The following is a 137,975-nucleotide window of genomic DNA, read 5'->3' as shown; positions in this document are numbered from 1 at the left end:
ATAGTGTGTGTAGGTGATATTCTGATTCCCCTTTGTGATTTGTCATCACACGAAGAAAGTACCTGCTCCACTGTCACTACTGTAGACAGAGCGCTTCACCTCACATTAACCTGCCCACCCCCACCCCCCCCCCACCCCAGCCCACTCTCCCCCAGCCTGGCCACACAAGCAAAGGCTAGCGCTGCCTACTTCTCCATAGCGAGCGAGTGAGTGAGCCTCTCCTGGCCTGGGCTCTCCCTGGACAATGAGACCTTGTCTCAGGCAGGTGTCTGGTTTCCTGGGCCGAGCTGGCAAAGGACCAGATCTCTGCGCTGAGGCACGGAGAGGCTAAATGAAGGGATTTGTTGACAGTCACCTCGAAATACGAGCCGCCGCACACTCACCTCCAGCCTCCAGCTCCTTCTGAACCAACCAGTCACCAGCTGACAATAACACACCACCTCAGCCACTGTGCCAATAACACACCACCTCAGCCACTGTGCCAATAACACACTACTTCAGCCACTGTGCCAATAACACACTACCTCAGCCACTGTGCCAATAACACACTACCTCAGCCACTCTGCCAATAACACACTACCTCAGCCACTGTGCCAATAACACACTACTTCAGCCACTGTGCCAATAACACACTACCTCAGCCACTGTGCCAATAACACACTACCTCAGCCACTGTGCCAATAACACACTACCTCAGCCACTGTGCCAATAACACACTACCTCAGCCACTGTGCCAATAACACACTACTTCAGCCACTGTGCCAATAACACACTACCTCAGCCACTATGCCAATAACACACTACCTCAGCCACTGTGCCAATAACACACTACCTCAGCCACTGTGCCAATAACACACTACCTCAGCCACTGTGCCAATAACACACTACCTCAGCCACTGTGCCAATAACACACTACCTCAGCCACTGTGCCAATAACACACTACCTCAGCCACTGTGCCAATAACACACTACCTCAGCCACTGTGCCAATAACACACTACCTCAGCCACTGTGCCAATAACACACTACCTCAGCCACTGTGCCAATAACACACTACTTCAGCCACTGTGCCAATAACACACGACCTCAGCCACTGTGCCAATAACACACTACCTCAGCCACTGTGTCAATAACACACTACCTCAGCCACTGTGCCAATAACACACTACCTCAGCCACTGTGCCAATAACACACTACCTCAGCCACTGTGTCAATAACACACCACCTCAGCCACTGTGCCAATAACACACTACCGCAGCCACTGTGCCAATAACACACCACCTCAGTCACTGTGTCAATAACACACCACCTCAGGGGATTCTGTGCCAATAACACACCACCTCAGCTACTGAGTGTGACTAACACACCACCTCAGGCTCTGTGCCAATAACACACCACCTCAGGCTCTGTGCCAATAACACACCACCTCAGGCTCTGTGCCAATAACACACCACCTCAGGCTCTGTGCCAATAACACACCACCTCAGGCTCTGTGCCAATAACACACCATCTCAGGCTCTGTGCCAATAACACATCACCTCAGGAGGCTCTGTTTCAGGGAAGGAGAGAAAATGTAAATAGGTTTGATAAATATCTCTACACAGAGCTGATCATTATCTCTACATAGAGTTGATGATTGCCTTTCTGTACAAAACATACTTTACAGTATATCCTGTGACACACTTATGAAAGCTGCTGATCAGCTCTTTAGAGAGATATTGATCAGTTCTGTAGAGAGATATTGATTGGCTCTGTATAGAGATATTGATCAGACTCCGTATAGCAATATTGATCAATATCCATATCAAATGTAATGATTATTATTGTGAACATTTCCATGTTTGGTTGTTTATGTCGTAACAGTGACGTGTGTTGCCTTGTGCTGTTGTGTCCCTTCCAGAAGGTGCTGTCCTTGATTTCAGTCCCTGGTGGGATGGAGGATACCAGATGGTGCAGTGAGTGCGATGACGTGTGCCGCAGCTAGCTACAGAGGCTGTAAAGTGAAGCAGAAATGAGTCTTGGCCAAACAGAATGGGCTCAGGGGTTTTCGGAACATGCTGTGTGAACAGCCCTGAGCAGGATCAAGGGTCCTGTAGTGTAGTGGTTAGTGCACTCACCTCGCAAGCGAGTGGCCCTGGGTTCGATTCCTGGGTGGGGCGAAAACTTAGGCAAGTTTCCTTACTCCACACACTTCTGTTTACCTAGCAGTAAGTAGGATAATATTCCCTCCAAAAAAAAATTAATAATTTGGTCACTCAATCCACGAACGTTTGTGGGACGTTGCTGTGTGCAATTGGCTGCTGCATTTCGCCCACAGTCAATCCACTTTACAGTATATCCTGTGAAGCACTTTGAGACGTCTCAATGACGTGATAAAGTGCTATATCAAATCCAAGGATTATTATAAGGGCCAAAAGTAAATATACAAACTAAGCCGTGAGATCAGAAAGCATTTCTTCACAATAGATTGTGAAAATGGAGTTGAGGCAGAACCGATATATAGTTGGCAAGCAGGTTATGGTGAAAAGACATGGACAAAGTGTTTAACAATCTCCCATGATCTTGTAACCATCATCATCATTCTTGCATTTGATATAGCATCTCTTTATGTTGTTGAGACGTCTCAAAGTGCTTCACAGGATACTGTTAAGTGGATTGATTGTGTATTTTGTGTGAAATGCGGCAGCCAATCAACTAACAACCAGGTTTCTTCTTACTGCTAGGTAAACAGGGGCTTGTGGAGTAAGGAAACTTGCCTAAGGTTTCGCCTTACCCGGGAATCAAACCCGGGTCCTCTTGCCTGAGAGATGAACACGCTAACAATTATGCTACAGGACTCCATCCCTCAAGCTCTAGAATAGCGAGTCACAAGAGCAGATACTCTGGGTCTGTTCCCATTTTTCACCGTTCTTTTCATTGTAGTCAGTCAGTGTCTGCAAGACCTCGGGACATTTGTTGTTTTACTTTGTTGAGTGCAGGTTCAATAGTTACATTTCCATATTGAAGAGTTGTTGGGGTGGGGGTTTGGGAGTTGGGGGTTATTTTGAATGGTGGGGAGGGAGAGGGAGGAGGTGAGGCAAATCTTAAACCTCCATATGACTGCCTTCAAATCTCTGGAGTCATCTGAGTTCTCTGAGGGTCTGGTCAATGCTCGCCGCACTTGGCAGACAGCCAATATCAATTGAAATGTAAGTCTTGGATGCGGAGGATCTGAGACTTCCTTTTACCCTCGGAATACAAATCCAAATATACATTTAGTGAAATGTCCTTCCCTGCTGACAAAGACTGGGTATAGCTAAGTGAAGGAGTTTGTTTAGATTTTTCTTTGGTCAGCTGGGGGTCTGACACATGCGGAAACCCATCACCGAGCATAAGAGTATCCAAACCAGATTTATTTCTCTGTTTTGGATATAATAATAATAATCTACAATATGAACCAGGTGAAGTGGATGTTGCTTGACCTATGGGCAAAACATATACCAAAACAGGTCAAAGGATCAGGAAATCACAAGATCGGTTTGGATGAAGAAGAACCTTTCGCCCATCTCATCTCACCCTTCCAGAACACCCACTCTACCGTCCCCCTCATTACAGCATCAAGCTGCTTGTTAAATGAGTCCCCGGTCTCAGCCACCCTCCCTGGCAACCCCGCTCCAGTTGTTAAGTACCCTCTGAATAAAGAAAAACTTAATGATGCCTGTCCTGAAATTGCCCTTTATAACCCGAAACCTTCTGTCTCAGAGGCGGATTAGTACCACTGAGCCACGCTGACACACAGGCCACAATGACAGAGAGAGACTGTAATATCAGGTCACAGTGACAGAGAGAGAGACCATAATATCAGGTCACAGGTAATTGGATCTGTGATGAGAAGTGATGAGGCTTCTCAAGATTATGTTAAATAAATATTTTAATAACTTCTTTATTTGACTGAAAAGCTCTCGCTTGTCTGATCGTGAGAGAAAGAGAGATCCTTTGAGCTGCTGATGGAACACTAACAAAGGATAAGATTGTAACATAATAATAATAATCCGTTCATTTGATATAGCGCCTTATTATGTCATTGAGACGTCTCAAAGCGCTTCACAGGATATACTGTAAAGTGACTGTTTATTTGGAAGCGAAAAGTAGCAGCCAAATGCGCACAGTAATGTCCCACACACAACCATGGAGTGAGTGACCAATTTTATTTTGGGGATTGCTGACCAGGACATCAGGAGGAGAATCTGCCTTTGCTTTTTGAATGGCGCCACGGGATCTTTATCATCCACCTGACCAGGCAGATGGGACACCTTGGTTTAATGATTTATCCGAAGGACGGCACCTCTGACAATGTAACATACTCCCAATGCTGGATTGGAGTCTTCTGTGACTCCAAGTCCCGGTGTGGAATCCACAACCTTCTGACGAGAGTGCGAGAGTGCTACCGACAGCGCCAGGCTGGCCAAATGACATACGGCACCCAGCGTCTCTTTCGGATTCACTCAGACACGAGCTGTCTCTGACAATCAGACAGGCCGGCGAGCTATCAACCTGTCAGGCTGATCCTTACAATATGGGCTGCTGCAGTCAGCCAGGCTGCACCTCACACCGGGGGGGGGGGGGGGGGGGGCGGAGGGGGGTTAGGGGGGCAGAATTCAGGACTCCCCAGGCCCAGGAAGGACATCTCTCTCTTTCTCTCTCTTGTCACTGCTCCTATTTTATTTTATTTGTTATCCACTATCTAACGGCTCTCAGAGTTCTGCTTAAGAAATAACGGGGTGCGTGGGGTGGGGGGGACAATAGGGGTGGAAGGGGATTGAAGCCCCTTTACCTTGCTGTCCAGAAAGAGGGGCCGATATTAATTATGTCAGGCTGAGGTTTGTTGAGCTCTGATCCCTGTGCAATAAGCTTGCAGTCTGCCCTCACCAGCTCCAACTTGTTAAAGGCATCCAATTTAAAAACAGCTTGTATCAATTTATCCTTAATTAGGGAGACAGTCGTTCCGAGCTTCAAAGAGGCACATATGTAGTGACATTATCTGGCAAACTTCAAGCGAGGAGCCACAGAGGAGTAATAAAGGCGTAAATTTGTATAATCAGAGAGTTAATAATCACACCATTTTCCCCTGTGGTATTACAGTTCCCCCCGAACGCCCACTGGAAAACACACGTTACTGTCTGTCAGGCAGACCACCTTATTAAGATGCCATAATCTCCACAGAAAGGGGTTTATGTATGTACTAGGTTTAGCTGAAATGTCAATCTGTCATTCCTCAAAGCCCTGTTTTTATTGCTTCGATGTTCACTTGGGGTCTCTGTCCCTGCTGTGGCCTCACACATTCCCTGCTTATTAAACCAGCCAGATCCTGGACAATACAGCCAAGAACTGATTCTCTCACTCTCTCTCTCTCTCGTTCGCGCTCTCTCTCTCTCTCTCTCTCTCTCTCTCCGCGCTCTCTCTCTTTGTTTTTTTTCCGCATGGATTCAGAATTGAAAGGCAGCTAACCCTCGCTGGTACCGAGGGAGTGCGCTGAGGTGGCAATGCTGGGACTGCCCAGCTCACAGACTGGCACCTTGTAACACGCATTTATCCAAAGCTTTCCCACACTGCACTTCCCCTTTAAGAGGGTTTGCTCAGGACTATCATGTCTGGGGAGTTTATGCCCCTAGAGTTCAGATGCCCCCAGAAGATCGAGTTTAACATCCTTGTCCTTACCTTTAAAGCCCTCTTGCTCTACCTTACTACCTCTGTGACCTCCTAAAACCCTCCCTCCGCTCGGCAGGCACTTGTCTTGCTCCATGTCACCCTCCCTACCTGCTCCCCACCTTCTGGAACTTCATCCTAGAGCCCCTCTGCTTCGCCGACTTCCTTGCCTCTTTCAAGTTCTGTCTCAAGAAGATCATAAGAAGAGTCAAACGACAGGTCTTTATATCACTAAATAAATCCCTATCTCGATTTTTACATTCCTCCTTATCATCTCTCTCACACTGTGGGTCAGGTTGTGTGCCCGGGTGGTAAAAGATACCACATAGTTTCCTAGAGAATTTATAGTAACTGTCTGCCACATGTGGAACCCCATCACCATGCTTAACAGTATCCAAACCAAAGAGAGTTCCACATACATACATCGCCTAAGCATGGGAATTTCCCCATGTCTGGAATGGAATGAGCACTCTCTCCCTGGAGGGACATATCCTGCTCACCTAATTCTGAAGTATTAGGTTCAGGTTGGCAAGAGCCAAGGCTTAGGGACCCCAGAGTGTGCGTTGGGGTAACTGTTGGAGTCTAACCAGCTAAAACCGCATAGCTTGCCATTGATATCACTGTCTGGCAAGCTTCCCGCTGCTTGTCCAGCTAGGACCACCCTACCCGTTAGGGCTTTGGCTTGTCGTGTTTCCAAGACACGCAGCACAGACAGGGCATCAGGTTGCAAGGTTCCTCTCTGACTGAAAGATGTGCATTCCGGTGTGTCTAGCTGTTGCACGATGGCTGTTGTCACTGTGTAAAATTGCTGCTGGTTTGGGGATGTGAATAAGACATTGGATTAATGTAAGGCTATTGTTCTCAGGTCCCCTGTAAGAACTGCAGTCGAATGGTTAGGTTAATATGTAGCCGTCAACGGTGACACTATGGCCTGGGGCAATGTGACAAGTGAAATTCCTCATGCATACAGATAAGGTTGGTACAAAAGCAGGTTAGATTCCACTTTACAGGGCAATTGGAGGTTATAAACTGGAGGGATTAGGCTGTGAATGGAAGGTATGTGACCCTTGGGGCGGTTCTGTGTGTGTGTCTGTAAACTGGGGTCTGATGGGGTGAATCGCAGTGTAATGGAGCTCAGATATCTTGTTGTGTAGTGTGGAGACCAGTGTGAGTTGGAGGAGTGGGTTTCCTGGAAAGGCTTAGCATTACTTTCAATGGGTTTATGCTGGCTCACACTGAATTACCATTTGTCGTTTGGTCAGCTGGGTGTCTGACACACGGAGAAACTCATAGCCATGCTCTAGAAGAGTATCCAAACCAAACTGAGAGTTCCATGTCTGCCACCCACACATGGAAATTCCCTGAGTCTGGGATGGAATGTGTTCTCTCTCCCTGGAGGGATGTATGCTGCTTATCTAATTCCAGAATTTATTATTAATAATAATCCTTGCATTTGATACAAGTCAGGAGGACATCTTAAAGTGCTTCACAGAATACATTGTAAAGTATTTTGTGGGTGAACGCGGCAGCCAATTTGCATGCACCAATGTCCAATGTCCAGTGCATTGCACTCGAGTGTCAGCCTATTCTGTGCGTTCAAATTCACGACGCAGGGTTTCAACCCACGACATTCAGAGAAGTTATGCACGCAGAAATAGGTCAAATAACAAGTTATTGAAAACAATATCACAGGGATGATATAAAGCCTCCTGTTCCTTTGGAGGTCTTAGAAACCTGGAGACCCCAAGCCTTGGCTCTTGTCAACCTGCACCTAATACTTTCCACAATTAGGTCAGCAGGATGTGTCCTTCCAGGGAGAGAGTGTGCATTCCATTCCAATAATCCATCGCTGGAATCTCCCATGTGTAGGTGGGATGCATGGAATTTTCAATTTGGTTTGGTTGGCAAGATCCAAGGCTTGGGTACCCCAGAGTGTGCGTTGGGGTAACTGCTGCAGTCTAACCAGCTAAAACCGCATAGCTTGCCATTGAGGAACTGTCTGGCAAGCTTCCTGTGGCTTGTCCAGCTAGGACCACCCTATCCGTTAGGGCTTTCGCTTGCAGGGTTAACAGGAGCTGAATCTCTTTAACAAAGCTGTCTTCAGAAGATAGACAGGGCACTGTTATCCAAAAACAGCTCAGCTAGCCTGACCCTTATTACAATGTGGTAAGAAAACACACAAAGCAAGAAGGGAGTAGTGGACGATGGTGGAAAGTGAGGGGTCTGCTTTTAACAGATGTCTCTTGGGACCCTTTGGAAGCGGAGGGTAAAAGTTCAGACCAATTTCCTTCGGCTTCTGAAGTTGTTGCGAAAGTTTATCTGAACCCTGTCTCTGTCCCCATCCACTTCAGCATTCATTTCCTGTTCCACGCTAATGGGATCTGGAGGTGGGAAAATTATCTACAATTACAGTAAATTTGACAGTTTCTGATTGGCAACAGGTTTTGACACCGTGTTAACCCTGTACACTAGACTCTGTGTTCAGAACAAACCTCCTGCCCCCCCCCACCTCCAGTGTCAGGTTTGGAGCTCTGAGAGGTTACGTGTGAACTTGAGATTTGAAAAGGTCTCGCAAAATCTTCATCACGAACGCTCCCCCATCAAACCCTTCCATCCCCCCCACCTGTCCGTGGCGGCACCCCACCCTCAGCTCGGGTGCTCAGCCAGCAGTTTTGAGAGCATTTGCAGGTCATCGCCTCCTGACGCGAAAGGCGCTGTATAAATAATGATAAGCGTTGCATTTGATATGGCACCTTATCGCATTGATGAAACGTCTCAAAGCGCTTCACAGGATATACTGTCAAGTGTAGTATTTTGTTGGCGAAACACGGCAGCCAGTTGAGCAGAGCAGTGTCCCACAAACAGCCACAGAGTTAGTGACCAATTTTGCCATGAGATCTTTAACAGGCAGATGGGACCTCGCTTTAACATCTCATCCGAAGAACGGCACCTCCGACAATGTAAATATAAATGGTGTTGTGTTTTNCGGTGAGAACATTTCAGATGTATAGGAGATAGAAGGTGGCTGTGTGTTGGCCCAGCAGATTGGTGCATTGGCTGGTGAAAGCCTCACTCAGGGCATATGTTTGATCTCAGTGTATCTGTCACTGACGTGCTAAGTGGAGGGATGCCAGGCTTCGCTCTGTCGAGACTGAGGAAAGCCAGAGGGTGCTTCAACCCGTGTCTCCCCGTAACAGCGACTGTGAGGGACTCGCTCACTGAAAGGAACTTTCTAAAGGGAGCGAGAACAGTGATAATAATAATAATCCTTGCATTGATACATAGGAACATAGGAACAGGAGTAGGCCATTCAGCCCCTCGAGTCTGTTCCGCCATTCCATTAGATCATGGCTGATCTGTACCTCAACTCTAATTACCCTCCTTTGCTCCATATGCCTTGATAACCCTTACCTAACAAAAATCTAAGTCTGAAAAATTTGAATTGATCCAGCATTCACAACAACAACAACTTGCACTTATATAGCGCCCTCCAGAGCATCTCAGAGCCTTTTGGGGGAGAGTGTTCCAGATTTCCACCACCCTTTGTGTGAAAAAGTGCTTCCTAATTTCACTTCTAAATGACCTAGCTCCAGTGTTGGGAGTACCTATCAACGCTTCTCACACCGATACCCTGTGAAGTGACTATGTGTTTTGCAGGCGAATGCGGCAGCCAATTTGTGCAAAGCGACGCCCTACAAACCATGCAGTTTTTACATTTATATGGAGCCTTGTCACATTAGGAGGATGTCTCAAAGTGCTTGTCGTTGATGAACCCATGGCATGATCTCATGGAAATTGAACACAGGTCAGAAAACATGCTCCCCCTTGGCGACATCATCCGCAGACATGGGATCAACTTCCAGATGGATGCAGATGACACCCAACTCTATCTTTCTGCCTCCACCCTCAACTCCAGGACCACTGCTGTCCTGACAGACTGCCTGTTGGACATCAAGTCCTGGATGAGGGCAAACTTCCTATGGTTGAATGTGAACAGGACTGAGGCCCTTCTGATTGGCTCCGCCAGCGCCTCTGCACCTCAGGTTCTGGCAGCATCAACCTCCATGGTTGCACACATCAACTTACCAGCCAGTCAGGAACCTAGGTGTCTTGTTCAACCCTCAACTGTCTTTTCTTCCCCACATCCAAGCCATGACCTGCTCTGCCTTCCCTCACCTCTGTAACATCGCTCGACTCTGCCACTACCTCACCCCTTCATGCCTTCATCACCTCCAGGCTCGACTATGCAAATGCACTGCTTGTCGTCCTTCCCAACTCCTCCCTCCACAGGCTGCAGATAATCCAGAACTCTGCAGCCGTGTCCTCTCCCGCACCAAACTCCATGATCCCATCTCCCCCATTCTTTCCTGACTCCATTGGCTCCCTATCCTTCAGAGGATCCAGTTCAAAATCTTGGTCCTCACCAACAAAGCCCTCAATGGTCTCGCCCCAACAAAGCCCTCAATGGTCTCGCCCCAACAAAGCCCTCAATGGTCTCGCCCCACCCTATCTCTGTGACCTCCTAACCCCGTACCAACCCACCCGCTCCCTCCGCTCAGCAGGTTCTGGCCTGTTCCACGTCCCCTGATACACCCGCCCCACCATTGGCGGGAGAGCCTTCAGCCACTCTGCCCCCAACCTCTGGAACTCCAACCCCCAATCACTCCGCCTCACCCCCTCCTTAGCCTCCTTCAAGTCCCGTCTCAAAACCCTCCTCTTCAACCATGCCATCGGCCACCCCCTTTCCCCTCCCCTCCCTTCTCCCTCCCTGCCCCCAGCTCGGGTCTGAAATGCTGTACATTGTCCAGCGCCTTGGGATGTCCTCCTGACATAAGGCACTATACAAATGTAATCTTGTTATTGTTGAAGTGAGTGACCAACTTTATTTGAGGGATTCACAATGAGCACGGAGTAATAGATAATAATAATCCTTGTATTTGAGACTCTCAAAGCATTTCACAAAAATAGTGCCATGGGATCTTAACATCCACCTCAACAGGCACAAATTGGCTGCTGCATTCACCTACAACAAACCCCAACACTGCATTGGAGTGTCAGCTTAGACTATGTTATTCCCAATCCCAACATGGGGTTTGAACCCACAACCTTCTGACTCAGCAGTGATATCAGCTAGCCCCTTTGGGAGATACATTTGGGAGATGTAAGAAAGTGAATCAGGAATTAGGAGACTTGCTAAGTTCATGTCAATCTTCACAAATGAAGGCTTTAGTCAAATTCTACATCCAATTTGTTTTGCCCAGGAATCTTAGGGAGTTAAATACAAACAGCGGCACTGGGCTAGATGGACAGACTGATGCAAGTCCGGTGTCTGTGTTTGAAATGTTCTGGAGCTGAACTAAACATGGGACCAGTACCTGAGGAGCAGAGGATAATAAACATATCTCAGTACTAGATACAGAGAAAGAGAGAGATGTGAGGGTCAATTACACGTTACATCTGCAGCAGAGGCAATGCACAGGATTCATTTAAAGAGCACAGAAGCCACAGGGACGGTCGAGGTGGATTGGGAAGCAATAGGTCATGTACAGACCGACTGGAATTCTTTGAGGAAGTAACTAAACACTGGGTGATGGCTCTCCTGTGGTTATAAGACTTTCAGAAGATGTTTGATACATTCCACGGCCGTTTCTTAACTCTCTGAGTGCTGGGCATGAGCAGGGAAAGGGAGCATTGACATCTCTGTCACTCACACTCTCTCCTCCGAGACAGAAGGTTGTGGGTTTGAACCCCATGTAGGGACTTTGAGCTCACAGTCCAGGCTGACGCTCCAGTGCAGTGCTGTGGGGAGCTCTGCAGTGTCAGAGGTGTCATCAATCAGATGAGACTTTAAACCGAGGTCTGCATATTCAGATGGACATTAAAGATCCCACGGCGCTATTCGAAAAGAAAAGAGTTTCTCTCTCACAGTGTCCTGGCCAGCAATCTCCCAAATAAAACTGGTCACTCATTGCATCGTCAGAGTTTCTGGGCTTCGGGTGAGACATTAAACCGAGGTCCTGTCTGCCTGTTCAGGTAGACTTAAAGGTCCTGTGACACTACTTGAAAAAATAAGAAGGGGGTTTCTCTCTCCCGGTTTCCTGGATCGTTAAGTAGATAAGCCACGGCGGGGGTGGGGGTGGGGGGCATGTCTTTGTATATTCTGAGTAAATAGCACGTGTGGTGTTACTGTCCTGTGATGGTGTGTGTCGCTGTGAGTCGCTCCGCACCATGACTGACACACACAGGTGATTGGAGAGCTGCCAGGATTAATGATTTATTCAGGACGAACAAAGCAGCCTTGCTCTCAGGCGTGTTCGCTTCAGATGGCTCCTTTGTGCATTAATCCAGGCTGCCTTTGGAGGAGGAGATTAGCTGAGTGTAGAGATGAGCTCGTTCAGATAACTTGTTGTCTCTTGATCTGGCTGTGCAGGTGGGAGAGATGGGGAGAATTTACTGTGTCCTGCACACTCCAGCCTCCAGAGCAGATGCAGTCCATCCTGACTGAGATACAGGCAGCTTTTGGTCAGAGGAGCAATCGTTCCATTTCCATTACCAATGACAGTGACTTTGCCCTGGGATAACATTGACCCCATAGATTCTTAGTATTATAGTAAGCTTATTGCACCCATAAAAAACACAGACACTCTACTTTACGGTATATCCTGTGAGTGTGCTTTGAGACGTGCTCACGACTTGAAAGACGTTATATCAAATGAAAGAATTACTAGCAATTTTTGGATTATTAATAATATTATTATTATTTCCTCACTGCTTCAAGCTTTCTTAACACAGGGATATTTAACAACAACCGCTTGTATTTATTTAGCGCCCTTCACACGGGCAGTGTCTTAACAGTTGTTAACAGTGGCGGAGCCTGGCGCCGAGCTGAGGATAGAGGAGAGATGATAGTAGGCACAGTCAAAGAGGAAAGTCTTCAGGTGTGATCTGAAGATGAGGGAAGAGGGGATGGGATGGAGGTTTGATTCACGGCTCAAATTTGGATTTCAGTCAATATTACACATTTCCCCCAAAATCTGCATCGAAGTTGGAAAAAAGCATTTCCTCCACTGCCAGGGACATCACACTGTCACAGCGCAGTGAGACACTACCCCATGTGAAGGGCCTGTATAAATCTAAATTGTTGTTGTTGTTATTGCAGAGAAGCCTGAATTTCCAGCCTGCAAGACTAGTTTATTTTGTCTTATAATAAACCTTACATTTGGTATCGCGCCTTTCACTTCATGAGCATATCCCAGGGTATATTGTAAAATGGAGTGACTGTTTATAGTTGTTGATGAACGCATCAGCCATTTGCGCACAGCAATGTCCCACAAGCAGCCATGGAGTGAGTGATCGATTTTATCTGGGAGATTGTTGGCCAAGACACTGGGAGAGAGAAATTCCTTTTTCTTTTCGAATAGGATCTTTAACGTCCACCTGCACAGGCAGATGGGACCTCAGTTTAACGTCTCATCCGAAGGGCGAAATACATTGCATTAAATACCCCTTCCCCACCGCATTGAAATCAAATCTTAATTCCCTGTATCCTAACCTCCCTCAGACTTTGTTTCCTCCTGCAATTTAGCTTCTAACCTTGAAATTCTCTACCTCAATCCCTCCACCTCACCCCCTCTTTATCCATCTTCAAAATCTACCTCTTCGAACACGCATATGCTCACCTCCGCACCCCAGCGTCTGACCCTGGCACTGTGTAACACTCCGAGATGCTATCCTGCATGACGAGAGATGTATAAATGTAAGCTGTTGTTGGTGTGTGATCTAGAGGCAATTTAACACAAGCTTGACATCACCTAAGTCAACTTCTTGATATATTTTATCCTATGGGATGAAATTCCATTTAATAACAGACTATACGAGCACTTTTAATTACCGTTTAAGATTATGCAGAATCGTGGAAAATTCTTGGATTCAGTCTTCATCTTATCCCGGTTTTCCAAAGTTTTTAAAGGGAGTTGGCTTCCTGGCTCCTCTCCCTAAATCGCGTGCCTTGGGGCCTCCACTCGACATGAAAGGCGCTGTACAAACGTATTATTTTTTTTGGAAGGATTATTACCTCAGGAAAGTGATCCGCCAATCAACTAACGACAGGGTTCCTACTTACGACTAGGTAAACAGAAGCATGTTGAGTAAGGAAACTTGCCTAAGGTCTCGCGCTGCCTGAGAATTGAACCCAGGTCTTCTCGCTTGCGTGATGAGCGCACTAACCACTACGCTATGGGGGTTCCTCTGTATTGTATTCTAAAACAAAGCCTAAAATAACGAGTTTTCCCCAATTTTTAAATCAGACTAGATGCAAAGTTTGAGCCTCAAGGTAACACTTTTTCGACTTGCTGAGATTCTGTGCAGCAGGCTCTCAGTTTCTCAGTCAAAAGTCTCAATGAAACAATTATAGGATAGTGTATTAAGTTGCTGGTCTCACAGACTGGCACTGGAACGCTCCTCTACACATGCACTTTGTCAGGCTCCTGAGGCCCAGGCTGTGTGTTACTCAGCATGCCTGGTTAGCATAGGTTTATTGATGTTATTTCCACCTCATTTACGTCGCACACAAGGTTGGCAAGTGTTGCCAGTGCGTGTGCCTACCCTCTGCCAGCAGATTGCCAACAATGTGTCGTGGCACAGGTCAGAAACACTTTGACAAATAAATATACAGCACATTCTCACACAAGCAACAGCACGGAGCACAGCTCTATTCATAATACAAAGCCCGTCTGTTTAAATAAACCCAGTGTTAGTGAACAGTCAATGTACCTTCTACCCCTAACTTTCTTCCACATTCGTAACCCTTCCACTTCCATTTACCATCTCAACCTGACCCAGCATGTCTGTTCTATAACTAAACAAGTTTTTGGATTTTTTTCCCAAAATAATGAACTATTATAAAATAATATGTATATGCCTTGCATTTGATATAGAGCCTTATCACAATGTTGAGACATCTCAAAGCGCTTCACCGAATATATTGTCAAGTGAATTGACGTGGCAGCCAATTGCACACAGCAATGTCCCACAAACAGTCATGGACTGAGTCACCAAATTTATTTATTTATATCATTTCAAGCGATTATTACCTCAGGAAAGCGATTCGCCAATCAACTAACAACTGGGTTCCTACTTACTGCTGGGTAAACAGAGGCGTGTGGAGTAAGGAAACTTGGGTAAGGTTTCGTGGTGCCCGGGAATCTAACATAGGTCCTCTCACTTGCGAGGCAAGTGCTCTAACCACTATGATGCAGGGCTCCGAGATTATAAAGAAAAACAAATATGAGTTTCAGCCTGAAATTGCCTCTCGGCTTCTGTCACTAATTACTAGTTTACTAGTTACTAGGTATATCCCACTGCCCCACACCTACCTAACACAGCCATGCACATCCCCATTCATACCCACACGTTAGTGAAGCTGGTGTGAAGGACGCTCTATAACTGCAAGCTTTGTACACAGTCACTACACTTTACAGTAAATCCTATGAAGCTCAGTTAGACTGTATCAAATGCAGGAATTATTATTATTATAAATAACCTTTTTTTAAAACGTTTAGTGGTGGAGTGTTGTCTGGTGCTATGGCTCCCCTCGCCATAACCTCTGGCCGTAATGAATGGCTTCATAATGTATCTGTGAGGAAGAGGCCAAGGTCAACAGTCACAGGCCAAGGTCACGGAAAGGGGCGTTGCACAGTGTGAGAAGATTCCAGAGCTATCTCCTCAACCAGAGGCATATTTATATCTCAGATCGATCACCTTTATGTGACATGTTGGCACCCCACTCCTTCTCTCCCGGAGATTCCTTTAATATTTCACCGGCGACTGCAGCAAATTGAGTTTGTCAGAAATGTTTGTTGGAAGGAAGTCCAGAGAGAACGCCTCTGAGGAAGGTGCTGTGAGGTTTGGAAATGATTTGCTCCGGTGCTGTGTGCACTGAGTGGACAGAGTGGGCAACAGTACCCAATACCCAACACGATTGACATAATACCCAGTGCCTTCCACGTCGGGAGGACATACGTCCCAAAGTGTTTGACGCCGTTGGCTGAGCAACCGAACTGGCAGCGGGAGCAATGGGGATGCAGACGGGAAGGATGACCAAAAGCGGGGTGGGGGGGCATAATGATTGAAAGCCATGGGAGAGCGGGACAGGAAGGAGCAAGGCCGTGGAGGGCTTTGAACATAAGCATGTTAGATTCCAGTGCTTCCTTTTTCTGTGGCAATGTACCGTGTATAGACGGCACATCCTTCACATGATAAGAAAAGGATGAATTTGAAAGAAACGGACTTGATTAAATCATTAACCTTCTGGTCTGTCATTGCAGTGGACTTTCCCTAGCAAATACCAGCATTCTTGAGCGCTTTCCAGGTCTCAGATGCTCCCAGGTGTGGCTGGTTCCTGAGCTGCCAGTCCAGCTGTGCTGTACTCTGCCTGCCTACCCGCCTGCCTGACACACACCCCAGCACATCGCAATCGCAGCTCAATCAAAGACTGCATTCAGCAGCCTCCAATCTCTTTCAACCCAGCCCTCAGGCGTTCTGTATTGTGCAGAAAACCGGCTTAGCGGAGGGGACGACAGACAGCTATGTGGACTATCTTCCCGGCATGTCACACGAGAGGCCTCGCTCTCACAGCGCAGACAGTGCCCTGTTCTTGTGCGAGGTCCCACGGCTCATGGCGGTTGACTCCCAGTGCAGTCACGGGCTCATGGTGATATTTCAACACTCACTGTGTACCCGCTGGCTTAGGGGAACCTTTCAGAGCTCTTTTTCGGAAACGATTTTCAACACTGAATGAACTTGTGCTGGTTTAGATTGATTCTCTCTCTGTACTTGGCCACTTGACTTGCCTCTAGGCAGCATGATTGTAGAGACATCGCTGGAGCAGGTAAACCCTGTGTTAAAAGGGAAATGCGTAGAAACATTTCTCCTGGTCTCCCCTCTGGTTCTTTTACCAACAAGCGTCTGCAACAAGCGCTTTTCCCACAAGACTCTGGAGAGGCACATGGCCACGCACGTCATCTTATTTTTGTTCAGCCGGGTGTTCTGCAGAAACCCATCATCGTACTTAAGAGTGTCCAAACCAAGCTGAGGTTTTCATGCCTCCCACCTAAACATGGAGATTCCAGAGATAGATTGTTAAAATGAAATGCGCACTCTCTCTCCGGAGGGATGCATCCTGCTCACCTAATTCCGATAAGTAATAGGTGCGGGTTGGCAAGAGTCAAGGCTTGGGGGCACCAGAGTGTGTGTTGGGGGTATTGCTGGAGTCTGACCAACTAAAACCATATAGATTGCCAATAATATTGCAAGCTTTCCCGCTGTTTGTTCAGCTGGGACGATCCTACCCATTATGGCTTTGACTTCCAGAGTTAACAGGAGCTGAGTAGATTGATTCTCTATCCTCGTGACTGGGCTGCCCTTCCAAGTCCTGCTGATGAGCCAAGCCGGGATGTGCTGTCATCAGCAGTGCCCTGGAATACTGCGGACCCGCCTGGCTCAGGAACCGGACCACCAAGACCGCCACAGAGGCTGTGCAATTGGGTGCCGTGTTTCGCCCACACAATCAATCCATTTTACAATAGATTCTGTGAAGCACTTTGAGACATCTCGACAACATGATAAGGGGCTATATCAAAAGCAAGGATTATTTTTAGTAATAGTATTAGCAGTATTAGCTTGCGTGAAAGACACTGTGAAAGACAAGTTGTTGAAGTTGTCTCCCCCGAAGGATGGACAGTGCAGAAGCGGGTGTCTCAGTAACATGCTGGGTGTCAGCCTGCATCACAAGTGCAAGTCATATTAATATATTTATTTTTACAATAAAAATCCTCATTGCAAATGGCCCAAACTGACTTCCTATGAAATATCAGAGATACAAGTCGTCATCAATTTACCATTAATTGTCAGCTCCTGGAAACAGTCAACAATGACAAGCACAATACTCCCTTGTACAAACCTCCTTGCTTCCCCCGTTTAACACACACACTTGCGGGCGGGTTACAGCGGGTCAGACAGTCAGTTACCTGAGAAGACGCCAGGACCTCAGCTTTCCCCAACACAAGAGCAAGCGCGTTCCTTATCAAGTGCACAGCTGGCCAGGTAATGAAAGCTTAATCCCTTGATGTGTTTTTGCCTCAAAGGCATCCATCACTGCCCACACGTCAGCAGGCTACCTGCCAATCAACCGGCATTAGACCTCACTGGTTCTCAAAGTGCCCTCCAGCCATTCCAATCTTACAGTCTTTGGCCACCAGTGAGATGCCATCAAGAACCAGGCTCTTCCCAACAACTTCGGACTAGTGCAGGGAGTGATCAGTGCCTGGATTATCTGTGTAACATGTTAGTGTTCGTCCACAAAACACTCGCGTGTCAGCCTGGCTCAGGGGTAGCGCTCTTGCCTCTGAGTCAGAAGGGTATGAGTTCAAGCCCCACATCAGGACTTTGAGGCTCCAATGCAGTGCTGGGGGAGCGCCACATTGTCAGACATGCCATCGTTCGAATGAGATGTTAAATCAAGATACCGTTTGCCTATTAAATTTAGATCCCACGACTATCCAAAAAAGAGAAGGGAGTTTCAGTCTCTCTGTGTCCCGGCCAACAATCCTCCAGATGAAACTGAGCATTCACTTCATGATTGTTTGTGGAACAATGCTGTGCACAAATTGGTGGCTGCGTTTTCTACAAAATACAGTCACTCCACTTTATTGTACATTCTGTGAAGGGAGAAACTCCCTTCTCTTTTCACATAATGCCACAAGATCTTCAACATCCACCTGCACAGATACCTTGGATTAACATCTGAACCAAAGGAATGGCAACATCAACAAGGCACTCCTCCCCCCCTCCACCCCATTATTGCACTGGAGCGTCAGCCTAGACCGAGCTTAAAGTTCTGATGTGGGGCTTGAACTCACCAACCTCTGACTCAGCGGTGAGAGTGCTACCGACTGAGCCAGGCTGAGACACAGGATAGCCATTTACAAGATATATTTATAGTGTTGTCACATCCACTCGCTGATGAGAATTGGCAGCACATTCTAAATTCGGTGGATCCACTCTGGGAGGAAATGAAAAGTGCTTTCCTCTGTTGCGGAAGGTGGGTGCGAGACACTGTTTTTCAATGGTGTAGTGAGTTTAATTGGTAACGTGTGTGTGTGCAGGGGGAGGAGCGGGGTTGGTGTGGGGGGGGTGGGGGTGGGGGAGGGAGTGTGGCAGGCACATGGGCAACTGTGACTGTGATGAAGAGCATTAATCAAAGCTTATGGCTGTAGAAGGAGCAGATGTCACAAGCCCAGAGGAAGCCAGATTGACAACAACGCAACAGGAGGGACACGCCTTTGTGAACAAAGAACACAACATGCTTCTTCAGGTGTAGAATTTCACAAATTGAATTTCAGTTGCCTGAGTATTTCCTTTTGCCAGTTTCTCTCCACTTGTTTGTGTCCCAATTCTCTTCACCTACAACCCCAGAACCATTTTTTGGGTCAGTTGTGTCTGACACATGCAGAAACCCATCGCCATTGCTTAAGAGTATCCAAACCGAACTGAGAATTCCATGCATCCCACCTGCATATGGAGATTCCAGCGATAGATTGTTGGAATGGAATGCGCACTCTCCCCCTGGAGGGACGCATCCTGCTTACCTAATTCCAGGAAGTATTAGGCGCAGGTTGGCAAGAGCCAAGAGGCTTGGGGGACACCAGAGTGTGCGTCGGGGTAACTGCTGGAGTCTAACCAGCTAAAACCGCATAGTTTGCTTTTGAGAGCACAGTCTGGCAAGCTTTCCATCTGCTTATCCACTGGCGTAGAAAAGGATACGTGTGTAGAGGTATAGAGGTACCTCTTAGCCCACCTCCCCCTCTGCCTTACTGGATGTCCAACCCAGGTCCTCTGAGATGTCACCCTGCGTGAAGGGTACTGCAAGTTGTTGTTATGACAGCCTTAATCCAGCTTCATGGGTTTGGGAATATAGCACGAATTAGCAACACAACAACTTGCACTTATACCCTGCTCCATGCAGGGTAGCTTCTCAGAGCAATAACAGCAACAACAACAAAATTACATTTATATATTGCCTCCTGACATGCAAGGCGCTGTATCAAATGAAAAGATTATTATTATTTTTTAGCTGAACGTGACTCTCACTATGACGTTCCAGCACCTTGGAGAGGAACCTGGGGTGTGGGCAATATCTAGAGATTATGGAACGGTCTTATGTGTGTTTTTGAGTCAGTAGTAGATTTGAAAAGGAATAGTAATCGTAACGCTAGCATTTATAATCTTTGCATTTGATATAGCACCATATCTCGGCGTCAAGATGTCTCAAAGTGCTTCACAGGGTATACTGTAAAGTATAGTGACTGTGTATTTTGTGGGTGAAAAACGGAAGCCAATTGCGCATAACAATGTCTCACAAATAGCCACGAAACAAGGGACAAATTTTATTTGCGGGATTGTTGGCCAGGACACCGGGAGAGAGAAACTCCCTTCTCTTTTCAAATAGTGCCAATGAAATCTTTAACTTCCACCTGAACAGGTAGACAGGACCTCGGTTTAATATCTCTTCCAAAGAACGGCATCTCCAACAATGCAGCAACACCCCCCAGCACTGCATTGGAGTGTCAGCTTAGACTCTGTGATTCCAACCCAGGTTGACACAGTACCAAGCCAGAGAAAAGGGAGAGGTTGATAATATTAGCTAGCAGGGAGAAATGGTTAGGTGGATAGGAGTTAAATCAGAATGGGGGTCAAGGGAGAAGGTGATGAGTTTCAAAGACAGAGTAAGGTAAGGACAAGGATTTTAAAATACAAACAGTGTCTTAAATAAGTCCAGAATCCTAGCGGAAACAAGGAAATCACTGGTCTCCAATTTCCGGACATCTTTTCTCAGAGGGTAACCAACAACTGGAACAGACTGCAAAGAAAGGTGTTAGAGGCCAGGACACAGGGACTTAAAAAGTAGCTCGATGTTGTGATAGGGGGACATTAGGGTTGGTGCTCTGGAGGGATGAAATTAGATGAGCCAAAGGGCCTACTTCATCCAAACCAATCTTGTGATCTTGTGAGAAATAGATATTGTATACTAACTGAGCCATCAAAGAGCCTTACAAAGAGAGTTTGATGTGGAATGCGTATGGGCTGATAAGTGGCAAATGAAGTTTAATATAGATTAGGTTCCACGTATATATAGGTACCAAGCTTTCTAGTCAGGAATGACACACAAGTAAAAAATGCCAAATTTTCATCATCAGAGACTGCCAGATGAAAACAGGTATGTGAACTGAAACCATTTTTATCAGTGGAGAAGACCACTTCACAAGTTGAAGAGAACACCAGCTTTGTGCGCTGGGATGATTAATGATCTCAATTGCCGGCCTACACTAACTAAATGTCACTGGGAATGGTCAGCGATACCTCTGGAGACTCTATGACATTGAGCCAAATGTCAGCCTGTCACCTTCACGTGTGTCTTTCAGCAACATTCAATTGTAAACCAGTTGTGGGGATGTCCATGCGTCAGAGCTTTCAGTCAATGATAAGCCGAAAGCACCTACATTTCCAAACTATTTATTTTTTCCTCAGCTTCAACTGCTGTATTCACTCACAGTCTAATTCAATCCCTCCCAGCCCTATTCTCCTGCCCCTGCTCTTCCAATTCTGATCTGTTGCTCATTCACTCCCTGTTGGTGGCTAAACATCCCACCATTTGTGTGTCATCCTGGATCACCCTTGACTGAGTCATAAAGTTGTGGGTTCAAAGTCGTGTGTATGCGGGTTGGTGGGAGGGGGGATTGTATTGTCAGAAGTATTGTCCTTCAGATGACATGTTAAACTGAGGTCCCGTCTGCTTGACGTTAAAGATCCCATGGGACTACTTGAAAAGGTAACCTGGCCAACAAATCCCCAGATAAAATTGGTCACTCACTCGACAGCTGATTCACAGACCCAGTGTAAGATATATTTACAGGTGACACCAAGCTGGGGGAAACTGTAGAATCAGCGGAGGTAGCAAAGGCCCTACAAATAGAGTTTGATGAAGTATGTACATGCACTAATAACTGGCAAATAAAGTTTAATACAGATAAATGCTGGTACTATATATATATATAGGATCCAATACTAAGAATCACAAGTCTTTCGTGGATGGGATAGAACTTGCCGAGGGGGAAGCTGAGAGAGATCTAGGAGTGTTAGTTGACTCATTGCTGACTATGTCAAGTGTGAGGCAGCAATAAACGAGGCAAACAGGATAGAACGCTAAATCAGTTGAGTTTAGATTCACAGACACCACACTCAGGCTGTACAGTGATCTGGTCAGAGCGCACCTTGAATACTGCAGACAACTCTGATCACTGTAACATAAGGGGCTGCCCAGGCACCAGGGCTGTGCAGAGGAGAGCAACAAGGCTGATCCCCAGTGAGGCACCTTTCCTCAGTAAATTCTAGCAATTTACATTTCTGTAGCACCTCTCACGATGGGAGGACATCCCAAGGCGATTGACAGTCCTGGCTGAATACCCACGTTGGGGGTGGGAGATGAGGGGTGGGGAGGGGAAAGATGACCTGATGTATGATCAAAGAGGATGAACACATATATATTATATTACATATATTAAAGTCTGGTGTTAGTCTGGCTCAGTCAGTAATACTATTGCCTCTGAGTCAGAAGGTTGTGGCAAGTCCCACATCGGGACTTTGAGCTCATAATCGAGGCTCCACCAATGCTGTAAAGGTGCTATGGTGTCGGAGATGCCATCCTTCAGATGAAATGTTAAACCGAGGTCTCGTCTGCCTGTCCAGGTGAATATTAAAGATCGCACAGCAAAGAAAAGGGAGTTTCCCTCTCCCGGTATCTCCTGGTGCAAATTGGCTGCAAAGTTCACCTCCAAAATACACAGTCACTACACTTGACGTAATAATTCTCAAGGTGTATTAAAAAGGTACAGTCATTTTCTGTGAACCTCAGACTTGCAGATTAACTGCCCAGACTGTTAGTTCAGAAATTATTTAAATCATACCCCAATAACTACAATGGGGGCTCACTATACTGTGGTTTGCTTCCCCAGCCTGTGGTACGGTGGATTGTCAGTGTCAGGGGGAATGACATCGCTTGTGCTGGGAAATGATTCACGTTATTTTTGTTTGTGAGCCAATGTAGCCACAAAAATAACACAGACCAATGGCATGATGCTTTTGTCTTGCATTTGATATATAGCCTTATCACTTTGTTAAGACATCTCAAAGATGTCGTGGATTGAGAGAAAAAAAATTTTTTGAGAGATTATTAGCCCTGAAAAGCAATCTGCCAATTGACTAACAACCGGGTTTCTACTTTGCTGAGGTAAACACCCTGCCCGGGAATCGAACCCGGGTCTTCTCGTTTGCAAGGTGAGTGTGCTAACCACTATGGTACTCCTTTGTGTTATGTGTGCACAGGAAACCTGGGTAGCATTTGTGTGTGTGTGTGTGTATGCGTGTGTGGGATGGGGGAGGCAGGGTGGGCTGGCATTCTTTGAACTGTACCCCAACCGAGGTCAGAACATTCAGAGGAGAGACAAGAGGCTGGGGTCATATTCTGGTCTCAGTGATGTAGACACTGAGACACTGCCTGGCCTCTGTTTTTCTCCATTGTTATTTATGGAAACAAAGATAAAGTCCAGCCTAATTTTTCCTCAAATAAATATTCCGAGAGCCGGCTAGAGAAAACATTGAGAGGTGAATTTGATAGTTGGAGAGCGCGCTTGTCTGTGTGATTATTATTGTAGTTTTTTGTTTGATGAGAGGCTGAGATCAGCCTGTCTGGGGACAATGCTGGATTGACTGGGATAGCAGCAAGACTGGGATTCTTGAGTCTTGGAGCGCCAGTGCCACCCACAGGTTTTCCTGTATCATTGCATTATCAAAGAAACTCTCTTCACCTCAACTTTTTTTTCGTGGGTCCGCAGTGCTCCAGGGCTTTGGTGATGGCAGCCCAACCAGTCTGGCTCTTCGGCAGGACATGGAAGGGCTGACCAGTCATGGGGGTAGGGAATCATTCCACTCAGCTCCCGTTAACACTGCAAGCCAAAGCCCTATCGGGTTGGGTGGTACTAGTTAGACAAGCAGCAGGAAAGCTTGTCAGACAGTGCTCTCAACGGCAAGCTATTTGGTTTTAGTTGGTTTTGACTCCACCATTTACCCCAACGCACACTCTGGGGTTCTCAAGTCGTTGGCTCTTTCCAACCTGTGTCTATTGCTCTCTGGGATTAGGTGAGCAGCGTGCGTCCCTCCAGGGAAAGAGTGTGCATAGAATTCTCAGTGTGGTTTGGAAACTATTAAGCACGGTGATGGGTTTCCAAGTGTGTCATACCAAAAACAAAAAATAGTTTCTTTGTAAAAAGTTTCTATAGAAGGTTAAGAAGCTCTCTGTAGAAAGCCGGAGAGAAATATTACAAAGTATTTTTTGTAATATTAAATAACATTAATAAATAGAGTTGAGACCTTCAATTTAATTCATACACCCAGAGATCAGATTGCTGGGGAGTGTCTCTGGTATTCTGTAAATAGCAGAGCATTTCATCAGGAGATGTAATTGATAGAGACACTCCCTAGCAATTGGATCCCTCTGTATCTCAGTGCCAGAATAAGACTGAGGCATCTCTGGGCTAGAGCGATGTGAACTCGAACCAACAATCTTCTGACCTGGAGTCAGGAGTGCCAGCAACTGAGCTGAACTAATACACCAAGGTTATAATAATAACAACAACCCTTGCATTTGATATAGCATCTTATCACGTCATCGAGATGTCTCAAAGTGCTTCACTGAATAAACTGTAAAGTGAATTGACTGTATATTGTGCGGGGAAAAGCAGCAGCTAATCGCGCACAGCAGTGTCTCACAAACGGTCTTGGATTGAGTGACCAAATTATCATTATTTTTTTAAAGGGATTATTAACCCCGGAAAAGTGATCCGCCAATCAACTAAGATCCGGGTTCCTACTTACTGCTAGTTAAACAGAGGCGTGTGGAGTAAGAAAACTTCCCTTATGTTTCGTCCTGGTTGGGAATTGAACCCAGATCCTCTCGCTGGTGAGGTAAGTGCTCTAACCGATATGCTATGGGACTCCAATCTTACATCTGATATAGCCCCTTATTATGTCATCAAGATATCTCAAAGCGCTTCACAGAATACACTGTGTGTTGTGGGTGAATGCTACAGCTAATTGGCACACAGCAATGTTTCACAAACAGCCAGGGAGAGAGTGACCAATTTTATTTGGATGAAGACCAACTACAGACTCATAGGCTACCAACTGAGCCAGACTGGCACTTACTAGTAATTGGAAAAGTGCATTTGGGGCTTAGTAACTTGAAAAGGCCACCAGGCTTATTCCTTCAATGGACAATGGAAATGTACATGATCAGAGAAAGACCTGCCGATCCCCCCAAATCATATGACACACTTAGCCAATGCTTGCTTCCCCCAATAAGTAAGAATGCTTCGCGTCCCCCACTCCCCCCAATGCATAGAAACCAACCTTTTCTTCCTTATTTTGCTCCTTTTATCCCCCCAAACCATCCAGGGTCACTGAGGACAATTCTAAACCGACCCTCCAATGCAGTGCTGGGGGCTGTTGGATTGTCAGAGGTGCCGTCCTTCAGATAAAATTGGGCAGTCACTCCACAACTGTTTGTGGGACATTGCTGTGCGCTAATGGCTGCTGTGTTTTTCCCACAAAATACACAGTCACTACACTTTAAGTATATTCTGTGAATTGCCTTGAGACATCTTGATGACATAATAAGGGGCTATATCAAATGTTATTATTATCCTGCCCTGTGGGGCACGGTGGTGGAGGTGAGCTTGAAGGTACCCCCCCCGCATCGACACCCCCACCGCCGCCCCCCCCCCACTAGTGTCACAGTGTGCTGAACGCTACAGCCCACGCCACACCCCCACTGTAACCTGCTCCAAGACAATCTCCAGTGTAACAAGTCCTGTCGTTGACAACGCATCTCAGTGACACGCAGTTTTGCTCACTGCAAGCTTCCCCACCACCACCACACACACACACACACACTTACACATTCACACACACTCACTCACATACACGCCCTTTACATCTAGTTTCACATGAAGGCAATCCTCGTCATCTAAATGTCATAGCGTTCCTATCTGCTCCTCGCCAGCTTATGACTCCCTCTGAGCAGGGAACCGGGGGGGGATTAAGAAGGCGAGCTGCACCCGGATTCATTTAGTTTGGATTGGGCTGAGTAGCCGCAGACCCTGAGGGATCAAAGAGCCATTGTGTGTGCTCACTTCGGCAGGGCTGCCTGTACAAACTGTTTGATCACAGCACGGAGGTCCTGGCATTCTGCGCTCCTGAAATCTACTGCCGGCAACCTGCTTTAATGAAGACATACCTCACTTTGGAGGATATCAAAGCGAGTCCTGTGTGAAGGGGGGCATTGTCACCAGATGGGAGGGTTCAAGGAGGGGTTAAAAAACACACACACCGCCGCTTAAAACGTTCCATAGTGGCGACCGGGGCAGTGGAAACTACTGCAATGCGTTGCTTTCTGGTTATTTTGTCAGAAATTCGATGGCTTATTGTTCCCAGTCATTCTGTGCTCTCCTTCTGCTCTCACATCAAATAATAATAATAATATATAATAATCCTTGCATTTGATATAGCGCCTTGTCACGTCATTGAGATGTCTCAAAGCGCTTCACAGGATACACTGTAAAGGGAATTGACTGTATACTTTGTGGGTGAAACGCGGCAGCCAATTGCGCACAGCTCAGGATTGAGTGGCCCAAATTTTTTTTTGGTGTGGAGAGAGAGATTATTAACCCTGAAAAACAATCCGCCAATCAACTGACAACCAGCTTCCGACTTTCTGCTAGGGAAACTGAGTGAGGAAACTTACCTAAGCTTTCGTCCTGCCTGGGAATCAAACCCAAGTCCTCTGCCTTCTATCCAAACTAAACCGTGAATTCCATGCATCCCACCAATGCATGGGAATGCCAGTGATAGATTGTTGGAATGGAATGTGCACTCTCTCCATTAGCTTACCTAATGCTAAAAAGTATTAGGAGCAGGTTAGCAAGAGCCAAGGCTTGGGTAACTGCTGGAGTCTAACCAGCTAAGACCTCATAGTTTACCATTGATACTGCTGTCTGGCAAGCTTTCCCGCTGCTTGTCCAGCTAGGACCACCCTAGTGGTTAGGGCTTTGGTTTGCAGGGTTAACAGGAGCTGAGTGGGATGATTTCCTGCTCCCCAGTGACTGCTCTGCTGTTTCCAGGTCCTGCCGATGAGCCAGGCTGCCTGTGCTGTCATCAGCAGTCCCCCTGGCTCAGGAACCGGATGAGGCAGGCATGATTCTGACATTCCATTGCCAGGCGTGTCACCTTGGAGCCAGTTCAGCTCCAAGGAGATCCCGCTTACCTCCTCCCACACACACCCCCCACCCACCACCATGGAGGATAGAGGATCATGTAGGAATGTGTCTTCTCCTGGTGTAGAGTCAGATGGGCTGCTGTGCGTGGCTGGTTAATGTATTCCTTTAAGATCCATCTTAGTTGGGAGTGTTCCCTATACTGGAAAAGCCAGCAACATTCTATCTAAGTTCAGTGCAGTGCTGGGGGGCAGCAGCTCATTGTCGGAGGTGGGGATCCCTGACTATCCAGTGCCTTGGGACATCCTCCTGATGTGAATAGCACAATCTAAATGTAATTTGTTATTGTTGTTTCCATCCTTTGGATGAGACAAGGTTTGTCTGTTCAGGTGGACGTTAAAGATCCCATGGCACTATTGGAAAAGAGAAGGGAGTTCCCCTCTCCCTGTGAACCAGTCGACTGTACCCCAAATAACTCACTCATTCCATGGATGTTTGTTTGTGGGACACCACTGTGTGCAAGTTCGCTGCTTCGATTGCCTACAAAAACATAGCGTCACTACACTTTGCAATGTATTCTGCGAAGCAATTTGAGACACTGACCTTTCCTCGGCTATTGTACCAAATGGATTGCTTTGAAATAGTTAATTGAAGACAGATGTTCATACATGACGTCTTAACATGGAGTCTTGTAGCTCAGTGGTTAGAGCACTCGTCTCGCAAGCGAGAGACCTGGATTCGATTCCCGGCAGGGCGAAACCTTGGGCAAATTTCTTTACTCCATACGCCTGATAATAATCCTTCAAAAAAAAATTGGTCACTTCAATCCACGACTGTTTGTGGGACACTGCTGTGCGCAATTGGCTGCCGCGTTTCGCCCACAAATATACAGTCAATTCACTTTACAATCTATTCTGTGAAGCGCTTTGAGACGTCTAGAAGACGTGAAAATCACTATATCAAATGCAAGGATTATTATTATTATTATTATAGCAATAAGTAGGAACCGGTTGTTAGTCGATTGGTGGATTGCTTTCTGTGGAAAATAATCCCTTCAAAAAAAGATTAGAATTTCGTCACTCAATCCAAGACTGTTTATGGGACACTTTGAGACATCTCAACAACGTGATAAGGCACTGTATCAAATGCAAGGATTATTATTATTATTCAAATTCCTTCTCTTTTCCAAATATGCCATGGGATCTTGAACATCCACCTGAACAAGAAATCAGGGAGCTCAATTTAACATCTCATCAGAGGGACGGCACCTATAGAGTCTCGGACATAAGCATAGAATAGAGATGAATCCTGAATATGACTAATAATTTGTAGGTAGAATATCTTCGGATGGTGATAATTGCGAGGAGTTTGCTCTGCACCTGGAAAGGTCACCTTTGAATTTGCTTAGCATTTTCGGAACCGGTTTGAATTTCGTAAGAGACAAGCTGCGCTTGATCTGTCTGGAAACGGAATTAATAAGATTTTTTTCCCCGTCCGATCTACAATTATGAGACTCATTACTGAAACGAGGAAGAATGTGTTTGATGTGGAGCTCCCGAACCTGACTTGTGACCTGGGAGAAGTTGGGCCGTCTCTGTCAGGAGAACAATCTCGTCATTCAGCGCTCCTTCCCAACCAGTCGAAGCCCGGCTTTACACCTGACTGCTATCGGAAGAAGATGAAAGAGGGAATGGGCAGCGCTCCCCGTGTCTCGGCTGACTCCAACGCGTCAGCCGTCAAACTGACAAGGCTGCCACTTTGCTCGGAACAATCCCGTACTGTCTCAACCCAACACAGGTGCAGCCTTACAATGAATCAGGTTAACCCTCCCATGTCTTCACCACAGTACGTACACCACGCTTGTACCATGCAGTTGTTTAGGCACCAATTGCCCAGGGTTAAGGACCGCTCTAGTTGGCCTGTATTGAAGTGAAGTTTCCGAAGCAAATATAATAATAATAATAATCCTTGCAACTAGCGCCTTATCATGTTGTTAAGACGTCTCAAAGCGCTTCACAGAATATAGTGTAAAGTAGATTGACTGTGTATTTTGTGGGAAAAACACGGCAAGCAATTGCGCACTGCAGTGTCCCACAAACAGTCCTAGTTTTTTTTTCAGGGATTATTACCCCGGTTAGCGATCCATCAACTAACAACTGAGTTCCTACATACTGCTAGGTAAATAAAGGCGTGTGGAGTAGGAAAACTTGCCTAAGGTTTCGCCCTGCCCTGGAATCAAAACTGGGTCCTCTCGCTTGCGAGATAAATGCTCTAACCACTACGCTACAGGACTCCACACTACAGAACACACAACCCAATTTTTCTGCATCAGTCAACTCACAGAGCTTGATCTGAACCGCAAACACACACAATGGGTCTAGCTTTACCTTGTTAATTATCCTTAACTAACAAGGGGAAGAGAGCAGGCAATTTTTATATCGATAGCAGGAAGCACATTTAATAAGTTAATTGAACAAATATTTGATATACCTTCAGTCTATTTCAGTCGCGTACACCATCAGGTCCACTCTGTCCAGGAGATTGCAATAAAATACATTTCTTAATCCTTTCATCCATAAATATTGGTCTAGATGAAATTAAATATGTGAAGACAAACATTAAGGACAGCACTAGGCCCTGGGCAGATTCACCAAAATATACAAGAGAGGTTAAACCGAGGTGCCAGCTGTATGTTAAAGGTGGACATTGAAGATCCCACGGCATTACTGGAAAAGAGAACGGAATTTCTCTCTCCCAGTGTCCTGGCCAACAATCTCCCAAATAAAATTGGTTGCTCACTCCATGGCTGTTTGTGGGACACTGTTGTATGTAAATTGGCTGCCGTGTTTGCCCATAAAACATCAGCCACTGCACTTTACTATTATTATCACCGGGGATGAGAGGTTAAAAGAAAAATACTGCTTGCATTTGACGCAGTGTCATGAGCGTCGGAAGGAAGTCTCGAGGTGCTTCACACTGTAAAGTGTAGTGACTGTGTGTTTTATAGGCGGTCGCGGCGGCTGTCGCTGCCTTCAGGGGTCCAAAGCACAGCTCAATGCCTTCGGGGGGGGAGAAGGACAGAGAGCTGGCAAATAAAATAAACCATTCCCCCCCTTAACTAAACAGTTTACTCCTGATATGTGAGTATCAGGGTCAGTGCACTTTCGTCTCTGAGTCAGAAGGTCGTGGGTTCAAGTCCCGCATCAGAACTTGGAATCACAGTCTAAGTTGACACTCCAATGCAATGCTGGGAGGGGATGTTACATTGTCGGAGGTGACGTCCTTCAAATAAGACGTTAAACCGAGGTCCCGGCCTGCTGTTCAGGTGGTTGTTAAAGATCCCACGGAAAGAGAAGGGAGTTTCTCTCACTCGGTGTCCTGGCCAACAATCCCCCAAAAATAAAATGCAGGTCACTCACTCCATGGCCGATTGTGGGACACTGCTGTGCGCAATTGGCTGATGCATTTCGCCAACAAAATACACAGTCACTCCGCTTCACAGTATATCCTGTGAAGCGCTTTGAGACGCCTCAATGACGTGATGAGGCGCTGTATCGAATGCGAGGATTACAATTATTATTATTATTATTATTAACGCAGAGTGGGAGATGATTGATTTCTTAACAGAGAGATTGATTTCCTAACAGGAGATTTATCGTTTCATAACTGGTTAAGGACAGGCTATCGCGTGCTGGCTCCGGCTTGTACAGTACCTTGTTGGAACCGGCCTGGGAATAAAAATTAATGATTTTTTAATAAAAGGTAATGGAGCAGAATTGCGCTAACCAATGACAGCAATTACACATCGCACAATGTGACTGAGACATTTATCGCTTTTCACATTAAAGGGGATATATTAAAAACGCTTTGCTTTATGATGTTAAAGAGCTCATTCCTATTCCTTTCTCACTTTCCTTCTCTCTCTCCTCATGTTCGTTTAAAAATAATAATAATAATAGTAATAATCCTTGCATTTGATATAGCACCTTATCACGTCGCCGAGATGTCTCAAAGCGCTTCACAGGATTTATGGTGAGGTGGATTGCCTGTATGTTTTGAGGGCGAACGTGGCAATCGATTTGCGCACAGCAGTGTCCCACAAATAGTGCCGTGGGATCTTTAACGTCCACCTGAACAGGCAGATGGGATCTCAGTTTAACATCTCTTCCGAAGGATGGCACCTCCGACAATGCAACACCCACCAGCACTGCATTGGAGTATCAGCTTAGACAGTGTGGTTCCAAGCCCTGAGGTGGGGCTCTAACCGGAGACAAGACTGTTACCACTGTTCCAGGCTGACACACATCGTTTGTGCGATGGTATATTTCACAGGAATTCTGTGACAAACTTTTGATTTTTTAGCTACTAACTCCGACAGAGTCCACATTGAGCTATCTAACACTGCCTGGAGATGAAACACCAACCATGGAAGAGCAGAATAGGAGGCATAGCTAGCACCTGAAACCTCAGAATAATTCACGGTGTTTTATGGTCATAAATATGGTCCCAATGTTGGGAGCATTTGCCCACAAAACACACAGTCGCTACTCTTTACAGAGTAACCCTAAACAAATGGCTGTGAAGTGCTTTGAGCCGTCTTGATGACGTGAAAGGCACTGTCTCAATTATTCTGATCATTTTGCCGCTGGACATGGGGTATAAACACACCATATGTTCCCGAGACGTCACTGAAGCTTGCTCCAAGGTGACTGCCTGAAGGGAACAGCTCATACTGGGGACTTATATGACGGCAATCAGCAAATATTGACACGAGCATTCAGTATGTCAGATACGACCTGCCCCGCAGCAGCCTGTACAGTTGTTATGGTTTTATTGATGGTTGGACCTTAATCTGTAGATCTTCATGGTAAATAGACGCAAAGATTTTTCCTGATCAAAGTGATGGTCGTAGCCTGTGTCCATAGAAACCATAATGACCGGGAGTACCTCTCAGAATTAGTCTTTCACTTCTAACGCTGCCTTCGTTCAAATAGATGGACAGTCAGGGTCCAGATTTGACTTTACAGTGTGTTCGATTTGAGGACTTTGGCCTCGCATCCCACTGCAACCATGCAGTCCCGTAGCGTAGTGGTTAGATCACTCGCGTAGCAAGTGAGAGGATCCAGGTCCAATTCCCGGGTGGAGCAAACTTTAGGCAAGTTACTTTTTAACCGCCCGCCTCTGCTTATCTAGCAGTAAGTAGGAACCCTGGTTAGTCGATTGGCCGATCACCTTCCAGGGTAATGAAAGAAATTTGGTCACTCAATCCACAACTGTTTGTGGGTCACTGCTGTGCGCAAACGATGCCGCGTTTCGCCCACAAAACGCACAGTCAATCAACTTTACAATATATTCTGTGAAGCTCTTTGAGATGTCTCAACGATGTGATAAGGTGCTATATCAAATGCAAGGATTATTATTCTTATTATACGTAGAGTGGTATTTCATTCAGAAAACAATAGGAAAGAGAATGGGTTCAGCCCCAGGTAGCTCTTGTGAAGGAAATCACATGCCCACTGTATGCGCTGTTACATTCTCACATTCTGTGAGTTATGATGTGTAATGGACCAGTGGCTTTTTACTGAATGGTCTAATTTCTAACTTGGTGTTTGCTCAGCTGGGTGTCTGACAAATGGGGGAAACCCATCACTGTGCTTAAAAGTATCCGAACCAAATTCCATGCATCCCACCTACATATGGAAATTCTGGACATAGAATTGGAATTGAATGCGCACTCTCTCCCTGGAGTACCTAATCCTGCTTACCTAATTCTGGACAGTACTAGGTGCGGGTTGACAAGCGTTTGAGTCTTGGAGATCCCAGAGTGTGTGTTGGGATAACTGCTGGAGTCCAACCGGCTAAAACTGGCAAGCTTGGCTTGCCACTGAGGGAACTGTCTGGCAAGCTTTCGCGCTGCATGTCCAGTTAGGAACCCCATACCCTTCAGGACTTTGGCTTGTGAGGTTAACAAGAGCTGCGACCGGGAGGATTCCCTGCCTCCAGTGACTGGTTTGCCCTTTCAGGTCCTGACAATGTATAATCCGCTGCCTTGTGGGCTGTGTATAACATGTTCCTTCCTCTGCTGCCACACATTGATTCAAGCTCATTCATGCTTGTTCAGTGACTGATGTTTCTGTGCAGAAACAGTGCCGCCTCGTGCCAGCATAGCATCACTGCACCTCCCGCAATCCTGTGAGAATGTGTCTCAGTGCTCTTGATCTCTTGAGTTGAATTTTGATAATTTCAGTTTAAGAGCAGGATTGTTGGAAAGGCAGTCTACATCTGTGACTGTATCATAGCTCAGATCTCCAGACATGTCCAAACAGTGCAAAGCAGCCAATAAACACATCAACCGGGGTCCTGGGCTATGCTCACTGCTAACTGGGTTGAATTTAGATGTTGAGAATCTTGCTCAGTGCTCCAGTGAGGGCATTCGGAGTGACTGCATGCCTTGCGACACCAGTCCCGATCCTACAGCCTAAAGCAGTGAAGGGCACAGCAGATCCCCTGTGTTACAGGAATGAGTTCTGAGGAATAGCTCACCTCACCTTTAAATGAGAAAGTTCTAAGGAGTACCATAGCATATTGGTTAGAGCAGTCGCCTCGCAAGCAAGAGGACCTGGGTTTGATTCCCGGGTGGGGTGAATCCTTAGGCACGTTTCCTTACTCCAAACGCCTCTGTTTACCTAGCAGTAAGTATGAATCCAATTGTTAGTCAATTGGCGGATCGCTTTCCGGTGGTAATAATCCCTCAAAAAAAAATTGGGTCACGCAATCCACTACTGTTTGTGGGACACCACTGTGCACAATTAGCTGCCACGTTTAGCCCACAAAATACACAGTGAATCCACTTTAGAATACATTCTGTGAAGCACTTTGAGACGTTTCAATAATGTGATATCAAATGCAAGGGTTATTATTAAGGTGGGCAGAACTTAAAATTAGCAACACCTTCAAAGACTGCTGTGTAAATAAATCCTGAAACGGTCTGTGTTCTTACATGGGTGAGAACACCAGCTAATCTTCACCAGCACTATCCCTCAAACAAAAAATAAAGACCAAATTGGAGATATACCAGGTAAGAGGGGTTGCATTAAAGCAAAATCAGGAGAAAACAGTTAGTAATTCTTTACATAGAGATGTAAGGAAGAAGCTAGACACTACAGGGATTGAGGAAGAGCAACACAGTAGCCTTGACTTTGTTTACTAGGAATGACATTCTGATAAGAAGAAGTAGGGGACATTATTTTGGTTAGTATCCCTGGTTCAGGCAGTCTGAACATTGCTGATAACCATGTCCCACAACATCAAGCCTATGAGCTTTAACCAAAGGGTATCTGCACTATCTGATTTGTCTGGACTTCACAATAACAATAACCAATCAGGTATAGAAATACAGAGTTCATTCCAGATAACAACAACAACAACTTGCATTTGTACAGCGTTGCAGGGTAGAGACCCAGGACAATGAGATGCAGATTGAATGGCTCCACCATTGGCCTCTGCTCTCCCAAGGATAGATAACTGCTCAATACTTAAATCAATACTGATAACCTGGTTCCTCCATTATTGGGTATTGAGGTAGTGGGTTTTTGCTCTGTGTTTAATCATTGACTGCGCACATTATTTCATCATTAAGAAAATTAAAGTTTCCCTACAGAGGCCACTCATCTTGTTCCCTTTTCACTGGCATGTACTGTGCACAACAATAATCCATATATCTGAAGCAGTATCTTCTCACATTATCGAGACATTTCAAAGCGCTTCACAGTACACTGTAAAGTGGTGTGACGGTATTGTTGGTGCGAATGTGGCAGCCAATTTGCACACAGCAATGTCCCACAAGCAGTGGTGGAGCAAATAACCAATTTTATCTGGGGTTTGATGGCCAGGACACCAAGAGAGAGAAACTCCCTTCTCTATTGTGTTTCTTTTTGTTTTTATTTTGTTGTTGGACATTTTCTTAAAATTAGAGCTAGGCTATTTAGGAGTGAAATCGGGAAGCACTTTTTCAAACAAAGGGCAGTGGAAATCTGGAACTCTCTCCCCCCTGAAAGGCTGTGGATGCTGGATCCATTCAAATTTTCAAGACTGATATGGATAGCTGTTTGTCAGGTAAGGGTTTCAAGGGATATGGAGCAAGTGCGAGTAATTGGAGTTGAAGTACAGATCAGCTGTGATCTAATAGAATGGCGGAACAGGCTCGAGGGGCTGAATGGCCTACTTCTGTCCCTATGTTCCTGTGTGTCCTTGAGGCAGCAACAAGAGGTCTCGTGGCTGAAAAATGCTCCAGTAGGTTTGGATAAACCTACCCAACAAACCATGTTCATTTCGCCCGTCTAACTTGCCGGTCTCAAGCCCTGTGTCCCTCAGTCCTTGTCTGTTCTCCTTCTGCAGGATCATCAGAACGAATCTCAGCCATGAATATTCAAGTAGTGTTTCGTGCCAACATCAGCTGTCTGCAGGACGGGCTGCAAACCTGCTATGGCATGATTTGCTGACTCCGCCATCTGGCCACACACATCTCAGTCGCGGTGGATATTTAAGGGGACGACTCCTCGGGTTCACAGCTGCATTGCTGGTGTGGATGGTGACAGCCGTATCTCTGCCAGCTGTTTGCAGCTGCCCAATAGCTCCTGAGGAGGCCTGGCCCATCTGGTACTGAATGAAAACTGTGACCAAGCGACTGTGAACCAAGGCAAAGCCACGCTTCACTGGCAGTGAGGAGGCCATCAAATAAATAATAATTTGGTCACTTAATCCACCACTGTTTGCTGTGCGCAATTGGCTGTCCCGTTTCGCCCACAGCATATACAATCGTTTCACTTTACAGTATATCATGCAAAGAGCTTTGAGACGTCTCAATGACGCGATAAGGCACTCTATCAAATGCAAAGATTATTATTATCATCATCAACAGCAAGGAAGGGCTCCATCTATCAACTCGTCCATGATGAGCAGAATAAATGGTCTGGACAGGAATAGGATTGAAGATTCATGAGATAACTATGGGCAGAGATTGACAAACCCACCAGAGAACACAATGATTCCTGTGCTGGGGCTGGGACTAAGGAGATGTCACAAGTGGAGATATTTTCATGAGATCATGTGTTTTATGGAAGGTTCCCTCAGAAGATTAAATAATAGTAATGATTTTAGGCAGAAGACCAAGAGGTCCATCAACCCAACCACAGCTTCATTATCCACCAAGAGGTCCATCAATCCAACCAGTTGCTCATGAGAATCTTTCCATCCACCTCTGAAGGAAATAATCCTTTTCCTAAAATTGGCTGAATTCATAAATGGGTTTGTAGAAGAATGGAAAAGGCAGATATCAGCTCAGCCTTACGTGTAACAATAATAATAATCTTCACATTTGATATAGTGCCTTTCATGTCAGGAGGATGTCCCAAAGCATTTCACAGGATATATTGTAAAGTGCAGAGATTCTGTATTTTGTGGGCTAGTGCAGCAGCCAGTTTGCGCAAGGCAATGTCCACCAAACACCATAGGATCTCCAACTGAACAGACAAATGGAGTTCAGTTTAACATCTGAAGGACAGCACCTCGAATAATGCATCACATCCCTAGCACTGCGGAATCAGGTTAGACCGTATGAATTCTGATATTAGGTTTCAACCCACAAACATCTTACTCAGAGGCAAGAGTTCTACCAACTGAGCCAGGCTGACACTACATTATATATCTAAAGACACAGGTTAGAATCTACAAATTTATATTGTGCTTTCACGTCGGGAGGACATTCCATTGTGCTGGACAGTTGAGGGTTTGCACCCAAGCTGGGAGGTGGATTTTGGAGGGGTGGCGGCCAGGAGTTGGGGTGGGAAGATGACCGAAGGCACAGTCAAAGAGGAAGGTCTTGAGACAGGCCTTAAAAGATGCGAGGGAAGCGGTGAGGCTGAGGGATTCCGGGAAAGAGTTCCAGAGCATGGGGACAGAGAGGCTGAAAGCCCGACCACCGTTGTGGCTCAAAAAAAAGCATTTTTGAGGAACTAGTTTACACAGAGGCTGGTGAAATTGTGCAACTCACTGCCTGAAGCGGGGATTTGAATCAGAATCAGATAGTATAGATGCACTCAAGAGGAAGCTAGATTTTCACAAGAGAGAGAGGGGAACCGAAGGGTGTGGGACGGAGTAAGGAATGGGTGAAGACTTGTGTGGAGTATAAACACCGGCACAGACTGGTTGGGCCTGTTACTGTGCTGTACGAACTTTGTAAAGATTTGAAGGCTGCAGAGTTTAACTCTGAACTGTACCTTGGAGCAGAGGCTCTCTTGTGAGGCTGTGCTAAAGCCTTGTATCTAGTTTTGATTGCTCCATTAATGGCCGTTCTCCCAGCAGGAGTAAAACATTATCAAGATCAGAGGCAGACTGTGTGACGGTAACGTCCCAATCTCTCTCCCTTTAATTATTCATTCTGGAACTGAATTTAAATTAAAACTATAAAATAAGGATTTACTGCAATGAAAATTCAATAGACCTTCTATATAACTTGTATTAGGAGCCACTAAAGAAGTTTATGGTTTCACTATCAACAAGAGATTCATAAAAGGTGCTAACGTGCCAAGGATTAAAGCTGAGGGTTGGTGGGCTCTCTCTCCCAGCGTCCTGGCCAACAATCCTCCAAATAAAATTGGTTACTTACTCCAAGGCTGTTTGTAGGACATTGCTGTATGCAAAATTGGCTTCTACGTTTGCCTACAATGCAAATACATAGTCACTTCACTTTACAGTAAAATCTTGTGAAGCTTTGAGACATCCAATGATGTGATGAAGCTCTAATTCAAATGTAAGGATTATTATTTAAAATATTTCCCATAAACGCCAGATGAACCCAGTAATTCAATGATATGTGTCTATGTGCTCTATGTGTCTGTGTGCCTGTATGTTCTATGAGCCTGTGTGCTCTGTGTGCCTGTGTGCTCTGTGTGTGTGTGTGTGCCTGTGTGTCTCAAATACACTCCTTTGTCCACATTTCTCCCTCCTCCCTCTCAACCACAATCACCCAGACGAAGTTCACCACCTGCTGCCTTGACCCCTCCCCACCCAGCTGCTGGTCACTCAACTCCCACTTCTCTCTCCCCTGCTGGCCGACACGGTCAACCATTCTCTCTTCTCAGGCTCTGTTCCACTCCCCCTGAAAACCACCGTCATCACACCCCTCCTCAAAAAACCCACCCTCGATCCCTCTAATCTCACACACTACCATCTCATCTCCAACCTACCCTTCCTTGCCAAAGTCCTGGAACGCATTGTTGCAGGTCAATTTCGGTCACACCTCTCCCTCCATTTCCTCCTCGAGGCCCTGTAGTCTGGTTTTCACCCCGCCCACAGCACAGAGACAGCATTTGTCAAAGTCACAAACAACGTACTCTGTCTGTGACCAGGGCTCCCTCTGCCTCTTCGTCCTCCTGGATCTTTCTGCCACGTTCGACACAGTCGACCATTACATCCTCCTCCATCAGCTCTCCTCCCTCATCTAACTTAGTGGGACCGCACTTACATTTGAATCCTACTCAACCAACTGCCTCCATTTCATCTCAGCAAATGGTATCTCCTCCCAGCCCTGCCTGGTCACTTGGGGGGTACCCCTAGTCTCCATCTTTGGCCTCTTCATTTAATCCCTGTTACCCTTTCGGTTTGAGCTTGGGCTAATTTTTTTCCCTGAACCCCAAGACTGCAGTCACTGGGGGCAGGGAGTCATCCCACTCAGGTCCTGCAGGGTACCCCAGGGCTCCATCCTTGGATCTCTTCTTTTCCTTTTCTATATGCTCCCTCTGGGCAATGTCATCCGCAGACACGGGGTAAACCTCCACATGTATGAGGATGACACACAAATCTACTTTGCCTCCTCCAGTACCAACTCCAGGTCCACCGATGTTCTATCAGCTTGTCTGGCAGATATCAAGGCCTGGGTGAGTGTAAACTTCCTACAGCTGAATATGGACAAGACGGAAGCCATACTCCTTGACTCCTGTGAACGCCTTCACTCCTGTGGATCTAAACTTCTCAACCTCCCCGGGCTCTCCCCACAGACTCACTTAACCAGTGCGCAACCTAGGCATCCGGTTTGACCCCCAACTGTCCTTCCACCCCCACATTGGGTGCCTAACCAGGACCGCCTTCCTCCATCTGTACCACATTGCCCACCTCCGATCATACCTTACAAATGCAGGCATTTGTCACCTCCCGCTTGGATTACTCCAACACACTTCTCGCCGGTCTCCCCAGCTCCACCATTCACAAGATCCAGCTCATTCAAAACTTAGCTGCCCGCATACTGACCCAAACTAAACTCCGTACCCACATTTCGCCAGTTCTGTACCAGGCTCCACTGGCTTCTCATCACCGAACGGATCAACTTCAAGATCCTCACTCATGTGTTCAAATCCATTCATTCTCTGGCACCACCCTCCCTCTCTGACCTCCTCACTCCCCAATCCACAACCCGGCGCCTCCACTCGACTGGCACCAGCCTCCTGCTCATCCCTCGTACACTCCACCCCACCATCGGAGGTCGTGCTTTCAGCCCCAAAACTCTGGAACACTCTCCCTCAATCCCTCGGCCTTGCCCCCCTTCTCACCTCTATCAAGTCCTGCCTGAAGACTTTACTGCTTACGGCCACCTCCCCCCTCCCCCCGGCTCAGAGTCAAGGCTCCACCACTGTTAAGTGCTCTGAGACATTACCCTGCATGGAGGGCGCTATGTAAATGCAAGTTGTTGTTGCTGTTCCCTGTGTGTCCATGTGCCGGTGTGCTCTATATTGAGCCATCTCAAAGCGCTTCACATCATATACTGTAAAGTGGAGTGACTGTGTATTCTGTGGGTGAAATGCGGCAGCCAGTTGCCCAACTCCTAGATCTGTCTCAGCTTCCCCCTCGTTACATTCTATCCCATCCATGGAGTATTCTGGGCAGGGTGAAACCTTAGGCAAGTTTCCTTACCCCACTTGCCTCTGTTTACCCAGCAGTAAGTAGGAGCCCGGTTGGTAATCGATTGGCAGATCGCTTTCCAGGGGTAATAATCCCTCCAAGAAAAATGCGTTCATTCAATCCACAATTGTTTGTGGGACACTGCTGTGCGTAATTGGCTGCCTTGTTTCTCCCACAAAATACGCAGTCAATCCACTTGACCATATATTTTGTGAATCGCTTTGTGAAGTCTCAACGACGTGTTAAGGTGCTACATCAAATGCAAACATGATTATTATTATTATACGATGTCTGGGCATCTAGACCGAATTGATTTAGCAATCTAGCCCAGCATCCTGTTCGCCTTGTTTATTGCTGCCTCACACTGTTTTGACATAGTGAGCAATGAATCAACTTACACTCCTAGATCTCTTGGCAAGTTCAGTCGCATCCATGGAGTAATTGTGTTTGCTAACCTTGGATCCTATGTGTAGTTTCTTGCATTGATGTGATTCTATCCCAAGCTTCCCCATGGCAGGTTCTATCTATTCCAGCACTTCCCCCTTGGCAAGTTTTATCTCAACCATTGCCAATTTGGCGAGCGTATCGCGCAGGATTGAGTCCAGGAGACAAAATCAGAGCTCACTTGTACACTGGCCTCTTTTGTAGTCAGTTGTTTTGTTGGCAAATGGTTGTTGTATACTGGCAGGGTTGAGTTGGTAACAAGAAAATATTCTGTTCCTCATGTTAAATTCACGACCACCCAATCCATCATCATTAAGTGGATCCTGGGTTTGGACCCACCGGTTTATGTCAACAGATTATGGTTTCCGTTGCCCAAAAAGAAGGGCTTGGTTTTGCTGCTAAGTAACTGACTCAGCTACAAGGGGTGACATTTAAACAACAGCGTGATGCACTGAGTAATTTCAGGACAGACAACAGGAAGTTTTTTTTTGTTTATTCAGAGGGTAATTAATGACTGGAACAGGTTGCCAGGAAGGGGTTGAGGCCAGGACACTGGGACTCATTTGAAAAGCAGCTTGATACTGTGATGGGGGAAGGGGGCGGTAGGGTGGCTGTTCTGGAAGGATGGGATCAACAACAACAACAACTTGCATTTATATACCACCCCTCCTGCAGGGAGGGGTCACAGAGCGCTTGAGAGTCGCAGAGCTCGATGGGTTGAAGGGCCTTCTTCATCCAGAACAGTCTCGTGCTCATGTGAATAGTTATAATAATCCTTGCATTTGATACAGAGCCTTATCACAACGTTGAGACGTCTCAAAGCGCTTCACAGGATATACTGTAAAGTGGATTTGGGGGTGAAATAGTGCTTTTAGATACAGTAAGGCAACAGGACAGAAGGGCACAGCATCATGTATCAAAATGCAGCAAACAAACACGTGTCTCCGCCTCTGCGAGTTGCATGACCACGTCCTATTCTGCCTTTGGAAGAAGAAAAGAATGAACTTACAAGAAAATGCAAAAAAAAACTATCAGCAGGAGCAAGATTTTGGCTGATTAGCTGTGTTGATTAGCTGTGTAATTCTGTCTCAAGATGCAACTGGGTGTAAATAAGACTGGGATTTAAAATAGATATAAAAGGAACACGTCTAAAGTGGATTTAAGACTCCTTGCCCCCCCCTCCACTCCCACCGTACCACCAGAGAATTTGGTAATCTATGTGGTTTTAGCTGGTTAAACTCCAACAGTTACCCCAATGCACACTCTGGGGTCCCCAAGCCTTGGCACTTGCCAATTTACACCTAATGCTTTCCGGAATTAGGTAAGCAGGATGCATCCCCCCAGGGAGACAGTGCGCATTCCACTCCAAATCCATGTGGAGGTGGCATACGTAGGTGGAGCTCTCAGTCTGGTTTGGAGATTCTGACGTATGGTGATGGGTTTCTGTGTGTGCCAGACATCCGGCTGACCACCAAATAGAGTGTGAAAAGAATGAGTGTGTAACGACTGAATCCCAGAAATTTGTAGCACAGAAAGAGGCAATTTTGCCCATTTAGTCTACTCCTGCTCTCAGAGCAAAATAATAATAATAATCCTTGCATTTGATATAACGCCTTATCACATCATTTAGACGTCCTGAAAGCGCTTCTTAGAATACATTGTAAAATGAATTGACTGTGTAGTTTGTGGGTGAATTGCGGCAGCTAAAATGCGCACGTCAGTGACCTATAAAACAGTCGTGGATTGAGTGGCCAGATTTTTTTGGGTGGGGGACAGATTATTACCCGCAGAAGGCGATCCGCCAATCGGTTCTTACTCACTGCTTGGTAAACAGAGGCATGTGGAGTAAGGTTTTGCCCTACTCAGGATTCAAACCTGGATCCTCTTGTTTTACCCTTACACCCCTCAGGCTTCTAACAGCTAGGTTCAGAATGAATGCAAGGTACATTTAGTGTCTCGATCAAGTGCTAAGAGGAACTTGGGTTCTGTCAGTTTCAGCCACACACAGACTGAGCGCTCAGTCACACAGGGCAACCTGGTTCACTGGCCTGGCTGGCACTGCCCAGGGGTAGGGATGCCCAGCAGGCACAGTGAGGGCTGCAGTGAAGATGTTTACAGGTCCCTGCTGTGCACTCGCCTGTGTGTGAGGGCGATTCCACCTCAGCAGCTCCCACCACCATCTGTGAGTCAGTGAGCAATCACATCGAGTGGAGACACAGCCACACACACACACTCCCATCTATACACACAAACATATTCACATACACTAACACACAAATGCTCACAAACTCACACGTCATGTCCCGGTGACAGGCTTGTACAGTGTCCTGCTTGGGTTTCAGTATGGTTGATGCTCTGATGCCTTGTGAAGCCTGGCCGCCAAAGACACCCCCCGTTCTCACACATTCCCACAGATTTGCAATGTAACACTCAACGGGAGCCTGGGGACACAGCTCTCTCTGCTGCCTCACACTGCCAGCCTCACACTCAGCCCCATCTGTCCTCCCAGCCACAGGTCTGCCTCCCGGCCACTCCAGTAATAACCTGCCGGCCACCAAACACACAGCCAGCAGAGCACAGCCACGCTCCCCTGGCCTTGCGACTCATTGCGAGGCTGAAAGGTGACAAGTGGTGTCTAGCTGAGGGCAGACCCTGGGTTAGGCTTGTAGTTTGCCCAGTGTCTCAGCTCGTTCCATGTTTGCGTGTCAGCCTGGCGCAGGGGTAGCGCTCTCGCCTCTGAGTCAGAAGGTTGTGCATTCAAGCCCCATATCGGGACATGGAATCACACAGTTTAAACTGACACTCCAATGCAGCACTGGGGTGGGGTGTTGCATTATCAGAGGTGCCATTCTTCGGATGAGACGTTAAAATGAGGCCCCGTCTGCGCCTGTTCAGGTGGATGTTAAAGATCCAATGGCACTACTGAGAAGGAAGTTTCTCTCTCACATGGTCTCCTGGCCAACAATCCCTCAAATAAAATTGGTTGCTCACTCCATGGCTGTTTGTGGAACACTGCTGTGCCCAAACTGACTGTCACGTTTCCCCCACAAAATACAATTAATTCACTTTACAATGTATTCTGTGAAACGCTTTGAGATGTTCCAACGACATGATAAGGTGCTATATCAAATGCAAGGATTATTGTTATTATTTTCTGTTCCTATCCACGATATAATCTGGTGATTACATCTGTGTTCCCAGTAAATCAGTGATGGTGTCAGAGAATAGGAATAAACTTGGTGGATGGCTAGTGTAACAGGCACAATAATAACAATAATAATCCTTACATCTGATACAGCACCTAGCAAGTCGAGAGGACGTCTCAAAGCGCTACACAGGATTTACAACAAAGTGACCGTGACCATCAGCCGATTTGCGCACAGCGATGACACACATTGATTAGAATGATTTATTGTGACTTTAGTGCAGCAACACTGTGATGATCTGCGATACTGTCTGAGTCTCAGGAGCTCTGAACCCTCAGTGACAGGGAGTGGGAAGAAGCCTGATATTGCCTTCCAGGTGCTAAGTTAATATGGCTCTGGCCTCTACAGCTAGCAGCAAATAACTGTGATGTGTGAGGACAGAGCTGGTTTGCTCAATTTCTCCAGTGCTACTCAGGTATTTAGTGGGGTGGAAATGAACCCAGGCTGTGGGAACCAAAGCAGTGAGATGAGATATGAGGAATTAAATTGCAAGCCATCCTGCGATAGTTTTTGTGCAGAGCAAAGCTCTTTTTTGTGGATGATGACTTTGTGGATTCCCGTAACATATTGGTTAGTGCACTCGCCTCACAAGCGAGAGGACCCAGGTTCGATTCCCAGGCGGGGCAAAATCTTGGGCAAGTTTTCTTACTCCCCGCACCTCAGTTTACCTTGCAGTAAGTAGGAATCCGGTTGCTAGTCGATTGGCAGATCGCTTTCCAAGGGGTAATAATCCCTTCAAAAAAGGATGTGGTCAGTCACTCAATCCACAACTGTTTGTGGGACACTGCCTTGCGCAAATAGCTGCCGCGTTTCGCCCAGCGAATATACAGTCGATCCACATTACAGTAAATTCTGTGAAGCTCTTTGAGGTGTCTCAATGATGTGATCGGGCGCGACATCAAATGCAAGGATTATTATTATTATTATTATTATTATTATTATGTACTATTAACAAAGCTACTTTGTTTGGCTCGCGAACTGATGGCGATGGTGAGTAATGAGAGCAATAATTTGGGAGCGTGTGTTTGGTGGCAGTGGACAGCATGTGTGGGGGCTGTGGCAGACGGCTGAGCGGTGGGCGGCTGCGCTCAGTGTGGGCACTCAAACCCGGCCTCCGCTAACGCAAAGCGACAGCCCGGAGCCCGAGTTGCAGCAGCCCTTCTGATGAAGAAGTCTTAATTAGCACCCCCTGAAAGTGTGGGTATGTGGAGCTGCCAGAGCGGGAGACTGTTCATTCAGTGCAGGATCTGTGGCCTCATCTGCCTGGCTGCTGGGTCAGCAGGGAGCTAATTAGCAAAGTAATATAAACCAGCAGCTCTCTCCCGCGCTCCGAGGCTCACAAGGACAGGCCAGGCTTAATGTAAGTAAGCAGGCCACAGCACGGTTGGGCCAAACTAATAATTAGGTTATTACCAACCTGCTGTTTGTGTGTAGTGCTGGCTGGGTTTTCCAACCTACCTTTCTGTCCCACTGGCAAGCCTCTGCTTTGCGTGTTCCTATAATTTAGGGACTTGAATCCACTGGGCATCCACTATCTCCTCATCAACACTCGGACAGATGCTCGGAAAGCGTTCTGAGGTTGTCCCACTCTGAGGCCTGTTTATAATTAACCCTCACTAGCAGCAAGGAGTCAATTCTCTCCTACTTTTTTTGGAGTCCCGTAGCATAGTGGTCAGCGAGCTCGCCTCGCAAGCGAGAGGACCTTGGTTCGATACCCGGGCGGGGCGAAATCTTAGGCAAATTTCCTTACTCCACAGCCCTCTGTTTCCCTAGCAGTAAGTAGGATTGTTAGTCGATTGGCGGATCACTTTCTGGGAGTAATAATCCCTTCAAAAATAAATAACTTGGTTACTTAATTCACAACTGTTTGTGGGACACTGCTGTGTTTTGCCTACAAAAATATCCAGTCAATTCACTTTAAAGTTTGTCCTGTGAAGCGCTTTGAGAAGTCTCAACAACGAGATTAGGCGCTACATCAAATGCGAGGATTGGTATTATTAAACACAACAGTTCCTTTCCTACTCGTGTGTCAGTCTGGCTCAGTTGGTCTCGCTCTCACCTCCGTATCAGAAGGTTGTGAGTTCAAGCTCCACATGGGGACTTGGAACCCCTATCGTCTAAGCTGACTTTCCAATGCAGCGCTGGGTGGGGTGTTGCAATGTCGGAGTTGCCGTCCAGATGAGACGTTAAACCCAGCTCCCATCTGTCTGTTCAGGTGGACATACAGTGAGAGTGCTCTCACCTCTAGGTCAGAAGGTTGTGGGTTCAAGCCCCACGTGGGGAATTGGAATCACATAGTCTAAGCTGATGCTCTAATGCAGCGCTGGGGGTTTGCATTGTTGGAGGTGCTGTCCTTCAGATGAGACTTTGCCTTCTGCCAGTTTAGGTGGACTTTAAAGGTGCTATTCGAAACAAGAAAGGAGTTTCTCTCTGCCAGTGTCCTGTCTAACAAGAACAACAACCTGTGTTTATATAGCACTCTTCACGCGAGGTAGTGTCCCAGAGCGCTTGACACTCTCCCAAATAAAATTGGTCACTTGTTTCATGGCTGTTTGTGAGACACTTCTTTGTATGCCTACAAAATATGCAATCGCTGACTTCACAGAGCAATTCAGAAGCTAAACACACGGCCCTGAGGGAAATGTTTATTAAAGGGGAGTAGGGCCTTGGTTGAGCATCTCATCTGAGAGACTGCACCTTAGACAATGATGTTTCCTCAGGGCTGCACTGGAGAGTCAGTGCCGGGGGCGTGAGGTGCTTTGGGCCGTCTCAACAATGTTCACGTCCACAACCTTTGGACCCAAAGAAGCGAGAGTCCTACCAACGGATCCAGGCTGGCACCTCTGCCTGACACCTCTGCCTGGCACTAAAGCATTTACACTGCACACGGAAATACAGAAACACCTAACGAGTCAGAAGGTCGTGAGTTCAAGCCCTACGCTGGGACTTGGAACTCACATAGTCTAAGCTGACACTGCAATGCTGTGCTGGGAGGTGTGTTGCATTGTCGGAGGTGCCGTATTTCGAATAAGATGTTAAACCGAGACCACGTCCGCCTGTTCAGGTGGGCGCTAAAGATCCCACGGCACTATTCGAAAAGAGAAGGGAGCTTCTCTTTCCCAGTGCCCTGGCCAACAATCACCCAAATAAAACAATAAAACTCTTTACTTACTTCAGTTGACTCTCTCTGCTCAGCAGGCACTGGCCTGCTTCAAATCTCTGCCCAGCCCCCCACCCCACTCACCCCAGAGACTCCACACACCGCTGTTTGAATTTGATACAGTGATTTATCATATCAGGCAGACATCTCAAATCGCTTCACAGGAATCTTACTGTATAGTTTCGTGACTGCATATTTGCAGGCGAACGAGGTGGGAATAAATGGGAAGGAGCATTGGGAAGAAGAGATTAGATTTTGGTGGGATTCTATGCCTTGGACCACAAAACTAAATGACCAAATTAAATAACCAGATGACTGGAGGACTAGATGACTAGAAATATCCAATGACCAGATGTACAGATGAATAATAATAATCCTTGCAATTGATAGAGCGCTTTACATTGTTGAGATGTCTCAAAGCGCATCACAGAATCTACTGCAAAGTGGATTAACTGTATTTTGTGGGCAAAACGCATTCCGAATAGATAACCAAATGACCAGATGTTTCCTGCAGTAAATACTGAAGTGCTTTGTTAGTCCTAGCCTGAGGTCATCCTCTGTGTTTCTCAACATACGGGCACATCTGGCACACTTGCCACCACAGTTCCCTCCTCTGCAGTAAGTGATGTTGAGAGAGATGTTTTTTCCAGCGAGCGCTGCTGGCACGGGCTGTGTTTATTTTTAGGACACTGCCCTCCAATTAATCGCGGCCACAGTAGCGTACATAATGGACGTCACTTAAACCCCGAGAAAGCTGGCCAGGCTGTGACACTGCCACCAAGCTGTCATAAACCGATCTGGTTATCATCACAAGCAGCGTTGGTGTCATCACCCACGACTCTAACTCATATGATGTGTTCCACCCACCCATATACGTGTAGCCAATTTGTACACAGCAAGGTCACACAGACTGCCATGAAGAGAATGATCAATTTTATTTGAGGGATTGTTGACCAGGACACTTGCAGTCATACCCACTTTTTATATCATCCATCCACCCCCTCACACAATCCCTCACACCAGAAGGAAGTCTCTCCCTCCTGGTGTCCAGGCCAACAATCCCCCAGATAAAATAGGTCAGTCGCTTCACAAAAAATATACAAAAATATACAAAAAATATACAGTCAATTCACTTTGCAGTGTGTTCTGTGAAGCGCTTTGGGACGTCCTCCCAATGTGAAAAGCGCTATATCAAATGCAAGGATTATTTATTATTATATATTCATGGCTGTTTGTGGAAAATTGACGTGTGCAAATTGGCTGGCGTGTTTACTACAAATACATAGCCACCACACTTTACAGCATATCCTGTGAAGCACTTTGAGGCGTCTCTACGATGTGATACTGCGCCAAATGCAAGGATTATTATAATTTATCAGAGAGGAGTCCAGTGATATTTCTGTCGCATTAGCAGGTATCGACACTATCTCAGTTAAACATCTCATTCAAAGGCAGACACACCCATTGTCCAGATCAATGGTAGAATCACCCTTCTCTTTACGAATAGCACCGCAGGATCTTTAACATCCACCTGAACAGGCAGATGCAGATGAGATCTTGGTTTAAGGTATTTTTGGAGTAGGCTCCGTACATATAAATGTATAATAACATTTGATTCGGATATCCTCCTGATGTGAAAGACGCAACAACATGCCATTTGTTGTTGTCGTTGTTATTGTCTTATCATGTCATCCTCAAGGACTTTTGAGTCTTGAGAGAAGACCACTCAGAGACATACAGAATGTTAAATGGGATTGAAAAAGTAAACCCAGACCTTCACGTGGGGTAACCTCTTGGAGCGCTTAACAATGACATAGTTTGTCGCTGAGCCAGAACTTTTACCAATCTACCTGCTCCACCATTGGCGGTCGGTCACCCCACCCTCTGGAAAGCCACCTCTCTGCCTTTGCCTCCTTCAAAGCCTGTCTCAAGACCTTCCTCTTTGAGCACCCCCTTGGTCACCATTCCACCCCTCCTGATCCCAACACCCAGCTCGTTCCAAACCCTTGACTGTCCAACGCCTTGGGACGTCCAGTGCCTTGGGACGTCCTCCCGAAGTGAAAGGCGCTGCGTACACGCAAGTTGTTGTTGCTGAGATTGTTGAGGGGGGAGGTGACCAAAGGCACAGTCGGACAGCGTACTTTGAGAGATATTGATGTAAGATAATGCAGTATAAAATGCTGTTACGTTCAACATCAAAGTGTCTGAGCAGCCGGCTCACATCATTGTGGCGTGCAAAGGGCGTCATTGCAACCTGATGTGAACGAGGTTTGTTTTATTCAGCTGGACCCTGTGGCAAGTGTGTGTAGAAACTCAAAGATGTCACGAGAGGGTGGTAGAACATTGCATTAAGACTGAGGATACGTGCCGGTGTGTATGGAAATACTGGCCAGCAGAGGGCGCCACATTGCTGCACTCAAATTCCTTGAAGTGAACTATAAGGAATACTTTGCAAAAATAACAGCACAAAACTCTTTAAAGTTGTTATTCGCTGAACTACCAATTTAACGTAAATCACAATCCTTGTATTTGATCACATCAGGAGGAAATCCGAACCTTAATTGACTGCCTACAAAATGCACAGTCACTGCCCGACACAGTATCTCTTTGAGACCTCCTCCTGACATGAAATTAAGTGTATTAAATGTAAGGATTACTATTAACGTCAATTCTAGTTGTTTTTTTTGTCAGCCAAGTGTTTGACACACGCACGGAAATCCATCACCGTGCTTAAGAGTACCCAAAACAGGCAGAGTTCCAAGTATGCCTTTGGAGACATTGCTCTGCCCATCAGCATTCTCTGCTTTGCATTTGCTGTGGTCGCATTGTCAGTCTATGCACATCCGGGGGGGGGGGGGGGGGGGGGCGAACCACAAAACTGTTCAGCATGCAGAGGGTTAATGTCATTCAACATTTCACAAGTCACTGTTGAGACCCTATGTCTTTCAATGTGGGCTCCGATGCACCGGGATAACACAGCATACGTGCTATATCGTAAGAACCTCGGTACAACAATGTAGGATAGGGTCGCAGAACACTGCACAGTGGCTCGGGTTGGAGCGGGGGGAGTGGAAGACGAGATCGAAGAGGTAGATCTTAAGGTGGGGCCACGGAGGAGGGATCAAGGCAAGGAGTTTGCTGCGTCAGCAAATTCAACTGGGACAGGGTTTTTTTTTAATGAGTAATTCAATTGAGAGAGGTGTGGGAGAGAGGGAGCAGTGCTGGTCTATAGCAGGTCAGGCCAGGACCTTCGGAAAGACTCGCCCCTCTCACACCGGGGTGGGCAGGGGGCAGGCGAGCCCCTAGTCTGGGCAAAAGAACAATGTCCAGTGCAGAGGGTAACATGGAACCCGAGAGAATAAGGACTGAAATAAGTCATTCATAATAATCTTACGTTTGGTACAGTATTTTCACGGCAGGTGGACGTCTCAAAGTGCTTCAAAGGATGTCTCAAAGGATATACAAGGGTAGCGATTGTATATTTTGTAGGTGAACACGGTAGTTAATTTTCACACAGCAATGTCCCCAAATAGACATTTATCTCGGAGATTTTCGTCCAGGACACCGGGAGAGAGAAACTCTCTTCTCTTTTTCAATAGTAGCATGGAGCCTGTAATCCTTTTTGACAACATGTTCCAGCCATTAATTACCCTCTGAACAGACCTTGGTTTATAAAACGTCTCATACGAAGGACAGCATCTATAGCAATGTAGCACACGCACAGCATGTGGTGGAGTGCTTGTGTTCATCCATAGCTAATCCAATAAGGTTCTAACAAACCACAGAATTTCACTCTTGTGGCAGCACAGGTTGTGGTATTTTACATTCAAAATTCCACCATTAACACTACAAGTCCTAGACAGGAATTGTCCTCCTACTGGCTGTGTGTGCCAAGTTTTGTAGAACACAGGTCAAAGGTGACAATGTTTACAAGATCGGTTTGGATGAAGAGGATCTGATCTCCTCCCTCCAAAACACCCTCCCCCTCTCGTCCTCCCATCACAGCATCAAGCTGCTTTTTAAATGAGTCCCAGTGTCCTGACCTTAACCAACCTTCCTGGTGACCCTGTTCCAGTCGTTAATTACCCTCAGGGTAAAGAAAAACTTTCTGATGTCTAATAATAATAATAATAATTGTCTGTCCTGAAGTTACCCTTCACACCTCTAAACCTGTGTCCTCTTGTTCTCTCGGTGGTGTCTCCTCAAGTGTTGATCGGCTTTACTTTTTCCAATCACGTTGAAAATGTTACACGCCTCTATAACATCTTTTCTGAGTCAATTTTCTCTCAAGACTGAAGACCCCCAGCTTGTCTAATTGTTGCTCATAGCTCATTCCTCTAACACCAGGGATCATCCCCATTGCTTAAAGTGTGTGTACTTACACAGTGAATCACTGGCATCCGTGCCATGTCAGCCCACATTACACGCAGCAGATAGTGTTACACGGTGAATGACTCAAGTCTTGCCTACCTGTCAGATCATATCTGCTGCTCCGAGATGGTCCACTCTCCTGAGGGGTGACTTCAATTGCCATCACGAGAATGGAGTTGGAAGAAAAATCCTTGCTTTTTCACCCAAACGGTAGTAGTACAGATCAGCCATGATCTAATAGAATGGTGGAACAGGATTAAGGGGCTGAATGACCTGCTGTTTCTCTGGAGTTCGCTTCCTCCCTCTGCATTCACCGATCAATTCGAACACCTTGTTTAACAACTGCAGTGGCCTTTATTATAAGGGTGGCCTGTGTGTAAGAGTTTGTGGGTGCAAACTGAGCTGATCCAGGGTGGTTGCTAACAGGGGCTGCTCGCTTGAACAGGTTAAACTTTATGTCCAGTGGTCAAAGGGACATATCCATCAATGGGCCACAGGTCCTATTTTGCCTTGCAATGCACCAAATCCCACTTAAACAAGGAAAGACTATAAGAAAGGATGAAAGTTAAAGGGAAAAAATACTGCCCGTTAGGTGAACAAAAGATATCATGGAGACATGCCTAGTGTGGCCAATTAAGGAGTTGTTTCTCCCTGTTGGAATGTTATTCTTTTGGTTCAACAGCGCAAACGGACAAAGAGCAAATGGCCAGAGTTTGCTCATTAAGAGTGGCAGCGTTCCTGATTGATGTCAGTGCCTTGCAGCCTGGTTAAAGAAATTAACGAAAGGACTTTAGGACTTCAGGTGTCAAAATGAGACAGTTAAGGTTCAAGATGAACTTTTCAACCTCGGTTCATCAGAACATGAAAGAACCCCCCAAAAGCATTGATAACCAAGGGTGTGACCCTATAACTGGAAAGGTGATTGGATGAACCAGTTCGCAATATGATTTTTTTTTGGTCAACCGTGTGTCTGACCCGTGCAGAAACCCATCGCCGTTGCTTACGAGGATCCAAACCAGACTGAGAATTCCATGCATCCCACCTACGCATGGAAACCCCAGAGATTGATTGTTGGAATGGAACGCACACTCTCTCTCTGGAGGGTCACATCCTGCTTACCTAATTCCAGAGAATATTAGGCACAAGTTGGCAAGAGCCAAGGCTTGGGGACCCCAGAGCGTGCGTTGGGGTGACTGCTAGAGTCTAACCAGCTAAACCCACATAGCTTGCCATTGATATCGCTGTCTGGCAACTTTCCCTCTGCTTGTCCAACAAGGACCACCTACCCTTTAGGGTCTTGGCTTGCAGAATTAACAGGAGCTGAGTGGGAGACCCCCCCCCAGTGACTGGTCTGCCCTACAGAGTCCTGCTGATGAGCCAGGCTGGCTGTGCTGTCCTCTGCAGTGCCCTGGAATACTGCTGGAATACTTTACCCTGTAGGGTGTATCCAGTGGCTGGAAAAGTGATTGGATGAACCAGTTCGGAAATATGATTGGATAATCGAACTCTAAACTCTATTTGGGTAAACTAACTCCTGGTTCCACTTTGGGGTATAAAAATATTGTCCTTGTCAGAACCACTGTAAAAATATCACCCTCTACAGATCCTTGCAAGGATTCCGAATCTTCACTTTATTTGCTCAAAAATAATTTTAGAAAAGTTTCTGCAGCGTTTCCACAAAGTCCTGTTACCCCCCACCCCACCATGTTTTGTTTCTACAGTGCACTGACCAACAACTCACACAAGTGAAAGAATGATGACCATTGGACTTTGAAGCACTTAGTAGTATTCAGTACAAGTGTTTAACTGTATTTAGACATCCAGAGGATCGGTGTGTGTGAGCGCCATCATTTTCATGGCAGTTAATGATCCATCGCCAGGTTCAGGGCCACATCTTCTGTAACATGGATGGAGTCAGTGAGGAGGAAGATACTGGTGTCAGACATTGTTACGCTCGACTTATCTGCACCAGAAAATAAAAATTCATCGTAAGAAAAAGAACGTGGGGTAACAGGACTTTGTGAACACCCTGTACTCGCCTTCAAAGCCCTCCACGGCCTTGCTCCTCCCTAGTTCTGTGACCTGCAAACCCATATAGACCTGTCCCCTCCTCCGCTCAGCAGGCTCTGACCTGCTCCAGGTTCCCTGCCTGGCCGGCCCCACCATCGGCTGTCGGGCGTTCAGCCTCTCTGCCCCCACCCTCTGGAACTCCATCCCCAGTCCCCCTCCCCCCAGCCTCACCCCCACCCTTCCCTTCTTCAAGGCCCCATCTCAAGACTCTCCTCTTCAACTATGCCTTCAATCACCCTCCAATCCCATCCTCCCTGCCCTCCACCCCTCCTGATCCCAATCCCCAGCTTGGGTCACAATCGCTGACTGTCCAGCGCCTTGGAACATCCTCCCGATGTACAAATGTAAACAACACAGAGCACAATGAGTAAAACGGTCTGCGGCCAGGTCTAAATGTTGTGACCTATCCCCGAGGGGAGTGGGGAGGGGTTGCTGTCAGGATGACAAGCACTCCTCAGGCCTTTGGCTTTGTTCTGTATCTCTCTTGGACAGGGTGGGGGGGCAATCAGTAGGGGGTAGAGGGGGGTGGGCGCAGGCGGAGGGTGGTGGGAGGGGGGGAAGTGTGCGGGAAGTAGAGGGAGCATTTGGTGGTGGGGTGAAGAGGGGGAGTGTGCAGGGGCGAGAGCAAGCTGCGTCTTCTATCCTTCGGCCTGCCATCATGCAGTCAGCGGCATTTCTGGTGGGTATAGAGTCAGCAGCAGTGACCACGCAGTGTGTGCCCAGCGGCCCAGGCTCGGCCTATATTTAGTTGATTAGGAATATGTAATAGCGGTGAAAATGATTCAGATAGACATCCCTCTGTCCAGCCTCATAACATCAAAGTCATTAGCGGGGGATGCTAAGTGTGCCCTGACAGTGCCCTGGTTTGCTGGGCCCGCTCAGTCAGAAGGACTGTCCTCCTAACTTACACCACACTGCGAAGGGCACAGGAGACACTTCCTCTCCGTTGGGATCCTCAGGAATACTGTTAACGTCAAACAGCGGCTATTTATACAGAGAGCGCTCTGACTCGAGCACTCTTGTCTCCTGGAATGTTTCATTAAGTTGATGAATTCACGAGCTGGAGGACTGCTGTGTTAGCCAGCCAATGTTAATAATAGTAATAATAATGATAATGATGGTGATAATAATAATAATGATTGTTGCATTTGATATAGCGCCTTATCACGTCGTTGAGACGTCTCAAAGCGCTTCATAGAATATATATCTAAAGAGGATTGCACGTATATTTTGTGGGGGAAACAGCGATGACAATTACCCACAGCAGTGTCCCATAAACAGAGTGACCAATTTATTATTTACTTTTTGAGGGATTATTACCTCTGGAAAGCGATCCGCCAATCAACTAACAACCGGGTTCCTATTTACTGCTAGGTAAACGGAGGCACGTAAACCGAGTAAGGAAACTTACCTAAGGTATCAACCTGCCCAGGAATTGAACCTGGGTCCTCTCGCTTGTGAGGCGAGCGCATTAAACACGCTACGGGATTCCGCATGTTAGCTGGCCAATGCTAATAATAATAATAATAATCCTTGCATTTGATTATAGCACCTTATCGCGTCATTGAGTACTGTGAACTACGGTGACTTTGTATCGTGTTGGTTGGATGTAATAAGCCTCCAACACTGTAATATGACATCAAAGTCCCTGATTCAGGTTTGCAGCTTCGAGCCGTGTATTTGTGAAGGTCAAGAGCTGAGGGGAATTTGATTCTGGGTGACGGGTGGTTGGAGCTATTGTGAACTTTAACCTTAGTGCCGCAGTGCAGTTGACATACAATCTCTCACAATCAACCAGGAACTACATCAGATGATATTGATGTGGGCAATGGCTGGGTTATTGGAAGGTTATTATTAATAATAATCCTTACTTTTGACACAGCGTCAGGAGCACGTCTCAAAGCGCTTCACACGATATACCCGTGCAGTGACTGTGTGTTTTGTAGGCAAACGAGGCAGCCAATTTTAGCACAGCAACATCCCACAAACAGCCACAAAGTAAATGACCGATTTAATTTGTAAGAATAAAGTATAATACAATTAGGTTAGAGCACTCGCCTTGCGAGAGGACCCGGGTTCGATTCACGGACAGGGCGAAACCTTAGACAAGTTTCCTTATTCCACACACCTGTTTACCTCGCAGTAAGTAGGAAGTTAGTCGTTTGTCATATTGCTTTCCGGGGGTAATAATCCGTCAAAAAAAACATTAAAAATAATAATTTGCTCACTCAATCCCAACTGTTTGTGGGACATTGCTGTGTGCAATTGGCTGCTGTGTTTTGCCCACAAAATACAGTCAATCCACTTTACAACATATTCTGTGAAGCACTTTAAGACGTCTCAATGATATGATGAGGTCCTATATCAAATGCAAGGATTATGATTGTTATGATTATTATTCTTAACTCTGCAACATTTGACTTTTAAAATCATGCCCGGCCACGATAAATTCCTCTTGTGGTTTAAGTGGAACAATGTTACTGATTTTCACTCATTTGATTTTTTCTCTCCTTTGATCACATCCACACAGCACCCGCTGAATGACACTATTTGCCTATCAAAGGATCTTTCATATTCAAAAATTCAGAGCTGGTCTCGCACAGAGCCTTTCCTCTGGATATTCAGTAAGGATAATTGTTGATCTTGGAATTGAAGCCCTGACAAGCGAACTGGAATAAAGAGAATATCAAAGATTAGAGCCTCACTAGTATTCACTTGCCGCATCCTGAAACACGTGTAACAGTGGCTGTCATTGGACACTTAGCACCAGTGCATGGTTTGGGCTTTCCTTTTCAAGTCCCTGAGGATTTTCTTTCATCTCATCTCTCTACATATTCAGTGATGGTTGCTTTGAGTGTGTGCGTGAGTATGAGCTTGTGCGTAAATGTGTGTGTGTGAGTGTGTGTGTGAATGTAGGTACGTGTGTGTGTGTGTGACCATGTGTGTGAGCGTGTATGTGTGTTTGAGTGTGTGTGTGTGTGAAACACCAACCTGGCACCCGTTTGTTTTACATTTATCATATAATAATAATCCTTATAATAATGAACAGATTCCACCCATGATTAAAAAAAGTAGCATTGTATATAATGTACATTGTATATTTCTAGCTTCAGTTTGAATAGCTTTACATTAATAGCCTTCGTCCTGTCTGACACAATTAAAATAAGGAAATTCAGACCACCAACATTTTTCACATCAAGTATTTATTGCTGGCTCATGTTATCTTTACTTACACACTTAGAAACACTTCTTTGACAGGAGAGAAATTGGATGTATTATTGATCATTTTATTTTTGTATCTATACTTTAGGATTGCCAGCACATTGAATTAGACAGCACGCTGAATAAATCAGCGTGCAAGTTCACGGCAGCACGAGAACTGCAATTATCTTCAGCCAAGCATGTCGTTATAACATCGATTCCCAGCGTAAGTCTGCAGTGCGTATCAGTGACAATGTGGGCTTGGGGAGTGTGTTAGTGACTGGGAGAAATTGCGGGAGACAGTGTGTGTGTGTATGTGTTAATAATCCCACATGTCCATGCACACATGTGACACTGACACACACCATTCCACAATTAACACTGACACACACACACAATGCCACAAAGGGCAACAAGGCAGTAGAACAAGAGGACACAGGTTTAAAGATGTAAAAGACAATTTCACAACGGGAAGCAGCACTTATTTTCAGTTGGGTATTATACACTAAAGGACATTACCCTCTCACCAAATCTTCAGCCCAATCATGGAGTGGCAAACTGCTGTTTACACCGTGAATTCACAATGGAAATGGCAGCAAATTCACAGTGTAAACAACAATGAATTCAGTGTAAAACTATTGCGTTCACAGTGTAATGGCAACCAATGCAGTGTAAATGGCAGTGAATTCACAGTGTAAGTTCCGTGGCTCTTTACGGGACGTTGCTATGTGCAAATTGGCTGATGATTTCACTTCCAAAACACATAACACATACTGTACTTTACAGTAAACCCTGTGTGGCACTTTGACCCATCCTCCCAATGTGAAAGACCCTTTATGAAATGCAAGGATTAATATAATTTTTTACCACAACAACTTGTGTTTTAACAGCGTCCTTCATGTATGGGGGCGAGGTGGAGGGTGGGGTCAGATTGAGGGGGTTGTAGTAAGGAGGAGTAGGGGAGGGAGGTGACCATAGGAACAGTCGAAAGGTAGGTTTTAGGGCCGTTACAAGCCTGGATTTATGATGTTACGAAAGGTTGTTAATATGGTAACGCGATTATATTCCCAACGTGTGCTGCACTGGGGAGTTAAATGACGATTTTCCGTCTTGTATATTGTGAATGACTGGAGCTAAGGTTGAGTGAAGATTACATGTCTTATCTGCTGAGCTTCCAGGTAATGTACTGAGGGTGTGTGTGTTAGCTTGAGGCTGTGTGTGTCATTGAGGTCGTTTCTTCAAGGTGAGCGACTGCCTGTATTTGTCTGAGGTGTAGATTTCTGAATGAAATATATCACCTTTCTGTAACAATAATCCTTGCATTTGATATAGCGCCTTATCACGCAGTTGAGACGTCTCAAACCTTTTAACAGAATATATTATAAATATCTGAAAAAAATCTGGTCACTCAATCCACGACTGCTGCATTTCGCCCACAAATTACACAGTCAATTCACTTTACAGTATATTCTGTGAAGGGCTTTGAGACGTTGAGAAGACATGAAAAGCGCTATATCAAATGCAAGGATTATTATTATTAAATTTGAAGACAAACCACTCTTAAGACAAGACTAAGTACAGATTGGGTTCTTAGGGCGTGTAAGGTTCAGCACATTGGACAACGAGAGGAAGCTTTATTTCTTCACAGTCAGTATTTTTTCTTGTGGTTAAGCTTATTCACAGGGTATAATTGTCAAATGTATTCTGGAGGATGAGGCCACAGTAGGGCTCTCCTCCTGAAGCATTGCTTTAAGAATAAGAAATCTTGGAGAATTTTTCCTTCTCAAAGTGTGCTTCACCGTAATCAGTCATGACTTGTAGCCTGAGGTCAGCCATGCTGTCTGAGCTGGTTTAAGGCCAGACAAGGAAAAAACACTGTAAAATTCATGTCAAAAAATGCTTCAGAAATGCAGCGGCTGAACTAGCGTGTGTGTCAGTCTGGCACAGTGGTAGTGGTAGCGCTCTCGCCTCTGAGTCAGGGTTCAAGCCCCACATCGGGACTTGGAATCACACAGTCTAAGCTGACGCTCCAATGTAGCGCTGGGGGATGGCTGTTGCATTGTTAGGAGGTGCCGTTCCTCGGATGAGACGTTAAACTGAGATCTTGTCTGCCTGTTCAGGTGGACGTTAAAGATCCCAGGGCACTATTCGAAAAGAGAAGGGAGTTTCTCTCTCTCAGAGTCTTGGCCAACAATCCCTCAAATAAAATCGGTCACTCACTCCATGGCTATTTGTGGGATATTGCTGCCACGTTTGGCCCACAAGATACACAGCCACTACACTTTACAGTATATCCTGACAAGCACTTCAGGGATATCTACAAGTGTTCAGGAATATAGCATCTTATCTTAACGAAGTGATAAAGCGCTATATCAAATGCAAGGATTATTATTATTATTATTAATAATACAATTTTTATAGTGCCTTTCACATCGGGCAGCATCTCAGAGCACTTCACACTGCTGTCTGGACACCATGAGATGTTCAATGTCCACCTGAACAGGCAGACGCTAGTTATTGACCAGTCAGTGAGGGCGGGGAATCCTCCCACTCAGCTCCTATTAACCCTGCAAGCCAAAGCCCTAACAGTTACGGTGATCCTAGCCGGACAAGCGGCAGGAAAGCTTGCCAGACAGTGCGATCAATAGCAAGCAATAGCTGGTTAGTACACGCTGGGATCTCCCAAGTCTTGGCTCTTGCCAACCTGCACCTAATACTTTTCGGGGTTAGCATTCCATTCCAACAATGTATCTCTGAAATTCCCACGTGTAGGTGGGATGCATGGAATTCTCAATTTGGTTACGATGCTCTTAGGCAACGGTGATGGGTTTTCGGGTGTGTCAAGACACCCTGGCGAGCAAAAATAAAGGAAGAAGAAAAAATTGAACTCTGAAGAGCAGGGATGTGTGATCTCAGCCATAAGAACATTGTCTTGAAAACGTAACATTATGTAGAAGACTCAAATTGATTCTTAAATTTGGAAGATTAAATCAGCAGCTTTGCCCAAGCTCTGTGAGCTTAAATACGAAGGCAATAATTCTTGAAAGATTTTGTGCCTCTGGTGTCAGTTGGGAGCGGTATCTGGGTTGCTCTCTGGCTGTGCAGTCATCAGGCAGTGATGCAGAAACCACTCCTGTCTCTGCACTGACCCACTGTGGCTGTGTGCAAGCTTTGTCACATCACGTTTTGTTCCCACTCCTGAAAGGCAGCCACGAGTGCAAGGTTTGACTTCAAGATCCTCTCACTTGCCTACAAATCAACTTCATGCCCTGGCACCTCCCTACCTCTCCGACCTGCTTACTCCTCACTCCACCACCGACCGCCTCCACTCAGCTGGCTCCGGCTTCCTGCTTGTCCCTTGTGCCCTCTGCTCCACCATCGTCAGCCTTGCTTTCAGCCACTACACCCCAATACTCTGGAACTCTCTCCCTCAGAGGCGTGTGGAGTAAGGAAACTTGCCTAAGGTTTCGCCCCGCCCAGGAATTGAACCTGGGTCCTCTCGTTTGCGAGCCAAATGCTCTATCCACTAAACTATAGGACTCCGGTTTGAGACCTGATGACAGGTTCAGCTGGAGTCAGAACTGACCAGATCTCTAAACAGAGGCCAGCTCACCCTAAGCCCACATCTTATTTACACATTACCACTGGAGCTCCCAGGAGGAAAGATGAACCCTTAAATCTCCATCCTCTGAATCGCTGCTCATCTGTGAACAGCTTGTACCCACCAGTGGAAGAGCATCGCCAATTCACCATCAATATCTCATTTACAGCCAGCCTGTGACCAGACACCATCAGTCTGCTAAACAACCCATTTGCCAGCCTGGCACAGTGGTAGTACTTTCACTTCTGAGTCAGAAAGTTGTGGGTTCAAGCCCCACATCGGGACTTGGAATCACATAAGTCTGAATCACAGTGTACTGCTGGAGGGGTGTTGCATTGTCAGATGAGTCATTAAACTGAGGTCCATCTGCCTTAAGATCCCATGGCACTATTTGAAAAGAGAAGGGAGTTTCTCTGTCCCGGTGTCCTGGCCAACAATCCCTAAATAAAATTGGTCCTTCAATCCACGACTGTTTGTGGGACTCTGCTGTGTGCAATTGGCTGCCACATTTCGCCCACAAAATACACTTTACAGTATATTCTGTGAAGCGCTTTGAGATGTCTCAACGATGTGATACAGTGCTGTATCAAATGCAAGGATTATTATCTTTATTATAATTATTATTATAAGGACAGTCTGAATCCATGAAGAGCAAGGTCACAAGATCTGCGGCTGCGTGATGTTACAGACATCGGAGTCACTGCTGTTACTATCCACCTGAGGCTTGTTGTGGGAACACGGTGACACCTTTGGGAGGGGAGGGACTTTGTGGTTGTGGTGGTGGTGGGTGGGGAGGGGGGGAATAGACAACAGTAAAGCATTTAAATGTTCATTGTCATGGAATTACAGACACAACTCCAAATAAGCGCTTTGAGACATCTTCCTGATGTGAAAGGCGCTGCAGCAAATACAAGGAATGGTAAATATTATTACCGGATCAGAGCATCTGTGATCAAAAGACTCCAATGAGATGAAGGTGTCATATACGTCATCAGGTGTGACATGTGTGTGTGCTGAACCTCTGCTCTTGCCCTGTTGAGATAATAATAATCATCCTTGCATTTGATATGGTGCTTTATCGGGTTGTTGCGACGTCTCAAAGCGCTTCACAAGATGAACTGTAACGTGGAGTGACCGTGTGTTTTTTTGCGCGAGCAATGCATGCACTGGCACAGAAAGGGTGAACGTCCCCGGTAGAGTGGCCGGGGTCAGTTCGTCAACCGACGGCGGCTTTGGATCGAGGCAGGAAAAAAAAAAGCGAGCACTCTGCAGCTTGCTGTCAGAACGCGATGGCTTGCTGTGCTCTAAGGCACCCCCCCCCCCCCATCCCCCCAACCTCAGGCACATCACACGAGCTGTCTCCTTCTTTTCACATTCTTAATTACCTGCTTCCCGTTTTAGTAACGACTTCACTGTGCGCGGAGGCTCGGGATGACGGTTGACAAGCCGGGGAGAGGAGCGACTCACAATGAAATTTGCATGCGCTCTGCACATTACCCTAATTGCATTCGGCTCTGCCAGAAAAGGCAACCAAAGCACTTTACAAAACCTCTCCTGATATTTCACTGCCATCTCCCCCCCCTTCCCTTCAAGGTGAGGTAGAGCTTTAAGCTAACAGGCAATGGAGGCAAACTGCTGACACCAGCACTTTCATCACACATCAATGGCAAGAGTTTGTAATGTAAAATGAGGTGCCGTCGTTTGCATGAGACATTAAACCGAGGTTCTGTCTGCCTGTTCATGTGGATGTTAAAAATCCTGCTGCGCTACTGGAAAAAAAAAAGGGGGGGCTTCACTCTCCCTGTGTTCCTGGCCAACAATCCCCCAAATAAAATTGGTCACTCACTCCATGGTGGTTGCCTCTCTTCTCAGCTCCACCTTCACAGTCCTGTCCTTACCTGGTTTCACTCTTTCCTTTCCTAACATCCCTACTTTGTTTTCACCCACAGCTTCTCCTCCAGCCTTCGCAGCATCGCGTGCGGTGTTCCCCAGGGCTCCGTCCTTGGTCCTCTCTTTAATATCTACATGCTCCTGCTCAGTGATGTCATCCGGTGGCCCTAGCTGAATAAACAGCGGGAAAGCTTGCCTGACAGTGATACCAATGGCAAGCTATGCAGTTTTAGCTGGTTAGACTCCAGCAGTTACCCCCAACATACACCCTGGGGTCCCTAAGCCTTGGTTCTTGTCAAGCTGCGCCTAATACGCTCCAGAATTAGGTAAGCAGGATGTGTCCCTCCAGGGAGAGAGTGGGCATTTCATACCAACAATCTATCTCAGGGATTTTCATGCGTAGGGGGGAATGCATGGAATTCAGTTTGGTTTGGATGCTCTTAAGCAACGGTGATGGGTTTCCATTTGCTCAGGGTGTGTGACCACCACAGAACACCAGAGGGCAGCAGTGCTGCAGAACTGCTCTGAGCTTCACCAGAGCCACTGACTTGCCCGGTGATATGGACTGGGCTGCCACTTGCCCACTGGGAGGAGTGGGGGGAGTGGAGGAGAGAGGCTCCATATTTTGGCGCATTCATTTTTCTAAAAGACAGCCACTAAAAGGAGGGAATTTTTGTTTTTGAATAGGCATTTGTTTGAAATATTCTTTTAAAGATTCGCTCTTTAAAATCCAGTCGCTACACCTTACAGTGCCTCCTCTCAGGCGTACTCCCGACGTGAAAGGTGCTGTACCAAATGATAAGGGTTATCGTATATGATGACATTGTGGACCGAATGTCCTTCTTCCGTGCTGTAAATTTCTGGGGTTTTAACACACAATTTATGCCAGGAATACGAGAGAACCATTCTTTGGCTCTCTGTTTGATTTGGATACTCTTAAGCAAGGTGATGGGTTTCCGCATGTGTCAGACTCTCGGCTGACCAAAAAAAAACCAAACCCTGCTCTCGTTGGGATTCTATCACACACGCTTGCACACATACAGTATATAATATACAGTTCATTATACACTGATACACATGAGTAATATCACACACACACACACACACAAACATATACAGTAAACTGCCAATCATTCAACCTCCGGCTTAGCTTGTCACTACCATTTAAGTCATGATGCTCTCAGTATCCCACATTTAGTTGTGTAATTATACATATGCCTAAGTGAGCCACTCTGGATTACTCATCACTGAGCTCTTTCCCGAGTCAGAGTGACGGGTTATCAGGAGTTTACTATATACAGATTGCTTTACACTGATACAGACGAATACTATCACACGCAGGCACACATAAACATAATTCACATATCGTTTTATGTGAGTAATATCCCAAAGTACATAGTGTTATATATCAGATAGTTTAACACCCACATACCCTTGAATAATATCCGAAAACACAAAGTGTGTATAATTTCCAGAGGTATTTCATATCTAGATACACATAAGTAATATCCAAAAACACAGGTACATAATATACACAGTTTAACACCCACATACACCAGAAATAGGCAGTATTATATGATATACAGAATAGTTTACACTCCGATGGACATGAATAATATCTAAAATCACATTATATAATATATAGAAGCAATACGCACACAATCGCTATATCCAGTAACACTCAGGGGATCATTACTGTGATAACACACAATCGTATTTCACCCAGTACCACAGAGTGAGCTATTAAATATTATGTACAGGATCATTAATATTAGTACTAACATGAGAACAGGAAATTAAGAACAAATGTTTTAAAACAGATACGATATTTAGCAGAACATTTTGAACTCAAATCTCAAATAATAATAAATGTTCGATCTCTCGGATGCACAGGTAAAAGCAGCAATGACGTTGATATGCATTTACACCGCTTCCTTCTCGCAGGATAGCATCTCGGAACGCTGCACAGTGCTGGGGTCAGACACTGAGCGAGGGGAGAAGGGAGAAGTGGGAGGGGGAGGTGACCATAGGTGAGGTCTTTTGTGTCTCAACACTGGCTCAGTGGTAGTGCTCCCGCCTCTGAGTCAGAAGGTTGTGGGTCCCCACGTGGGTACTTGGGATCACAGTCTAAGATGACACTCCAATGCAGCGCTGGGGGATGTTGCATTATCAAAGGTGCCGCCCTCCAGACAATGAGTAGTTGAGAGGGCACTTACTCTTAATGTCCTTGTTTAACGACGGCAACAATGCAACACCCCCCCCCCCCCCCCCAGCACTGCATTGGAGCGTCAGCTTAGACTGTATGATACCAAGTTCCGATGTGGAACTTGAACCCACAACCTTCTGACTCACATGTTCCTATGATATATAACCTCAGATGACATGAGCTATCATTCCACTCACATGTTGTACACGTGTCAGAAGCACTGGTAATTTTGCTTGTTGTTCCGGGGTGCCTGGTGATGGGGGCGGCAGGGTCTCCCAGAACACAACAATAATAATCCTTGCACTTGTTACAGTGCTTTATCAGGTTGTTGAGACGTTGCAAAGCGCTTCACAGAATATACTGTAAAGTGAATTGACTTTCTATTTTGTGGCAGCCAATTGTGCACAGAGTGTCCACACACAAGCGTGGATTAACTTACAAAGCGATCAGCCAATCGACTGACAACCGGGTTCCTACTTATGCTAGGTAAGCAGGGGAGTGTGGAGGAAGGAAACTTGCCTAAGGTTTTGCTCTGCCCGGGAATCAAAACCAGGTCCTCTCATTTGCTCCAACCATTATAGGCTGCATTCCTCCTGATCAAGATCAGGTCAGGACGAGAGGAAAACCTTCGCCTTTTCCGCTCATCTCCTGATCGATTCACATCACCCGCCGGGAGCCGGGATGTGAGACATCAGCCAGGCACAGGCTGGGCCGTGTTGACAGGTGATTAATAAGCCTCTCGCTCAGCGGAATAGGAAATAGGAAGCCATCACACGCATGTCAGGGAAGCTGTGGGACTCAGCCACTGACGGGATTGACTTCTGGATGAATCATTTACGTGTTCAAGGTCCAGGAAGACTTTGCTAGTTTACAACTTTTAAGGATTTTTTTTTTTGTTTGAACTTTTCTTACAGCTGTCTCCCTGGACAGATCCCTCCAACTAGGCCGTGAACCTTTGAGACATCCTCCTGACATGAAAGGTGTGTCAGGTATGAACCCACCACCTTCTGTCTCAGAGGCTAGAGTGCTACCACTGCACCAGGCTGACAAGCAATGTAGTACATCGAAATATATGTGAGGTGGGAGGGGGTGTGGGGGGAGAAAGTGGAGGGTAATACAGAAAGGTATGGAGCTAATCATATTTTTCATCACACAGCAGAGGAACAACAATAACAGCAACATTTATACAGCATCTTTCACGTCGCTTGCATCAAGCACAACTATTTATTTAGGTCAGGCACAAATAATATATATTGAAAGTCCATCAGCATCTCATCACTATAGATGGCATCCATTCACCACTGTAGATGGCATTCGCCCACAAGACACACAGTCACTATACTTTACCATATTCCCTGTGAAGCGCTTTGGGACATTTGCTGGACGTGAAAGACGCTGGACCAAGTGTAGGGATTGTTTATCCACGTGGATCCTAGCAAGCCTCAGAGAGTGTGGCACCAACAGTCAGAGACCTGAGGAGTCAATTCACACCAATAAAAATGACAAGAAATGCATCACAGCCATTAACGCCTGAGAAAGGGGATGGGTTGGGACATAACGTTAAAGGTTTGCAAGCCAATAAAGGCCGCTCTCCCTCTTGTAAAGACCTCTGGGTTTATCATTCGCTCAATAATAATGCATCATCTGTGAAGCCGGAGATTTTTCGAGGTGAAGTGGTGGGAAAAGCAGAGTCATCCCTCCACAAATCAATCAATGAATCAATCAAGAGGGAAGGGTCCCCTCCCTCGCCTCCTTCAAAGCCCGTCTCAAGACGTTCCTCTTCAACCGGGCCTTCGGTCATCCTCCCACCCCACCGCCCTGCCCTCCACCCCTCTCGACTCCAGCCCACAGCTTGGATGCAAACCCTCGACTGTTCAGCGTCTTGGGACATCCTTCCGACGTGAAAGGCGCTACATAAGATGTGCAAGGAAGACTCGTGTGGTGTATAAACAGGGGTACAAACTAGTTGGGCCAATTGGCCTATTTCTGTACTGTACATTTTGCCCACCTGTTTAGAAGGAGTCTATGTAAACCTGTGTAAGCAGGTGAACAAAATATACATTTTAGTGGGGGTTAGATATCCTGAGCAGGTTTCAGGGAATGTCTCTTGCTGTTTTTGGTATCGCAATACTGGTTTGGAGATGTACTTTACACTAAGCCAGTTGAAAAGAGTAATGGAGCGTTGAGCAAGGAAAAAGGACCTTGGTCAAAAGAGGTCAAAATCTCTTGATGGCTTTGGGATGAGTATTCTTTTCTCAGAGCAAGCTTTAGTGGAAGTGAGCAGCTCCTTCCTAGCTTGTGGTGAAGAACATCCCTCACCCAAGGATTAAGTGCTCCCGTCAGAATTGCCCCTGAGACATCTAATTTACAGCTCTAAGTGATGAGTCGGTCTCTCAATGGCAAGCTACATGGTTTTAGCTGGTTAGACTCCAGCAGTTACCCCAACACACACTCTGGGGTCCCCAAGCCTTGGTTTTTCCAAGCTATGCCTAATACTCTCTAGAATTAGGTAAGCAGGATACGTCTCTCCAGGGAGAGAGTGCGCATTCCATTCCGACAATCTATCTCTGGCATTTCCATGTGTAGATGGGATGCGTGGAATTCTCAGTTTGATTTGAATACTCTTAAAACATAGTGATGGATTTCTGCATGTGTCAGACCAAAAAAAANTCTCTTTAGAAAACAAAATTAAGCGTCTCTGTCGTCACGGGAGACTTGTTCGAGCAAAGCACTCTTGAAAAGGTCACGCTGGCTCGCTCAGCAAAGAGCTTATTAGCACAAAGTGCCGCCTTTGAGACGGTGAGGTAAGTATAAGGGGCGAAAAGGACGATTCAATTTCGCGACTGAAAAGGCGGTGGATTAAAGTGCACTTGGGGACATTAGTCCAAATGTACATGCCATTAGCCACGGCACAGCAGAAAGGAGCTTGTCAGCCCTGCATCTCCAAAGCCTGTTATTTCCTGACAAGCGGGCAATCATAAGCACAATACAAGGGTACGCCGACACAAAGAGAGACACGGAACAAAGGGAGGAGAAACACACACACAAACCAGGCTCCTTTGGGCGAAGCGATGCATCTCTTTCAGAGGCTATAATTTGCCGTGTGGAGGTTTTGCTATTAAGAGTGTGTCAAAACGCCACTCTGGCGTCCTCAAAGGCATCAGCTAATGGACAGGATAAAGGGAATCATTCTCTTGGGAGTGAAAGACACTCACCCCCTTCCTCTAACATTAAGACATGCGAAGACTGAATCTTTAACCCTGTGTTAACCCCAGTCAAGAGCACCCACATCCCCTCTTGTTAGTTAAAGACTGGGCACTTGTACTGTCACCATCAGCAGTCAGGCCTTCAGCCTCTCTGTTCCCATCCTCTGGAACTCCATCAAAGTCACTTTGCTTCAGCCTCTCCCTTACCTGCTTCAAGGCCCATCTCAAAACCTTTCTCTTCAACTTGTTAGTGTCAGTGTGATGTGTTGCATCCCTACAGGGAGAGAGTGCGCATTCCATTCCAACAATCTATATCTGGGATTTCCATGGGTAGGTGGGATGCATGGAAATCTTGAAATTCCAAGATTAATTCCAATAATCAATTAACAGTTTGGTCTGGATATTCTTAAGCATGGTGATGGATTTCCGCATATGTCAGACTCCCGGCTGACCAAAAAATAAAATAATGACTGGTAAAGGTTGCCAAGAAGGATAAGTGTTCTGGAGGGACCCATCATCCAGACTCATCTTGTGATGTCTTGGCAGTTTGAATTCCCTGCATCAAACGGTTATTGAGGTTGAGTCCATAAATTCTTGCAAAAGAAAATAAGAAAATTAGATAAGATTATTGCAAAGGGAATGTACAGTACAATTTACAAATATAATAATAATTCTTGCATTTGATATAGCGCTTAATCATGTCGTTGAGACATCTCAAAGAGTTTCACAGGATATACTGGAAAGTGTAGTGACTGTATTTTGTGGGCGAAACACGGCAGCCAAATATGCAGAGCAGTGACCCACAAACAGCCATGGAGTGAGTGACCTATTTTATTTGAGATTGTTGGCCAGGACACCGGGAAAGAGAAACTCCCTTCTCTTTTCGAATAGTGCAATGGGATTTTTAACGTCCACCCGAACAGGCAGACAGGACGTCGGTTTAACGTCTCATCTGAAAGTGGCATCTCCGACAATTAAAAACATCCCCTACATTGGACCATCAGCTTAGATCTACTATGTGATTCCAAATCCTGACTTGGGACTTGAATCCACAACCTTCAGACTCAGAGGGTGCTACCATGATGGCCTTCTTTAGTGCCGGAGATGTCTCAGGTTGTATGATCCTAGGTGTGGTTCCATGCCCAGTCAAGTTTCAGACTGAACCCATATATACTCTTGTAGTCCTGTAGTGGTTAGTGCGCTCACCTCGCAAGCGAGAAGACCTGGGTTCGATTCCGGGCAGCGTAAAACATTAGGCAAGTTCCCTTACATCACAAGCCTCTGTTCACCTAGCAGTAAGTAGGAACCCAGATGTTAGACGATTGGCAGATCGATTTTCTGGGGGTAACAATCCCTGGGAAAAAAAATTAATTCAAAAAAGTAATAGTTTTGGTCACTTGGAAGGGCAGACTAGACACTGGGGGCAGGGAATCCTCCCACTCAGCTCCTGCAAGCCAAAGCCCTAACGAGTAGGGTGTCCAAACTGGACAAGCAGCGGGAAAGCTTGGCAGACAGGATTTGAAAACCTGCTGGAAACATTGTGTAGGTTCCCAATGTTAATGGTTACTAAGACCTGACAACCTGAGGGAAGGAACACTTGACCATTTCCCCTCCTCCCCTCCTCCGCAGCGACGATCACATCTATCTTCTTCCCCGCAAGGAAAACATTGTTTGTGCTATTGGAAGAGCTTTATTTGTCCAGACATGAAAATGGCCGAGCGAGACACCAGATTAACCTGCAGCGATGGGGGTGGGGGTGGTGAGAGGTGGGGGTGGGGGGGGGGGGGTGGGGGGCGGTATGCTCGGGCCGCGAGACACAGCAGTGTGTTGACTGCCCAGCTCTCCCAGCCGGCTGTCACACCCACTGAAGGGCAGTGCGTCTGATCTGAGAAATGCACTGCGATTGCTCTCCTCCGCGGCACAAGGCTGTGATGGTCTCTGTCGTATCAATTTTCCCCTGCACCACACAGCTTGTCGCTGTGAATTTTCATGCCAGTCAGCCTGGTCTTTGCAGTAGACAGGAGGGGAAGGTGTACATCATGCTCTGAATACAGGGAAGAGGAGGGTTATTTATAGACGCTGATCGAGGCCCCAGCAGGTCTTCGCTCACAGCCTGATGACACAAATCAAAGTTCGGATCCCACTTGACGGCTCAGACAACATGGTCTGAGGTGTCACCTGTGACTTGGTTTCTCCAGGTTCTTTCTCTTTGACTGCGGGCGGGCGAGCGGTCGGGGTGGGGGGGTGTGGGGGAGGTTGGCGCTGTCAACACTGAACGCATCTGACAGGCGGAGATGTCAGCTGCTTCGTATTTGACCTTGCTCGCCTTCAATCCCTCCCCCACCCACCACACGGCAGAGCACAGCCACCGGGGTGACCAATGCACTGAGAATGATCAGAGGTGAGGGAGGGGGGAGAGGGGGGGAGGGGGGATCGGAAGATGTGATGGGTAGTTGGAAGTGGCGTTCCGAGGCCTACGGCTTGGAAATAATTGGAAATAGGAACGAAGGGACATACACACACAGAGGCACACACACATAACACAGACATGCGTGCACAGGGGCACACACATATACACACACACATATATATATACACACAAACACAGTCACACACCGACAGACACAAGCACACACACATGCAGAGAATCTGATGGCTTACATTCATGGCCTGCGGAGGCTCCCAGTTCTTCATTGAGTCCATCTGTCAAGGTTAGACATGGCAAAGGGACTCTAACTGCAAAAACACACGTAAAACAAGGAACAGTTGAGATATTGATCTGGGCTGTTCCCGCTGTCCATCTATCTGTCCGTCTGTCTGTCTGTCTGCCTGATATGATATTTGTCAGTTTCATCTGACCCAGGAAACCTCTCCATCCATTCAGGCCACCACTCAGCATCCACGCAAGTCAGTCAGGTCCATCGGTGACATGAGGACAATGCATTCTGAGCCTACATTGCCCGGCGTCTTCCGTCACCTGTCTGTTTTCCATCATCTGCCTGCCCTCCGTCCCCTGCCTGCCCGCCATCCCCTGCCTGCCCGCCATCCCCTGCCTGCCCTCCATCCCCTGCCTGCCCACCTGTCCTGCGTCTGCAATCATCTGTCTGTCTGTCTGGGATCATACGTAACAATGCATTGCAGACAACACGACTGATGATGGGAATGGATGGCCTCCGGTGCTGGGAGCCCGAGCTTGGGTCAGTCACTCACATCCTGACGGTACGTCTGGCAGCTGCGAGTTATCACTGAAATTGGAAACTAAGCAACAAATAAGCTCACAGAGAAATATTCAGTACGTAGACAGGCAGGCGAGCAATCCCATCAGCACCACTAATCCCAACACCCTCCAAACAGCCCCTGAACCCCATCCCCAAAAAAACAGCCGACCTGACTCTCCCAAACAGCCCCTGAAACTCCCCCAATATCTCCCCCGATACCCCTCTGATAATTTCTCCCCTCTCCCCCACACACCACCTGACATGATGCCCTGACACCCTTGGTGTAGGAGGAAGTGGTTCTGTTTCATGGGAAACTGACATCAGTTCTGGGTCTGAATGGACCAGCCAATGTGAGGGATTCCATCTTCACTGTCCAAAGGTCCAAGCTGAAAGAATAAACAGGAGAATGAGGAGGAGAATTTTAACTGGGGCACCATAAGAGGGAAAAGGAAATGAAGGATTCAGGAGAGGGGAGTACAGGAGAGAGGGGTGGGAGCTCATGGGGTGCATAAACATTGGCGCGCACTAGTTTAGCTGAATAGCCTGTTTTTGTGCCAGGTCAGTAGGTGTAACTCAATACAGAAGAGGGAGAAGGGTACAGAGAGAGAAAACATTGTTGAGATAAAGACAGAAAGAGTAGGAGAGAAACGAGGTGAGCAGACCATAAATACTCAGCCTAATCGTCCTTTCCATTGGTGAGGCCAATCCTCCATTGCCTGGTGAGGCCAATCCATGGTCTGCTGGTCAACCCAACTGCTGGTGAGCCCAATGCTCCTACGTCTGGTGAATCCAATCCACCATTACTCACTGAACCCAATCTTCCATTGCCCTGTGCTCTCTGGCTTGTCAGCCCAAGACGTCTGTTTCTGGTGAACCTGATCCTCCGTTGCCTAGAGAGTCGAATCCTCCAACGCCCAGTCAATCCCAAGCATGCTATTACGAGTGAACCTAATTCTCCATTGACAGCTGGTGAGCCCAATATTCTGTTGTCTGGTCAGCCCAATCCATAATTGCCTATGGAATCCATTGTATTTTGAAGTCAATCCACCAATACTTGCTGAGTCCAAATTGTCAATTGGCTGGTGAACTCAATCTTCCATTGCCCAGTAACCCCATTCCTTCATTCCTTGGTCAGATCAAACCTACTAAGCCTCTTCAGCCTCATCCACCCAATGCCTGGTCAGCCTAATCTATCATTGCTTATCAGCCCGAGCTTCCTATGTCTGGTAAGATCAATATTCTATTGCAGCCTGTTCCTTATGCCTGTTCCTCGCCTATCTAACTGATTCCCATTTGTTGTATTGCCAACAATGCGAAAAAGAGCTCTGCTTCAACTTTTGCTATGTAAAATTCAATGTGATCCTTGTTCACCCCCAGCAACACTTTCAAGTGCCGCCCCCAGTTCCATCCCCAACGTCAAGCCGCAAACAGCATCACCCCCAATGTCAATCCCAATACCATCCCCAGCATGATGTCACCAACCCCCAGCGTGACATCACCAACCCCCAGCGTGACATCACCAACCCCAAGCATGACATCATCAACCCCCAACGTGACATCACCAACCCCCAAGCATGACATCACCAACCCCCAAGCATGACATCATCAACCCCCAAGCATGACATCATCAACCCCCAACGTGACATCACCAAACCCTAGCGTGACATCATCAACCCCCTCAGCATGACATCATCAACCCCCAGCGTGACATCACCAACCCCCAGCGTGGCATCACCAACCCCCAAGCATGACATCATCAACCCCCAAGCATGACATCATCAACCCCCAACGTGACATCACCAAACCCTAGCGTGACATCATCAACCCCCTCAGCATGACATCTCATCAACCCCCAGCGTGACATCACCAACCCCCAGCGTGACATCACGAACCCCAAGCATGACATCATCAACCCCCAGCGTGACATCACCAACCCCCAGCGTGGCATCATCAACCCCCAGTGTAACATCACCCGGGGTAACGCCAAAACAATTTGGAAGGGAGCATGACATTGTCAACCCCCGGCACGCCATCACCAACCCCCAGCATGACATCATCAATCCCCAATATGACATCAATATGGGGGAGTGGGGTTGTTTAACAACAACATCTTGCCCCTCAGCAGGAGAGTGTCCCAGAGCGCCTGACATGGCGGAGCATGATGCCGAGCCAGGGGGATGGGCGAGATGACCGTTGAAGAGGAAGGTCTTCAGGCACGACCTGAAGATGTGGAAGGAGGGAGCAAGGTGGAGAGATAGAGGAACAGTGTTCCAAAGTTTCAGGGCATAGTGGCTAAAAGCACGGGCACCAATGGTGGAATGAAGGGCTCGCCTGCCTGTCTATGTACGGGGATTCAACTCCTGACGTTTCGTGAACTGACCTGGGTAGCCTCCGGGTTAGTGAGGAGCTAAACCTGACAAGATACCTGGAGGTGACGACCATTCAGAGCTCACGTTGGAGTGAGGTGACATAGGGTACTCCGCCCTGTATGACCACCAGAAAGCTTTCCGAGTTGGTAGTTAGCTTGAATCTGAGTCCCGAGCCCGTGCCCATATCTGTCTGAGACCAACAACCGAAGGGAAAGAGCCCCTGTATCACAGGAAACACACAGCAGTTTATGTTCAAGTCAAGTTTATTTTGAAACGTTATTTTTCCAAATAAATTTAAGACAAAAATGATCACCGAGATTTAATAATGAACACGGAGGGAAGGGGTACAGTGGGATGGACGTTGCTTCCACGATAGACCGGACTTCTGCCTCTGGGACCTTAAATCCAGCCCAAGCTGATGAGATAAAGTCTCCTCTCTCAGGGGGGAGATGTGTGACAAGCATAAAGGGTCAGCCTCACTCCTGTACCTCATGGGTGTATTGGCAATTAATTAGCGTTCTCACTCAAGGAGGGCACAGGATGGTGGTGTGGGGAATGTCACACTGGTGCAGTAGGGGGCCGTCCTTCTGAGCTGACCTGGAACAGTGTAGAAGGAGCTTTACTCTGTATCTAACCCATGCTGTAACTGACCTGGGAGTTACAAAGAATTACATAGAATGATAAGGCACGGAAACAGGCCATTCGGCCCAACTACTCCATGCCAATGTTTATACGTTACATGAGCCTTCTATTTCCCTCTCTTACACACCCCTCTATCCCCCTCTCCTACACCCTTCTATCCCCCTCTCCTACACTCCTCTATCCCCCTCTCCTACACCCCTCTATCCCCCTCTCCTACACCCCTCTATCACATCCCTCTATCCCCCTCTCTTACACGCCTCTATCCCCCTCTCCTACACCCCTCTATCCCCCTCTCCTACACCCCTCTATCCCCCTCTCCTACACCCCTCTATCCCCCTCTCCTACACCCCTCTATCCCCCTCTCCTACACCCCTCTATCCCCTTCTCCTACACCCCTCTATTCCTCTCTCCTACACCCCTCTATTCCCTTCTCCTACACCCCTCTATTCCCCTCTCCTACACTCCTCTATTCCCCTCTCCTATACCCCTCTATTCCCCTCTCCTACACCCCTCTATTCCCCTCTTAAAGCACTCTATTCTCCCCTCCTACACTCTTCTATTCCTCTCTCCCACACCCCTTTATTCCCCTCTCTCACACTCCTCTATTCCCCTCTTCCACACTCCTCTATTCCCCTCTCCCATCCCCCTCTATTCCCCTCTCCCATCCCTCTCTATTCCCCTTTCCCATCCCTCTCTATTCCCCTCTCCCACCCTCCTCTATTCCCCTCACCTAAACCGCTCCATTTCCTTCACCCTCATGTACGCATTAAGTTTCTCTTAAATATATTGATGCTATTTGCTTCAACCACAGCTTCCAGCAGTGAGGTGCATGTTCTCACCACCCCCTGCATGAAGAAGTTCCTCCTAAGCTCCCATTTAGATCTGCTACAAACTATCTTATCAAAAGGCAACAAGATTAGTTTGGATGAAGAAGACCCTTCGGCCTTTGCGATCTCATCCTTCAGACCACCCACCCTCCCATCCCTCCAGCACAGCATCAAACTGCTTTTTAAATGTGTCCCAGTGTCCTGGTCTCAACCACCCTTTCTTGGTAACCCTGTTCCAATCACCAATAACACGTGATATCTGTCCTGAAGTTACCCTTTATAACTCTAAACCAGTCTGGCATTCTAAAGTTTTAATCTGGGTTTACTTTTNCAACCCCATTTAAAATGTACACACCTCCATGAGATCCCTTCTGAGTCATCTTCTCTCAAGACTGAAGAGCCAGCCCCAGTTTGCCTAAATGTTGCTCATTGGTCCTTTCATAATAGTGTCGAGAACTGTTTGCTATATTCAAGGTGCTGAGCCCTGAGTCGCCTAAGTATGGTGTCTGGGGATCTAAACTCAACTGATTGAGAAATCTAGCCCAGCATCCTGTTTATTGCTGCCTCACACTGTTATAATATAGTGAGCGACGAATCAACTAAGACTCCTAGATCTGTCTCAGCTCCCACCTTGGCAAGTTCAATCCTATCCATGGAGGACTTGTGTTACCTAGTCTTGGATCCTATATGGAGTACCTTACATTTGCCAGTTATCAGCGCATGTGTATACCGTCAACCTCTCTTTGTAGGACCTTTGCTGCCCCCCTCTTATTCCACAGTTCTCTTCCACTTGGTGTCACTTATAGTTGTAACTGTCTTACACTGGATCTGTGAATCCAGTCATTGATATATACAACAAACAGACCCCATGAGGTATCTTGCTTAATACCTCTACGCATTGTCACCTGGCTCCCCTGACAAACACTCTCCGCTTCCTTCTCTTCAGCCAATTCTGAATCCATATCTATGTCTTTCCCTTGATACCCAGTGGCCACAGCTTGTGAAGGAGCCTTCCTTTCATCTGGTACTTTGTCGAACACCTTTCGGAAGCTACACTACATCAGATTTGGGATGTCATCTCAAAATTACTATCTATTAATAATAATCTTTTCTCAACCCAAGATGACCTTCATTTTTGAATTATCTTGGATGTACACCCTCTCATTTTGGAGTCACCCAACAAGTGAACCCCTTAACAACATCAACCTTATTTCATCATCTTAAACCCTCTCAATCATCTCAACTCCAGGTTTTATATAAATGTAACATTCCCTCTCTACTTGTATTCTCTCCTCGATTTCAAGATTCTCCCACTCGTCTTCAAATCCCTTCATGCCCTACCTCTCCGACCTGCTTAGTTCCCAACCCACTACTGCTGCTTCCGCTCAACTGGAGCCAGCCTCCTGCTTTTCCCTTGTGCCCTCCGTTCCACCATCAGTGGCTACGCTTTCAGCTACTACGTCCCAAAAGTCTTGAACACTTTTCCTCTATCGCTCCACCTTACTCCTTCCTTCCCCATTTTCAGGTCGTGCTCTGCCACTGTCAAGCGCTCTGGGAGACTGCACTGCATGAGGAGTGCTATATAAATGCAAGTTGTTGTTCCTGTGGACATAAAGCCGAAAACTGCATTTTTTATGGCTTGGTCCACCTGTGCTGCTCTTTTGTCCTGCAAACCTGGTCCCCAGATCCCTGTGCTCCTCTCAGGTTTCTACCATCCAGAGCTTAGTTGAACCGTCTCACATTTACCTATACTGTATTAAATTTCACTTGCCATTTCATTTCCGTCCAACATCCCAGGTCTGGGAATGTCCTGGGAGTATGGATGGACAGTGTCGAGGGAGCTTTACTCCGTCTCTAACCCGTGCTGTTGCTGACCTGGGAGTGTGGACGGACAGTGTAGAGGAATCTTTACTCTGTCTCTAATCCATGCTGTCACTGGCCTGGGAGTGTGGACGGACAGTGTAGAGGGATCTTTACTCTGTGTATAAACCGTGCTGTAGCTGACCTGAGAGTGCTGGACAGACAGTGTAGAGGAGCTTTACTCTGTCTCTAACCCATGCTGTCACTGACCTGGGAGTGTGGACGGACAGTGTAGAGGGAGCGTTACTCTGTCTCTAACCCGTGCTGTCGCTGACCTGGGAGATTGCCGGACGGACAGTGTAGAGCGAGCTTCACTCTGTATCTAACACATTCTGTAGCTGACCTCGATGAGCACACAATCCACCCCCGAGTAAAGATTGCCGATGTACAGCCTGCATTGATAAACGAAAGTAACCAACACCAGAAATACAAACTGTCGCTCCATATTTCAAGTAATACTAGTACATCTCTTCCTACCTGTGATTGTGTATTGTCTGTGACCTGCGAGCCTTGGTAGGAATCCCCATTAATTGACTGCATGTTTGTGTACAGATCTCCAGTGTGCGGAACGCTGTATGAGGCAGAGGAACCTGAAAGGATAGAGGTTTGTAATTGAATGACAGAGGGACTCATCTGTGCCATCAGCAGCCAGGACAAGCACAGTAACACAGTGACAAATACACACACCCCATCCTCAAACATCAATACTCTCTCCGTTCTGCAGCTTAGAGATACATAGTTACCTCGACTATACCAACTCGACCATACCAACCTGTCCGCTCAGAGGCCTGCTTCATGTCTCCGCCCTAACTACCTCCACCATTCAGGCCTTCAACCTCTCTGCTCCCACCCTCTGGGAACTCCATCCCGGAGCCCCCACCTTTGCTTACTTCAAGGCACATCTCAAGGCCATTCTTTTCGACCGTGCCTTCGGCCACACTCCCACCCCGACCTGTTATGGGCATAACAGGTGCCTTCGGCCACATTCCCCCACCAGCCCCTTACCAATTCCAACCTCCAGCTTGGGTGCAAACCCTTCACTGACTAGCATCTTGGGATATCCTCCCGACACATGCAAAGACACACGCAAAGACCACAGCAGACACTGACATACACACACACACAAAGCACCCACACCCCACAACACACTGAGACACATGCAAAGACTACAGCACAAACTGACATTCATACAGAGAACACCCCTCCACCCCCCGCCCTGACATACAACAATGCACATGCAAAGACCACAACACACACACAAAGCCCCACAGCCCTGTCACACACAGACCATGGAGTAGAAGAGGAAAGAGATCTTGTAGATAAAGACATATAAGAATATAAAAGGCCAATGGGTCTTGGGCTTCATATCCAGAGGATTAGAGCATAAAAGTGAGGAGGGAATATAGAATTTATACAAAACCTTGGCTAGACCACATTTTGAGTATTGTTTCCACTATGAAAAGGATATATACAGTGATGCAAAGAGTAGAGAGTAGGTTTACGAGGATGATACCAGGGCTCGCAGGTTACTGCTATCAGGCCAGATTGGATAGGGTTGAGGGGATGGTTAAAGGGGATCTAATAGAAATTTTTAAAATGATAGAAAGGCTCGATAAGATTAACATAAATAGGCTGTTCCCACTGAGGAGTCCGTGAGGTACAGACGGAAGCGGGCAATGCGACGGAGGTGGAAAAAAGCGGTCCTGGTCAGGGAATGGATGTGGGGTAGAAAGGAAAGCTGGGGATCGAACCTGATGCCCAAGTTATGCACAGGTTCGGAGAGCCTGAAGGAGAGCCCTGGGAGGTTGAGTTCAGACCTGCAGGAGAGAAGACGTTGACGAGAGCCAAGGAGTATGGCTTCCGTTTTGCCGACATTCAGCTGCAGGAAATTTGCGCTCATCCAGGCCTTGTCACACAATGAGACACACACACATACACACACACAGGGAACTAAACACACACGCTCAGGGAGCCAAACACACCTCACAGTGAGATACACATACACACAATGAAACATACATAGTAAGACACACAGTGAGGATCTGGGGCACACAACAGGTGGGGGTGGGTGGACCTCATCAGGAGCAGGGGTGTGAAGGTAGGACCTAGGATAGAGTGAGGTTCTAGACCAGTCGTGGCCAACCCATGGCCTGTGTGGGGCATCAAGTAGTGTCCTGCTGAACATTCTCACTAGTCTAGGTAAGTTTGTGTTAAATCAATGTCTTTGTTTCCAGTAGTGATATTTATGGTGCAGCCCTACATCAAGGGCAAAGACTCTGCCCTAGCCCCCACCCCNCACACACCACAACAATTACCCTCCAACCCCCACATATACCAACGACAGGCACTCAGACAGCATTGTGTGTTTACACACACAACAGTACACTGAAAGCAATATACAATATTATTAGTATTATTATTAAACAGAGCCTCAGGTTAGTGACAGGATGATCGATATGAATGGGGGCTTTATAGAGAGGCCAAACACTAAGACACCAGAGACCAAACTCACACGCCCACACTCACACAAAAAACATACATGCGCACACACTGACGCCCTCGCCCACAAATACGCTCACACATGCGTACATACATACAACAACAACAAAATTACATTCATAGAGCGCCTTTCACGTCGGGAGGACGTACAGACACAACGACCAGTGAGCTGGTCCTCACCTGGGAGCACAGCCTCAGAGCGGCTGGGGGTGGCTCTGGGTGAGGGTATGGAGCTTCAGGTGGGGAGATGCAGAGCACTGGGTGGAGGGACTGAGGACATGGCGGGACTGTGGACATGGCGGGGCTTTGGACATGGCGGGGCTGTGGGGAGGGGGCAGGAGGGGCCTCCAGCAGGGCTGCAGGGGTAACGGGGGAGGGGGGGAGGGGGGGAGTTGGCTGCGGGCCAGGGGGTGAGATCTGGGCGACGGGGCTCTTGGTGGAGTTGGTGTGGAATCTGGCCTCCTGTGTTACTCAACATTCAGCCGGGAAAACAAGCCAACAGGACCCCTGGCGCCAACCCCCTCCCCCACCTGCACAGCTAGGACCCGGGGCTGCTATCTCAGTCAACAGCTAAAGACACGCCCCCCCCAGTGTTACACTGAGAAAGAGAGGTTAGAGACACCCCCCCAGTCTCCCCAGGCTTGAGACACTCACAGTCAGTGACACTTATACCCACAGCTGAGTGCAAACTAGACCCTATAACTGACCCTAAAGACAACTCTCAGCTCGTCCCCCTCAACCCTCAGCCCCCCCCACCAACACTCAGCCCCCCGCACCAACCCTCAGCCCCCCCCACCAATCCTCTGCACCCCCCACCAACCATTAGCCCCTCCCCTCAAAGCCTCAGCTCCTCCCCTCAATCCCTAGCTCCACCCCCAAACACTCAGCTCCACCCCCTCAAGTCTAAGGCTTCTCCCTCTCAGTTCTACGCTCCTCCCCTCAACCCTCAGCCCCTAACCCTCAGCTCCTCAGCTCAACACTCAGCTCCTCCCCCGTAACTCTCACTCCACCCACAACGCTCAGTTACTCCCCATCAACTCTCAGCTCCTCTCCCTCAGCTCCTCCACACCCCAACTTCTCACATTCACTCTCCATTTGGTTAACACTCCCCATTTTCTGACACCCCCACCACCTGCATCTCTTATGGGGACGCCCCTCAATGAGTAGAAAATGAGTAACACTCTGGGTGCGTTGGTCCCATTTGCCGTGGTGCTAACCAATGACTGAGAAAGCAGCGTGAGTTCTGTAGGAACACAGGAGTAAGCCATTCAGCCCCTCAAGCCTGTTCTGCTATAGCTGTGGAAAGAAGGGTCGCGGACCCACACTCCCCCATCTCCAATATTCTCCAGTTTTAGTAATCCATAGCAAGATACCAGTGGACTTAAATGACAACTCCTCCCTCCCAGATTACAATTTGCCCAAACTGAAAGGTCACTTGACATGAGAGCCACTTCAGCTCTTATTCAGTCTTAATTAAAATAAACACAAGAAACCCAATTTAGGTTAGCAAAAGCCTTTCTTAATCAGACACTAGTGAATTTGGTTGGTAATAATAATAATAATAATCCTTGCATTTGATATAGTGCCTTATGATGTAATTGAGACGTCTGAAACCGTTTCACGGAATAATTGTAAAGTGGATTAGCTGTGTATTTTGTGGACAAAACACAGCAGGCAATCAATCAACTGAGAACAGCTAGCCAAAAACAATGGACTCTTTCCATCAAACCTTTCCCCCATTCGTTGTAAATGACCACTTTATTATGACCACCGCGAGGAAGGAATGGTCGGTACACTGACGGTACACGGCCACAGGAAGTCCAACCACCAGACGTCCTGTCATGGAAACTGATCTTCCTGTCTTTGACAATTGACCTTTCAGCTTTCCGACGACCACAGCCCTTTAAAAGAGTTGTCAAATTTCAGATCGTATTAGGGTCTGGCTGTGCAAAGTGGCCCACAGACACTCACCAGCGGAGTTGGGAGTGGACGGGGAGTTGGCTTGGCTTCCGTGAGCTACCGAGTTTTTCGCAGTTACCGCTGTTTTGGCGGCATACACATTGGCCTCCTCCTGCAACTTGCCTATGTTTTTCTTGTAGCGGATTCGCTTGTTACCAAACCAGTTTGACACCTGTTGAGAGAGAGCGAGAGAACAAGCAGGAGTCAGTCTCAATCAGGGAGCAGCCCCACACTGCACAACAACAACAACAAAATGTAATTGCATTTTTACAACGCTTTTCATATCGGAGGACCAAGTCAAGAGGGTTGGAGCACAAGGGGAGGTGGGAGGATGGCCGAAGGCATGGTCAAAGAGGAAGGCCTTGAGACTGGCTTGAAGGAGGCAAGGGAGAGGGTGAGGCGGAGGGGCCCTAGAACAGAATTCCAGAGGATGGGGCAGAAAGTTGAAGGCCATCAGGTGGGGTGGGCAAAGCAGGGGATGTGAAGCAGGCGAGTGCCTGCCGAGCGGCGAGAGTGGACAGGTTGGGGTGGGGGGAAGCCAGTGAAGCCAGGCAAGAAGGGGCTGATTGACTCACTGAGCTTAGGTTGGGGGAGAACACGAGTACGAGGACCATTAGGGGGTCCAGTTATAGTAATATGTAATACAAGATAATACAAATTTACATTTATATAGTACTTCTCACAGTGGTAGGATGTCCTATATATATTATCATCATCCTTACATTTGATATAGTGCTTTATCTTTGTGGATATACTGTAAAGTGAAGTGGTTATATATTTTGGAGGTGAACACAGCGGCCATTTTTGCACACAGTGACATTCCCACAAACAGCCATGAAGTGAATGGGCAATTTTATTCGGGGATTGTTGGCCAGAATCCTGGGAGAGAGCAACTCCCATCTCTAGTATCATGGGATCTTTAACATCCACCTAAACAGGCAGACAGGACCTCAATTTAACATCTCATCTGAAGGTCGGCCTCTCCGATAATGCAGCGCTCCTCCAGGTGCAGCAAAACCTTAGGCAAGTTTCCTTACTCCACATGCTTCTGTTTACCTGGTAGTAAGTAGGAACCCGGTTGTTAAGTCGATTGACGGATCGCTTTCCGGGAGTAATAATCTCCCTCTCCAAATGTGGTCATTCTGTTTGTGGGACATTGCTGTGTGCAGTGCAATTGGCAGCCACATTTCATCCACAAAATACAGTCACTCCACTTTACAATATATCCTGTGAAGCGCTTTGTGACGTCTCAACGACGTGATAAGGCGATATAAAAANTCCAAGGATTATTATTATTATTATTATTAAGTCCCGATATGGGGCTTGAACCCACAATCTTCGGACTCAGGAGACAAGAGAGCTAACAACTGAGCCAGACTGACAGGAGCTTAGGATAACAATGAACCTAGCTTTCCCTCCACCAACTACACTGATGTGTTTGCTGGAAGACACAGGGCAGGTTCGGGAGTGGAGCAGGGATTAATGTTCTGTATCTCTGCCTGGTGTGACAGAGCACTCACCTGTGCCACTGTTATACTGCATTTCTTTGCCAGTTCCTCTTTGGCCTCTTCGCTGGGGTAAGGGTTGCTGAGGTGAGAGTAGAAATACTCATTGAGAATTTCGGTGGCTTGCTTGCTGAAATTACGTCTTTTCCTCCTGAAATCAGAGAGATTGAAAACACCCAATGATATGAGGAGAGAGAGAGAGAACATGAACCATGCAGGAGGGAATAGAGGAAATTGAGGGGTGTAGGACAGTAGGAGAGGGGAATAGAGTGGAGTAGCAGAGGATAATAGAGGGGTGTAGGAATACATAGGTTTATGAGAAGGGAATAGAGGGGCAGAGGAGAGAGGAATAGAGCGATAAAGGAGGGTTGGAAGTGACCAGGGATAAAACCTTCTAAAGCCCTGTTTAAGGCTAAGTTATCATGTGAAGAATAAACACTGGTATTGGCAGCATGGTCTATTTCTGGAATTGTTTGACTCAATATCATACTGTAAATATCACTGACAATGTATGGTCCTTATTACCCTCCCATATATGCGTCTTCCCTTCTCTCAAGCGGGCATGAAGAGAGGGTGGCGAGGGGTGTGGGGGTAAGGGGGTGCTGTGAGAGGGTTTCAGGGATGTTCCTCGTTAAACAGTGCCCAGTGTGGTGCCCCATCACTGTGCTGCCACTTGCTACATTAATCACTAACATGACCATCAGTTCAGGAGCTGACATGGGACTGAAAACATTCCGCTAAATTAAGCAACAGAGAAAGAACCTGTTAAATAGGCTGTGTTGGTGCGTGTGTGTTTAGTAAACAAAGCCTCGTCTGTAAAGGTTGTTAAGTGCCTGGAAACACTTTTGTCCCCGGGTCACAATTACACAGAAACCTTTGCCTTTCACGCCAGCTCGCTCAGGATTAGTTAGCAACAAGGCAAGTGAACTGACCTGAACGTTAAAAAGCACAACAGAAAAGACTTCAAACAATGTGACATGTGCAAAAAACAGCCAGTTGCCAAATCATTGAGATCAGAGAGTGAAACTAACTCAAGGCAACCAATTAGACCACGTAAGGGCTGACAGTGAAGCCATGGGAGCTGTTTTGTGGGGTGAGGTGAGTAGTGGCAGCGCTCAGTCTGTGGTACGTCACCCAACCACAATTGGTCATTTACATCATGGTTGTCCACAAACGTTTTATCTGGGGGTTTGTTGGCAGGATATCAGGAGAAACTCCCTTCCCTTTTTGAATAGTGCCACGGGGTGTTTAACGTCCACCTGAAGAGGCAGACAGGACCTCGGTTTAACATCTATTTGAAAGCCAATACTTCCAACAATGCACGCACCCCCAGCACTGCACCGGTGTCTCAGCTTAGATTATATGAGTTCCAAGTCAAAAAGTTGCATTTATATAGCGCCCTTCGCCTGGGATAGGGTCTCGGACCGCTTAACGGTGGCGGAGCCTGACACCGAGTCCAGGGAGAGAGGTTGAGGTGACCGCAGTCAAGGTCCAGGATGAAGGTCTTCTGAAGACGGGCAAAGAGTAGGGAGTTCTGGGGACGGAAGCGGGGGGTGTGGGGTGGCGGGGAGTGAGACAAGCTACACTGCAGGTTGTGAGAGCGGTGGAATGCCGCCCCCCTGGAACTCAGGTTAAATATCTGAAAAGGAGAAACATAAAAAGTGTGTGGGGGAAAGAGATCTGTTTCAGAGACCACAGAGCCACAATGGATAAATGGCCTCTCTGTAGATTTCCATGGTTCTATGGGATTGGGACAGGAAATGTCTGTAAGCGGTCACCTCCCCATGACCTCTCCTTTCGCTCTCTGGCCTTTTCACCTTTGAAGCCCTCCACGGTCTATCAACTCCCTACCTCTGCAATCTATTATGGCTTCACCAACCTGTCCGCTCCTTCCGCTCTGCAGGCACTGGCCTGCTCCACGTCCCCCACCCTACATGCTCCACTATCAGCGGTCAGGCCTTCAGCCTTTTTTACCCGCACCCTCTGGAACTCCATCCTGGAGGCCCTCTGCCTCACCCCCTACCCTTGACCTTCAAGCCCCTACCTTTTGGACTGGGACTTCGGTCTTCTTCCCTCCTCCACCATCTCTGACCTCCACCACTCTCTGATCCCAACCCCCTGCTCAGGTGGAAACACTTCATTGCTCCCCATCCCCCAGAGAATCGAGTACAAAACCCTCATTCTCACCTTCATAGCCCTACACGGTCTTGAATCCCCTACCTCTCCGAACTCCTACACCCTCCCAGCCACCCCCTTGCTTTCCACCCCTCCTGACCCGAAATCCCAGCTCAGGTCCAAACAACCCTGAGCGTCCTTCGCCCTGGGATGTCTTTCCGATGTGAAGGGCGCTAAACAAGTGTAATTTGCTGTTGTTGCCTCAACGACATGATAAGGCGCTATATCAAATGGAAAGATTATTATTATTGTCACATCCTTTCGCTGCTTGTTCACGAAGTCACTGGAGAGGAAAGCCAACGCACCTCGGGGGTAATTCAAAGCCCAGAGGGGTGGGGGCGCCAGGGTGGGGAAGTCTCTTTAAGAGTACCGTTCATCTCGAATGTTTCTTAAAGGGGCCGAGTTTACTCACCGTGCGTCCAGGAAGCGTGAGCGTAGGATCATGACGGCCTCGCACGTGCTCTGTTTGAGCTGAATCTGGATGGAGCTGAACTTGCGGTGGATGATGCTGACCATCCGCTCGATCTCCTTCGGGGAGATGGGCCGCGTCCGGCTCTGCTCCCGTAGCAGGTTCATCACGTGGGTGGTGAACTCGTTACATGCCTGCAGGAGATCGGCGGGACAACAAGTTAGACAGCAGCCCGACTGACCATCCATCCAGCTGACTTACTGACCGTCTAACCGACCGACTTACTGACCAACCGACTTACTGACAGAGGCCCGACCAACTGACTGGTGACCAACCAACCGATCGACTGACATCTCAAAGCTCTTCACAGGCTTCACTGTGAAGTATATATATCACCGCACAGCTTGCCATGGAGAGTGCTGTCTGGCAAGCTTTCCCACTGATTGTCCAGCTAGGGCCACCCCAACCCGTGAGGACTTTGGCTCATAGGGTTAGCGGGAGCTGAGTGGGAAGAGTCCCTGCCCCCAGTGACTGGTCACTTCAGGGACAGATGTGATATAATAAATCTCTGCACTCGAGAGACAGGGTTCTGGGAATAATTCAGTTGCGGAGAGAGGTTTATCGTGTCTCACTGCAGGCTCTGACACAGCCTCGCTATATATCAAGCCAAGACTGCAGTGTTGACACACTACACTCCCCATAGCATCATCGTCTATCCAGTTCAGGATCACAGCGTGTTACATGCTGGCTTGCCAGAGCAGGCTATTCAATCAGCCTGTATTTGATGGAGTGAGACACTTTGTCTCGTGTGTATCTCATTGTCACCTGATAGAATGCTTCCCTCTGTTATAGCATTAGTCTGTGTGTGTGAGCCTGGAGCAGTGGTAGCGCTCTCGACTCTGAGTCACAAGGTTGTCGGTTCAAGTCCCATGTCGGGACTTGGAATCGCACAGTCTAAGCTGACGCTCCAATGCAGTGCTCAGGTGTTGTTGCATTGTCGGAGGTGTCAACCTTTGGATGAGACATTAAACCGGGGTCCCGTTCTGCCTGTTCTGGTGAATGTTAAAGACCCCACGGTGCTATTTGAAAGGAGAAGGGAGTTCTCTCTCCCCGGGGTCTTGGCCAACAATCCCCCAAATAAAAATTGGTCACTCGATCAACGACTATTTGTGGGACACTACTGTGCGTAATTGGCTCCCGCGTTTCGCCCACAAAATACCGTCACTGCCCTTCACAGTGTATCCTGTGACGCGCTTTGAGAAGTCTCAACGACGTGATCAGGTGCTACGGGGATGTACCTGTTCGTACTTCTCCAGCTCGGTGTGATAGATGTGCCTGATCTGGGTGAGTTTGGCTCTGTAGTCGCTGTGTTCGGTGCTGTTGTCAGAGGCCGTGCCGCCCACCGCCGCTGCCGCTGCCGCCGCCGCTGCTCCCGCGGACCCCCCTCCCTTCTCGGGCCCAGCCACGCCTTCCGCCACCAGCATATTGTCCAGCCGCAGGAGCTGGGGATCAGGGAGCTCCTCCTCCTCCGCCCCGCGGATACTCAGCACTGAAAGAGAGGGCAGAGGTCACACACACACACGAGGGAAAGGGGTGACAGGAGAACAATGAAATAATAATCTCTGCATTTGATGTAGTGCCTTATCACGTCGTTGAGACATAACATAACATGTAGGAGCAGGAGTAGGCCATTCGGCCCTTCGAGCCTGCCCCTCTATTCAATCATGGCTGATCTTCTAATCTAACTCCAGCTAATACCATAACCCTGCCTTATCCCCATATCCCTTAATCCCTTTTGCAATAAGAAATCTATCTATCTCAGTCTTGAATATGTTCAAGGACTAAGCGTCAACAGCCCTTTGGGGTAGTGAGTTCCATACATTCACCACCCTTTGAGTGAAGAAGTTCTTCCTCAACTCAGAGTGAAAGGGCTGGCCTCTGATTTTGAAGTTGTGACCCCTGGTTTTAGTTTCTCCAACCAGGGGAAACAATCTCCCACTATCTACTCTATCATGCCCTTTGATGATCTTAAAGGTTTCTATAATTCTTCTATATTCTAGAGAATATAGACCCAAATTGGTCAGCCTATCCTCGTAACTCATCCCTTTCATCCCTGGTTCTAACCTAGTAAATCTACGCTGCCCCTCCAAGGCAAGTTCATCCTTCCTTAAATAAGGAGGCCAAAACTGCACATAGTAAGACGTCTCTAGGCGCTGCAGAGAATATACTGTAAAGTGAATTGACGGTGTATTTTGTGGGCGAAACGCGACAGCCAGTTGTGCACAAGTGTCCCACAAACAGTAATTGATTGAATGACCACATTTTTTTTTGGAGGGATTATTCGCCAATCGACTAACAACCGGGCTCCTACTTACTGCAGGGTAATCAGAGTAAGGAAACTTGCCTTAAGGTTTTGCCCGGCCAAGGAAACAAACCCCCATCCTCTCGCTTGCTAACCACTACACTAAGGGACTCCAAAAAATGAGAGGGGAAGAGAAGACAATGCACAACATCAAGTGAAAATAGAAGAGAGAAGGGCTGAGGCTGTTGCTGATCACTAAGTGACAGAAAGCCAGAGGTGCTAACTAAGTGGGGCTTGGCATGTTTGGAAGGTAACGGGATGGAAGGGAATGACAGTAGGATCTGGATGCCTTTAAAGTGCCAGTGTGTGATGTTAACCCTGGCTCCTGAGCACAGCCCAGAGCTATTTTAGCAAGAAAAACCCAGAGCAGTTATTTTCCTATATTTCGCTGCTGACATCAGGCCCGAGGCATGCACATGACAAGTACTGAGGAGGCCAGGCTTTCAGACACGCTATGGAATTTTAGGATAAACAAGAATTTGGCAGCTACAACGCAGGTTAGAGACAGAGTAACGCTCCCTCTACACTGTCTGCCCACACTCCCAGGTCAGCCACAGCGCAGGCTGGAGACAGAGTAAAGCTCCTTCAACCCTTGCTTTTGAGAGAGTCCATACAATAATAATAATAATAATCCTTTTAATTTGATTTGATCCAGCCTGTTATATGGGGAAGATGTTTCAAAGCGCTTCACAGGATTTACTTTAAAGTGACTGTGTGTTTTGTGGGCAAACACAAAAACACCTGTCTGTGTGTGTATGTGTGTGTGTCAGTGTGTATGTCTGTGTGTGTGTGAGTGTTTGTGTGTATGTGTATCTATCAGTGTGTGTGCAGGAAGGTGAGGAGGGAACAGTGCAAGAATGTGCTCCAGAGAGGGAGAGAAGCACACAGATAGAAACAGAGACACTGATAGAGACAGAAACACAGATAGAGACAAACACACACATGCAGCTAGAGACAGAAACACAGATAAAGACATAAACACCAAAAGAGACAGACACTGAGACACACAGAGATACAGACACAGAAAGAGACTGAGACACAGAGACAGACACACACACACTGAGACACACAGACTGCTGTGCGCAATTGGCTGCCACGTTTTGCCCACAAATATACAGTCAGTTCATTTTACAGTATACTCTGTGAAGCGCTTTGAGACGTCTAGAAGACGTGAAAAGCGCTATATCAAATGCAAGTATTATTGTAAACTGTGAGACAGACAAACACACACACAGAGAGAGACAAACAGACATGTGCGCACACACAGGCAGAGAGATAGAGACAGACACACAGAGAGACACACAGAGTGAAGCCCTGTGGAGAGGAATGAGAAGCAGCAGCGAGCTGGGTGCTGGGTGCTTGTATGGCAGTTTTCATAAGGCATCGCTCTCTGACTTGCCATGAGCTTATGTGTGAATAACTAATAGTAATTAATTCTTAATTACCGTAATTAAGCAAGTCACAGAAAATTAAACGGCATCTGGAGGTGGCAGGGCTGTGCTAGGCTGAGAGCAGTCGCGGGAGGGCAACAACAACAAATTACATTTACACAGCGCCTTTCACGTCGGGAGGACGTCCCAAGATGCTGCACAATCAGGGATTTTGGCCCCAAACTGGAGGTTGGGATTGGGAGGGGTGCAGGGCAGAGGGAGGGTGGGTGTAGGAGGGTGCCATAAGATGCAGTCAAAGAGGAGGATTTTGAGGCGAGCCTTGAAGGAGGCAAGGAAGGGGCCAAGGCAAAGGGACTGTCAGGTTTTGTGTCAGGGTGTGTCAGGTTACGTGTCAGGGAGTGAGGCATGTTATAATTGAGATGGTGTGTGATGTTCGGTGCCTGCCTTGGGACATCCTCCTGACGTGAAAGGCGCTATACAAATATAATCTGTTGTTGCTGTTGCCTGTGAGCTGCTCCGAGCTGACACACGTTACACACGTGATGAGCTGGGCGGCTGACGGGCACTGGGGCCGTGCCTGGGGACTGGGTATAAAACACACGGTGCCAGGCTCACACGCGGTAATCACAGGGTTAAACACGGCAGGCCACACTCTCAATCACATCGCCTCTGCTATGCAACACTGACAGACACAGTGACACTTCATTTAAAATCTCATTTATACATCAAAGCGTGTCAGTCTGGCTCAGTCACTCGCACTCTCACCTCTGAGGCAGATGGTTGTGAGTTCAAGTGCCACGTTGGGACTTTAATAATAATAATAATCCTTGCATTTGATAATGCACCTCATCATCCCGGAAGGTTGTATCAAAGCACTTAACAGGGTATACTGGAAAGTGGAGGGACTGTGCATTTAAATGTGGGTGAATCGTGGCAACCAATTGTGCACAGCAGCGTCCCACAAACAGCCAAGAAACTAACAACCAATTTTATTTGGGGAATTGTTGGCCAGGACCGGGAGAAAGAAACTCAAGTGCCGCGGGATCTTTAACATCCCCTGAACAGGCAGACGTGTGACGTATCATCCAAAAGATGATGCACCACATCTCCAGTCCTGACATGGGACAAAGTGTGACAAAGTGGAGACATACTATAAACGCGTGTGACCCCTGCCTGCCTGAGACAAGAGTGTACATACCACAAACGTGTGTTAGTTAGGATGCTGTCACCCCAAAGACTTCAGTTTAGCCCTCATGCATCCCTCGCTTGTTTTGGCAGTCTGGCTCTCTCTCTCTCTCTCTTTCTCGCCTCCGAATCAGAGGGTTGTCGCAATGCAGCGCTGGGGGTCTGGTGCATTGTAGGAGGTGCCGTCCTTCAGATGAGACATTAAACCAATGTTCCGTCTGCCTACTTCAGGTGGATGTTAAAGATCCCATGGCGCCATTGTAAAAGAGAAGGGAGTTTCTCTCCCCCAAATAAAATCAGTCACTCACTCCATGGCTGTTTGTGGGAAATTGCTGTGTGCAAATTGGCTGCCGTGTTTGCCCACACAGTCACTTTACAACATACCCTGTGAAGCGCTTTGAGACAGGGTGACAATGTGATAAGGCGCTATATCAGATGCATAGGATTATTTAATTCTTATCGACTCGGCCTGCTTAAACCCGGTCTCCGTCCATTCGTCCATCGGACTATCCTCCAAACACCCCCCAACCCCCCCGGCAATGATGTGCTGATCTGATTGCAAGCTGCCTCTCTCGCAGGGTCTCTGAGCAGCCATTATACATTCCTTTAACAGGACAATCCGGCTCGCTATCAGGCCAGAGCATATGGCCCGCGCTGGGAGATAGTGGATGATGGACGTGTTATTTCCATTGTAATGGGGAGCAGAGAGCAGGGCTGAACATCCCCGGCTCAGTGATAAGGCTGCCTATTGTCTGCTGCTCAGCTCCATCAGTGCAGAGTGTTACACTATCTGAGAGGCTCTGATTAAAATTTGTCTGAATGCTTCGCACTGTCACCCAGCTCTCACACCCCAACTCAGCTCTGCACCATTTGTTACCAGTTGTTATTTGGAGCTTCAGCCTGGCTCAGTCAGTAACACTCTTGCCTGTGAGTAAGAAGGTTGTGTCTTCAAAAACAACAAATTACATTTATATAGCGCCTTTCATGTCTCAGGAGGAAGTCCCAAGGCGCTGGACAATGAGGGGTTTGCACCTAAGCTGTGGGTTAGGAACATAAAAATAGTAGCAGGCCAATCGCCCTTCAAGCCTGTTCTGCCATTCTATTAGATCATGGTTGATCTGTACCTTACCCTCCTTTGCTCCATATCCCTTGATACTCTGACCTAACAAAAATCTATCCACCTCAGTCTTGAAAATTTGAATAGATTCAGCATTCACACCCTATTGAGGGAGAATTCAAGATTTCCACTACCCATTGTGTGAAAATTGGGTTGGGATCAGAGAGGGCAAAGGGATAGAGAAGGGAAAGATGACAGAAGCCACAGTCGAAAAGGCAGATCACTACACTTTACAATAATTATCGTGAAGCACTTTGACATGTCACAACATGCTGGGTAGTTTTGGTACCAAGTATCAAACAACCATTTGTGGGGGGGCCACCCAGGTGTCTGACATGTGGAAACCCGTCACTATTCTAAGAGTATCCAAACCAAACTGAATTCCATGCATCCCACCTACACATGGAAATCCCAGAGATAGATTGTTGGAATGAAATGCCCACTCTGGCCCTGGAGGGACACACTGGGTATACGTTGGGGTAACTGCTGGAGTCTAACCAGCTAAAGACACATAACTTTCCATTGGGAGCACTGCTGCCTGGCAAGCTCTCCTGCTGCTTGTCTAGTTAGGACCACCTACCCATTAGGGTTTGGCTTGCAGGGTTAACAGGATCTGAGTGGGAGGATTCTCCGTCTCCAGCGATTGGCCTGCACTTCCAAGTCCTGTCGACGAGCCAGGCTGGGTTGGGCTGTCAACAGCAGTGCCCTGGAGTACTGCAGACCCACCGAGCTCAGAAATTGGACTATGAAGATATTGAGGGTGTATTGATACAGGAACAAAAGGGTTAACAGAACGTTCTCTTGACTGGGAAGAAAACCCGGATGTAGTCTGGGAAAGATGTTTAACATTCCACTCACAGACCATGTCTTGTGCACAGGCTGCGCCGTGATCCAGTTGGATATTTAAGGCGAGGGATTGACAGATAATTTAAGTCCAATCGGAATTGTGTTCAGCGCCAGACTGCAGTCTGGCCCGTCTGACCTACAGCCAGGCCCCACTGGGCACCCAGAGCGCAACTGGGCCTCAGATGGGCCAACTCTGCATTTCGCCCACAAAATACAGTCACTCCACTTTACAGTACATCAAGTGAAGCGCTTTGAGACGTCTCAATGACACGCTATGTCAAATGCAAGTGGTATTATTATTATAATAACGGGCTTAAATGAACAGTCATCCCTTCCGGGGGCTATGTGTGCCTGTGCCAGGCAGCGTGAGCAGTGAGTGTGAGCCAGTGAGCGCGAGCAGGAAGTGTGTGCCAGTGAGTGTGAGCAGGAAGTGTGTGCCAGTGAGTGTGAGCAGGAAGTGTGTGCCAGTGAGTGTGAGCAGGAAGTGTGTGCCAGCGAGCGTCAGCAGCGATTGTGAGCGAGTGAGCATGAGCAGCGATGGTGAACAGGGAGTGTGAGCAACATGTAAGCAGCGATTGTGAGCAGGAAGTGCGAGCAGCGAGAGTGAGCAGCAAGTGTAACGGATGACTGAACAGCATGTATCTGTGCTCGGTTGATCCCAGTCTGACTCCCACCCAATGATAACCTGTGAGGCTCAGTGTGCTTCTGCTCTCTGCTATGCTCTTGCTCCCGTCAGTCAGCCTCTGTAACCAGGTGTTACAGCAACATCTGGGGGGAGGTGGGTGGGGGGTGGGGGGGGGGGGGGGGGGGGGGGGTTCCAGGCAAGAGAACATTACGTTAATCCTTTTGTTCCTTGACCAACATTTCACCCGCACTCAACTGTGATGAATTCTTAAACCCGCTGCTAATTTCAAACCCGGTTTCTCGTGTAAAACCATCTTCCAAATTAAGACTTCCGGTCAGCCACGCAAGTCAAAGTAGGGTGGTCCAGGCTGGGCAAGCAGCGGGAAAGCTTGGGAAAGCTTAGCGCCTTGGGACGTCCTCCTGATGTGAAAGGCGCTTTATAAATGGAATCTTGTTGTTGTTGTTGTTGTTGAAAGCTTGCCAGACAGTGATATCAATGGCAAACTATGCTGTTTTAGCTGGTTAGGTTCTAGCAGTTACCCCAACAAACACTCTGGAGTTCCCAAGCCTTGGTTCTTGACAACCTGTGCCTAATACTTTCTGGAATTAGGTCAGCAGGATGTGTCCCTCCGGGGAGAGAGTGCGCATTCCATTCCAATAATCCATCGCTGGAATTTCCATGTGTAGATGGGATGCCTGGAATTCTCAGTTTGTTTTGGATACTTTTAAGCACAGTCATGGGTTTCCACATGGGTCAGACACCTGGCTGACCAAAACGTATCGTGGGAATGAATTCCAAACCCTAATAAGCCTCTGAGTCACAAGGTTGTGGGTTCAACCCCAGGTCAGGACTTTAGGCTCACATTCCAGGCTGACACTCCAATGCTGTTCTGGGGGAGCCCTGCATTGTTACTAGTGTTACCTTCAAAGCCCTCCACACCTACCTCTCCGACCTCCTAACCCCATACCTACCTGTCCGCTCCCTCCTCTTGGCGGACACCGGCCTGCTTCAGGTCCCCCGGACTTCCCGCCCCACCATTGGCGGTTGGGCATTCAGCATCTTTGCCCCCACACACTGGAACTCTACCCGCAATCCCTCCACCTCAACCCTTCTCTTGCCTCCTTCAAGTTCCGTCTAAAGACCTTCCTCTTTGACCGTGCCATAGGCCACCCTCCCACCACCATCTTCAAGCCCTCCAACCCTCCTGACTCCAGCTCCCAGCTCAGGTCCAAAAATCACTGACTGTCCAGAGCCTGGGACATCTTTCCGACATGAAGGGAGATATACAAGTGTAATTTGTTGTTGGTGGTGGTGGTGTCGACTTTCAGGTGAAACATTCAATGTCTGTCTGTTCAGGTGAATGTTGAAGATCCCATGGCACTATCAAAAAGAAAAGGGAGTTTCTCTCTCGCGGTGTCCTGGCCAACAATCCCCCAAATAAAATTGGTCACTTACTCCACAGATGTTTTGAGGGACGTTGCTGTGTGCAAATTGGCTGCGCATTCACCTACAAATGCACAATCACTACACTTTAAATACACAGTAAATCCTGTGAAGCGCTTTGAAACATCCTAACCTCTCTCTGATTCTTCCACCAACAATCCTAAAACTGTTAACAATCCCTCATCATCAAATCCTCAGTTAAACAAGATAGTTTCTCCCTATTTTCATTCATTTAGTTACTTCAATCGGGTCCTCTCAATCTCCTCTGTTCCACGAGAACAAGCCCTAGTTTCAACAATAACAACTTGCATTTATATAGTGCCCTTCAGTTAGGGCAGCGTCTCGGAGCGCTATATTGTGACGGAGCCTAACACCAAGCTGGGGGGAGGGAGGAGGTGACCATAAGCACGGTCGAAGAGAAAGGTCTTCAGGCCTCGTCTGAAAATGGGGAAGGAGGGGGCAAGGTGTAGGGATTCAGGGAGAGAGTTCTAGGGTTTCAGGGCGTAGTGGCTGAAAGCACAGCTGCCAAAGGTGGAGCAGATGAGCAAGGGACAAGCAGGAGGCCAGAACCAGCCGAGTGGAGGCAGCGGGTGGTGGTGTGTGGAGTAAGCAGGTCGAAGAGGTAGGGAGATGCCAGGGAGTGAGTTTCACCAGCCTCTCAACCCCATTCCTGCCCTGTTCTGCACCCTCTCCATCTACATGACATCCTTCCCAACAATAGAACAGGAGTTGACAGGATGTGTGTGTGCGTGCGTGTCTATGTGTGTGGAGTGCCTGTGTGTCTGCGTGTGTGTCTGCGCGTGTGTCTGTGTGTGACACACAGGGAAGATTTACACTTGAGGAACTGCCCTGTGGAGCCCTTGGCAGCTTTAACACCCGCTTACATAGTCTGACTGACAGCAACAAGATCACAGCAAAGAACAGCAGCACAATGTGAGGGAGATGATGTGTGTGCAGTAACCTGCCTTCCTCTTTCCCTCTCTCTCTCTTTTTCTCATTCTCTCCGTCTCTCTTGTTCTGTCTCTGTCTCGCTCTGTCTCATGTTCTCTGTCTCATTCTCTCTTTGCCTCTCATTTTCGCTCTCTCTATCTCATTCTCTCTCATTCGCTGTCTCTCATTCTCACTCGCTCTCTGTCATCCTCTCTCACTCTCTCTGTATCTCATTCTCTCTTATTCTCTGTCTCTCACTCTCTTTGTTCTCTGTCTCTCATTTTCACTTGTGCTCTCTGTTTCTCTCTTGCTATCATTGTCTCACATTCTCAGTCATTCTCTCTCTATCTCTGTTTCTCGTTTTCTCTCTCCCCCTCTCTCTGTCTTTTTTGCTCCCTCACACTCTCTCTTGCTCTCTTTGTACACACTCCCGAGTTCTATCTAGTCCTCTCTTGCTTTCCGTTTCTCTCTCACACATGCTCTCCCTCACCCGCGAACATCAATCAGACAAGCTCGGGCTCTTCAGGCTTGAGAGAAGACGACTCACCCGAAGGGACCTCACAGAGGTGACAACATTGGAAATGGGATTGAGAGAGTAAATCCAGATCAATACTTGAGGATGCAACAATACAGTAGAACAAGAGGACATAGGTTTAGAGGTGTAAAGGGTAATTTCGGGTCAGACACCAGAAAGGTTTACTTTACCCAGAGGGTAATTAATAATTGGAACGGGTTACCAGGAAGGATGATTGAGGCCAGGTCACTGGGACTCGTTTAAAAAGCAGCTTGATGCTGCGATGGGGGGGTTGTGGAGGTGCGTGTTCTGCAGGGGATGAGAAGGTTTCGCTCATCCAAATCCAAATTGTGGTTCTGCGATAGGATCAATGAAAACTTCTGACAAATAACCAGAACAATATGAGAAAAAGATCTCTCTCTCTCGAGAGTGAATGGAATTAGAGAAGAGAGCAACAGTGGGGGATCAAGTGGGCAGCACAGACACGATGGGGAGAGAGCAGGGAATGGGATTAGAGTAGAGAACCCGTGCTGTCACTGACCTGGGAGTGTGGACGGATAGTGTAGAGGAAACTAACAATAATCAGCTTCCTTTTCTAATTTGAGTTTAATTGTAGGATCACTGGGTGAGACGCCAGCCCGAGCTGTTGTATATTTTATGAACATATATAGACATTAATTTCACTTTGCTACCTCTAATAATAGTAATGCATCGTCCGTGCTCCCCACAACAGCCGCCCATCAATCCACCCTGAGCGGCTCACGTCTAACTCATTCTTCATTGTCATCCCTTTCATCTCCCAGCCACTAGCTATGGCTCAGAGCTCCACACCAGGGCTCCACCTCGGAGCTCCACACCAGGGCTCCACCTCGGAGCTCCACACCAGGGCTCCACCTCGGAGCTCCACACCAGGGCTCCAACGTGGAGCTCCACACCAAGGCTCCAGCTACTAATCTAGACTAACCCTCCGGTACGGTATTGGGGGAACGCTATATTGTGGACTCCTGTAGCTCAATGGTTAGAGCACTCGCCTTGCAAGCGAGAGGACCTTGGTTCAATTCCCGGGCAGGGTGAAACGATGGACAAGTTTCCTTAAGCCACACACCTGTTTCCCTAGCAGTAAGCACGAACCCAGTTGTTAGTCGATTGGCAGATCATTTTTCTGGAGAAAATCCCTTCAAAAAAAATTATTATTATTTGGTCACTCAATCCACAGCTGATTGTGGGACACTGCTGTGAAGGTAAGGCGCTATATCAAATGCAAGGATTATCCAAGTTGTCAGCCTTCGGTTGAGGTGTTGTGGGTGGGTGGTGGGGGGATGGTGTCTGCCTGCTCCAAATCCAGGGACTTTGTCACCTCTCGGCTGGACTACTCTAACGCCCTCCTCACCGGTCGGTCTCCCATCGACTACCATCCATAAAATCCAAATCATTCAAAACTCTGCCGCCCGCATTCTCACCCGCTCGAAACTCCGCTCCCCGATCACACCAGTCCTTGCCAGACTGCACTGGCTGCCTATCCCAGAGAGGAACAATTTCAAGATCCTCACCCTTGTATTCAAGTCCCTGCACTCCTCTGCACCCCCCGACCTCTCTGACCTCCTCTCTCCTCAAAACAGTACCCGTTGCCTTCGTTCCTCCGGGTCTGGCCTCCTCCTCATCCCCCGAGTCCTCCGCTCCATCATCAGCGGCCGTGCCTTTAGCCATTATGCCCCGAGGCTCTGGAACTCTCCTCCCTCCCTTCGCTTCGCTCCCTCCCTTCCTATTTTCAGGTCTCTGCTGAAGACCTTTCTTTTCGACCGCGCCTTTGGTCACCTTCCTCCCCCTCCCCCCGGCTCGGCCCCGGGATCCGTTACTGTGAAGCGCTTTGAGACGCCATCCGGCGTGGAGGGAGCTATATAAATCCAAGTTGTTGTTGGAGACTACCGGTTAGAAAGGAGAACAGTATACCACTGTGAGCAGTGTATATTACTTACTACACTAGTGAACACGTTCTGACGTGATAACGTATTATGGGCCCTTCAGACTCACTGTCATAATGGCTCAATGACAAGGTTAGTTTCCATTCCTGTTTCAAGATGTAATTTCTCGCATGCACACACAGACACACACACACCTCCATTGAAGGCGAGCTCTCAGCCGCTTTTCCGAGACGTTAAACCGAGGCCCCATCTGTCCCAGATGGATATTAAAGATCCTTTGACACTATTGGAAAAGAGAAGGGAGTTTCTCCAGGTGGACCATCCCCCGAATATATTTTTTTGGGGGTTTGGTCAGCACGGTTTTTTGACACATGCGGAAACCCGTCACCGTTGCTAAAGAGTATCCAAACCAAGCTGAGAATTCCATGCAACCCATCTACATGTGGAAATCCCAGAGATAAATTGTTGGAATGGAATGCGCACTCCCTCCCTGGAGGGACTCATTCTGTTTACCTAATTCCGGAAAATATTAGGCGCAGGTTGGCAACCCAGAGTGTGTGTTGGGGCAACTACTGGTTTCAGCTAAAACCGCTAAAAGCTTTCCTGCTGCTTGTCCAGCTAGGACCACCCCACACGTTGAGCTTTAGCTTGCTGGGTTAACAGGAGCTGAGTGGGATTGACTCCCTGCCCCAAGTCCTGCCAATGAGCCAGTTCAACTCCAAGGAGACTCCGATTACCTCAACCTCAAGGAGGGGGGACATCGCTGGGTGGAAATTGACTGCCACGTTCTCCCACAAATTACACAGTGAAGACTGAAGCGCTGGGAAATGTGGCGCTGTATTAAGTTGGTTTTAATTAGAAGGTTTTTCAGACATTTTACGAGCAGACGGAGGCCCTTTAAGCCAAAGCCCAGAGAGGCTGATGGGGAGATAAGCCGCGATTGTCAGCCTGTCACTGCCTCTGCCTGTTGTTTCTGTGTGTTTTATCTTCACTCTGAGGATACACACGCACGTCGCTCTGGGAATTTTAATAGGGCCTCGGAGAGCATGTTCAGATCAAACAGAAGCTACTGTCACAACACACAGGAGACGGGAGAGAAGGGGGGGTCGTTGGGGGGTTCTGGTACAGAGCGCTGCATTGTCAAGAGATTCAGGTGTGGCATTAAACTGAGGTCACGTCTGCCTGTTCAGGTAGATCCCGCGGCACTATTGGAAGAGACAAGGGAGCTTCTCTCTCCCAGTGTCCCGGCCAACAATCCCCCAAATATAACTGGTTGCTCACTCAATGCTTGTTTTCAACCATCGATTGATTTCAAGTTCCCCACACTCGTCTACAAATCCGTTCATTCCCTGTCACCTCCCTGCCTCTCCAACCTGCTTACTCCCCACTCCACCAACCTCTGGCTCTGTTCAGCTGGCTCCAGCCTCCTGCTTGTCCCCTTGCCCCCTCCGCTCCGCCACTGGCGGTCGTTCTTTCAGCCACTACACCCCGAAAACTCTAGAACTCCCTCAATCCCTCCTCCTTGCCACCTGGTTGCCTGTCTTCAGATCTGAAGACCTTCCTCTTCGACCGTGCTTACGGTCACCTCCTCCCTCCCCCTTGGCTCGGCGTCAGGCTCCACCACTGTTAAACGCTCCGAGACGTTGCCCTATATATTTGTTGTTGTTTGAGAGGCATTTCTGTGTGCAAATTGGCTGCCGCGCAGTGCTTTGAGACATTATGACAGAGGATTAAGTATTGTGATAAGGGCTGGGGGGGAGTGAGGGGGGGGGGTGGAGAGAAGGCGCGAACGGCTTTACCACCAGACGTACAGACACAGAAAAAATTGTCAAACTGCAGCCCAGCCCACGAGCCAGGGGCCTGGCACACCATTGTTGACTGAACCTGTATTTAATTCCTACCAACACAATTATTAGCACGAAAGCTATTTCCCATACGCATTGACCTCTCTCACTACAGAAAGCCCAGCCCTTCGAGCCCTCCATTAACTGCCATGGTTTAAAGGCAATTTCAACTACTAGTCTCATACACGCACACACACACACTCGCTCGCGCTCTCACACACGCTCGCTCTCACACACGCTCGCTCTCACACACGCTCGCTCTCACACACACGCTCGCTCTCTCACACACGCTCGCTCTCACACACGCTCGCTCTCACACACGCTCGCTCTCACACACACGCTCGCTCTCACACACACGCTCGCTCTCTCACACACGCTCGCTCTCTCACACACGCTCGCTCTCTCACACACGCTCGCTCTCTCACACACACACACACTCGCGCTCTCCCATTAGAACTCTGGTCTGAATTATTGATTACCCGGCTCCATCAGTATAAGAGTCACGTTCGTGCTTCAGACCTGTAATAGCTAGCCTGCTCCCCTGGCAGCAACCTCTGTAATAATTAGGGGGAGTCTTATTAAGGCAAACAGAAAGGTTGAGAGTGGGAGGCAGACCGAGAGCTCGGCAGGGTGATTAATGTCTCTTCAAAGGCGACGGCCTTCGCTGAGATCAGTGAAGGAGCTGGGTGACAAGATAGAAATGTGAGGAATCAGAGAAGAAGAGCGTGCTTCAAACCAAATTCTGTCACATCGGAGGGTGAGGGGAGTCAAGAACATTCAACATCAGGTTGCATTTATACAGCGCCCTTCACGAGGGTAACGTCTCAGAGCTCTGCACTGCGGGACGGAATCTAACTGAGAATGGGGTACGAGGCCAATTACTGTCTGGTAGATGGAGAAGGAGACAGCACCTCGTGTTACTGTGTCATTAGCAAGGAGACAGGGTAGCAAAATACCACTGAGATATTAAATATAGACCAGGACTCAGTCACTACAGTACAGGGGACGGGGATGGTCAGAGGTCTCGTAGGAAGAAACAGCAAGTCCTAACAGTGCAGGAGACATTAAACAAGGGGATTGGGGAGTGAGTGACAGACCGATCCCAGATGTAGATGTAGCCCCATTCACTGCGTCTCAAGATACGATTGGATCCATCTTTCAGTGGGGGGCAGATATGCTCATTCTCACACACACCACTGGGGGGAGCAGTTTCAGTTTGCGGATTAATAATAACAATAATAATAATCCTTGCATTTGATATTGCACCTTATCACGTCGTTGAGACGTCTCAAAGCGCTTCACAGGATATATATTAAAGTGGAGTGACTATGTATTTTCTGGGTGAAACATGGTAGTCCACATCACTCCCACCCTCGCTCGCCTCCACTGGCTCCCCATCCCCCAGAGGATCAAATTCAAGATCCTCATCCTCACCTACAAGGCCATTCACGGCCTTGCTCCCTCCTACCTCTCCAACCTACTATCCCCCTACCTACCTACCCATACCCTCCGTTCCTCTGTCTCCGGTCTGCTCCATATCCTCCGCCCCAACCGCCCTACCATCGGTGGCCGGGCCTTCAGCCTCTCAGCCCCGAGGCTCTGGAACTCTATCCCCCAGTGCTTTCGCCTTGCCTCCTCCCTTTCCTCCTTGAAGGCCGGTCTCAAGACTTTCTCTTTGACTGTGCCTTCAGCTCCCCTCTCGACTCTCTACCCCTCCTCGCTCCCTCCCTTCCCTACCCTCACCCTGACCATTTCCCCCCCCCTGCTCGGGTCCTGACCCAACTGTACAGCGCCTTGGGACGTCCTCCCGACGTGAAAGGCGCTCTATAAATGGAATCTTGTTGTTGTTGTTGTAGTCAGTTGCGCATGGCAATGTCCCACAAACAGCAGCGGAGTGAGTGACCAATTTTATTTTGGGGGATTGTTGGCCAGGACACCAGGAGAGAGAAACTCCCTTCAGTTTTTGAATAGTGCCATGGGATCTTTAACGTCCACTTGAACAGGCAGACGGGAGCTCAGTTGAACGTCTCATCCAAAGGGCGGCACCTCTGACAAAGAAAAAAACCCCAGCACTGCACTGGAGTGTCAGCCTTGACTCAGAACTCAAAGACTCCAATGTGGGGCTTGAACCCACAACCTTCTGACTCATAGGCAGGAGCAGGCTGTAAATCTCAAGGGTTCTGATGATGTCGATATGGGAAGACGGGGAGGGCTTTTGGTGTGTTGCTTTATGCTTTTGGCCCCCCACTTACCACTCTCACAATTACCCCCTTTTTTCCATGAATATCCTAAGCCCTTTCAGTCTCATAGGCGAGAGTGACCACATAATAGATACTGGTCTCTCCCACCTGATCATTGAAAACCAGGAAACGGGTTGCTAATGGCATCAAATTGCCCTCGGCAATCGTGTTCCATTAAACAAACCAAGCAGAATAAGCCTTGTCGTTTGCTCTGTGATTTATACGCTGCAACACACACTATACGTAACACACAAACACACACGCACACACAAACACATACATCATTGTCCAATGAAATACAGCTGAGGGGAGTGTATACAGACTATCGTGGGGTGGTGGGGGAGGGATATCATCTTGCTTGCGACTCGAGCGTGCTAAAGAAGCTTTTACCTGGCGTCTCCGTGCCCAAATACATCAGACAGGAGCTTTATAATGGCTGATCCCGAAAAGTTCCGAGCATTCTGATGGTACTTGGCGTCAGCTGGGAGTCTGAATGAAATCTCCATTATTTTTTAATTGATCCTTAATTACATATTGCGCCAGCCCCTCTGAGGAGCTAGTGTAAATCCCTCCAAGGCTATTTATATTTCATTAACTTGACGCATTCTTCCTCATGGGGGAGGGAGGTGGGGGTGGGGTGTTCTCAGAGGGAACCAGATACTGACCCCTACCCCTTTTTTTTGGTCAGACGGGTGTCTGAAACCCATCACCATGCTGAAGAGTAACCCACCTACAAATGGAAATTCCAGAGATATTTATTGGAATGGAATGCGCAATCTCTCCCTGAAGGGAAGCATCCTGTTAACCTAATTCAGGAAAGTATTAGGTGCAGGTTGGCAAGAGCCGAGGCTTGGGGACCCCAGAGTGTGTGTTGGGGTAACTGTTGGAGTCTAACCAGCTAAAACAGCGTAGTTTGTCAGTGAGAGTGCTGTCTGGCCAGCTTTCCCGCTGCTTGTCCAGCTAGGACCTACTCATTGGGGCTTTGGCTTACAGGGTTAACAGGAGCTGAGCGGGTCCCAGTGACTGGTCTGCTCTGCCAAATCGCCCTGTCGATGAGCCAGGCTGGGTTGTGTAGTCATCAACAGTGCCCTGGAGTACTGCACCTGACTCAGGAACAGGACTAACAAGACCCCCAATGAGGGCTGGCTCGATTCCGACATTACGTTGCCAAACATGTCACTTTAAAGCCTGCAATAGGTCCAAGGAGGCCCCGATTATTCCCCTTCCCCCAACCACCCCCTCTTCCCCCCATCCGTAAGACAGGAGCTCTTCACAACAATTTAAGCAACTCGTTGGCTAATTATTTCTGGGTTTGGCTGATGTACAAACGGCGTAGAATTTATGAAGTCGCTGGAAATCAGTGAAACTATTTTTGGCGAGAAGCACGAACTGTGGAGCGATCACAGCGTCAATCGCTTTGTTTGTGTTTCTGGTTAATGTGTTACAGCTCAGGAGCTGGGAATGGCTGCGATAACCCGACAGGAATGCAGTGTGTATGTGTGAGCGCTTCAGTTCCCTGTAACAATTGAGGGCTGGGCTGCGGGCAGCCTTGGGGAGGGAGCCTGACACACGGACCGCCACCCCCCTTCCCCCCCCAGCTCTGTGTGTGTGTCCAGAGATGACGATGATAACAATAATCTGATGTAGCGCCTTATCACATCATTGAAACGTCTCAATGCTCTTCACAGGATACACTGTAAAGTGAATCGACTTTGTGGGCGAAACTCGGCAACCAATTGCCCACAGCAGCGTCCCACGAACAGTCGAGGATTGAGTGACCACATCATTATTTATTCATTTTTTGAAAGGGTTATTATCCCTGGAAAGCGATCCGCAAATCGACTGACCACCGTTACAGAGATAGTCAAACACAGGTAGAGCTTGTACACTGCGAGGCCACAGCCCCCTCCTGATGAGCAACACGGCCTACTTTAACGTCTCCCCCAGAACACAGGCACAGGAGGCCATTCAGCCCCTCCAGCCTGTCCTACCCCAGTTTATTAATCTTTTCATCCCATCTTCTCACCTTTCCCCCACGCCCATTAATCACCTCTCTTCCCAATTGTGTGTGTGTTTATTCCTCTCTCTCTCTCTCTCTCTGCCTTCCTCCACCTCCGCAACATCGCCCGACTCCGCTACTGCCTCTTCCCTCAGGCCTCCGAGATCCTCATCCATGCATTCATCCCATCCACGCTTGACTATGCTAACTCCCTGCTCGCCAGACTTCCCAACTCTTCCCTCCACAAGCCGCAGATTATACAGGACTATGCAGGTCACATCCTCTCCCTCACCAGGCTCCGTGACCCTATCACCCCCACCCTCGCCCAACCCCACTGGTATCCCAACCCCCAGAGGATAGAGTTCAAAATCCTCATCTTCACCTTCAAGGCCCTCCATGACCTTACTCCTTCCTACCTCTGTGACTCGCTAACTCCATATCGGTCTTCCGCTCCCTCCGCTCGGCAGGCTCCAGCCTGCTCCATGTCCCCCGGCCTGCCTGCCCCACTTCAGTCTCTCTGCCCCCATTCTTTGGAGCTCCATCCCAGTCTCTTCATCTGACCCCCTCCCTTGCCTCCTTCGAGTCACAACTCGAGACCCTCCTCTTCGACCGCGTCTTCGGTCAGTCTTCCCCACCCTCCCTGCCCTCCACCACCCTTGATGCCAACTCGCTTTGCAAGTGAGAGACCCGAGTTCAATTCCAGGCAGGGCGAAACCATGGGCAAGTTTCCTTACCCCACACAGAGCCTAATAATAATTCCTCCAAAACCAAAAACAATAATAAATCGGTCATTTTCAATCTACGACTGTTTGTGGGACATTGCTGTGCGCAATTGGCTGCCGTGTTCGCCCACAAATATACAGTCAATTCACTTTACAGTGTGTTGTGTGAAGCGCTTTGGGACGTCCTCCCGATGTGAAAAGCGCTATATCAAATGCAAGGATTATTATTATTAGTAGTAGTATTGGGTGCAAATCCTTGACTGTCCAGCGTGCCTTGGGACACGCAAATTTAATTTGTTGTTGTTCGAATTACCTGGTTAGTTGGTTGCCTTTTCTAGGCTGGGTTTAACCTAGGTGTGGACAGTGGGCGTTCACATTTTGCAGTTCAACTGTCTCCCTCCCCAACCCTCTCCCTGAACCCCACGACAATCTCCCCCTCCCCACCGGGACTCCACCATGTTCTGCAATGTTACTGCAACCTTCAGCAGATAGAGACGCAGCCTCTATAGGGGAAGGTGTCTGCACGCCATTAATCTTAATCAATCATCCCAAGGCTGCTCTATGCAAATGAAAGTGTATTAAGTGACATGAAGGAGTTGGGTAAATGGTGTGTTCAGTCTCTAATGTGCTCTGCACTGACAGCAATGTGGCGAGTCCCAATCTCACCCAAGTAACCCTTTGGTGCCTGAGGCCTGCTCTGTGCTACAAACACCTCACAACAACAACAACAACCTGGCTTCACTGGAGAGACACTGAGGCCAGTTTGCAGGCTCTGGAGGTTGTGGGTTTGAAGCCAAAGTCAGGGACTTTGAAGCTCACAGTCCAGGCTGATGCTCCAGTTGTACTTATCGGAGGTGCCGTCTCTCAGTGGTAAAACCCAACTCCCACCTGCCTGTTAAAATTCCGTTACACTATTTCTGCGTACGTTTGAGTGGCTTCCTGTGTCCTGGCCAACAATCCCCAGGATAAATAATAATAATAATCCTTGCATTTGACATAGCACCTTATCACATCATTAAGATGTCTCAAAGCAGTTTACAGAATATACTGTAAAGTGGCTGTGATTTTGTGGGTGAAACATGGTAGCCAATTTGTGCACAGTAATGAAGTGAGTGGCCAATTTTATTTGAGGGATTGTTGGCCAGGACACCAGGAGAGAGAAACTCCCTTCTCTTTTCAAATAGTCCATGGGATCTTTAACGTCCACCTGAACTGACAGACGGGACCTCGATTTAACAACAACTTGGATTTATATAGCGCCCTCCACGCCAGAAGGCTTCACAGATCCTGGGGCCGAGCCAGGGGGAGGGGGAAGAAGGTGACCAAAGGGCAGGTTGAAAAGAAAGGTCTTCAGCCGAGACCCGAAAATAGGAAGAGAGGGGGCGAGGCAAGGGAGTGAGGAAGGGAGTTCCAGAGCCTCGGGGTGTAGTGGCTGAAGGCACGGCCGCCGATGGTGGAGCGGATGATTCGGGGGACAAGGAGGTGACCGGACCCGGTGGAGCAACAGGCACTGTTGTGAGGAGAGAGGAGGTTAGAGAGGTCGGGGGGTGCAGAGGAGTGGATGGATTTGAAGACAAGAGTGAGGATCTTGAAGTCGATCCTCTCTGGGACAGGCAGCCAGTGCAGTCTGGCAAGGACTGGGGTAATCGGGGAGCAGATTTTGGTCCGGGTAAGAATGCGGGAGGCAGAGTTCTGGATGACCTGGATTTTATGAGGAGGGCATTTGAATAGTCCAGCCAAGAGGTGACAAAGGCATGGACCAACTGGAGCATCAGCATGGCTGCTTTTGGAGTGAGGTATTGGCAGAGACAGGCGGAGGTGGAAGAAAGCGGTGCTGGTGAGGGACTGGATGTGGGGGAGGCAGGATAATTGGGGGTCAAACCTGACGCCTAGGTTGCGTACGGGTTCAGAGAGTTTTAGGGGGAGTTCAAGTAGGTGGAGGTGAGAATCATGCGATTTTAGATGTTGATGAGAGCCAAAGAGTATGAATTCCGTCTTGTCAACATTTAGCTGAAGGAAGTTCGCGCTCATCCAGCTCCTGATATCTGACAGGCAGACTGACAGAACATCAGGGGACTGGGGGTCGCAAAGTGAGGTGGAAAAATAGAGTTGGGTGTCATCCGCATACATGTGGAAGTGTACCCCATGTCTGCGGATGACATCCCCAAGAGGGAGCATATAGATTGGGAATAGGAGGGGGCCAAGGATGGATCCTTAGGGTACCACGCAGGTAACCGGGTGAGAGCAGGAGGAAAAGCTGTTTGTGCAGATGTACTACTGGCAGTTCATGAGGTAGGACTCGAACCAGGCGAGTGCGGTCCCACTGAGGTGGATGACGGAGGAAAGGCGGTGGAGGAGGTTGGCGTGATCGGTCCAGGAGGACAAGGAGGCAGAGGGAGCCCTGGTCTCATCCAAAGGATGGCACCTCCGACAATGCAAAAACCCCCAGCACTGTGTATTTTGTGCCAATTGCCACGTCATACATCACTGTGCCCTTGGCCCGCGCCCTCGCCTGCCTCTATGATGTAACTGCCTGCATTTTAGTGATGATCGCTGCTGCCCCTGCAACCAGTCCCCAATAGAGGGAAGAAGGAGTTGGAGAGGGGAGGAGAGAATTGGTATCTTTTTAGCCAAGAGCTGAAGTCAAACTCAAGTGAGAGCACCCTACTGCATCATCGTGACACTTTCCATTGACCCAACACACACATACACAACCACACAGCAAAATACACACCAACCAAAACGCACGCACACCAAATTCCATACAGGAGTGCGAAAACGCACACGCAAAATTGGCCCACCCAAGCAAAGATGCAACACACTCGGAAATAAACACGCACACGCTAAAACGCACACACATGCGAAGCACATGCAAACACACACACAGACCCAAACGTACGCAGAAAAACAAATACGCGCACAGACAAAAACGCACAGGCATAAACACGCAGACACGCATTTGCACGTGTATGAGTGCCACAGGTCGCTAACCCTTGCTGCCATCAGCGTTCCAGTGGACAGCAAATAAGTCCAGGATTTGTGGAGGGAGTCAGCACACAGAGAACAATAAGGCAGGTCCCACACTGAGCTGAGCTGAGCTGAGCTGGCTGCCTAACTCAGAGAGAGCGGAGATGGAAATCAAAAGAGAACATCCATCATGTAATCTAATGTACCTTGAAAGTAAAATACAGGCAGTTCATAAAGGCAGGCGGGGGCTCGGGCCGAGGGCTCAGTGATGTATGACGCGGCTGGATTCAGACTGAAGCCAATGCCAAGTCTCAGCCAGTCGCTCCCCACTCGGCACAGCCGCCGGCAACAGCAGAATAAATGTCCATTATTGTTACGACTACCTGGCAACTGACAGGTGAACTGAGCTTCTGTGAAACCAGCGCATTAATCACAGGGTGCTGTAAGTGCTGGATATTAATTTATGTCATTTCTGCTAAGCCTTGCAGTGCAGAGAGAGAGAGAGAGAGAGAGAGGACTGTTACCACTCGCAGCAAGCTCTCCTTGCACCAGGCCAGAACCAGCTCCATCTTATCACGAACACCACTGTTTCTGTTAACCCCTCCGTTTTCCTCCCCAAAAGGTGTGTGTGTGTGTGTGGGGGGGGGGGGGGGGGGGGGGGGGGGGTCAGGGTATTGAGATGTTAAACCAAGGTCCCATCTGCCTGTTCAGGTGGATGGTAAAGATCCCATGGCGCTATCCGAAAAGAGAAAGGAGTTTCTCTCTCCTGGTGTCCTGGCCAACAATCCCCCAAATGAAATTAGTCATTCACTCCATGGCTGTTTGTGGACATTGCTATTCGCAAACTGGCTGTCGGGTTTCACCCACAAAATACACAGTCACTCCACTTTACAATAATTATAATAATCCTTGCATTTGATATAGCAACTTATCGTGTTGTTGAGACGTCCTAAAGCGAGTCACAGGATAAACTGTGCAGTGGATTGACTGTATATTTTGTGGGCGAAACACAGCAGCTAATTGCGCACAGCAGTGTCCCACAAATAGTTGGGGATTGAGTGACCAAATGTTTACTTTTGTGGTGGGAATATTGTTACAGTAAATCCTGTGAAGTGCTTTGAAATGTCTGAGTGATGTGAAAAGGCGTTGTATAAAATGCAAGGATTATTATTAATATTCTTGGAACAGGGGGTCAGTGTATTGCACAGAGAGCTGGTGTGATGGACTGTGAGGCTGTGTCACTGAGTGGGGGCAATAAAATGACAAAGCATACCTGAGAGAGAGAGAGCAGGCCTCGGTAAGTGAGTGTGTGACAGCAGCGAGGCCTGGCTCTGATCCAGCTCTGATTCCCCGGCTGACGATTTAACCACAGGCAGCAATTAGCTAAATGGCGTTCGCTTCCTTCACAAACAGTCAGGCTCGTTAACACCCAACAAGGTTTAAACTATCTCCAGTCACACTCCGACACCCCTCCCACTACTCCCCACCACCTCACCGCTTAATGTCATACAATCATAGAATCTTACAGAACAGAAAGAAGGTCATTCGACCCATCCTGCCTGTGCCGGCTCTTTGAAAGAGCTGCTAACTAGTCCAACTCCTCTGCTCTTATCCAACATCCAATTCCCTTTCAAATCCGCTACCACCTCCCTTTCAGGCAGTGCATTACAAACTATAACAACTATCGGGGTAAAAACAATTCTCCTCGTCTCCCCTCTTTAGCCAATTATCTTAAATCTGGGTCCTCTGGTTACCGACCCACCCACCACAGAAAAGAGTTTCTCCCCATCTACTCTATCAAATCCCCTCATGTCCTCCCATCGGGGGGGGGGGGGGGGGGGGGGGACATCTCAAAGCACTTCACAGGATTTATGTAAAGCATAGTGTCTACGTATGTTGCAGGTGAACAAGGCAGTTAATTTTCACACAGCAATTTTGCCCCACAAATTGAGGGCAGGGTATCCTACTGCTCAGCTACTGTTAACCCTGCAAGCTAAAGTCTCCTTGGCTCTTGCCGACCTGCATCTAATACTTTCCGAAATTAAGCAGGATTTATCCCACAAAGAGAGCGCAGATTCCATTCCAACAACCTATCTCTGGAATCTCCACGTGTAGATGGGATGCATGGAATTCTCAGTTTGCTTTGGATGCTCAGATACCCGGATGACCATTTTTTTTCAATATCCCCACAAACAGCCGTGAAGTCAATGACCATCACAGGTCTGATCCCATCTCTCACGCACAAACAGACACACAAACATAGACACACTATCACACACTCACACAGAAACAGACACACAAAATACACAGTCAACCCACTTTACAGTATATCCTGCAAATTGCTTTGAGATGTCTTAACGATGCGATAAGACGCTATATCAAACGCAGAGATTATTATTATTACACACATACAAACACTCACACACAAAAACATACTCACACCTACAAACACAAGACACACACATACACCCACACCTCACACGAATCAGACACATAAGCACACATACACAAATACATACATACACACTTTACAGCAGGTATATAATTCCCCCCAACCTTTGTGATGTATGGAACATTCTTAAATTCAGTCTTAATTTAGAAGCTGGGCTTTTCAGAGCAAACCAGGCAAAACCAAGTTCCAACTTAGGACCAGCTTCAAGAATTCTCCACAATTCTGCACAATTGGAAAGATCACAAACCAATGGACTTTTTCCTTAGGCAAGTTTCCTTACTCCACACGCTTCTGTTATCTAGCAGTAACTAGGAACCCGGTTGTTTGTCGAATGGCAGATCACTTTCCGAGAGTAATAACCCTCCAAAAAAAGATATGGTCACTCAATACCACGACTGTTTGTGGGACACAGCTGTGCCCAATTGGCTGCTGCGTTTCGCTTACAAAATATACAGTCAATCCATTTTACAATATATTCCGTGAAGCGCTTTGAGACATCTCAACAATGTGATCAGGCACTATATCAAATGCAAGGATTATTATTGTTATTAATATCACTCTCAGACTTGGACTGGTCATACCTCTTGGTGGTGGTGGTGGGTGGGGGGGGGGGGTGTTGGGGGGGTTCTGAGCTTAGAGGAAGGTTGGACTTAAAGAGCAATTACCCACCCCACCACCCGTAACCAGTGTTTTGCTGCTTATCTAGAGAGTGAGTGCTCACTGGCACACCAGCCTTGTGAGAGCCAGTTTAAGGGAGACGCATTAATGTTGTTAGAGATACAGTTACTGTCCTGGGGCCCTTTCATTTCCAACTGAGCGTGTTAATACACTTCCCTCGCTCTGTCAGACTCGCTCGCTCCCTCCTCCCAGTAATACGATCAACAACCACCCATTAAACCACACAGCCTAGATTCAGAGGCTTGTTATTTGGTCAGGCAGATGCGGAAACCCATCACTCTGCTTCAGAGTCTCCAAACTAGACAGAGTTACACATGGGTTCGAGGTGCTGCACACCTCAGCACTGCACTGGAGCATCAGCTTAAATGATGTGAATCCAAGTCCCAACGTGTGGCTTGAACCCACAACCTTCTGACTCACGGGCTAAAGCGCTACCACTGAGCCAGACTGCTTCCCCCACTGGATTAAATGTGGATGGTTCAAGAAGAATGAGACTTTACGATGTAGACAATGGGGATCGACAAAGGATTAGGCAGTAAGTCACAGAGCAGAATCTATCATACAAAGCTCTCACTTGGGTTAAAAATCCCACCTCACCAGGAACTTTTTATTGGTCAGCCGGGTGTCTATGACCCATGCAGAAACATATCATCGTGAATAAGAGTATCAAACTGAGAATTCCATGCATCCCACCTACACGTGGAAATTCCAGAGATAGATTGTTGGAACGGAATGAGTACTCTCTCCCTGGAGACACATCCTGCAGGTTGGCAAGAACCAAGGCTTGGGGAACCCTGGAGTGTGCATTGGGGTAACTGCTGGAGTCTAACCAGCTAAAACTGCATAGCTTGCCATTAATATCGCTGTCTGGCAAGCTTTCTCACTGCTTGTCCAGCGAGGACCACCCGACCCATGAGGGCTTTGGCTTGCAGGGTTAACAGGAGCTGAGTAAGAGGATTTGCTGCCCTCAGGGACTGGTCTGCCCTTCCAAGTCATCAGCAGTGCCCTGGAATACTCTGGACCCGCCTGGCTCAGGAATCGGATTGGAGTTCATCACAGAGGGTGGGTTCGATTCTGACATTTTGTTTCAAAGGAGACCCCCCCCAATTGGTGTATCGTTTCTGGGGGCAATAATCCGTTCCCAAAACAATGTGGTCACTCAAACCATGACTGTTTTTGGACACTGCTGTGCACAATTGGCTGCCACATTTCGCTCATAAAATATACAGTCAATCCACGTTACGGTAGTATACTCTGTGAAGCACTTTGAGATGTCTCAACGACGTGATAAGGTGCTGTATCAAATGCAAGGATTATTATTAGAGTATTAAGATATGGGAAGGCGAGTGGTAGAAAAATTCACATCGACTATGAAAATTCAGAAACCAAATCTCCCGGCAGATCTTTTCCCTCCAATACCTGCCCAAGTGTGACATGGGATTGAAAAGGAGCATTGATATCAATGCTCCAGCTTTAAGAGTGCAGAGAGGGAGAGAGAGGAGGGGGAGAGAGAGTGAGGAGATAGTGAAAGTGAAGAGACAGAAGACAAGAGACAAGAATATGAGAGAAAAGTGAGAGTGTGAGGGAAAGCCGAGTAGAGAGAGGGAGGAATGAGAGTGATGAGAGAGTGAAGAGGGAGGAAGGGTGAGCGGAGAGTGAGGAGAGGGAGAGAATGTGAGAGAACGCTTCAGTAGAGCAAGAGTGAGAGTGAAAAGACAGAGAGAGGGAGGAGAGAGGGAGGGAGGAGAGAACGAGGGAGACAGGGAGATTCAGAGAGAGAGATGGAGAGAGTGTGTGAAGGACAGCATTGAGGTGAGGGGTTTGAGACTTGGAGGTTGGTGTGTAATTGGCTGACAGTGAGATGCTGAACCACTGAGGTGAGACTGAAAGCTTACACCAGGGAGAGCAGAGCTATGCGTGTGCAGAACTCCCCTGACCTGGCAATGCTAGACAGGGAGCTTTTACAGTGTCTGTCGCTGAAGTTCATTAACTTTTATGATCTCAGCCTCTCGTATATAACCACAAGCAGCTCCCAAAGCTCTGAAGGGCCTTTATTCTCACCGTGGCCAACTCAGTGCAGACTGAGCCCTTCCCCCAACCCCCACCCACACGCCTTTGTGTTGTCTCTGTGAAATGACCCATTCTGAACAAGCCTGATTTATCTCCGATTTCCTAATCTCTCCAGCCTCTTATTTCCCATTGTGGCCCTTGTTTTGTGTTGACAGAGAGGGAGCATTGCCAGCTCCACACAAACTTAACTCTCAGACAATCTCTCCCAGTCACTCCTCCCACTGTAACAACCCCTCTCATTCACTCCCACTGTACATACTGTACAGCCCCGTGTCACCCTGGCTCAGTGGTAGAACTCATCGAGTCAGAAAGTTGTGGGTTCGAGCCAGGGCAAGAGTTCGGTGGCCAGGACACAGGGAGAGAGAGAGAAACTCCCTTCTCTCTTCCAATTGGACCACGGAATCTTTAACATACATCTGAACAGACAGACAGGACTTCGGTTTAACATCTCATCCGAAGGACGGCACCTTTGACAATGCAGTGCTGCCCCCAGCACTGCACTGAAGCATCAGCTTAAGCTATACGACGCTCTCACCTGGGAAAAAATCCCACCTCACCAGGGACGGGTACCCACAACCTTAATAATAATCTTTGCATTTTATATAGCCCCTTTCACATCGTCGATACAACTTAAAGCACTTCACAGGATATACTGTAAAGTGTAGTGACTGTGTATTTTGTGGGCGAACACGGCAAACAGCTGCGCGCAGCGACTTCCCGCAAACAGCCACGGGGTGAGTGACTAATTTTATCTGGGGGATTTTCAGCCAGGACATGGGAGAGAGAAACCGCCTTCTCTTTTCCAATCGCACCGTGGGATCTTTAACACTGACCCGATCAGGGAGATGGGACCTCGGTTTAACATCTCAGTCAAAGGACAGCACCGCCAACAATGCATAGTCAGCTGAGAGTGTGTGATTCCAAGTCCCGGCGGGGGCTTGAACTCACAACCTTCTGATTCTGAGCCAGGCTGACACACACATACACACACACACACACACACGACAGTACTGAACCTGTACAGTAAGGTATCATCTACACACAGCAGCCAGCTAGAAGGAGCGGGTGCAGAGAAGCGCAGTGCAGATGCCACTAAGAAATGGATTGCCACTGACAGGGCAGGTCGCCCGCTTGCAATAATCTTCTATTGTTCCTGGGCGAAATTCAGCCCCTCCAGAGAGATGACACGATAGTGCCTTTGGGTTGAGATAAGGGCAGCCATTCTCCCCCCCCCGTCCTGAGTGGCTGAGATATGCCTTTGCATTGTACAGTACCTGCTTGCCTTGCACCACAATCACAGCTCATTAAAAACCACACTGCGTGTTGTGTGTCATTCATCAAACACTGAGCACACGGAGGCGTCCCTCAAGGAGGTTGGGGGCCAATTATTTCTCACCCAGCTGTGTTTTTTTTCCCCCCAATAAGACCCGTCCCAGTGAAAAACAGGGGAGAAAGAGCTTTGAAAAGATGTGGATTACATGTTGTCAGTGGATTTCACAGCAACACACGCTTTCTACACTTCCCAGCACAGAAAATAATTGGATTTCATGCTGTTTTTGGTGATGAAACACATTGTTTTCAAAGGCACAAATTCAGATACAATTCAGAATGGAACTGTAGGGAAGGAGAGAGAGAGAGAACGAGAAAGAGGAAGAAAAGATAAAATCAGTGACTGAGAGAGCAACAAAATGAGAAATCATGAGAAAGAGAGCGCAGAAAAGGAGTGGAAGAAAAATGAATGAGAGAAAAGAATAAAGTAAGGAAGAGAAGATGAAAGAAAGAGAGATAAAGAAATGATAGAGAAAGAGAGGGGAGAGAGAAAAGAAAGCGAAAGAAGAAAAATAGAGAAAGGGAAAAGAAAGAGCAGGAAATGAAAGGGGAAGAGAAAGAATTAAAGCGAAAACTGATGAATGAGGAAGGAGAGAAAGAGAGAGAGGGGGAAAGAGAGAACAACAACATTACATTTGTATAGCACTTTTCACGTCGGAAGGACGTCCCAAGGTGCTGAAGCGGAGAAGGGGGAGAGAGAGAGAGAGAGAGAGGAAGAGGGGAGAGAGAGAGAGAGCGCGAAGGGGTGAGAGAGAAAGAAGGGGTGAGAGGGAGAGAGAATAGGGAGGGAGAGAGAGAGAGAGAAGGGGGAGAGAGAGAGAGAGAGAAGGGGGGGGAGAGAGAGAGAGAGAGAAGGGGGGGAGAGAGAGTGAGAGAAGGGGGGGAGAGAGTGAGAGAAGGGGGTGGGAGCTGGCCCCCATTCTCCATGCTGTCAGGTTGGGAGATGTTTGCGAGCGCGTGTTGGCCATTGGAGGCACTTGTCAGTTTGGCCGCCGAGGTTCCACAGCGCGTTACAAAACGTTCCAGGACGCTACCCCACGTGAAGGGCGCTGGATAAATGTAAGTTGTTGTTGTGTGACGTGTGCAGAGAGGTTACACGGTGTGTGACAGGTACAGAGAGAGGTGACGCAGAGAGAGGGTATTGGAGTCCGGGAGCCAATTCCCCCACTCCCCTTTCCCTCACACAGAGACATACGGTGCGTGACATGTGCAGAGCGCCTCACACTGAAACAAGCACCCAGACCAAGTGTCTAACACTCACATATTATTGTTATTAAATAATTATTATAACAATCATTATTTATTTAAAAATAACTGGTGAACAAAGTATCAACTTTCTAAAAAAAAGTAGCTATTTTAGGAAGCTCAAATATACAGTACTAACAAAAGTAACATCCATTCATATGTAACATGGGCAGTGTTATTGGGTCTGGCTGACCATCACTGTAAGCCATTTAGAAATTACCTCTCCATAGTGATTTAAACTGTAATTGCATGACAATAATAATCATTATTATAATAATCCTTACATTTGATATAGCACCTGAACACAACATCGAGACACCTCAAATCGCTTCACAGCATATACTGTAAAGTGTAGTAACGCTGTATTTTGTGGGCAGCAGTGTCCCACAGACAGACATGAAACAAGCGATCGATTTTATTATGGGGGGATTGTTGGCCAGGACACCGGGAGAGAGAAACTCCCTTCGCTTTTCCAATAGTGGCACAGGATCGTTAACGTCCAATTGAATGGGCAGAAGGACCTCGGTTTAACGTCTCATCCAAAAGACAGCACCTCCAACAATGCAACACACCCCCAGCACTGCATTGGAGTGTCAGCTTAGACTATGTGATTCCAAGTCCCCAATCTGGGAACCCACAATCTTCTGACTCAAGAGGCTAAGAGTGCAACCACTGAGCCACATGCCACAATTTGAAAGAGAGTGAGAGAGAAAAGAAAACCGCCTGAAATGTAGTCTTAACACCAGAGGGTTTAAACCCATCACAATGTGCGTGTCTTTTATAGGGTCGTGTAACTGTGACCAGTTCTCTCACCCCCCCCCCAATGGAAAAGGGAAACGCATGTTAACTGCAGGAGATGACGCGTGTGTGGATGTGTAACTGTAAGGAGCCTGGCATTGATGTGAATCACCGCTGGGTTTTACTATCACTGCCCCGTTCGTGCCAGTCCCCCAAGGACACACTGACCAGATCACTAAACTAAAGCAGCAATAAGAAGGAGGACCACAAGCCCAAAGCCGCACAGCCTGGAAGCTCGCTATCTATCTGCCTCTACGCCTCTATGGATCACATACACACACACACACACACACACCCAAACACACACATGCACAATCACAAACCCCAAAACACACACAGACTCACACACCAGCACGCATACACACGCCAGTAACATACTCACATACAAACACCAGTAACTCACACATCAGCACACACAAAGACATACACAGCGCACACAGTAAGACATCCAAGCATTACTAACACACAAAGATATCAGTAACACACACACACACACATCAGTAACATATACAGCACACATACACATATCAGTAACATACACAGATATCAGTAACACACTGTCTACAGTGAATATTCCCCCTTCCAAACACACTTTTAGCTGTGTTTTTTTTTAAAGAACAACTTTTTTAGGGGGGAGGAAAGGCATCGAGAGTTGTGCTTTATTTGTTCCTGTGACCCCCTGCACTGACCTGCCCACTCCTTGTGTCTCACCCCTCCCTCACACACAACTTTTTAATCACATTCAGACCTGCTGGCGGCTTTCTCTCTTTCTCTACCATCCTGCCTGCCCCACCATTGGTGATTGTTATTCATCAGCTTTAACAGTGAGACAGACAGAGAAAGACACACACACACAGATAGAAAACAGAGACAGACACATGGAGACACACAGACAGAAAGCAGAGACACACACACACACACACAGAGACAGAAAGCAGAGACAAACACATAGAGACACACACACACAGAAAACAGAGACAGACACATAGAGACACACAGACAGAATGCAGAGACAGACACATAGAGACACAGAGACAGAAAGCAGAGACACACACACACAGAGACAGAAAACACAGACAGACACAGAGACAGAAAGCAGACACACACACACAGAGACAGAAAACACAGACAGACACAGACAGAGACACAGAGACAGAAAGCAGACACACACACACACACAGAGACAGAAATCAGAAGATTTCAAGAGAGACACACATACAGACAGAGACTCGCAGAACCAGAAAGAAACAGATTACAGAACTAGTTAAGAGAGAAAGAGACTGAGCCAAAGAGAGAGAGACAGACAGACAGATAGATAGGGGGTAAAAGTGCAGCTTAGCAGCAGAAAACGCACCATACAAATGGGGGAGAGGGTGTAGTTTATCACAGGAACCTGTCCAGCCCAGCAATGTTACAGCCAGGAATGTTCTAAGGCAGTAGTGTAAATGACTGAAGTTACATTACTCACCAGTTTTCTCCTTGATCTCACACAGGACACTGAAGAGGGCTGGCTTCATCCTGTGGCAGTTCAGAGCGTGTTTCCTGCAGGGAAAACAGCACACATTCCCAATAGGAACACACAAACTCCACATTATATTAAATTGTTTAATCTTAAAAGAATGTGGGGGAGGGGAGGGGAAATCCTACTGTTAGGATAAGTGGGGGACTGAGCTCTCTCTCTCTCTCTCTCTCCCTGTACAGAAACTCCATTGGTATTACATGATATTCTTATTGTTTTCATCTTTAAAGAGGGAATGCCACAGTTACACACTGAGAGGGGCAGCTGAGCTCTCTCTCTCTGCCTCTCTCTGCACAGAAACTCCATTCATGTGGGATTCGATTTGGTTTGAATCTTAAGATGAGAGAGGAGAGGAGAGGAGAGGGAGAGAGAGAGAGAGAGAGAGAGGATCTCACCCTTAGGGTCAGTGAAGATCTTTCTCTGTGTCTCTCCCACACACACACACCCCCACCCCCCCACCCCTGTCTCTCCCTGCCCACTCACCTGGCCTGGGCTTCATCGAGACTCTGGTCAGTGATGGTCATGATGTGCTGAAGGATGTCTCCAATGTCCTGCTTTCTGCCCTCAGCCTCTGTGTCCTGCAGGTGTGGGGGGAGCCCAGGTACACTGCCCCCGGCCTGGGAGAACAGCAGGCGGGGCTGATCCTGCATGTTGCAGCCTCTTTAAAAGCCAAGTGTGAACTCACTCACTCCCTCACTCCCTCCTCCCCACACAGACAGCAGTCTCCAGGTCACAGCAAAGCCCAGGGACGGACGGCTCAGAGGGGAGGACCTCACTGGACCAGGGGAGTGATGGGGGGGGGGAGAGTGAGGAGGGAAGGAAGATAATGAGATGCCAACAAGGATTTGATCCCAAATCTCTCCCTCTCTCTCTCTTTACTCTGTCTCTCTCCTCTCTCTCTCTGCTAAACAGAACACACAGTGTGTGTGTGTGTCCCACTCACTCACTCACCCTGTGCTTGTAGCAAATTGCTTTCTCCACCCAACCCCCCCACCAACCCCTACCACCCCCTACCACCACCAACCCCCCCACCACCCCCTACCACCCCCTACCACCACCAACCCCCCCACTCCCCTTTCTTCTCTCTGGAGAAGAAGAGTGAGTTGAGATCCAAAAGAAAATACACCCCCCACCCACCCCCCCACCCAAAGCAAGGCTCTCCAGGTAGGCAAAAAGGCAGGGAAGGCAGGCAGGGCAGGGCAGGGAAGGCAGGCAGGGCAGGGCAGGGCAGGGAAGGCAGGCAGGGCAGGGCAGGGTAGGGTAGGGTAGGGGTAGGGTGGGAGCAGAGCAGATCAGGAGACTTTGCTTTGAGAGATGCTCTGTTGGACTGGTTTGCCAATGCTGGTGCTAACCACTGGGATGTGATCCCCCCCCCCTCTCTCTCTCTCTCCTACCTTCCTTCCTTTTCTCTCTCTCTCCCTCTCTCTCCCTCCCTCCAGATGTGAAAGCTGTTTTGCCTTTGTTTTGGGGGAGATTTGCAGAGCTCTGAAACCCCTCCCGCGACCCTCCCCCCTGACTGACAGGCTGAAACTGACAGATCTCCTCCCCTCTCTCCTCCCTCTCTCTCTCTCTCTCTTCCCCCCCCCCCCACTCCCCCCCCCTCTCTCCCTCTCACCACCCAGGGCTGAGAGGCCCCTGATGTCACACAGCAACACAAGCAACAATGCAGGAACTTGCATTGATATACCATACATGCAACGCCTTTCGCTTCCTTCTCCACATCGCAGGCATTTTCCAAATCTTAACTGAGCTGAAGGCTGCTTTATTAAGCTAACGCACCCTATCACCATAACAAGAATAAGAATAATAATAATAACCCTCCACATCCTGGTGGATGTCCAGTAGGCAGTGGTTAGAGCGCTCGCCTGGAAAGCAAGAGGAACCCGGGTTCCATTCCCAGGCAGAGCGAAACCTCGCGCCTCGAAACCTACTCCGCACGCCTCTGTTTATCTAGCAGTATTATGTAGGAAACCCGGCTGCTGGTCGGTTGGCGGAAGGCTTTCCAGGGGTCATAATCCCTCCCCAAAATTCACGACTCAATCCACGACCGTTTGTGGGACACCACTGTCCGCAATTGGCTGCCACGTTTCGCCCACAAAATTTGAGACGTCTCTATGACGTGATAAGGCGCTGTATCAAATGCAAGGAGGGGGAGTGGGGTGCGTGGGTGGATGGGGGGGGGAGAGAGGGAGAAGGGTTGGGGGGGAGACGGGGAGTGGGGAAGGAGAGGGTGGGGGAAGGGAGAGGGAGTTGGGGGAGGGGGCTAAGAAATGAGAGTAAAAGGAGGAGAGTATGAGAGCTGAACTGTAACAGGAGCTGATTGGACTCTAGGCATCAGTGTCTGGGGGAGTCTGGTGTCTGACTCTGGCTGGCTGGCAGTGGGGGAGGGAAAGGCAGGGTGGGGGGTGGGGAGGTTACATTACACTGCGCACTAGACCAGCAGTCAATACCATTTCCACCCTCCAATCACTGCCCCTATAACCCAGCACAGGCAGCGCAGGGAGAGATTGCTTTTAATGATTTTCAAAGGCAATGGGCAATTTTGGAGAATGAATGTAAATTAAAACACACAGTATATGAGTTATGCACACACGCACAATATAAACACACACTTTCCTGATTTATAAATTATAATTATACATTAGGAGAGCGTTTTTAATAATAATACATACATTCGGTTTAGCGCCTTTCAGATTCGAGAGACATATCAAGGCACTTCACAAGATAACAACAGCAACAAAATCACTAAATTTGTATAGTGCCCTTCACGTCGGGAGGACGTCCCAAGGCGCTGGTAAATACTGTGTAAGTGGGCGAAGTGATTGTGGCCGAAACATGGCAGCCAATTTGCGCACAGCCATGTCCCACAATCAATCATGGAGTGAGTGACTACATTTATTTAGGGGATTGTTGGCCAGAATCAAATGTTTATATCCTGTGCGAATGTGTGTTTGTGTGTGTATGTCTATGTGTGTATAGGTATGAATTAGTGTGTGAACAATGATGTGCGTGCTATCACTGAGTGGTCAGCTTAGACTATGTGATTCCCAATGTGGGGCATGAACCCATAATCTGATGTCATCTGGCTCAACGGTAGCGCTCTCACCTCTGAGTCAGAAGGATGCAGGTTCAAGGTTCCCGTTGGGACTTGGAATCATATAGTCTAAGGTGACACTCCAATACAGCGCCGGGGTGTGTTTCTTTGTTGGAGATGCCATCCTTAGGGATGAGACCATAAACCGAGGTCCTATCTGCCTGTTCAGGTTAAAGATCCCATGACACTATTCAAAAAAGAAAAGGGAGTTTCTCCTGGTGTCCTGGCCAACAATCCTCAAATAAAATTAGTCACTCACTTCACTTCATGGCTGTTTGAGGGACATTGCTGTGCACAACAAATCTCCCAGCTACAAAAATTAATAATAGCCCCCTGTGAGGTTCATTGCCTGGCAGGACTTGGAAGGGCAGACCAGTCACTGGGCGCAGGGAATTCTCCCACTAAGCTCCTGTTAACCCGAGCCAAAAGCCTAACATTAGAGAGGTCCTAGCTGGACAAGCATCGGGAAAGCTTGCCACACAATGCTCTCACTGGCAAGCTATGTGGCTTTAGCTGGTTAGACGCCAGCAGTTACCCCAACACACATTCTAGGGACACCAAACCTTGGCTCTTGGCAACCTGCGCCTAATGCTTTCTGGAATTAGTTAAGGAGATTGCATCACTACAGGAAGAGAGTGCACATTCTATTCCAATAATCTCTCTCTCTGTATTTCCATGTGTAGGCGGGATGCATGGAATTCTCAGTTTGGTTTGGATACTCTTAAGTACAGTGATGGGTTTCCGCTTGTGTCAGACACGTGGCTGACCACCTGACATGGGGCATCGCCATGAGCAAAGGGCTGCCTCGCTTAACCTCTAAACAAAAAAAGGTCACTACACTGGACGATAAGTTGTGAAGCACTTGAGGACGTCTTGCTGTGGAAAGACATATGAAAGGCTCTTACTCTAAGCACCTTGCTGTTAGCCTTACACTCCAATAAACCTCAGCTTTCAGCAGGTCAATAGCCGGAGATGAACAATCTCCTCGCTCGGCATTTGGTAAATCAATCCATAGCATTTTTTTTTGCAAACAATTTATAGGCATTTAAACACTCCATCCAGCCTGGCCGACAGAGCGGCAGATTTATAGGGTGTCAAGCATAAAATTTACATGCACTCCACATTTACTCCAACAGAGAGATTTGCAAATCGCTGCGTGAAAAAAAAACACACTTTTCCATATTCTAGTTAATTTTTAAGATTTGCTTTACTGTTCCTTTAATAATAATAATCCTTGCATTTTATATAGCGATTCATTACATCATTGAGACGTCTCAAAGGGCTTCACAGGATATACTGTAAAGTGAATTCACTGTGCATTTTGTGGCCAAAATGCGGCAGCCAATTACGCACAGTAGTGTCCCACAAATTGTCGTGGATTGAGTGACAATTTTTTGGGAGGGATTATTATCCTCAAAAAGCGATCTGCCAATCGACTAACACCGAGGTTCCTACTTACTACAAGGTGAACAGAGGCCTGCGGGGTAAGGAAACTTGCCTAAGGTTTCACCCTGTCTGGGAATCGAACCTGGGTCCTCTCGCTCGTGAGGTGAGCGCGCTAATCACTAGGCTACAGGACTCCAAAGAGGTGTCATGAGGAGAAAGGTGTCAGATTGGCTCAGTGAGGGTGAGTGTAAGGGGTTGTGAGGAGGTCGAGAGTCAGGGGTTGAGGACACAGCCAGTGGATCTCAACGCCAGTGGTGCCAGCTGTGTAGGAGGCAATAATGTAAGTTACAATCCAGGAAGTTACACTTTTAATTGATTCTTTGATTTAAGGACCTGACTCGCCAATATTTTTCAAATTATCTGGAGCTTGATGTGACAGCAGTGAGTAGATGGATAGGTTTTTTTTCAGCAGCGAAATTAGATTTCACTGTGGTTTGTGCTGACCTGCCGTTCTCTCTGGTCCTCAGCTGTTAACTCTCTGGGTGTGGATGGTGATTGCGTGAACCTCATACCCTCACATTGGTGACTCTGGACTTCACACTATCCAGCTCTGGTCAGCGCACATCTGGAATACTGTGTCCAGCTCTGGTCAGCACACATCTGGAGTCCTGTGTCCAGCTCTTGATCCGTGCAGTTTAATCCAGTGTCTATAACACTGAAATGTTTTATAGTATTTCACTGGGGCTGAGCATTTGTAAGCAAATGTAGCAGCTGTTTTGCATGTAGCAAGGTACCATAAGCAGCTTTGGAGTTTACCTGGGGAATTGTTCGCCAGGACACCAGGAGGGAGAAACTCCCTTCTCTTAGCCAACAGTATTGTGCATGGATCAGCTTTGTCTCCATGGGATGGTAAGCATCACAAGATCACAGATTAGTTTGGATGAAGAAGAACCTTCGGCCTTTCTGATCTCATCCCTCCAGAACACCCACCCTACCACCCCTTCTCACTGCATCAAGCTGCTTTTTAAATGAGTTCCAGTGATCTGGACTCAACCACCCTTCCTATAAAACCGGTTCCAGTCATTAATTACCCTCTGGGTAAAGAAAACCTTCCTGGTGTCTGTTACAAAATTTACTTTTTTACAAATTTACAACTCTGAACCTGTGTCCTCGTATTCTATTATCTTGATGTATCTTAAATAATATTAATAATAATCCTTGCATTATTATTATTAATAATGAGAATAGTTCTGTGTTTACTTTTTCAATCCCATTTAAAATGTTATACAACTTTATAATGTCATTTTCTCTTAAGCCTGAAGAGTCCGAGCTTGGCTAATCTTTACTCGTAGCTTGTTCCTCTAACACGGGATTATATCATGTTTGAGACCGTAACACAACATGACTGGTCCCATCAGTCTGGACTGAGGCATTCAGTATAAAGGGAGAGTTAACAAGCTAAATGACTCTTCACTCTGGTAGAGGGATCAAAACAAGGAACATAACCTGAGAATCCGAGATGGTGAGAGTGTGCAACGCTGGGCCTCAGTAGGGTGCAGAGGCACAAATCGATTGGGATGTTAAGATGTCAGATGGATAGATGGCTGACTAGCAAGGAGTGTTGAGAAAAGATGGGAAATGGGATTAAAGGATGTGCCATGATCTAATAAGCCAGAGGAGCAGGTTTAAAGGATGGAAAGTCAGACCTGTCAATAGGAGTGCAGACAACTAGCCTCTTCCTGCTCTTATCCCGAATTTTATTCCCAAATTGACAAGCACGTTTTGGTTCATCATGCCCCCTAAAGGTTGTCACATGGCGTCATAGAATCTAACAGCACAGAAGTAGGTAATTCTTTGATAGAGTTATCAACCAATCCCACTCCCCCATTCTTACCCCATAGCCATAGAATGTTTTCCTTTTTAAGTACCTATCCAATTCCCTTTGAAAGTTACTTTTGAATCTGCTTCCTCCACCCTCTCAGACAGTGCATTCCAGACCGTAACAACTCTCTGAGTAAAAAAAAATTCTCCTCATCTCCCCTCTGATTATTTTGTCCATTATCTTAAATCTACGTCCTCTGGTTACCGACCCAGAGGAAACAGTTTCTCCCTAGTTACTCCAGCAAAACCCCTCAAAATTTTGAACACATCTATTAAATCTCCTCTCCTTCTCTGCTCTAAGGAGCACAATCCCAGCCTCTCTTGTCACTCCTCAGGGTCGAAGGGTTAAAGCACAAAGCAGGACATCTAGGCCCTCACTGGGCAAAGCAGCCACCGGCAGCCTCCAGCTAACAGATTGCAAACTGATTGGATGAGCCATCTGGAGCTCGATGTTTTTTATTGAATAAACATTAATAAGAACATTCTTCAATTTGGCAGCGGGCGAGAGGCAAGTCAATGGACCTTCTCAGAGCCGGTGTGGAACACTGACTCAACAGCCATCTCTCCAGCAGCCTCAGGTCCGACTCAGGAACCCACCGTGCCAAAGGGGAGACACAATTGGTTGCTCACTTCACGGCTGTTTGTGGGGACATTTCTGTGCACAAATTGGATGCTGTGTTGCGCGTGTGCAACAAAATACACAGTCACTACTCTTTACAATATATCCCGTGAAGCGCTGTGGGACGTCCTTCTGATGGAAATTAATAACAATAATAAAATAATTGGACCCATAATTATCAGTCACCATGACTGAGGACAACACTCTACCTGAGACAGACATGAGACTCTGTCTCTAACCCTTGCTGTCACTGAGCTGGCAGTGTGGACGGACAGTGTAGAGGGATCTGGGAGCACAGTGGATGAGAAGTTCTGCAACCCTCAAGGCACATCAATGAGGGCACAAAATTCATGAAAAATATTTTTTAAAATCATTTTGACGAAAATTGCGTTGCAGATTGGACGTGGAACTAAGGTGAATTTAAATGTACAATTGAAGATTTAAAGAGCTGTCATCAGCTTTATTCAGCAGTGTGAGTAATGTCACCTGTCGGCTTATTCTCCCTCAGGCTCTGCATGTGGATGGCATTTGTGGTGCGTTGCAGTGGCTGAGCTCGATCTCTCAGGCACGCTCCCTGGGAAAAAAGCTGATGCCTGAAGCCAGTGAAAGGCATTCACCTTGGGGCAGGGAAACCATGGCTTTGACCTAGACACCAGCAAGGCCCCAGGGACCACTCCACCCAGCTCTCAAATCGCAACTGTAGAGTCCTGTAGCGTAGTGGTTATAGCTCTCGCTTTGTAATCTAGGAGAACCAGGTTCGGTTCCTGGGTGGGGCTAAACCTTAAGGCAAGTTTCCTTGCTCTACACACCTCTATTTACCTAGCAGTAGGAACCCGGTTGTTAGTCGATTTGAAAATTGTTTTCCAGGGGTAATAATCCCTCAAAAAAATTGTAAAAAATAATAATTTGGCACTCAATCCACGACTGTTTTGTGGGACACTGCTCTGCGCAATTGTCTGCCGCATTTCGCTCACAAAATATTCACCCTACAGTATATAACATTACATTTATATAGCGCCTTTCACGTCGAGAGGACGTCTACTTTACAGGATATCTTGTGAAGCTCTTTGAGATGTCTTGAAGATGTGAGGCAAGGATTATTATCATCACAAATTCACTGAGTTCAGCAGCAACAAAGCTTCAACACCGCTCTATTACACAGGGGAAAATTCAGCCAATCAGCCCCACTCCAGAGCCTGAACCTGAAATGTCACCTCTTCTTAGCCTCCAGGCCATTTTGTCTTCAAATCTAAGTTTGTGTAGAATTGTGGAAAATTCTTCAATTATATCGTTTGGTCGCACTCTTGCCTCCGAATCAGACTTTGAACTAACAGTCCAATGCAGCTCTGGGTGTGCGCTGTATTGTCAGAGGTGCCATCCTTCGGATGAGACATTAAACCAAGGTCCTGTTTACCTGTTTAGGTGGTTGTTAAAGATCCCATGGCACTATTCGAAGAGAAGTGTGTTTCTCTCTCCCGTGTCCTGGCCAACAATTCCCCAAATAAAATTGGTCACTCACTCCATGACTGTGTGCAATTGGCTGTTACGTTTCGCACATAGTATATCCTGTGAAGTGTTTTGAGACATCTCGACGAGGTGTAAAGGCTATATATCAAATATTTGTGGAGTCCTGTAGCTCAGTGGTTAGAGCACTCACTTTGCAAGCGAGAGGCCTGAGTTCAATTCCAGGCAGAGGGCAAAACCTTGGGCAAGTTTCCTTACTCCACACACCTAATAATAATCCCTCCAAAACCAAAAACAATAATAAAATTGGTCATTTTCAATCTACGACTGTTTGTGGGACATTGCTGTGCGCAATTGGCTGCCGCGTTCGCCCACAAATATACAGTCAATTCACTTTACAGTGTGTTCTGTGAAGCGCTTTGGGATGTCCTCCCGACGTGAAAAGCCCTATACCAAATGCAAGGAATATTATTATTAATGTAAGGATTATTAGTAATATTATCCAACTCTGCAGGCTCAGTGAGCCTATCAAATTCCACCCTCACCTGGCTCCACCAGCTCCCTGTGCCCAGTGAATCAAGTTCACTTTAAATCCCTGCACTGTCACACTCCATCATACCTCTGTGACCTCCTCAACCCCTACCAACCTGGCTGCTCCACCTGCTCAGTGCGCCCTGCTCCACCCCCATCATCAGCCTTTCTGCTGTTTGTGGGACGCTGCTGTGCACAAACTGGCTGCTGCATTTCCCTGCAAAATATACAGTGACTGCACTTCACAGAACATCCTGTGACGAGGTCCTCCGAATGTGAAAGGCACTGTAGAAATGTAAATAGGATTGTTGTATTGTGCACACAGACATCAGGTTAAGGTCAGGATCAGCTGAGCTGAGCTCTCACTTGGCTCTCTCTCTCTCTCTGCATGAAAACCAACGAGGGAGGGAGGGAGGCCATTGGCATCTCCAGTCAACAACAACAACTTGCATTTATACAGTTCTTCCCTAAGCTCCCCAGTGCTGCAATGCTGAGAATACATTTATAATACAGGTCGGGAGGACGTCTCAAAGCGCTTCACGGGATATACTATGTATAGTGTAAGCGAATGTGGCAGCCCATTTACACATTGCAATGTACCACAAACAGCCATGGAGTGAGTGGCCAATTATATTTGGGGGATTGTTGGTCAGGACACCGGGAGAGAGAAACTCTCTTCTCTTTACAAATAGTGCCCTGGGATTATTAATGTCCAATGGACAGGCAAACGGGAACCCACAACCTTGTGACTCAGACGTGAGAACACTAGCACTGAGCAAGACAATCAACGCTCTAAACCCAGGTTAGTGGAGGAGGGATTGGTGGGAACGAGGTCTAAAACGGAGTGGGGGGGGGGGGGGGTGGGGTGGGAGAGAGGTAAAGAAATAATCTTGACAAGCAGAAAAGCTTTGGCAATGGACATCAGTGGATGAGCGGGACGGGGATTACATTTGCGAAGAGCTCCTTACAAGCTATTCCCCAGTCGCCGGCATTGATAAACACGAGGTGGTTTGTCTGATTATGTTCCATCTAGTTCCAAATCCCAGGACGATCAGGGCTGAGGAGCTTGGGGAAGGCAGCGCTGTCACACACAACAAGACAAATGGCTCGTGATCGGCCAGCGTGTGCCTGAGCGCTGACAGATCTGGGGGGGAGCTGTCCGCCAGCTGACAGACCCGCTTAATTTACAATTAATAAATCTGAATAAAATATTTTTCGCTTTCATTACCAATGTTGACTGCCTGACAGCTGTGGTGACAGGCGGGGTTAGTGCTGAGCAGAATAGCCTGTTCCCATCCTGCCTGATTCCACCTGCAGTCAATCACTTTTCCATAAACCACATTTTTATCGTTTATCCTTGATGGAAATTAAACCCGTCGCCTTCCTCCTCTCCGTCCTGGCTGACGTCTGATCGCGGTGGCTGTTCACGCGTGAGCTGCTAGATTTTGTTTTGTTCGGAATAATTTAATTTTGATCGTTTTCCAATTATTTTTACATTTTATTTCTCTCCTCTCTCTCTCTCTCTCTCGAATGCGCCGTATCGAATGCAAGTTATTATTAATAATTACCAATCTCCCTGGGGAGACGGTGGAAGCAGAAAATGTTGATTCTTTCAAGAACAAATTAGATAGATTTCTGTTAGGAAATAATATCTCAATATACAGTATATAGTTTAGGACACAACAAGTGCATGTGACTGCCAGGGTGGTGGGAGGCGAACTGGACAGACCTTGGTCTTCTTTCACCTAGCAATTCTTATATTCGTATGTTCAATCTTCCACTAAAGTTATACTCTAAAAATATTGCTAAACCGAGTTATTATCACTGAGTACCAACGTCGTAATGTGGAATGTATGACACATAGCATTGTACATTGACGTGATGTTATAGTGGGCTCCTGACGTGAAAGGTATACAGTAACACTCACACGAGTCTTATCTTTGTATCATATAATCACCTAAGTCTTACATGCACCTGAGTCCTATTCAGTTTCCAACCAAAACCACTATGAATTATTTGCACTAGTCATATTTTATGAAGCAAATCATCTCCTAACTCATAACGCTACTTCCACATTTACCAGTTACGTTGAATTGCGGGAAATTAAGTCTTGCCCTGTCGACGCATGTTCACTTACCAGCTGTTTGAAGTGCACATGCTTAGATTGATTAAATCAATAAGTGTCAAGTGTAGATTATTGATTAAGTCATATATGATATGACGTATGTAAGTTTACCTGTAACTCATACTTCATGTTATGGTAGTCATATTTAATGTTATGGTCCCGACTGATACAATGTATGTGTTTTACTGTGTACAGTATACGTAAATTGTATATTGTATTGTGGAGTAGGTCTGAATTAATGCATGTTATTTAAACACATGTGTTGCAAGTTATATGGGAGTTCATAACACTGATTTCTCTCCTATATAAACGTCTCCTGACTTCATATGTGATGAAGGCTTCTAAAGCCAAGGTCAAATAGCAAATGCTCCCAGGTCAGCAACAGCATGGGTTAGAGACAGAGTAAAGCTCCCTCTACACTGTCCAGTCCACACTCCCAATCAGTGGCAGCACGGGTTAGAGACAGAGTAAAGCTATGATCTTGGATCACACAGCAGTTCCGGGACAGACCCATGCACCCAGTGCTTCTCCCCCGTCCCCCTCCTGTGGGCCCACACATTGACTGCTGGCCGCTTGGGTAATGTCACATAATGCCCCGTCAAGAGACTCATCACACCATCGTCAATACTCTTAGAACATTACCACAAAATAAATCATTCCTTAAATCAATTAGTGGGATTCAATAAGTCCCTGAGCATAGTGGTTAGCACGCTCACTTCTCAGGTTCGCTTCCCGGGCAGGGCAATCATACCTAAAACCTCATCTCACGCCAGAGCCAAACTTGTATGAACAACATCTCAGCCACATTGCAAACCGCTTGTTAACCCACATCAGAATTCACATCACATTCACACCACATCTCAATCCACAACCAAAACTACATTATAACCACATCACAAACCATAGCTCTAACCACATCTCAAACCCAACCTTAACCCACATCTCAAATCCTACTTTAAACCACATCTCAAACCCTATCTTAAACCACATCTCTTCCTCTTCTCATTTCTCAAATCACATCTTAAACCCCAATTCAAACACACAACCATCACATCAAAATCACAAGTCAAACCCCATCTCAAACACATCACAAACACATCACAAACCACATTTCTAATACATCACAATCACACCTAAAGCCCCGCCTCAACCCACAGCCAAACCTACATCACAAATCATATCGCAAACCCTCACTCCAAACCCCCACTCAAACCACATCTTCAATTACTTCACAAAACACACAATCCACATCTTAACTGCCTGACAACCATGATTCAAACTATATCTAAATTATCACTCTTCAAAGTTCTCCAATGGCCAAATCACATTCAAACCATGACCCATCTCCCTGCATCTCCCCTGCACTGCAAACCATAGCTGAAACCCCTTCCAAAACACATATATCACAATCCACATCAATCCCCACCTCACACGTCAGAATCAAATCACAATCCACAACTCCACCATATCACAAACCACAGCTGAAATCCCATCTCACAACACATCACAAACTACATCACAATTCCACATTTCATTTGCACCAAACCTTCATTTCAACCCACACCCAAAAACACAGTTGATCACAGCTGTCGTGTAATGCAATCGCACATCTCTGTTTTTTTGGTCTGACACATGCGGAAACCCATCACCATTACTTAAGAGTATCCAATCCAAACTGAGAACTCCATACATCCCACCTACTACACATGAAAATCTCAGAGATAGATTGTTGGAATGGAATGTCCACTCTCTCCCTGGAGCGCACATCTTGCTTATCTAATTCCACAAAGTATTAGGTTGGCAGGACCCAAGACTTGGGGACCCCAGAGTGTGTGTTGGGGAGCCAAACTAGCTGAATAACACATAGCTTGGTATTGAGAGCACTATCATGCAAGCTTTCCTGTTGCTTGTCTAGCTAGGAACACCAGAACATGTCACCTTGGAGCCAGTTCAGGTGCAAGAAAACCCCACTTACCTCTCCTCCAAGGAGAATAGTCACTAGTTGGTTATTTGCCATCTGACAAGCATGGGTTTGAGCCCTCACTAGGTGGATGGTAGATACCAGGAACTCCCAGCGAACTTCCTGGTGGGCAATGCATCTCAGCAAGACATGCGTGAGAGGACTGCTACCATCTTTCTGCCCACAGCTCAAATGCACATCCCTTCCCATTAAGCAATGGTTTCACCAGTTAGAGGTGCAGAGCTTAAGCTGCAGCTGCTTACCTCTCCACAGGCCAATAAAGGTGGATTCCAAACAGATGTACAAACATGTTCCTGATCTCAAACTCCAGGTAACGCCTTCCAGCAGCTGTCGCCCAAAGCCTCAGTTTCCTCATCAGCTATCTGATGGACATTTACCTTCAGTGTGGTGGGAGGAGCTTTACAAGACAGCTTGTGATGTGCCAGTCACTTGATGTTCTCGAGGTCCAAGTCCAGTGCTACGTGGGTACCAGGTTTACTCAGCACCAGCTGCTCAATCCTGTAGGACGAGACACATATCTCAACCCCATTTGTAGCCCATCACATTCCACATTCAAATCCATATGACAAGCCATATCATGCCCGCCCATCTAACACATCACAATCCACATCACCGTCACACCTAAAACCCCATCTCAACCGACAAACAAACCCCACATCACAAACATCCCAACCTGCTCTCCCATAGCCCAATCACACCTCAAACCACATCATTACCACAGTACAGTACATCACATCCACATAACAAAGCTCATTTCTAATACATCAGAACCAAATCGCAATCCACGTCACATCCATATCCCAAACTGCATCTCAATGAAATTAGAACACGTGAAGGAACACTCTAAATGACCCCTTTCCTCATCAGACTCCACACTGCAGGGCATTCACATTAATAGCTCACACATGCCTTCAAGATACTTCAGACTTAAGCATTATAAATGAGCGAGTGCAAGCACATAGCATACCATCTCATACCATGGACAAACTGATGGGCTAACAGCGCTAACAGTGGTGTTCACAGGGCACCCAGTGGTTATATGAATATGATATTTTTAACTTTCTAACAAGTCAATTTAAAATGTAAAACAGGTACTGAGATGTTTGAAATGAAGAGAAGCGAGTTCATCTGAATTGCAATGTTAAGGTGATGGTTATAAAACGTGTGAGCAGCCGAGGGTCTCACTTCTTGGGTCTGTGTTGGTTAGCCATCAGAACTTGGACCTTAATAGTAACATTCTTCCTCAAAATGCTTCACTTTACTGTAAAATGTGTAGTGGAGTCCCGAAGGGTATTGGTTAGCGCGAGGGTGGGCAAAAGACGGCCCGCGGGCCATATCCGGCCCGCCATATGATTCTATCCGGCCCGTCATTGTGTCCAGCAACAGAAAAAAATTATAGTTGGTTCAGTCCCAGAAAGTCGCACAAATTTCGCATTTGAATCTGACCGGGAACATCAGCCAATCAATCACACTGCTTAGTTGTGCTCACGTTCCCTTAAGTGTTGAATCAGGCTGACGTCAAAAATGTAAGGATCGGCAAATTTTCAAACAAGCGCGCGGCAACCCCGGGAACACTTTTCAGCGGCAACTGCGGCAATACTTTTCACTGAAGAGGACGTTAATTCGGAATGAGTTTATCAAAGAAGCGGAAAGTGGACGCTGAAGGCCGAATATTCAACAAAGAATGGACTTCTAAATATTTTTTTTAACCAGTGTGAGTGGAAAATAAAACAAATAAAATAAATAAAATTAAAAAAATAAACTTAAAAATAAACTTTTTTTAAAAAATAAAATAATTTTAAAAAGAAAATAAAAAGAAAAATAAATTTAGAAAGAAAATAAAGAAAGAAAATAAAAACAGTGTGCAGTTACAAAATAAAGTAAGCAATTTTGCATGTTTTTCACTGGCACTCGATCAGAGTTGTGATGTCAAATAATAATAATAATAATAATCCTTGCATTTGATATAGCGCTTTTCACGTCGGGAGGACGTCCCAAAGCGCTTCGCAGAATACACTGTAAAGTGAATTGACTGTATATTTGTGGGCAAACGCGGCAGCCAATTGCGCACAGCAATCTCTCACAAACAATCGTAGATTGAAAATGACCAATTTATTATTGTTTTTAGTTTTGGAGGGATTATTATTAGGCTCTGTGTGGAGTAAGGAAACTTGCCCAAGGTTTCGCCCTCTGCCTGGAAAGACACAACCCAGTTGATAATTTTTATTCGAGGTATCACCAAACATTTTGACCTCACAGAAGAATTGGCATCAATGCAGTCAATGAAAGATACAAAGACTTTTTGGAGGCAGTAAATAAGTGTATTTTAAAATTAGGAGTGGAGTGGAAAAAATTGGTGAATGTCACCACCGATGGAAGCCCAAATCTGACAGACAAAAATGTTGGGTTACTGAAAAGAATTCAAGATCAAGTCAAAGAAACAAACCCAGAACAGAATGTTATTTGCATTAACCACCGAGAGTGTTCTAAAACTAAGCAATGTCATGGACACAGTTACGAAAGTGGTCAACTGCATTCAAGCAAGAGGATTTAAACCACAGGCAATTTGTAACTCCGCTTGAGGAATTGGAATCCGAGCACATGGATGTTCTGTATCATATGAATGTAAGATGGCTTAGTTTAGGAAAGATCTTGAAAAGCGTGTGGGAACTGAGAACAAAGATTGATTTATTTTTGGACATGAAACAAAAAGATTTGGATTTCCCACAGCTGAATGATGCGAATTGGCTCTCTGATTTTGCATTCGCCGTTGATATCCTGGGCCACATGAATGAATTGAACGGAAGGGGGCCTTTGTGCACGATTTCTATTGCAGTGTCAAGTCATTTATCGAGTCAGATAGGAAACAGGCTGTTCGCCCACTTTCTAACTTTGCAGCAGATTACTGTTTGCGATCAAAACCTTAAAAAGTATACTTCGTCACTACTTGACTTACAAGCCGAATTTTCTCACCGATTCCAGGATTTCAATTTGATCGAAAATGACCCGTCTTTGGTCTCTTTATTTTTTTCATTTGATGTTGACAAAGCCCCATATCACCTCCAACTCGAGCTTATAGACCTGCAATGTGATCCATTGCTTGTGGAGCAATTCAAATCAGTGCTGCTTCCCAGTTTTTATGCCTCTCTTAATGAATATACCTTTCCAAAAATAAAGGCTCATGCCCGGAGGATGCTTGTGCTGTTTGGATCAACATACATATGCGTGGAGACATTTTCTGTGATGAAATTCAATAAATCAAAACATAGATCTGTGATGACTGATGACCACCTTGCAGCAGTACTCCGAATTGCAACAACGGAGACGATGCCTGTCTTCAGTTGTCTGGTTAACGCACGTCAGCGCTTTCATTCTTCCCATTGAGTGAGCTTCTCACATTCTCATCAATATGTGAATAGATGAATAAATATCAAATAAATGTCTGCTCAGTGCGTTGTTTTTATTTAACCTAATTTTAATGAGTGTCAATTATATAGACTTTATTTAATCATGTACAAGTGTAAGACTTGATTTTGAGCTATTATTAAGCATTTGCATCTATATTAAGTGTGTGGCCCGCGAAGCTTACCATAAATTCGTGAAGTGGTCCGCAAGCCAAAATAACTACCCAACCCTGGGTTAGCGTGTGCGCCTCACAAGCAAGATGGCTCGGGTTCGATTCCCAGGCGGGACAAAACCTTAGATAAATTTCCTTACTCCACACGTCTCTGTTTACCTAGCAGTAAGTAGGAACCCAGTTGTTAGTCGATCGACGGATCGCTTTGCGGGGGTAATAATCCCTCCAATAAATAATAATTTGGTCACTCAATCCACGACTGTTTGTGGGACACTGCTGTGTGCAATTGGCTGCGGCGTTCACCCACAAAATACACAGCCAATTCACTTTACAGTACATTCTGTGAAACTCTGTGAGACATCACAATGAAGTGATAATGCAAGGATTATTATTATAATTTAGTATTATTATTTCTAGGGTGAACCCAGCAGACAATTTCCATTTTTAATCCAGGGGGATTGTTGGCCATGACACCGGGAGGAGAGAAATTCCCTTCTCTTGTCGAGTAGTGCCAGATATTGCAGGCATTACTGGAATGTTAAGTGCCTGATCTGCTGTGTTCACAGGCAGAATCCATACACACCAGCATTTTGTTAGAGAGCTGCAGGTGTCGGGCTGATCTGAGTGTCAGATAATCAATGAGTGCTCAGCAGGCTCCCCGCGTACTCACCTGACCACATGGGATGTTCCCCAGGGAGGAGGTTAAGTGATTCTCTTACAGGGGCCAAACTGTGCTGTCAGCAGAGGCGAATGACACAAGTGCCAGCTATCAGTGTCACAGGCCACCTATCTCACATGTGACTATTGTATATACAGGCGGCCTCAGCACCTATACTACGAGTTCTGTAGCATATTGTTACGCTATATTGTAGAGACATACATGGAGTCATATAATGTAGTGTTTAGAGCACTCATCTCGCAAGTGAGAGACCTGAGTTCAATTCCAGGCAGAGGGCGAAACCTTGGGCAAGTTTCCTTACTCCACACAGAGCCTAATAATAATCCCTCCAAAACAAAAAAACAATAAATTGGTCATTTTCAATGCACGACTGTTTGTGGGACACTGCTGTGCGCAATTGGCTGCCGCGTTCGCCCACAAATATACAGTCAATTCACTTCACAGTGTGTTCTGTGAAGCGCTTTGGGACGTCCTCCCGATGTGAAAAGCGCTATATCAAATGCAAGGATTATTATTATTATTATTATTAAGTGAGAAAACCCGGGTTCAATTCCCAGGTGGGGGAGACTTTAGGCAACTTTCTTTACTCCACACGCTAGGTAAACAGTAGACCTAGCAGTAAGTCAGTTTATTAGTCGATTGGCAGATCACTTTCCAGGGATAATAACCCCTTTAAAAAAGTAACAATTTGGTCACTCAATCCATGATTGCTTGTGGGAGACTGCTGTGCGCTAGTGGCTGCCGCGTTTCGCCCACAAAATACACAGGCAATTCACTTTACAGTATTTTCTTTGTGACGTCTCAAAGACGTGATAAGGCACTATATCAAATGTATAGATTATTGTTATTACTAATATCAACATCAGCAACTTAAAATTTAAAGTTCAGATTAAAGTTTTGGTTTCTTAATGCTTAATAATAATCCTTACATTTGATATAACGCCTTTCACATCAGGAGGGTGCCTCAAAGTGTAAAAGTGCACTGTGTATTTGTCATGTTCCACAAACAGCCATGGAGTGAGTGATCAATTTTATTCGGGACCTTGTTGGCCAGGACACTGGGAGAGAGAAACTCTCTTCTTTTCTCAAGTAGTGCCATGGGATCTTTAACATGCACCTAAACAGACGAGACCTCGGTTTAATATCTCATCCGAAAGACAACAACTCTGACAATGCAAAACACCCCAGTGCTGCATTGGAGTGTCAGTTTAGGCTGTGTGAACCCACGACTTTCTGACTCAGAGCCAGGCTGACGCACAAACCCACCCAAATGGCATGTTATCTTTATTCAAACTTGTGGGTGGTTTGAGTGAGAACCCTAACCCTGAACTGATATACAGCCAGGAGCACACGGCTTGTGGCTAGCCTCCTATTGTGTTCACTGGTTGGGAGCTCGACACATTCACAAGATCACAACATTGGTCTGGATGATTATCCCTCCAGAGCACACAACCTAACGTCCCCCCATCACTGGATTAAGCTGCTTTTTAAATGAGTCCAATGTACAACCCTGAGCCTTTACCCAATCTGCAATTTCTGACAATTTGGAAACCCAGATTTAATTTTGAAGCTGTTTATTTGTCGGATTCTTTTATAGTAATAATAATCCTTGCATTTGATAAAGCTTGGTTATCACATGGTTGAGACGTCGCAACGCTCTTCACAGAATATATTGTAAAGTGAATTATTATTATTTATTATAAAGTGAATGGAGTGTATATTTTGTGGGCGAAATCCGGCAGCCAATTGCACGCAGGAGTGTCCCATATACAGTCTTTAAACTCTTCAAATCCTTAAGCATAGACTTAACTTTGAAGCTATTTGTTTCTGTAGCTCTGAAAAGTCCTGTAGCGTAGTGGTTAGCGCGCTCGCCTCGCAAGCGAGAGAACCCGGGTTCAATTCCCGGTCAGGGCGAAGTGAACAATTTTTAAAATAAATAATTTGGGAGGGATTATTACCACCAGAAAAGCAATCCGCTAATCAACTAACAACTAGGACCCTACTTACCGCTAGGTAAACAGAGGCATGTGTGTGGAGTAAGGAAACTTGCCTAAGGTTTTGCCCTGACCGGGAATTGAACCCGGGTTCTCTTGCTTGCGAGGCGAGCGCGCTAACCACTACGCTACAGGACTTTTCAGAGCTACAGAAACAAATGGTTTCAAAGTTAAGTCTATGCTTAAAGATTTGAAGAGTTTAAGAATTGTCCAGAATGTGACGTTTCTGAAACGCTAAGCACAAACAGGCCAAATGCAGGCAGGATATCTCCCCCTGGACTGCGGGGCAGCCGAGGAATTTCCTAACAAACTGAGGAATTCCAGGCCATGAATAATTTTCAGTCTTTCCCTCCCCACCCCCACCCCTGAGTGTCTCACTAGATGGAAAAACAGCTCATGAGGGAGCTGGGTGTGGTAGTGGGCTCCCAGCTCTCATTCTGCTGAGAGCTATTCTGTTCAGTTATTGCTTCCCTTCCGCTCTCTCTTTTTTCTCTCTGTCTCGTTCTTTCTACCTCGCCTGGTCCTTAGCTGAGAAACAGACACCAATTTACAGTGTTTCTGCCAAGGCTGGTCACGGTGAGTTCATCAGAGCAGCAATCCCCTCCTCCTGTGCACATTCCTGCACTATCCCACGATCAAACCTCCCTCGGTGTCAGGCAACAACAACAACAAGTTGTATTTATATAGCATCCTTCAAAGGGTAGCGTCTCGGAGGGCTTAACAGTGATGGAGCTTGATGCCGAGCCAGGGAGGAGGAAGGAAGTAAGCATGGTGGAAGAGGCGTTTACAGACAGAAACATTTGGTGTTTAAGAGACAGATTGTGGCTGTTCTCTCCAGAGGCTGTTCATTCAAGGAAAGAGGGACTGACAGAGAGGAAGAGAAATAAAGACAGAGAAATAAAGAAAGGGAGGAAAGAAGGATATAATTAAAATCCAGCTCCTAACCCTTGTTACGGTGTGTGTAAAATAGCCAGAGGGATTATAGAGGGTATGATTGAGGGTACGAGAGAGGTTAGAGTTATTTTTGGTGAGCCAAATGCGGTAATCAATCACAATGCTTAAGAATACCCAAACCAAACTGAGAATTCCATGCATTCCACCTACACGTGGAGAGCATTAGGCACAGGTTGGCAACAGTCAAGGCTTGGGGTCCGCAGAGTGTGCATTGGGCTAACGGCTGGAGTCTAACCAGCTAAGACCGCATAGTTTACCATTGAGAGCACTATCTGGCAAGCTTTCCCACTGTTGTCCAGCTCGGACCACCCTACCCACATGTTAGGGCTTTGGCTTGCAGGGTTAACATGAGCTGAATGGGATGCCGGCTTGTCCCCAGTGACTGGCCTGGGCTTCTAGGTCCTGCCAATGAACTAGAATGGACTGCGATGTCATCAGCAGTGCCCTGGAATACTGCAGACCCACCCAGGCTCAGGAACCGACCTCGAGACTTTCACAGAGGGGAAATTGATTGTGACTAACATTGCCTAACATATCACCTTGGAGCCAGTTCAGTGCTGGTTACAGTGCTGGTTAAGGGGCTGGTTACAGTGCTGGTTACAGTGCTGGTTACAGTGCTGGTTACAGTACTGGTTACAGTGCTGGTTAGATTG

At 47.2% G+C, this 137,975-nt stretch overlaps 2 protein-coding genes across 2 annotated transcripts; both read right to left on the bottom strand.

Annotated features, from left to right (window-relative positions):
• Window positions 1-72,999: 72,999 nt before the first annotated feature.
• LOC103184810 (pre-B-cell leukemia transcription factor 1-like) lies at window positions 73,000-116,297 on the bottom strand. The gene is made up of 7 exons (XM_007903020.2): window positions 116,267-116,297; window positions 86,138-86,388; window positions 84,843-85,033; window positions 82,271-82,406; window positions 80,763-80,922; window positions 76,770-76,882; window positions 73,000-73,183 (listed from the first exon to the last, which is right to left on the bottom strand). Exons 1-7 carry the CDS (start codon window positions 116,295-116,297, stop codon window positions 73,037-73,039), a joined length of 1,029 nt encoding a protein of 342 aa, XP_007901211.1. The 3' UTR covers window positions 73,000-73,036.
• Window positions 116,298-116,978: 681 nt separating this feature from the next.
• LOC103184809 (pre-B-cell leukemia transcription factor 1-like) lies at window positions 116,979-117,813 on the bottom strand. Its single transcript, XM_007903019.2, has 2 exons — window positions 117,521-117,813; window positions 116,979-117,060 (listed from the first exon to the last, which is right to left on the bottom strand). The coding sequence occupies exons 1-2, from the start codon at window positions 117,685-117,687 to the stop codon at window positions 116,979-116,981; spliced, it is 249 nt and encodes an 82-aa protein (XP_007901210.1). The 5' UTR covers window positions 117,688-117,813.
• Between the last annotated feature and the right edge of the window lie 20,162 nt (window positions 117,814-137,975).

The sequence above is a fragment of the Callorhinchus milii genome, unplaced genomic scaffold (assembly GCF_018977255.1).
Source record: "Callorhinchus milii isolate IMCB2004 unplaced genomic scaffold, IMCB_Cmil_1.0 Scaffold5, whole genome shotgun sequence".
Lineage (NCBI taxonomy): Eukaryota > Metazoa > Chordata > Chondrichthyes > Chimaeriformes > Callorhinchidae > Callorhinchus > Callorhinchus milii.
Note: the sequence above shows the minus strand (reverse complement) of the source record. Positions and strands in the feature narration are given on the sequence as shown.

What these genes read in the sequence shown, in the direction of transcription:
- LOC103184810 (XM_007903020.2), bottom strand. Translation starts at nt 116,297, where the DNA reads ATGGTAGAGAAAGAGAGAAAGCCGCCAGCAG. An exon ending in AGAGAGAAAGCCGCCAGCAG is followed by an intron (nt 86,389 to 116,266) that starts GTCTGAATGTGA and finishes CCTCTCTTTCAG; the next exon opens with TGCTGAGTATCCGCGGGGCG. An exon ending in AGCTGGAGAAGTACGAACAG is followed by an intron (nt 85,034 to 86,137) that starts GTACATCCCCGT and finishes GATCTCCTGCAG; the next exon opens with GCATGTAACGAGTTCACCAC.
- LOC103184809 (XM_007903019.2), bottom strand. Translation starts at nt 117,687, where the DNA reads ATGCAGGATCAGCCCCGCCTGCTGTTCTCCCAGGCCGGGGGCAGTGTA. An exon ending in CTCGATGAAGCCCAGGCCAG is followed by an intron (nt 117,061 to 117,520) that starts GTGAGTGGGCAG and finishes TTTTCCCTGCAG; the next exon opens with GAAACACGCTCTGAACTGCC.